This window comes from Bacillus rossius, chromosome 1 (genome assembly GCF_032445375.1).
Source record: "Bacillus rossius redtenbacheri isolate Brsri chromosome 1, Brsri_v3, whole genome shotgun sequence".
Taxonomy (NCBI): Eukaryota; Metazoa; Arthropoda; class Insecta; order Phasmatodea; family Bacillidae; genus Bacillus; species Bacillus rossius.
Window position 1 is genome coordinate 89,145,695 of NC_086330.1, and position 109,623 is coordinate 89,255,317.

The 109,623-nt window shown below is 39.5% G+C and overlaps 4 protein-coding genes across 4 annotated transcripts; 3 read left to right on the plus strand and 1 right to left on the minus strand.

The window, feature by feature from the left end:
• The first annotated feature begins 5,499 nt into the window (after window positions 1-5,499).
• On the plus strand, window positions 5,500-9,629 carry LOC134539472 (chondroitin proteoglycan 2-like). The gene is made up of 2 exons (XM_063381543.1): window positions 5,500-5,791; window positions 8,759-9,629. The coding sequence occupies exons 1-2, from the start codon at window positions 5,785-5,787 to the stop codon at window positions 9,376-9,378; spliced, it is 627 nt and encodes a 208-aa protein (XP_063237613.1). The 5' UTR covers window positions 5,500-5,784; the 3' UTR covers window positions 9,379-9,629.
• A 24,563-nt stretch (window positions 9,630-34,192) lies between these two features.
• Window positions 34,193-38,322, plus strand: LOC134539467 (probable chitinase 10). The gene is made up of 2 exons (XM_063381530.1): window positions 34,193-34,319; window positions 36,933-38,322. The coding sequence occupies exons 1-2, from the start codon at window positions 34,313-34,315 to the stop codon at window positions 37,892-37,894; spliced, it is 969 nt and encodes a 322-aa protein (XP_063237600.1). The 5' UTR covers window positions 34,193-34,312; the 3' UTR covers window positions 37,895-38,322.
• Window positions 38,323-57,908: 19,586 nt separating this feature from the next.
• LOC134539482 (UDP-glycosyltransferase UGT5-like) lies at window positions 57,909-75,456 on the plus strand. The gene is made up of 6 exons (XM_063381556.1): window positions 57,909-57,988; window positions 60,059-60,303; window positions 61,529-62,136; window positions 63,733-63,952; window positions 69,405-69,624; window positions 75,048-75,456. The coding sequence occupies exons 2-6, from the start codon at window positions 60,075-60,077 to the stop codon at window positions 75,391-75,393; spliced, it is 1,623 nt and encodes a 540-aa protein (XP_063237626.1). The 5' UTR covers window positions 57,909-57,988; window positions 60,059-60,074; the 3' UTR covers window positions 75,394-75,456.
• A 3,855-nt stretch (window positions 75,457-79,311) lies between these two features.
• LOC134539489 (large ribosomal subunit protein bL36m) lies at window positions 79,312-91,908 on the minus strand. The gene is made up of 2 exons (XM_063381568.1): window positions 91,510-91,908; window positions 79,312-80,062 (listed from the first exon to the last, which is right to left on the minus strand). Exon 2 carries the CDS (start codon window positions 80,045-80,047, stop codon window positions 79,574-79,576), a length of 474 nt encoding a protein of 157 aa, XP_063237638.1. The 5' UTR covers window positions 80,048-80,062; window positions 91,510-91,908; the 3' UTR covers window positions 79,312-79,573.
• Window positions 91,909-109,623: the final 17,715 nt, after the last annotated feature.

Here is a 109,623-nt window from a genome sequence, read left to right on the forward strand (position 1 = left end):
GTTTTTCTCTCACTGCTGGCTTTTCTTTGTTCGTCAGCATGTCTGAGTAGTAGGCACTGTTTATTGTACGCTGATCTTCCAAATAGTTATAAAGTACGACACCTTGGGCATCCCAAAATATTCAACATGACTTTTACCACTGATGCTAGCTTTCTGAATTTCTTGCGGACAGGTGAGCTGATGTACTTTCATTCCATGCTTTGTCTTTTGAAAATCTGATTCAAAATAGTGAACCCAAGTTTCATTACACGTCAATATCTTGTTAATAAAAGGGCCACTTTTCCTTTCGTATCGATATTTCAGGTCTGTACACCCTTTGAGTCTTATTTCCTTGTGTTGTTGCTTTAACTCTTTCGGGACCCACCTTGCACTTGTTTTGCTGTACTTGAGCTTGTTATTGGTAACGTTATGACCTGTGCCAACACTTACTGCAACTGTTTAAGGCTATAAGTTCAAATGTAACACGTTAATCTTCACAAATAATGTCATCAATGCGGGGTTCAAGCGAAGTAGTTGACACTTCAAATGGCCGGCCAGAACCTTGCTCGTCAGTAACTGAGTTTCGACCGTTTTTGAAATGTTCTACCCACTTATAATATTTTCTGTGGTTCATAAAGATTTCACCATAATGTAAAATCGTTCTAGAAAAAATTTTTGCATGTTTTCCCCCACCAGAATAAAAAAATAAATAATCACTGAACGTTGTTTAACTAATGTGGTAACTTCAAGTGGACACACCATGCAATGCAATATTGAGGTTACAAACGAAAAAATTTTCTATCCGTCAGCTATTCTCAGTTAATCAAAGTGATGCCATCATAGTCATAAAAAAAACTCCTCCTACAAACTGTTTAATTTCTACATCAATTGCCGGCTTTGGCAGTGAATCTCAGTTTATCTTTATTTGTGGAAGAAAGAGGACAGTTACTCAACAGTGTTTATCCTTACTCGGACTTTAAAGTTGAAGACTTCGATGGCATCTTTACCATTTTTAGCACCGAATTCGGTGTAAGTCGTACCATCCTCGTCGAGGACACAGAAAGGCTGCAACGATGGCAATGGCGATCCCGTTGAAAACAGCTGCGGATATTCCGGCGGCAACGACGCTGATAACTCCAGAGATTCCAATTAAAGGTGTACCATCGTCACCGACATCACTATAAGAGATTTTAATACGTTTAGTATATTCAGCAGCAGTGAAATCAATATTTAAGGAGGCAACAACAGACGGTGTTGCATCATCCGACTGTACGTACTGTAAAAGCAAGAAAAACTTGAAAATTCGTGGTTACGTAATACACAACTGTTACAAAACTATGAACAAATTAAAAACCAGTACAACAGGTATTGTACCCAGTCTATACGATATGTAATATTAAAAAGACACATCAGCAATTGTGACGGACTTGTTGCGCATTCATCGGGACAAAAATGTATATTTTGTGGCAAGATGTTTGTGCACATGTTCAGTGCAAGCATCATGAAATATAACACTGTAGTTTTATCGAAACAGAAAACTCTGTACTGTGTAAAAAGACATGTGGTAATCAACTGTCATATGGAGATGTCCTGAAATTACGTGCCAATGTATGCAAATAATTGGTTTCATACTCTAACAAGACTGCAGAGATCGAGAAACGCTAGTAATTTTCTTGTTTTCTGTCCTTGAGGTAGAGTAGAAATTATGTAATTTTTTATTTGTAATGTTTTTTTTATTTCTCGAATCCATAATTTTTTGTAATTTTAATTAAATGATGATTTTTTCGTCAGTTTAGGATCCAACCAAGCACTGTAATCGATAGAATGAATAGTTATTTAAAAAAGTAAATTTTTAATGTGATTTGGAATTTTCCCGGAATTTCTAACTACAAAAAATACAGATTTTCAAGCTGGTGGCCAAGATGGCTGAGGAGATGGGGTGCCCTAGTAATAAATAATTACTGCACTCTACCGGGTAAAAATTAAACTATTATAGCAGCAGCACCAACTAGCGGATGACATGTGTACTACATGGCACTAGTGCTCCTTGTACCGATTACTAAAATCAAGATTGTGGCAGCGCCCTCTAGCAGACGATGTGTACTAGCGCTCCTGGTAGCAAGTATTGAAAAACTAAAATGGTGGCAACACTCTTTAGCAAGTGTTGGCACTATTACTTCAAATTTTAAAAAAAGATACAAGAACGAATATGTGGTAATTTTTTTTGTATACCTGTTTTAGTTGTCGATCTGGCAAATTTTTCGGTCTGACAAATGTCTCCTTGTCCGCTGTGTGGGGTCAAAGGCGTGTGTTTTTCCAGCCCAGAGGTCCGAGCTGTCATGGTTACAATCAACGTGGTTGCAATGTATTTTGTATAAAAAAATTTCATTAAATATATCGATTATGACCATAACAACATTAGTAAGCAATGGAACATCGACCTTATTTGCATTAGACAGAGCAATGCTGGTGCTCTCTAGGAACGAATAGCAGAAAAAAAAAATATAGTGGTATCCAAGATAGCGGCCTTCAGCAGAACAGAAAACCCAAGATTGCGCCTTTATGTCATCCTTGATAGCGACCTCTAGCAGACGACAACAGGAAAGCGGACTTGCTGTGAGAATCGAAAAAAGTGTCTGATCCAAAACGGAAAATGTGACATCAGAATTCAAGATGGTGGCCGTAACGAAAAGTGCAACATTCGTGGAGTTGTACATTAAAGTTCAAGATGGCGGAATTCAAGATGGCAACCGAGCCAAAGGTCAAGATCAAAGGTCAAGGTCATCCAATATGGCCGCCGTTATGTCATAATCTTAGTTGGCGATCGTAACTAAAAGTGAAATGTTGATTCCATAGTTCAAGATGGCCTCCGTGATGTCACAATTCAAGATGGCGGTCATTTCCTCAGGCTCCTCACGCTGAACCGTGCCGCCTAAGGAACTTTTATTTACTAATGAGGAAGTTTATAATATCTGCGTGCAGTTTTTGACGTTCTTCGCTCCACTACTCAGATAGACGGCAAGCTCCGATTGTTTTATGTACAACGGTTTATGGAGTAGTGCATCACCGTACCAAAGTTTAAATTTGTGAGCCTTGTTTACAGACAAAACGATGGCTCTTTCGGCACCGATAATTTCCACGGGTGGCAAATTATCACCAACAATAATTTTTGATGAAATAATGTCGTCTAGAAAGCCAGGTGTATCACAAGTGTATATCAAACGAGCTACCCCAGCTGTTAGTCGTGCAGGTGGACGTGCAAGTCAACATGTGGTTACAACATGATGGCTCTCCGCCGTGTTCACCAACACTTTGTCGAATCGCTTAAACTTGTATGCAATTTTTTCCTTGGATAACCTTAACTTTTTTGTTGAAAGAATCCAGGCTGCGTGCTACACTGTTTTAGTCAGGGGCGCAACAACTAAATTTCCAAAGGGGGGGCAATATACCTTTTTATAAAGATTCATCGATCCACCCTATTGAAGCGGGACCCCCGGGAAAATTTGTATTTCAAGGTGGAAAATGGTGCTATTTAAGCAGTTTTATTATCTAAAAATTGATTACACAGCACTTTCTTTGCCCCCGTTTGCCCCCACTTCAAGGTTTCATAGGGGGGGCAAAATACCCTTCCCCCCCCCCTGTTGTTGCTCCCCTGGTTTTAGTCACTTTTGGTATGTTCAAGAATGTCCGCCAGGCAAGGCAATTGCGTGGCAACATCTTCAATTAAGCTGAGGCCACCATTTCTATAACCTGTTTTTTTTAACTTACTGAAATATGCAAAAGACGTTTAGTTAAGTAATGCACCCTACAAACATTTAGCTGCTTATTTTTAACACTACTCTTTTAGTACTTCTTCAAATACCACTGTTCCTAGGAGGTAGGCAGCTAGTGGCTGTTGTGTGCAACGCTGCCATCATACCATGCATTGTATAAACATGTATAGCATCTCCGGTTGTTCCATATTGCATTACCTATTGCCACCAGAAGTTTGTAGCAATTATCCTGTGATAATCGGTATGAATATTGGCTGTTCTTGCGACTTTTTTCACGTGAAATATCGGATTTAACTTCCAGAACTTTGAGAGCGACGCATACAAAAATATTTTTGTATCGCGTTCTTCGGAAACAATTAAAAAGCTCGGGTTATAAATTTTCGAGTCGTAAATGTTTCTTCTTGACATATATAAGCATACTAACGAGCAAAATTGCGTTAACATAAATTTGATATTTTTTGCGTGACACTGTAACAAATTAACAGACAAAATTTGTAAAAATTATTTTTGGCTTTTGTATCACTTCTAAATTACCAAAAATACACCTGCTTTATTTATTTATTCCATAAACAGACAAAACTCCGTTACAATTTTTGTTTATAATATGTATAAATATAAAGTCAATATTTTGCACAAATACAATTTCTAAAACTGATTTTGTAGGGCGAAAATCACCCTCACGAATTGAGATATGCTGTAAGAGGCTTTTATAATCTGTATTTCAATTTTTTTTAAATCTTTTCCCGAAATATTTTGGGTGAGTTTTCGAATATTTTGTATCCAATAGACCCATTCAAAAAGGTGGAACATGAGGCTAGGATAGGAGGATTTGAAATAAGTTGGTCTAATTATAACAGACGACAAATATCGTACCAATGAATGTGATAGCGTAATCGTGTACAGTCGGAAGACAAAATAAATAACGGTTTTGTATAGCCATTTGATTACTAAAAAATTAAAATTGTAAATTTTTGTATGAGAAATTAATCATTATTTCAGAATATCCTCTTTTTATTTCGAAAGCCCTGCATTTTTTCTTAGATTATTGATAGCAATTACTCACAAAACACTGGAGCTGTGTTGTTGGTACCACTTTCACCGCAAAAGCCACTGTAAATACCAGGCAGGTTGTGTTCGTTAATGGTTTGTTGTAGTGGAAGGAGGTTATTCGGTAAAATATTGTGATCATGCATCACTTCAGAACATTTTTCTGTAATATAAAACCAAGGCTGTTTAGTTAAATATGTAAATACAACAAAAATACACGCCATCCAAGATAAGGTATTGTCAAAAGAAATTAATCAATACGTATGGAATTCCACAAAAAGTATTATGTTAGTGGAAAAAAAACCAATACAGAAAATATGATGATCAATAAAACAGACAAAACATCGAGTACAAAATGACTGATAAGCTCTGGGTGACAAACAAGATAGCACAGGCGAACACAATAGTGTTTGCCCGACGAAAAAATGGAAACATTTCGGGAACTGAGATATGTTATGTCAGACACCGAATAGATGAGATTTATCAAAAGTTTATTTTAAATTAAAGCAAAAAGCCAAATGGTATGTTGTATTATCGTGCACAAGAGTTATTGTTTAAAAAAAACTCAATTCATCGGTATGGCGGTAGGAAGAAAGTGAATATTAGAAAATTAATTAATGAACTAATTTTTGATGCAAAGATAAGAATTTGAAGGGACCGAAAAATTCATTATTTGAGGGTCTACTTGACAGTGTTCTCTGCCAAAGTTAAGTCACATTTTCTACTATCAGCTGTGTTCGATGCAATACCCTTGTAATTGTGATAGCTTCTATTCTAGGAATCATGCACCTGTGTTGAAACGTGTTGCGTGCGGCGGTGTTCAAGGGTAGAGATAAAGTGGGTGACAGTGATTGGAAGGCGATATTGACGCCAGATAGCGGTGTCCGGCTGAGGGAGGCATATAACCAGGCTGCGAGACAACCTGTCCACTCAGTCTTCCTTGCTTGGAATCATTCCGCCCGGCAGAGCACACTTCACTCTCGACATGGCCGGTAAGTGCGCTTGGCCCTGCTTGCCGCCATTTTTTGTACATATGTGGGCTTCCTTGCCTTTCTGTTGACATTTATACGTTTAACTAGCTGAATTATCCGGCGTTGCTCAGACTAAATCACCCTTAAGGTCTGATTTTCGGAAAACCTCGTTCACACTTGAATGCTATGTAATATCAGGAACATCACTGCTGAATTTAAGTCTTTAAGACATATACTTGAGAAACGGGAAATTTTTATCTTTAAGGTCCCGGCAACACTCCTTGGGAATGGATTTTTGTAAAATACTTAACGTATGTCTATGTAGTAAAAGGAGTGCACGTGCCAAATTTCGAGTATGCAGATCTTATAGTTCCTGAGAATTCGAGATGAGTGAGTCATTGAGTTGTATTTCACTTCATACAAACTCTTACACCCCTTTACAACCCTTCAGGGATGAAATTTAAATATCCCTATTTGGTGCACCCACAAGGTACTTAAGAAATATTTCCTCCAAATAACAAATCTCTAGGTTCACCGGTTTAGGCTGTGCGTTGTCTGTTAGTCAGACAGAAGTTTCTTCAACTCACTCCGTGCCCTATATGTCAAGATAAACCTCACGCATTTTTTGACGTGATAGCGTCTTTTAAATCGATGAATGCCGGCTGCATGTACGAAAAAAGCATGATTCATTGTCAAGTTCCACCTGAGCGGAGCGTGCAAGCGAGAGCGCGGAACAAGCGATAGAGAGGCACAATCGGCTTGTAACGCATCTATCTCTCTTCCACTCCATCGGCCGATGCGTCCGAGTAGAAGAGAGACAGCGGCAGCACACAGCCTACACTTGAACCGTTTTTTCAACAGTTCATAAAGTGAAGAGAAAAGTTAATGTGGTTTCCATTGTTTATTACAACAATTGCGGGGAAAAATGTAATAAATTCTTGCATTTTAAGAATTTGATTAGCGATATAATATAATATATTTGTTCTTTGATTATTAAAAAAAGTAGCATCGGTCGGCGAGTGCAGTAATAATAGGTAGGTTATGTTACAATTTTGACTAAAAAATTATTATCTCATATAAACGATCATATAAAAAGTCAACTGCTTTTATTTAGTATTCAATGAAAAAAATTGTAATTTTCAATTAACTGCTTCTTTGTATTAAACAAAATAATGATAATTCAGTGATAATAATTAAATTCAATTCTCAAAAGTATGCAATTTTATATCAATGTTTTCTTATAACGTTATCAAGTAAAATTATCGTCCGTAAACCGACTTTACAGACATAAGAAGTAATTTACAAGCTAACGTCATACACTGAAACTTTCAAACACTTGTTTCATATAGTAGGCCTATTCATTATTTTCTAGTTATTTTTTAATGTCAGAACTTTTGTAGCCGAGACACTTAGTACCCTAACCTAAGTAAAGTGAATGCCTCTGAGTTTCTAGGTGAGAACTAGCAACCAACAATATGGTAAGCATGGAAATGCGCGCATATAGAGGTGGACATTGCCCAGTCACGTGGCTTTGTGGAATGGCTAGAAATATAAATCGTACAGTTCACAGAAACCGTTGTCATTTGCACTGCGGATCTCCAAAGAGATGGATGCGTTAACAATGCAAGAGAAGGCTGACATGCGATGCATGCATGGGCTTGCGGGGATGGCAGTGCAAGGGAACGACAAAGATTGTAGGTACCGAGAATGTTTTTTTTTTTTCAACATCAGATAATCTTTCAGAGCCTTCCTTCATCAACATCTCTGCGAAAGGGGTTTATTTGCGAATTGCAAGCGTAATGCCACGTGTGCACTGTTATAAGTTACAGTAAATATACGGACTTTTCAACGAATAATTCACCTCAAGTGACCGAAGAGTTCTTCGTAATTTCAAATAACTGCATCTTCGTAGAAACTTCGCCGTATTTCAACTTACGAACTCTGTTTTTTTCGGTATAAACAAGGTAAACGCACATGTGGAAGAAATCAAAATTTTGCATGATCAGTAACCTGTTTTTGAATATTTTTTGCCGTTACTTATAGTTTCGTGTTCAAAATAAGGTAACATTTTACCCGTACATTTACAAAAGTAACGAATATTTTATGAAGATCCCTGGATAATTTTTAACCAGCGTTCTTTGTAGATTTTACGTGATACTTTTTAACAGTATGCAATGAGAGAGACCACGCCACGTGTCCTGACTTTCTTTTCCTTTCTCTTTTGTTTTTCGTTATTTCACAACACAGCATGTACCGTCCTCTAGCGCTTCACCAGCTGAGTTCCGAACAGACATTGTATGGTGATTTGTGCTTGTCTAGTTGTAACCTATCACCCCCTAACACACGTACCACAAGTTTATAAACATTTTATTTTGTGTCTGTGCTTGGGTTCGAGTTTATTATGGGTTATTGTTCGCCTGCATTGCTTCCATGCGTTTTCTCCACCTAACCAAATAAATGACAGCTGGTGGTAAAAGTCGTTTCGTCGCCTAAACGCGACCACGTGTCAGCAGTCACACAGCGGCGGATACAGGAATTTTATTGGAAGGGGCATATGTGTTGTTATCATATTTTTTTAGCGATATTCACAACATGATGGCATCTTTACGATTCTCCTTTGCGAGTTCTTTTTAAGCTATTAAAGAAATTGTAAGCATATTAATTTTTATACAGCTACGATTTGTTTTTCTATCTAAATGCTAACCAGTTGACTTCCAATTTATAACAGACACCCACTCCACAGACTAATTCATCCAACGTTACACACAAAATTATTTAATTCCTCTTTTTAGGTCCTGGATAATTTCTTTTTCGACTGCCGATGAATGTCCATCTGCCTTGCTCGTATTTGATTTCTTAAATGTCAGAATTCCAATTTGAAAACAACAATACAATGAGGTTTTCCGTAACAGTGTTGTCACTTATGAAAGAACTCGGGTAGAATTTTGGGCTTGGTGGTGAACAGAAGGTTTTTTTTTTCCTATGCAGGAACCAAGGTGCTCGCGCTGATGATGTTGGCGAGCGGCGCACTCGCCGTGCCCATGTCGCGGCAGGCCAGTGCGATAGTGTGCCCCGACCAGAACGAGACCACCATCGAGGTGCCCTTCGCCAACCCCGAGAACTGCAGCACCTTCTACGAGTGCGACAACGGCCAGGCCAAGCTGCTCGCCTGCCCCGCCAACACCTTCTTCAGCAGCAAGACCCGCACGTGCGCCTTCAAGAAGGACTCGGACTGCCCCAAATCGGCGAGCCTGTTCTCGCTGTCGCTCGACGACGGCGACGCGGGCGTCAACTTCACGTGCCCGGCCGAGCCGGACAACATCACGTCCACCTACTACCCCAACCCCGCCAACTGCAGCACCTTCTACGAGTGCTCCAACGAGGTGCCCGTCCTCCTGGAGTGTCCGAAAAAGCTGTACTTCAACGCCCGCCTCTGCGTGTGCACGCTGCCCAAGAAGTCCCACTGCACGCAGCCAGATGACGGAGACGACGGTTTTGAGGCGTTTGAAGACGACGCATCTGGAATCATGTCTGATTATGAAAGGCTTCAGCTGAAGGAGCACCTGGAGAGAGTGTACAGTGGCAGATGTCGTAAACAGGACCTTTAGCAACATTTTAAATTTTATAAATTAACCTTCGAAAATTTTGTGAAATAAAACACACGCATGCACTTAAATAAAGAATTATTCTAGTTTTAACTGAAAATTCATTTTTAGTAAAACTATAACTACCAGTAATAAACATACTAACATTTTAATTTAAAAAAATCTTGTTTCAAATGTAATTCGAGCTCTATGAATGTATGTTTGTATTACTACAACACTACGAAAATGTTTATTAAAATTTATATACTAAAGTATTTCTTCTCAAATTTTTAATGATTTTCACAACAATAACATAACTACTTGCATTCTATGTAAAACTTTAAAGTCCATGAAACTCTTGTCATAAATCGATATAGGAATGAAAATTTTGTAATAATTATAAGTACATACATACAAATTCCTTTAACGTGACATATTCCTGTTATAATATTTTGAATAATATTAGCATCCCTATTATTAGGCTTGGTAGAAACTCAATAAAATACCCATGCCCATATAGTACTCGAGGGTTAGAAGTCAAGTGGGTATGATAACCATTAAACCATGATTTTTGAGGTCAAGGCAAGATGTCTGCATTCTGCATAGTGCCTAATATCTTTAAACTGCAATGCTTCAATAAAGTTACTAAGCTCATACATAGTTTCAAGACATTCGGTTGTAATTGCATTCACGCACTAGATCTCTTCTAATGTTACCCAGTAGTAGGTGGGTGAATTAAGACCCATGTTGTGAATTATGCGAAAGGGATTTAGAGGATTCAACACACCCCAAAAATGAAAACTCTTTCTGTAATTGTAGTTATTTTACTTACATTTTACAGTAAAATTAAAACTTACTTTCTTCAAAAATGGTTTTAATTTACTGCAGTTCAAAGATGAACGAATCTCTAAGTTTACGCTAGTTAAAAAAAAAAGTATTTGAATTTACTAAACAACTGAACATATTTGGAAAAAACATTTTTTGAAAATTATCCACAAAAATTGCTTAATATTAAATTATATATAACAAAATCAAAGCGCATTGTTTCAAACATTTGCATATAATACTAAACCCATTTGAAACAAAAGTATAACACGCGCGTCCCACAAATATATGCCAATGCCAATACTAGCATAGTCTAATTCTTTCGTGAAGCATGATTGGAAGAGAAAATGACAGTTTCGCATGAACACAATCAAGTGTAAACAGAGATGGTGTCCTTGACATAATTTTTAATACAATATTGACGTGACCCCATTTTAGTCAATAAAATCTTTTACGTATTTTTTAAATTGGGTTTTGGGGTTTCACTTTTCTTAACCCACTAATTGTAGAAAACTAATTTCTGACCACCAAGTAAGTTTTTTTCTGTATAAAAACAGAGCAATTGAAAAAATTGAACTATTCTGCTACAATAGACTCAAATACTTACTAACGCATACGCCAGTAATTTAAAACGCTTGGCAGGTGTGCAATTCTTACCTACCTATCCCGCCAAAAATGAAGTTAGCACTCCAGTTGTATGGCTAAAGACGCATGCCACTGATGATAACGTAAAACTTACTCCTCGCGCAAGTGAAAGCCGATTATAAAAGCAACATTAAGAGCTTAATAAAATTAACGCAACGAATTAAAAAAAAAAAAAAAAAAAAAAAAAAAATCCCACACACGTGCGACGTGGGGGAGAAAGGAGAAAGCAGTGGCAGGTGGCCGAACTGCGCGCATCCCCGGACAGTGAAGTACTGTAACCGTCCCCCCCCCCCCCCCTTCTGGCTGATTTATTACTTGCTTGCAGTGGCGGATCCAGGATTTTGGTTTGGGAGGGGCTTGACCCAGCTGAGGCTAGGCTTTATCAAGGCAAACACTAAAACAATAGTGGACCCAGATTCTTTTGGAGGGGGCTTGAGCCCCTTAGCCCCCCCCCCCCCCCCTCTGGATCCGCTACTGCTTGCTTGGGTACATCCTACAAAAACAACTGTTATGGCAAAATTCCTATTAAAAATAGTTTCTTCTTGAAATTATTTTTGAAAATATTTATTTACATTATCCGGTTTTTAAGAAAAAACAAAGCATAATTTGTGATTACTTCTTTCGGTGATCAAAGATTTAAAGAATCAGGACATATTTATCAATACTGTATAATTGCGTAATAATATATATAGAATACTTTAATATTAATAAACATGGCACTTTATAGATCAGTATAAATTTAATGATAATTTTACATTTTGTATGTTTTGTTCAAAACATTTAAGTCCAATCAAAATACTTTTAGTCCTCGTTGTTATTATGATAAAGAAGATAAAATTATATTTCCCTTAGTGGTAGTACATCTTTGCAACATTGAACTTGAAACAGGCAGCTTATTTCGGGAAAACAGCAGTTTAAAAAGGCAGCTAAAACTTGAACTGGAGGACGAAGGACAGAGGACCAACTGCATTACAAAAATTCAGTTTTACACACAAATGACAAAATCCAAAATAATGTCACATGTTGTTGCATAAAGAGGGGGTTGAATTATAAAAACAGGATTGCACTTACCTATTATGTTGGCTCGGAATATATACCCAAGCCATGAGAAGAAGATAGAGATGAATCACAGGAAAACAAAAAGTGGCCATGTTGATGTGTAGTACAAAAACACACACAAGGTGACGAGAATTTGATAGTTGATCAGTAATACTACTTAGTGTGATGAAGAATTATGACTTTTGGGAACGAACTCCCTCCTGAGTCGACTACGTCGTATTTAGTAAAATGTTCAACAAACCGCTGAAAACACGAAGAACCGACGAACACAGTGAGCTCGGCTGGCTGCGGAGACGGATGAAAACATAATCATGGCGTCTTGGTGGGAGCCAAAGAACGAGGAACACGAACAATGTCCTTCCTCTGGAAGACGAAAGTAAGGCTGGATGTTGTGCAGTTCAAAATCTGTAGTTTGATGACCAGAGGTAGTGGGGAAAGCATTTTACAGTAAATAATTTTTAAAAAGCCGATAGTACCTATGTGAAAAGGCATGCAACATGGTTACAGAAATGTATTTAGGTATTGGGAGCATGGGGGAAAAATCGGCGCGGGCGTAGTACAAAATGTGTCAGTGATAATTTGGCAAGAAAGAGGCGAGATGCCAGGGACGGTAGGATGGCAGAAAGTGCGAATGCAGCGCACTGACAAAAGAGAAACTCCGTCGAATAGCGAGTGTACCCTTTTGAAGAAAATAAACTTTCAGGCCAAAAGGCTTGAAATAAGAAAAGTGAAATAAAACAAAGCTTAAGATTTCTTACGAAAGTACAATAATAATAAAGTTAACCTCAATGAAAAAAATAAAAATTTAAAATTGCCATAAACGTTACATAAAAGTGGAACAGTGTCGTGGAAGCGCCTATGATGGGAGACTTTACCTTATCTCTCCGCCACGGTTGGTAGACTGAGGAATAACTGGGAGCGTGCCAGTCATGCACAAACCCAACATAACACCGAAAAGCATTACAAGTCAACAATAGAGCATCGTAAATTAACACATAACAACTTAAATTACTGCTGTACAGAAATAGAGTATATTCTGCAGTACTGCAACTTCCATAATGTTAAACCTTAAATATACATTTGACAAACTACATGTATGTCTGTGCCACAGCACAATTGCACGTTCTTACGCACCACTATGGCACCCATTCTTTATTCAAATAAGTATTTGCTTATCAAAGTAAGTATTTTATAGTTATGAAACATATCCAAGGAAATTAAGATAAGTGATAAACTGAGCAAGAATAACGTACGAATTAAGATTTAATAGCATGTTTAACTTTTTTTTCCTATTCTACTGCAAAAGGGGTGAAAGATGGTCTGTTTTTATTATGAAAGTCTTATTTCTGTAGCTAATCAAGCAGGATGTAAGTTATGCTGTATGATTTGTAAACATGCAAACTCTACCAACTCGTTTTTACTATTTGCTGAAGTTCTAGTTTTCAAAAGCTGAGATATTGTACATGTGGTTTCCAAATTTAAAAAAAAATATAATCTGATCAAATTAAACTCGATTTAAGATATTGGAAATTATTATAGATAAACATACTTTCAGTGTACTTCTTATTCAACGTTCTCCGAAATATCATCCCTTAAGTTGTAACAGCAATTAATATAATTTAAAAAATAAAAAGTTGTGAATCTCATTAATTCAGTATTAGTAAGTTATATTTAAACTTAATATAATTATAAGTTTATTATAACTATTTTGTATTTCACATCTGCGGAAAATAGAAAAAATACGGGATGTGTTTGGTTTATGTTTGGTTAACGGATATTGCCATATTTACTAAGTTTTGAATTTGTACATGGGCATCCGCGTGGTAGTAAAACATGAAAAAGTAAAAATCTTCGGTGAATTTATTTAAGTAATACTAAGCAAACTAAAACTCAACTAATACTTTAGATATGAAATTTTATGTCTGTACTATTCTTTTAAAAAAAATGTGATTGTATAAAATATCCTTAAGTAATGGGAGTATTTGTAATAATATGAACTTACTTAATTATTCCAAGCATGGCTTTGACCGTAGTTAATAAAAGTGTTAGTGTACACGATAGCATTAACATAGTAAAAATGAAATAGATGCGTGTTTAACAATTTTATAAATTGTTTTATGAAATGAAAAGGAGCTAAATATGATTTCATCAACGTAAAATTTATACTCGAACACTATAGAACAGAATTTTTAAATCAGATACTTGATACATACTTAAAATTTAAAAAACAAAAAACTACGCATATCCACTTTAAAAATTATCATTCTTAAACGGTTATGTTACGAAACATTTCTTGTATGCGCCGGACAAATTTTTTTGTCTATTTATTTAGTAAAAATGTTTGCAATTAATCACATTATTTTCTTTCAATGGTAATATTTAAAAAAAAAAACATGAGATTGCACGAGCGACGCCGCGGGCTTCAAGATAGTTAATTAATGTATTTTAACAGGAATTGTTTTAATGATACATTTTTGAATTGCATTTACTATAGAGCGTGGTTTATTTTTAACTTTTGTCCTTCAATAGCAACGTTTAGCAAAGATGTAGCAACTTTTGTTGCCTTTTATCCCCATTTTATCCTTTTTACTTTATTCTCTTTCGTGCGTTAAGAGCTGTTTCAAATCCTTTAGTTGACCATTACTAAACTTTTTTTTTCCTACCGTTTGTAAAAATCTCTACAGTTGTGAACATAGTCTCGCCACGGGTCTGCGGTGATTTGTCATAAAACGTGTTATTTTATTGGAAAATGGAAACAATATATATTTTATTCTGATAATAAATAAAAATCACAGTTTATAATAACTTGCTATAATTTTTCTTAAATGTTTATTTTATTCAAAACCTTACCCAATTATGTAAATTAACAGTTTAAATATATTTAAAATCTGTATTTATAGTTTAATATTGTGATAAATAAAAAAATTAAATTGTAAAATGAACGGTACAGGTAGGAATTGAATATGAGCTGGTATATCACCAAGCTTTGCGTTTGACCTCTACGCCACGCCGCTTAACTCATACAGCAGAAAAAAGTAACGGCCAAATATAATTTAAAATCTTTAAAGAGCTTTTTCTCGCTCCCTAGCGCCCACTCAGGCGATACACTGTAGGACCTCGAAAGGTGCACCTGCCTGCTTCTACTCGCACAGTTCAGGACAAATCGGTGAGCCCCGACTCGAACTTTCCCCGTGTTAAATATAAAAAAATTACTGGATAAAAGATCACAATTGAAAAAATTACACTTGCCTGAAGATTAAAATGTATATCAAACGAATATTCTTGATTTAAATATGCACTAATTATTCAAACCTGTTTTCTTATTGGAGATCTCAGTTTGGTTGGGATTCGCATTCTCAACACTCCAACTTTTAACTGACAATTGCGGCAAATTTACATGTTATTGCTATGCATTGAACCCCTACAAAGCTCCCAAATAATATTAAAATCATAAACATTACCCAACGTTTAAAATGAAACAAAATTTTAAAAAATATTCCCACATTTATACGAAACTTCCATATAACACAATGTTAATAATGGGCCGTTAGTTCGCAGGCCACCGAGTGCTTCACTAAGCTGACGGAGAATGAAGGTAAGTTGCTAGACCTATCTTTATGGGTAATATAGCAGTAGGGTGAAGCGACACTAGCAGACAATAAAGCCATTAAAAATGGTGTTCGAAATATTGTGAGGTATATTCTAGTGGTGCAGATTTTTTTTTTAAATTTAAATGTGACACCCTCTGTTAAAAACAACAATAATTAAAGACAGTCAGTGCCCTCTACTAGCAATAGTTGTAACTAACGTTGCGAGTCCTAGAACACGACACTAGTACTCTAGCCTGGCACACTCTAGCGATGGCAGCTGCTACTAAAGATACCCGAGTGATCCCTGGCATACAACACTAAAACCAAATCCTCCCTTAGGCCTAACAACTAAAAAAAATATTTTAAAGAATATATTCATTATTTATTTCCCAATTGAACTCTTAACCTAGTGGCTGAGGTCTCTGCATTCTAACCTCTACATAGTCAGCATCCCTATGTCCACTTCCAAGCCACTACACTAAAAATTTTGTACAAAATAAATATCATCGGTGACACTGGCGACACCTACCTCCAGCTTCAGAACTAAGATGGTGGCCAACAGCAGACAACAAAATGGCCGCCTACTACAGGTTACACCCGTATGCCCAGGAGATGGAGGGAAGGATATCCTGACCGGATCCATTTTGTCGGATGTCTGGGAATAGAGGGGAGGGGTGGGCAAGGCACCTGGGCTGAATGGATCCATTTGTGTTGATTTTCAAATAGTCCAGCAAAATCATGCTCCTCATTCTATGAAGTTCATTTGACGATCTGTCACTGACTCGCTCCACAGCTCCAAGCCCCAAGCCCTGTGCCCGTCTTTTCTATTATAAACTATTTCCATCAAGACGAGCCAACACGCAAACGGCCGTGGTTCACGAATCTACACGACGGTGACAGGTGGAGACAATAAAATATTTCAGATACTAGGTACAGTACACTGGCGCGTGATTAGTGACCTTGATGCAAGACATTATTACTTATCTATCTTACCATATTTCGAAATTGTTAACACTTGAGCTTCATTTCATTGATAACGTACCTAAAAAACGGTTTTTTTTCAGCAGAGAGCAAAGTGTAAGACGTTTAAATAACACTAATCTAAAGTGTGATAATTTCTAATGAAAATTTTCTTTCAAAACACCAATAATATGTTGTGCTTAGAGAAAGTAACAAACAAATCCCGAACGGAATATTCAAAGGGAGAAGTAACCTCGGTGTAATTCAGGTACTCGTAATAGACACTTCCCGGCTAGCAGGTCAGACCTGAAGTGGTTCATGGCCAATTCGCGCCATCGCTTATCAATTAATGAGCACAAGGTCTAACATTGGGATTATCTTTGAAAGATTTGTGCAATGGGAGTGCATGACTTGATGTAGACTTTTGTACATACGCCATTGCTTAGCACATGTATGTCTGCAGAAGAAAACTACAAAAAAAATGACAAAAAACACAAATCAAGCAAAAATTGCTGTTGTCAGCTTTAAAATTGCAAACCCACAACTGTGTGTATCAGATCCCCTGTGAATGTGGCCACGTGTACATAGGTGAAACTGGCAGAGCTCTATCCACCCGAATCAAAGAACACAAAAACAACTGCAAGAAGGGTGAAACCCTAAAATCCAGACTTGCTGAACATACATGGGAAAATAGCCACAAAATTCTCTGGGAAGACTCCACACCACTCATACAGGAACCCGATAAAATAAAAAGGAAAATCAAAGAATCAGCTTTCATTATTAGCAATAAAAATATTTTCAGCCAGCAAGGCATTGAATTAAAAAATATGTGGATCCCTTTGATTAAGAGAGAAACATCCCTGCAGCACAAAACAATAGCCAATACTCAGCCTACAATAACCAATCCGCTTTAACTCCATGGTGCACAGCCAATGAGGAGTCAGCTTGTCTGCCATTGGCTGAGCAAGATGTAGTCCATTTTCTGATAAATACCCTCATAAGAGTTCCTGGTATCGCTGTCACACGCTCCCGGCCGAGCATATGAGGAAACGGCGGCCAGCCCCTTCTCAGACGCACCTGTGTTTCCGTACCATGTGCGTCTCTGCCTGAGGACGGGAGCAGATAGCAGTTCCCGCAGTCGCTTGTTTCTGTTGTAGAAAACTGTTGTGTTTGCTTCGTCTTTTCGTTTGGTCGTGTTTTTTGTCTCGTTTTGACTGTTGAGCTGAATTTTTTGGGTTCAATTTTTTTTGTGCTGTCATCATTCGTGGGGGTTTTTTCGTTTCTCTTTTTTTTGTTTTTTGTTTTTTTGGAAAACTATTGTGTTTGTTTCGTCTTTTCGTTTTGATGTGTTTTTTTGTCTCGTTTCAACTGTTGTGTTGAATTTTTTTGGGTTCGGAATTTTTGTGCTGTCATCATTTGTGGGGGTTTTTTCGTTCTGTTAGTCCATTTTTCTTTGTTTTTTCCTTGTTTGTTGACCATATTCCTGTTGTGGAATAGTGTGTGGCGTTAAATCCTGATAACAGCAATTTTTGCTTAATTTGTGTTTTTTTGGTAGTTTTCTTCTGCAGACATACATGTGCTAAGCAATGGCGTATGTCCAAAAGCCTACATCAAGTCGTCTAACATTGCGACATGAGAAACACGTTTGCGCCGGTATCATACCTGGCAGATGCTCCCACAGGGACACGGCACTAAGGCAAATAAATGGCAATAAATACCACGTCCAGCCACAGCTATGCAAAGGCCCGAAACACGTGTCCAGAGTGATAAGGCTCGTGTCGATAGTCATCGCAAGCGTGTTCAAGGTGGTCTGAGGTGTGTTCAGGATGATCAGATGTGTGTTCAATGTGATCAGGGGCGAGTTTAGTGTGATGAAAGGCATGTTCAGCGTGTTCAGATGCATGTTCAATGTGCTCAGAGGCATTTTCAAGGTAATCAGACGTGGGTTCAGGGTAGGTAGAGATATTTTCAAGACAGAGGCATTATCAGGGTAGTCAGAGACATGTTCAAGATGATCATAAGTGTGTTCAGGGTGGTCTGAGGCATGTTTAGAGTGATCAATGTCGTGTATAGGTTATTAAGTGGGTTGCTAAAGTTTATAATAATCCTGTCCATGGTGTTAAGGATGTTTCCAGATAGATGAAAGCTTGTCCAGATTGTAATGCATTAATTTTATTCCTCTCTTAGAGTTTAATTGTTTCTCTAAGCCGTGTGGGTGTTGAATGTAGCCACAAATTGCATATCTGTTTATAATATTAAATCACCCAACTTTGTGATTTTCTAGCCATACCAACTCTTCATCAGGAAGTTTCTCTTTATCCTGTATTTTCCCACACTATAGTGCACGCATATCGCACCCCGCATGAATGAACCAAGGGTTTTCCCTATGTTTATGCAGGTATTAACTCGGGCCACATTAACTAGTTATAGTTAGTCATGGCATCGATTGCTGCCATGGCTGGCCAAACCCTACACAAAGCACATGCTGCATACAACCCTCTACCCACATAGTACTAATATCAGCATGACTAGGCGTATAAGTTTCAGCCTAAGACGCACCTAGGTTAGGTCTCTCCCTAACCCCGAAACTTCTTACAGATTCTAAGTTTTAGTTGGGTCAGTGTGGGTTTACACAATCTGTGAGTTTGTCTTCTCCCTTGCCCATCTTCTTTCAATTTACTTTGTGAACATACAATTATATAGTGACACTGGTTCCATATATAATATACTGGTGTACTTTTGCGCAAATATATCTGCCTCTGTCTAACAATTCTTGACACATATGACAAATTCATATTCGTTTGAAAGTTTTAAAACTCGTACTCAACAACTTTTGACATACATCACTCTGGAGCATTTATACTTGTATAAGTAAAGGAAAATGTAAAATAAATTATGTTTATGTGTTGTTTGAGCACAACTATAAATATGTTAAAGTTTCGGATAGTTTCATTAAAAATAAAACGAAAGAAATGGTTGATAGCCATGACTAGTAAATTACATCATTTACATCTCAATAAGTTTTTTATGAGTAACACCTTAGCTCTCGGTATGCGACATTTGGTACAAGTCATTTCATGAATGGAACGGAAGTCACATGGAACGGAAAAATGTAACCAAGGTGTTGCCATCTATCGCGGATGGTGCAAAACAAAGACTACAAAGCCAAAGGGTAACTAAGTATATAGTATTAACTGTTTTGTAAATTTTAACAAGATTAGCAACGTTGAATAAAATTACTTGTCGGAACTCAGGTACAAATAGATTTTGTATTTGTTTTGAGGATTTTCTTTTTAATCGGAGCCGTTGTATTATATACCCAGTTTACATTTTTGGTCTGCTAATAAAATTATTCAATATTTGACATAGCTTTCCGGCAACCAATTTTAGCGGCGGGTGCGGAAACTACGTGTGATTTGAATCAAGAAATATAGTTGAAAACACTCTGTTTTATTTATCACGCTCGGCATTATTTTTAAGAATTCTAAATTAAATTTCGTGTCCGAGTTTCGTATTATAAGTGTATTTGCAACATGATAACACATGCATTTGCTCGTTACATATCTCTGGCGAATACCGAAAGACTCGCTCACTTTTTTTATAGGTAGGTGGGGGTTTTTTTTCTATCTTCTCCCGACGTTAGGTTTCAAATGGACGAGAGCGGTGAAACTATTTAATTGTGTCTGGTTTTTAAAATATTACGAATTGTTTTCGGTAGATTTGGAATAATGTAGCTGTTACCTTGGTGCGACTTCCGGAAAAATTTTAAATAGTTTTTCGTTTCGTGGTCCATACACCCCAAAACCATCGTATACTCATATATATATATATATATATATATATATATATATATATATATATATATATATATAACATTTTATGGACACGATAACTGCCGTAATTTTTCACAAATAACTTCCAACTTTATACACAGAATGTCGTAATGGAAAATGTTGGTCGGGTTCATTAAAGGGCAATATCCGACCAAAAGAGTAGAAATGGGGAAAGTTGTTTGAAAAACTGAAAAATCGCTATAACTTCCCTATAATATGGCAATTATCACATTCGTTTGAAAGTTTAAAAACTCGTAGGATTAATACCAAAAACTTTTGACTAAATACATTTTTGATACGACCAACCATAACTGCAAGGGGTGTAAAAAACAAGGATAGAAGGACAAAAAAATAATATCTGCCTTCGTATACCCTCCAACGATCAGTTATAATTGTTTGTAATCCATATAATTTTAATCTAAAACTTCTGTCTGAAACCATTTTTTATAAGATGAACCATTGCTGCAAGGTGTTGAAAAACACAGATGTTATATTTAAATAAATTCATAGTTCCCGTACCATGTACACTATTAAATCCGTTCTAATTTAATGTAAAACCATAAATTATTATCCACAAATTTAGTCTGAAATATTTTTTATACGACCAACCATTACTGTAAAGGATGGGAAAAAACAAGTGTTGAAGCACAAAAAAATTTATATCTCCTTTCGTATGCTCACCATCGAACTTGTTCAAATTGTTTGTAAATCTTATAATTTATATTTAAAACTGATTTTAAACAATTTTAATTCATAGCAACTTTAGTAACCACGCCATCAATATGTACCAGTTATTTGTAAATTTTATTATTTTTATCTAAAACTTTAGTCTCAAACAATTTTTGATACAACCAACCATTGCTGCAAAGGGTGGTTCAAGAGGGGTTGAAATAAAAAAAATTATTCATAGCAACCTTAATAATACGCCTTCAAATCCATTTAATTATTTGCAAATATTATAATTTTTACCTAAATCGTTTGTCTGTAACAATTTTTGAGACATTGCTGCAGGGGATTGAAAAAACAGGGTAGAATTTTTAAAAAATCATGTTTTACTTACCATGTACACTATTAAATTCGTTCTAAATAATTGTAAAATCATACATTATCATCTCCAACTTTTGTCTAAAATATTTTGTACTACCTAACATTACTGCAAGGAGTGGAGAAAATAGGGGTTGAAAGACAACAAATTTAATATATCCCTTACAAAGTAGACTATCAAATTCGTTCAAACTGTTTGTAAACCTTATAAATATTATCTAAAACTTTTGTGTAAAACAGTTTCTAATACAACCAACTGTTGCAAAGGTAGATAAATATTTGTTAAACAAAACTCCCTTTGTAGGTACACCATCAAATCCGTTCAAATTGTTTGTATATCTTATAACTTTTTCTTTAGCTTTTGTCTGAAACAATTTTTGATAGTTAAAAATATTATTGCAAGGGGTTGAATTAAGAAAATAAATAAAACTTCCCTACCATGAACAATATCAAATCCATTCTTATTTTTCTTTAACCCTCAAATAATGTCTAAAACATTTGTTAATATAAATATTTACGTAACCAAACATTACTGTAAGGGGTGGTAATAACAAGGTTTGAAAGTAAAAATAAATTCATTACAATTTTAATATATATACTATAAAATCCGTTATTGTTATAAATCTTAAACTTTATCTTAAACTTTGGCTGAAAAAAAACAGGAGTTGAAACTAGAAAAAAAAAATAGAAACTTTCTTACTATCAAACTAGATCGAATTTATTTAAAACCAGCTTATTATTATCTTAAACCTTGGTGCAACGCCAATATTTATATAACCACGTTATTGTTGCAACGGATGAAAAATAGTATTAAAAGATTAAAAATTAATCACTACCTTAGTCAGCATAATATGAAATTAGTTCTTAGCTATCAATGCTGGATGCATTGAGTTAAAAACATTTATAAAATTAAACAAAATTACAAAAATTTTTCTGTCAGCTTGTGAACTTCTCATTTGTAGAACAAGGATAGAGTTATAGAACAAGCCAGCTTTTTTTGTAATTTTGTAATTTATTTTTTTTATTTTTTGACAATTTTTCTGTGATTTTTCTGATATCTAAGAAAATGTGTGACAGTTTTCTTCGTGTGCTCCCGATTATTCTTGTCAATATTATGATTGTTTTCTCCGTGTGCTCCTGGTTATTAATCTTGTGGTGTCTCCAAATGCTTCTGGTTGTTTCTGAGAAACCGATTTATGCATGAAGGAATGTTTTACGTAATTAGTCATGTCATTTTTTTCAGAGTCCAATTTAATTAATTGAATTTCTGATACTAAATCCTCACTTGTAATATTATTATCAGGTTGAATTCAAACGATAATATCATTACTCAGTTATATATAATAATAATCTCTGAGACATCTGAAAATCACTAAAAAGCAAGACGAACTTCCTTCTCTTTGGTGCTTAGCGAAGCCATCCTTCTTTTGCGATCGTTAGTGAGCATCCTGAATCCCACATAAAATAACTAAATAATATTTACCTGTAAGCAGCATGTGGTGTCATCTGTTGACAAGAATCGACACTACTTTAAACAAGTTATTTTGCATGAGATAAATTAACTCTCACCGCTGAATGGTGCTATTGTAGTTAGAGCCAAGTAGTCTCGTAGCCACGTAGCCTCTTGTCCTGGAAGCTTCGTAGTCCTGTCGCCTCGCAGTCTCGTAACCTTATGTTCTGGAAGCTTCGTAGTCCTATAGCCTCGGGATCACTTTACCTTGTAGACTCGCAATCGCATAGTCTCGTAACCTCATGGCTCGCAGTCACATAACCCTGATGTCTTGGAGCCTCGTAGACTTGTAGCTACGTAACCAAGTAGCCTTGTAATCTTATAAAATAATGCAGTTGGAGCCATGTATCTTCGAAGCCTCTTAGCCTTGTAGTCAAATAGCGTTAGGCCTAAGACTATTTGGAGTCGAATACTTTTGACGTCATTGATTGTTGGAGCCAAAACACTGTTGTAGCCAATGACTGATGGTGGCATTGTATCCTAACGTAAAATTAACGAACGCAAACTACTGAGTTGAATATTCGTGAAAATGTACGTCCTTAGGGTTAGATGTGCTTCCAAATGTGCTTCCTTTTAGTGATTGTGCTTCCAAATGTGCTTCGTTTTCATTAAACGCTTGAACTGCGTGAATGTTGTGTGGTCATTGCGTACATTACGTTTAATTGTGATTCTGATGTGTTCTGCTACATATGCGGTGAATACACATTAAAAGATAATAGAAATACTGTTAGTGACCTTGTAAAGAGAGCTTATCATGGATACTTTGGTCTTAGGCTTGGTGATAAGGATAAAACCTGGGCACCGCATCAGGTTTGTAAAATTGTACAGAACATTTACGCCAATGGACTAGCGGAAAAAGAAAGAAGTTTGAAATTCGGCGTACCGATGGTTTAAAGAGCACCCAAAAACCACATCGATAACTGTTATTTCTGTCTAGAAAATATTACTGGAATCAATCGAAACAACCGTAGTAAGTGGACTTATCCTGATTTAGTCTCTGCAAGACGCCCGGTTCCTCACTCAGGGGAAGTACCGAGTAAGGAAATAATTATATGTATCGGCCCATAAATAAGAAATTTCATTAAGGACCTAGCCTTCATAAATTCCATCAATGAGGCTGAGCGAAAATCCTGGACTTCATTTGTTGCAGTTGTCGGAAATTTTCTTGGTCATTGAAAAGCAGAAAACAATGTTGAAATGGTAAACGATATGTTTAAAAATTTCAAATCCCTTAGGTGCAACATGAGTATTAAAGTGCACTATTTACATAACCACCTGGGCCGTTTTCCTGAAAATTTAGAAGACAGCAGTAAGGAGCAAGGTGAAAGATTTCATTAAGATATTAAAAATATAGAGGATCGCTATCAAGGAATATGGGATACGCACATGATGGCAGATTACTGCTGGAGTTTAAAAAGGGTCTGTTCCAAGATTATTCAAGAAGTTCACGAAAAAGTAGCTTCCAGTGTTGAGTGACTAGTTTGATTCCATCGATGACTTGATACTATATTTAAATATATAATAGTACATACTGGTAATATTTGTATATTATAATTATATTTGTATAATATAATAATATTTGTGTATTTTAATAAGAAGAATTTCAGGTTTAATTTTTAGATTCATGGATTTACCCTAACATAACGTAAAACGTACATTTCACTAAACGTTATATCTTAGAAATTTACCTCCTAGACAAAAACTAACGCCATATTTGGATTCAGGGTACCAAATTCATATGAAATCAGCTCCAAATACCCTGGAACCAAAACTATTGTTGGCCTATGCAATGTAATTGAACTCTACCTACCTTTATTTGTGCGTAAACAATTTTTAAAAATAGTCTTTGTGCTAATACATTCTATCTGCCTAGAAATAAATTTTAAATGAACTGTAATGCTTTTTCACATTCATTTATATTTTAACTGTTTTCTGTGCAACCAAACATCATTCATTTAGCATTTTGTATTTTCATATTATGAAACTATCATTATAACTCATTCTAAATTAGTGCCAATGTTTTCTGCAGTAACTCCCGCATGACGTACGTGTGCATAAATAGCTAGATTTGTCCGTGGATCTGGCAGGCCTGTAAACTTAAGCCATGTTTAATTTTCTCTCATTTATACACAAAGTGATACAGGTATGTGTGGATCAAATACTAAACTTTGCTTGAAAATGTAATTAAATTATCAAATAGAACTTATTTAATAGGATGTTACGTACACTCGGCGCAATATAACTGCGAGCTTGAGCTACGTCTTACATGAGGAGTAGGGTCTGCAACACGTGTGGGGGGTCGGGTGGATGAGGAGGGTGTATAGCAGATACGGCGACCTTTCACAGCAGGTAGAGAAAAGCAGAAAACATTGACCACTTACCACTGACGTTCCAAGCACTACCTCAGTTCTTCAACGCCACTGACTGTTCCATCCGAAGAGTCTGATGTGTAAACGTCACTGCTGTCACTGTTTGCATCACCTAACTGAACAATCACTTTATCAAATTCAAAGTCAAAACGCACATCCTTATCCCAGTATTCGTTCTCTAGTGTCTTGACGTGATTGCAAATCGGTATCCAATCTTCTGGACCCATTCGGTTAAATATCTCCTCGCAAAGTTTTTTACATTTGCCAAACATTTCTTGAAGCGACTTCTCCTTTAACTTTAGCCCATATGCTTTCTATCGGATTCAAATCCGGATGATAAGGGGGCAGACGAAGTAATGTGTGGCCACTATTTACCAATAGTCTGTCTGCCGAGTACTGCACTTGCGAAGGTTTGTGCTTCTTTATGAGGTTATACAAGTTTGGTTTGAGCATGTCGCTAGTAAAGGAAATATTCTCCTTACTTAACCACAGCTGCATTTCCAATTTTGTCGAGCTGGAGGTAGGCGTTTTATTTATTTTTACATTGTGATAGGGAGCATTATATATCACAACAACACTGTTTGGTGGAAGATTTGGTATTAATTGTTTGGTGAGCCATTTTTCATAATTATCTTCATTCATGTTTTTGTGATAATACCCTGTTGCCTGGTGTTACTTCTACATTTCAAGAGCATTTGGGATAAAACCTTTTTCGCCACCTGCGTGAATCATTATTAATCTTTGACCCTTCACGACAGGCGCTAGTAAACCATTTGAGGACACGTCACTCCACATTTTATTTTTTACATGAGACGACAATATGTACGACTCATCCGTGTATATAATTGTGCGTTCATCGTTTCTATATTGACGAATACTCTTGAGACATTCTATACGTTTTTGCCGAATATCTGATTTTTCTATTAAAAGAAAGCGCTGCGATTTGGTTTTATGCCACCTGAATTCTAGCTTCTTCAAAGTCGTCCTTAAGGTTGTAAGTTTGTATTGCTACCTTGGTAATTTATGTCATTCTTAAGTTTACGTCGTACAGTTTCTACAGTCGGTACACTTTTTCAAGTAAAAATTGTACACAGTACGTCGTACCACAGCTTAATCAAAGGTGTCAAGTTCGTGTTTACATGTTTTCTTTCGCTTCTTGTTGGGCGTCTCGAAAGATGTTCCTTCACCAGCTTCATTCCTCTTAGCCTACCTTTTAATTGTTTGTACAGTCGTGCGAGACACACCCGTCGCCTTAGCTGTTCTCAGCTGTGCTTTCTCTAGTGAAATGGAGGGTTCCTGCAATCGCGCTTCATTTTCCATAAACTGCAGAACGTTATAGACGATTTCCCGCGCCTGCGAGTGCAGTCTTTTACTCTTAACTTTTGACAACACTGGAGGAATTTAATGTATAAAGTTGTACTTTACTGAAGTACTGCACTACATATGTAACACTGGCTCTGAACAAAAGTGATACACTACATGCACACAAACCTCAGATCCAAACTGTAAATGAAAAAGTTTAGTAAGTACCACGGATGTGTTAACGAACGTATTCGTCGGATTTCACCGAAGGACTAAGTTTTCACTCTGTGCAGTAGCGTGTAGCCCCTGTTATCAAGTTACGAATTATCGCTCATTGCCGCGCCACGTCTGCCTTCCCCAATGTCATGACTCACATACACACAACGATTTTCTAACCGTCACCCAGGCTCGGAGTTATGTTGCGTCTACTGTATGCCCGGCATACGTACATTGATGACGCTAGCGCTGCGCCTAACCGCGCGCTGGATGCAACGTGTTCAACACCAGTTGCGCGCTGCGCGGAAAGCATTGGAGCCGCTCGGAAATGCTCGGCCAACTTCGTTGGGCGAGCTTTGTACCGGACATCGGGTGTGGGCGTGTTCCGGTCATGTAGGCCCAGAACAATCTCCAATGTTTTTTACCTCGAGTTCCAGAGTATATAAGGTCCCCTATTTTGCCCTAGGGGAGATACAGCTCCGAGACGACACCCGAGGCGGGTAGCTGCTGCCCGCGACTGCTACACCGTCAGAAATCTCGCCTGCCTGCCGTCACGCTGCCCGAGCAACTTCGAACCACTTGGTAAGACACTTCTACGTAAAACTGTTTGCCCAGCTGAGAGCAACAGCGTTAAGACAGCGATACCAGTTGGATCAATATTTATAAATTCAGAAGAGGGGCTAGCGTTGACGGCGGCATGGTTTGTAGATGACGGTGTTTGAGCTTAAAACCACCCAGAAGAGACATTTTCTTTGATTCGACAAATAACAGTAACTCCCGGATTCAACAGTCAGAACATCGTGTTTTTCAGTTATAAATAAACTAACACGTAAATGGAGATACAATAAGAATTTTGAACGTTGAGGACTTTAAACGTTGATCAACTTAGCAGTCACTCCCTCGCTTGGTTTAGTGATGTTTAATAATTATGTTCCTAAGAATTAATGTCCTACTTAAGAGCGTTAACGTAAATGATAAGATTTTTAGATTTGTGTGTTTGAAAATCATGAAACTTGTTTACTATTCGTTTTTGAAGAAACGGCAGATATCCTTATTCTTGTAGTATATTTCGTTAAAGTGTATCAATGTCCTGCCTTCAGCATTAAAGTATGGTTTATTGTCGCTTCATATATTTTGTTGTATATTTACGTAATGTGATTTGACAGTGTAACCAACGCATTGCCGCGGGCGTTGTGTACTAGTTGAGTAGCCTCAAGTGCAGTGTTTTTGTTAAGGCGCTTTCACTTAAGTAAGGGCTGTCCTAATCATTTTTGTATTTTCTGTTCACAGAGACTTTCCAGCTGTGTAACAAGTGAAAGCTCTGGAAAAAATGTGATTTATTTATATCTTGAAGTTAATATTTGTTTGTGATGAAGGGTATGTGTATTTGAAGAATAAAAATGTTGATATCTAACACTAAGCACACCTCTGTCTACCATATCACCCCTTGTTCCTCTTGCGTTTGACACGAGAGGTTACAAGGAATAAATGGGTAATATTAGTAATGACAAAGTCAATAATTAAATAATTGCCTCTAATCAATAACGTTTTGAAATTAGAGACAGAAACACATAGGTAATCACAAAGTATAACTTATTAACAAGAAAACATGCTGCAAATCCATAGCGTATGTTTGAAATATTTTCACCAAGTAGTTCGTATTACAAGACACACCTTCAGCATGCCAGACAATTAAAAAAAAACATAAAAACTTCTTACTGCTGCAGTTCACCTCGTGCGGATGAATTTCAACTTAAAACTCCCAAACTCTCAATTTTAAATCGAAATTAAACCCAACCAACTACTCCCTTTTTTATGTACATACATACAACTATAGGCTTATGCCACCGTTGATGCCCCAAAAATAAATTCAACCTAATCTGCAAAGCCCATAATTATTCTTTTAAACAAAAAAAAACATCAAAACTAGCTAGCTTTCATTTTTCAACACTAGACGACATCCGCCGTCTGAAGGGCTCCACGGTTCGATGCCCAGTTCTGGCATTCGACCCTCAGGGAGCGCAGAAATACAAGTGCGGATATTAAGGCCCTGCCTACATGGACACACATACGGTGAGTAGGGCTTCAGGAAAAACAACGCGATTTGAAAACTGCTCAATATATCCGAGTGGGGTCTGTTTTCTAAGAGCATTTAAGAATTCGCTGAAGGCTGATAAGTAGTTTTGTTTCCGGATTAAGTTTTCAAACTGTATTTTTAGAAGAGTATAAATGGCTAAAATCGAGTATTTTCAGAGTAATTTTTAAGCATAAAACAACCGGTACTTGAAAGCACTTTTAAGGGACTTGCATTAAACTTTATTTTCATTTCTCCACTTTATAATGTTATGGTCACCGTTAAAATTTCATAGTTCTCCTATGCACGTCGATAAGACTGCGCGCCAGTTCAGAGCCATGCGCTTAGAGGCGATACCGCTCTAGAAGCACCAGCCAGTGTCACTCTTATCACCCTTTCTCACTGACACAGATACACCCCTGACGAGGTGGGTCCATTAACAGTGGAAACTGAAACCATGTTTTGCTTGACATGTGACGCAAATCTATCGCAAAAAAAAATCCCTCGGGTGGGCGATTCAAATCTAAAGTGTAAGCCATATAATAAATTAACTACTCGTCAGCTTATTGCGTAGTAGAAAACAATTACTGTGCAAAAAACACATAATATTTGTTTGTAATAAAAAAGCATTTTCAATATCAATGAAAAGGATATGAAAGTATTTCTGGTATGCCACACAACAAAATATGTGGCTACCAAAATAAAGTGATCTAATGTTCCGCTGGTTTTGTTTGCCTGACAACAGCTAATGCATTACTTCTCACAATCACTCTAACTATGCTAGTAACATAGGTATTATAAAAGATGCTATCTAGCGGATGGACCTAAAAATACTTCAAAAACTATGTCTTGGCAATTAAATGTTTCTCCCCCGCGAGCGCAACTAGCTGTAATAGTCCGGTTGCAGCTTATAATCAGGCTACACCTTGCAATCAGGCTGCAGTGTGACTCTTCATTACGCACATGGCGGAGTAACTCTGATTGACGAGACTGCGATCTAGTTTTGGAAGTAGTTTTGGACCCACCCGCTAGATAGTAGCTTTGATACTATATTACAAACATTGCTACATAGATTGTGAGAAGTAATGCATTAGCCTTTATCAGGCAAACAAACCTGTGAAAAATGTATTTACTTTATTTTGATAGGAACTTATTTTGTGGTGTGGCATACCATTAATTTTGCGTCTCCTTATTTATACAGAACATGCTTTTTTATTATCTCAAACAGAATTGTTTCTTGCACAGTCCAAATCTCTGTTACTAAGCTATTAGTTTTCAAGTAGTCAAATTAACATTATAAACATAACCCTTTGGGTTTGAACCTCCCGTCCGAGTTGTTATTGCTATTAGATATGGGCCCACCCGACATATAGCGTCATATGTCGTACAAAAAATGGTAAGAGTCGCACTTCTTTATCTCCATCCTTGTTATATGATTAGGCAACTGCGAATCTAAGCGGCATCGCGGTTCTCAGAAGTGTTTACACCACTGCATACCTCTCAAAGCTACAACAGCTTGGTATCCTGTCACGTGGTTCATTCTTGAGTTTCCCGCAGATAAGGGGCAATTGTGTTACAACATTCATTTGCAAAATGTATAATATGAGTTCAAAAATATAACAACTTCCTTTTACCACTTTTCGAAATTATTTCCTTGTGGGGGTAAATTTGTGCGTACATTAAAATTTAAATTAAATCCCTTTCTGGACAGCCTGCAGGCGCAGGTAGATTTAGAAGTACCTATTTCTTGTGGAACGTTCTGGAAACTTCCAGAAACTTCTGAAACGTTTTTTTAATAAAGTATTGTTTCGAGTGGGTAAAAACGGGTTCTTAAGGATAGCCCAATTAATTTTATACAATTTTATTTACTATTAATATTTACATCACTAATTAAAACATTTAATGTTCACAAATCACTAAATATCTACCAGTCCAAAGTTCACACTCCTCACTGTAGCTAGGCTCAACAGTGGTTCGCCTCTCACCCCGCAGCTGTCCGCACACACAACGTCTCACGCCACTCAGTCGCACTCTCAAAGTCCCATCACTCCGCATCACACCGCTCGCTAAAAGGGGGGGGGGGGGGGTAAGGGAACTCTCGCCCTCTTCGCTGAACTTGCACTTCACTGAACTTGCACTTTCGGAACCTCCGCGGAGGCCGGCGTCGCCGCTTTAATACTAGCTGGCCATCTTTCTGGAATGGACGGGAGTGGTTGTGGCATGTCACGTCATCCGGGGTAGACCCGACGCTCGAAGTATCCAGAAACGCGTGGCAGCCATGTCACAATACCAGCGGCGGCCTCTGTGAGCTCAGGCCACTAAGGGTCGGTAACAACTTTGAATATATATACTGTATAGAAGTCGCCAGCCCAGGTTAAAATTTCTAATACGGTTTTGAGGTAGTTGGTTAATTCACCGCCGCAATCGCCACCATCTCTAGGGCATCGACTTGTGGTGGTCCCTAGCGGACAAGTGTCGAACTCTTCAAACACCCCTTCCCCCTCCCGTTGAACGACCTCGAGCTGCAGTGAATGATGGATGAGGGGTGCGGGGAATGACAGCGGGCGACAGTGCTGCATTCTAACGTGTACACAACAACTAAGACGATACAGGGCGTTACGGCAGCGCACTGCAGCGGTGAAGTTCCCAAGCTGCTCATTTTACGCTCTTGAAAAACGTAGAGTAAATCCTATACACTCGCGACTTCTATACAGTATATATATATATATTCAAAGGTAACAAGAGCCCGAGGAGGGGCGGTGCGTGAGTAGCGAGGGGGTTATCGAGGACCCTTGTAATCCGGCGAGGCACGCCTTACGTCAATGGACGGCGCGTCCTCCCTCGCCAAAGCCCAGGCTCTAGTATGCTCGTAGCAGTATGTACATAAAATCCTACATGTTCTCCAACAATCCAAAATGATCGATTAAAATTTTCTCAAATGTAATGCAATGTAAATGTTTAGAATGTTTTTTTTTATGTAATGTATCCAGCATTCAATATCTTATAACGAATTTCATAATATGCCAATTAATGTAGTTACGGCTCTATTTTTACCTTTAAACACTACATATTTCATACTTTGCACTATTAAGAACTCTTACAAAAATTTATTTTGGATCGAGGTTTAAGATAATGTTTAGAATTTGTCTAATAAGTTTGAAATAATTCGATAGTGTATGCAGTAACGAATATTTGAACCTTTTTGACGTGACAACGTCTAATAAATCGATGAACGCCGGCTGCACGCATGAAAAAGTGTTCCGTTACCCTGTGTCCCGTTACGCTCATTGTTCCGTTATGCTGTGTGACAGAAGTGAAAACTTAAAACTTTGTTTATAAATGTACGTAAGAAAATGAATCTGATTACTAGTATAATTTCAAGTATTTTTTCTTTTATTATTAAAAAAAGTAGCATCGATCGGCGAGTGCAGTAATAATAGGTTATGTTACAATTGACTAAAAAATTATGGTGATTCATATAATTGATGATAGATATTTGATTACAGTTTATTTATATGAAAACATGTTCATAATTATATTTAAACTTTATAGCTAAACGCCAGTTATTAAAATTAATTACACGTCATCTACACGTGAACTGTTTCGTCGACTGTTTATAAAGTGAAGTGAAAAGTTAATGTGGTTTTCATTGCTATTACAATAACAATTTTGGCAATAAAGGTTAATTATACTTGCATTTTAAAAAAACTGATTACTAGTATAATTTCAAGTATTTATTCTTTTATTATTAAAATAAATATGATTCAATTTTATTCATAAAAGTATCCAATCATTTCATCAATGTTTTGTTATGACGTTGTCACGTTAAACTATAGTCCGTAAACCGTCTTTACAGACAACCAATTATTATTATTTTTTTTTTGACAATCCCAAGTCACATACCAAAAAACTTAATTCGTTCTGAGTCATTAAGTAAAGTTCACTGGTATTGGTAAAAATGTAGGGTCACAACCGGTGTTCTCAGGAAGTCGTGGATCATATTCTGGTGAAGAATTAAAATCACCGGGAAACATGTTTGCCAGGTTTAAAAGCGCATTCGGTACCGGTAATTCCTTGGTATGAGAAACTGGCCTGAGTGCAGAAGGCAAATTTGGATACGGAATTTTGTCCCTTTGCTGTTTTAAAATACCTTATGTTTTAACGATACAAAAGTAGCAATCACTTGCATGCATGGTCAGTAGGATCTCTCCACAACATAGAAACTGCCAACGGCACAGACTTTTTCTTTCGATGCATTCACAGCCCCGAATTAACGTGACAAATCCGACAGCAAATATGAGGGATCCAAATTTTATCTTGATCTCCAATTTGGCACTTAAATATATAAATTAGGCTTGCTTCACTTCCCAGAATATATATTATAACTTTAAAATAAATCGTCCGCGTATACAACAAAACTTTTCCGCTGGATTTTAACAATACGTACGAATCTAACTTGTTTTATATCAAATCGACTTTAACATTTGACTGTACTGTAAACGAGAAAAAAATTTTAAACTATAGAAAACAATTGATCGAAAAAGTGGTATCAATTAATCGAAAAATCTTACGTCAAACATGACATTTTGAGAAGAAACATTACTCCTCCCGCTCTATGAAATCGATTGATAAAGAAGTTTTGCTTAGGTTAAGCATATTTTGAGAAAAAAATTTGTTTTGAAAATGTTTTCCAATAATTTAGCATACGAATATTGTGTAAATTATTTCAAATCAAAACTATCCCTCAAATATCATCTATAATCCTCTAATTAGTTCATTTCATAGAGAGGTAGGGGCTAAGTTTCTTTACATAAGTGTCCAGATTTAGTTATGAATCGTTATCAATTTTTCCGTCTATAAATCTGCCCTTAAAGGTTCGTAGAATACTGTGGAAATGCCCCCTTATGGTCTTGTGGTAATTCCTACATTGTCAGGTCCGAAGTCAGGTAAAAATAATGTGAGTGACCCCATGATATAAAGCGGAAGCAGATGATTTAAAATGGGACCTGCAAAGCCATTTCCGTGAAACGGTGTTTTAAATAACTACCTAAAGAAACGCAGAAAAAAGAGCATTCTCATCAATGTTACAAAAATCATGTCAACCAGTGAATGATTAAAAGCATACTTCGTTGTTCCGATAAACATGCTTCACAAAATTGCAACAAATAATTGTTATAAACTGAACTATCTCTCTGTTAACTCAGTCATCGTTCTGGGTGGTACGCTCTCGGAAACAATCAGCTATTACAGATAAGATAAGCTCTCTTCAGTTGCCCGGTTCTCTGATTGGCTGAATGTGCACGACCCCGTCCTCCTTAACTTAATTCTTCCTGCGTAGGCGATACTGAGGAAAAAAACCGCTCCTTATCTGATAGTTCCATGAAATTGAAAACTATTTCGATCTGAGAGAATAAAGACGTAGTGAGTCCAAATCACTGAAATATCGCACCTTCAGACTCGCGGGCTATTATTAAAGAGCTCTGCTGTGTGCTGTGTGCTATTGAACAGACGCGGCCAATTCACCGGACAACATGAACAGTGAGTGTTGAAACCGTTACTCAGCTGAACTCACCGAAAAATGCGGAGTCGAGTTCGGCCCAAATTGGAAAATTTCTTACTTAGAATGTAACCATATTAATATATATATTTTTTATTTTAGTAAGCACATCCTGTAAGGTACAGACAAGCTGCTCCTGTTATCATAAAGCGCATAATGAATTTTACAGGCAAGCTGCTTATTATCATAAAGCACATTATGAATTTTATAGGCAAGTTGCTTATTATCATAAAGCCCATCCTGAATTGTACAGGCAAGCTGTTGCTTATTTTTAGCAAGCACATACTGTCGGTACAGGCAAGCTGTTATTATTAATAAACCCATCATGAATTGAACACCAAAGCTGGTGCTGATTATCAGCAGACACTTTCTGTATCTTAAAGCAAAATGTTGCTGATTAGTACCAGGACTAGGCGGTACGAACACTTACTTCTGTCACTTCTTGTCAATTAAGACATAAATAATTGACGATGTTGACGTGAGCTCAAAAATTAAAAGAACTTTACCATTTAAAATATATTGTTGCAAAAACATTTGTACGTGGACAAAGTCACAGAAACTAATCAATATATTTTTTTCAATTACCATGGATTTTATTTACAATAATTAAACAATAGCATGACTTACTATGACTTTACCCTTTCACCTACTAATGTAATAACTTTTATTTAAGATTTTAATTTATAGTTTAGTAAATGATGCATATTTCGTACTTGATTTTAATGATATGAGATTCGTTACATATTTTAATAATGTTTAATATACTTGCATGTGTAGTCAACAATTAACTACTATAACATTTAATATTTTATGTTATTTTTAATACGGTAACCACATCTATTTATCAACACTGACATATTTCCTCGGGTATTACTGGAAGCGCAGGTCCTAACTCGGCACATGTGACGTCGTAAGTATGGAGTGCCTAACAGCCTCATCCCCACTAGTGCCATGCAACGTATAATGCCCTTTGTTCGAATACCATTCACACCATATTGTATTCCCGATGATTCTTAAATACTCGTGTTCCATTCGTTGGCAGTTTGTTTTGCAAACATGTATTTTAGCATGTAAGTTAAACTACACCAAAATTACAACGTTGACTTAGGTCAAATGTGTTTTCTTGCTTAAATAATCCATAGAATGTTTGTGTGCATTTTTCTAAAAAGTAGTGTAATGTTTGTTTCAAGTTTCAATGTTGAATTCGTAGTACATGTCATGCATCTGTGCCACTAGAGGGAGTGTGTGCTCCCGAGCCTACAATAAGTGAAGTAGTTCAGCTGGGTTCACAATTTAAAAAAAAGCGAGTGCACAGCAGGCAAAGCACACGACTGTGAACACATGTGCTTAAGTAGGTTCACAATTGAAATATTACATTTAATTCCAGCCAGTTAAATTCCGTGATGCATCCGACATTTGATTGTGTTAGTAAATAATTATATTAACTAACAAATGATTATACCGCGACATCAACCAGCAATTTGTGAGCACAGTTTTTTGTCATATAAATTAATTTGGGTTATATAAAATTTGTAGTTTACCATTCTACCCACAAAACCTTTTTATTCTTTATTGACACTAATTTCTTTAGTGATAGAAATAATTAATTTTTAAAGCAGGAATATTATGTACACACACATGAGCATTGTAATATCTCGATAATTTCTTGCCACGATATAATTGATCATTATAAACAGATCTTTAGTTCCGCCTAAAGTGCATCCTACTCTATTCTCATTGGCTGTTGCGGCATGCCTGACCCATGCGCACGACGGTCCTAGGCGCTATTGTGAATCAGTATGTTCGAAAAAAAATGGTAGTTAATTCTTGTGCTTACGACCTACTTTAATGTTACTGTTATTTTTTTTTTCAATTGTGCACCCAATTCAGTACTATCCCTGTGTTTACGGCCTGCCACAATTGAGTAGGCGGTGGCATCTGACAGGGCGTACGACTCAACGAACTAAATGTAAGTTCGCTCCGCTACTGAAAGCTACCGCCCATACTTAACCAACAATCCACAGCCCCGTTTACACTCATTCCTACTTCCAGTCACGATACGTTGGGCTGTGATAGTATTATAGACTCCATTTCCGGAATTCTGCTGTACTCTTACGAATATTTTTCCATTAAAATTATAATATATCTTCACAGAATGATTATTAATTCGTCATCCTTACAAGCAGGTAATAATTCACCTTACAGGTGGCAACACAATGTATATTTTGAGTCGAAAACATTACTTCTGGAACTTGAAAAAAATTAAATTAAAGTACCAATTTTATAAAACTTTATCAGTGCAATGTAAAAACAACTTACTCAGAAATGCTCCTTCAGAACACGTATATTGTGTTTTGACAAAGATTTGTTTAAATGTAACTGATCAAAATTCTAAATATCATCTTTTAAGTATAAATTATGTTATTTAGTAGTATAATATGGATAAACATTTGGGAATATTAAATAAAAATACACATTATCAGTGCATACATTTAGATAAAATACATATTTAATAGCCATTTGACTGTGAACTCGTTAATAGAACACACAGCACACTGAATATCAAATTTACAACTTTTGAACTGCTGTTCCAGGATGGCAGAGCTGGTCCCTCCTGCTGGGAGTCGCGTGCGCGATGTCCTCCAGCGCAGAAGTGATTTGCGGTAGCAGCCAGTACTTGCCAAATCCCAATGACTGTGGTTCCTACTACGAATGCTCCAATGGAATAGCGAATCTGATCAAATGCCCAACTGGTCTTGAATTCAGTGTAACTTCTAACAGCTGTAACTATCCACAACTAGCACAATGTGGATCATCGAACACCGGTGTCACTGTGCCTTCCATATCAGGCAATTTACCAAAGTACTACTGCCCAGAGGTGGATGGAACTACAGCTTACATATACCCTAATCCATCCAGCTGTTCTTCATACTACATGTGTGCTGGGGGATCTCTGCATCTTTACCAGTGCCAAACAGGTCTGGAGTATTCCGTTGAAGAAAGAGGGTGCGACTATCCCTACAGAGCCAAGTGTGACCTAAATAATTTGCCATCTTTTCCTACTGGACCTACCTCTCAAGCACCTGTGGGACCTACCACTCTAACATCTGTGGGACCGACTCCTGGATACTATTGCCCAGAGGTTGATGGGCCTACAGCTTACATCTACCCTAACCCTTTAAGCTGTTCTTCATACTACATGTGCGCTGGAGGTTATCTGCATTTCTACCAGTGTCAAACAGGTCTGGAGTATTCCGTCGAAGAAAGAGGCTGCGACTATCCCGACAGAGCTAAGTGTGACCTAAATAATCTGCCAACTTTTCCCACTGGACCTACTAAATCATCCCCTATAGTATCTTCCACAAATTCGCCCGTGAATGTTTTGTGCCCTGCAAATGTTGAAACTCTTGTACGTGATCCAACTGATTGTGGTAAGTTCTACGAATGTAACTATGGTATTCCTATAAGAGAATCTTGCTACCCAGGACTTTACTTCAGTGAAAAAAATCAAGCCTGTGACTACCCGCAAAATGTTCCAGAGTGCACATCAACATAATTCTGTTATTGTACTGTTTACAATTAAAAATGGTACACCTAACTTTTATACTGTACAGAATGTTTAAACTATGTAAAATAATAAACTATGATTATTATATTAATCTTACTTTGTAAATTGTTACATACGAATTCATATATCTGCAAGTTAATGTTACATAATCATATAGTTGTATCATAAATCTTTAAAGAGAAAATGTCTGCAGGTATGAGAATTAAAAAATCGTCTTAGGTATGGAAAACATAATTTTAAGGGATCATAACAAGTAATGTACACAAGTGACTATAGATAACTATGTTACTATTTATAGTAACTTACAATAAGTTTTTGCCTACCTATATTAACAGTGCTACTTTAATTTTCCATTATTGTTACATGGGATATGTATTCAGTTTTCTCGTTAAAATAAAACACTACATTTAGCCCCAGTTACCATATTTTGTAAAATACCACCATTTGTCTTAGTATTGTTTTTGTGCCATTTTCACGTGTATGTACGGTCAAGTCAATTAACCATACAGTCCTACAGCTAACTAAAGCCTGTATGCCAAGATGGAATTTTTCTTGGAATATTCCATAATAGGGTCATTGGCAGAGATCCTATCCATAGTGCTGGCCATTTTCATGGAAGTTTTTGTATTTGGTTTTGCTGGTATTTTCTGTGAATGATTTCATACTAGGTTGAAATTTTTACCTAACCAATGACCGATGTTGACTTAAGATAGTTTCAAATAAGTTGAAAACTTGGCAGTGCTCACCCATTTTGATTGTTTATGGATGTTGATTTTGGGTTTTGAAGTGCACTTTAAATAACCTACCAATTTTTCGGGGCAGTTTTTTTTGTGCAATTATGTAATATTATGAGATTTTTTTTATTAAAAAAATCTCGTGATGTGACGTATTACGTAGGCCTATCACTGTGTCATTTACTACATATAAATAAGATTTAATAATCAAACCCAAAATAAAATAATATTAGTAAATATTATGTGATTACATAAGAGATATTGTTGTATTTTTTATTTAAATGAAATTGCAACAATAGTGTTAGTTTGCGGAAAATAGCTTAGTTGCAAATGAACAAACAATTCCAAAATAAAGTTCACGGATATTTCATACGTTTTTGTGACTGGCATAATCACATATTTTGTAGAATATTAACGAAAAACCTAAATTTATAAATGTGCATGTTTTCATAACAGTCCCATCTAATATATAAAATTCTCGTGTCACAGTTTTCGTTGCCATACTCCTCCGAAACGGCTTGATCGATTTTGATGAAATTTTTTGTGCTTATCCGGTATCTATGAGAATCGGCCAACATCTATTTTTCATCCCCCTAAATGTTAGGGGTAGTCCACCCCTAAATTTTTTTTTAATTTTTGGAGAAAATTTTTTATTTTATTTTTTTTATAATGTGGCATTAAAAAATACACACAACCCTAAATTTTCACCCTTCTACCCCCAACCCCTAATTTTTAATAGAATTTTATATTTTTCAACCCCGGTCGATAGCTGATCAATTAACACTTGATCAACCTTCCCCGCCTACAGCGAGCTCATTACCTGGATTAACACATAGACCACATATTAATATGAAATTCCATCCCTAAGGGAGTGAAAAAGTGATAATTTCATTTTATAACAGAAAAAATCATAGGTCATAGATATACAAATAGTGAGGGAGTGTCATTTCTTTATGTCTGCTACACGATCATACACATAGTAAGGTCTGGCAAATTCATATTTTTCTCCTTGGTGAGACCAGCCCGCTTAGTGGAGCTCGCAGCGGCTAGCAAAATAAAGGCGCTCATAACCGTTTTGTTCTTAACTTCGTCAATAGATAGAGTTAGTTGCCTTGAATTTTAAACACACCATCGTTTGATGCGTTTGTCATGTCTTTAATTTTCGTTTGTTTGTGCCGTATGCGTTACTATACCATTCATCCAATTGCGATGCAATTTTGGTGAGTTGTAATGCGCATGCCCGTGAAGGTTTCTGAGACGGTATAACTATTTTGCAATAGTTGGAGCACAAATCGTTTCAAAAATGTGTTTATTTCATATTATATAGCGGTAATTCGTCTGTTTTTGTTGTATAAGTGCACACTAATGACATAATTTATTTAAATATAAAAGAGAGTCAGAGATAGAGTGATATATATAGAGTGAGATAGAGAGAGACAGAGAGATAAGTTGAGATAGAGCGAGGTATAGAGAATGAAATGGGTTAGATAAAGAGATATATAGATGTATATAGCTATATAGAGATTTATATATAGAAGAGATAGAGATAGTGTGAGGTATATATGTAAATATGTAGATATAATGAGATAAATAGCGATAGAGAGATGCATAGATATATAAAGATGTAGATAGAGATAAATATATGTTTAGAGAGATGGATAGATGATTTGTATATGTGTAACTACTTCAAACATATTACAAAACATAGCTGAATGAGGCATTGCAATGCATGTCGAGCATTAGCTAGATAATTGAATTTATTCTATATTTGTAATCTCTTATTTTTAAGCTTTTTTCTATATTACTTTATAGAGTCTAGATTACATACAGACCAGTTAAATAACTATAAACTGGCAGAGCAACGTCTGTCGGGATCTGAAAGTGATATAAATTATTTTGCACACTTGACATTCAAATTAAGAAGACAATTACTAACTACATCTGATTTCGAAAAAGGTACCCTTCATCATGTATTCAGCCCGGGCAACGCCGGGTACTGCAGCTATAAATTCCCTAGAAATAATTTATATGGCAAAACAACGTTTGCCGGGTCAGCTAGTAATTATATATGTTACAACAATAATGTGGAAAATTTCGTTGCATATAATTTTTTTATGTTTCAGTCAGTTTGGTTTTGTGATGATTCTAGGTATATTGTGACTTTTCCGCGTAATCAATGCGTTTGTGCACAAAATATTGCGAAATCTAGTGATATATATTTTTTTCTTAATAAATCAGATCGATGGCGGGACATATATTCATTCCACCCAATAATGCAATTGAATATTGAAATAAAATTCACCATTTTCTCCCTTCACTAACTTAAAAAAAATATATATACGTCCCTGCCTTGCAAGTAGACGCGTCTGGATTCAATCTTTGAAAACAATTCGCATCAATTAAAGTCATAATAATATTAATTTTAAATATCACAAAAAAAAGAAGGTTTTCGAATATTTACAACCACAATATTTGCCAAAGGCATCTTCAATAAAATTTACCAATTTTTTAATGTTCCGTATTAATTTTAAAAACTCATATTTAAAATTTGCAACTGACTTTTTGAATAAACAAGCACTGTGCAAAATTTAGTTTTAACTTTCACTTCTAGAGTATCAGCTTGATTATCAAAAGCTGTAAAAAAAGTCACTAACAATATGTTTGAAAAAATGAAAAAAATGAAACTGTAAAAATTTATCAAAAATATGTATGTTTTCGTATTGTTACTCATGGGAAAACAGGTTAGAAAATGATAGCACAATTATTAAATACATTTTTATTTATTAACTATTATTTACACTATGAATTAAATTACAACTCTTCAAATGTTTGTCCACAAAATCATTTACTCTTTCATTTAGTCCACAGTTTACTCTCCAATGGAGCTCGGCTTATTAGTGTCTCTCACCTCGCACCTCAGTCCCAACACACTGCCTCGCACTACTCACTCGTCCGTCACACACACAACACTGTTCCCGATGCACCGGTCTCCGCACACGGAGCCCACCTCTCGTCGTCCGAGATCGCTCGCCAAGGGGCCACTCGCTTTCTTCACTTCACTGTCTGTGAGTTTGACGTCGCCGTTTTCATAACCCTCAACCCTCCCTTCTGGGATGGTCCCACACCCCTTTGAAGTGTCGCGTCATCAGGGTTGACTTTACACCCGAAGCTCCCAGAAAAATGACGTCCTAGCTACGCCACTCCACGCAGTGACCTCCGGGAGCCCGCAGAATTCTCCAGAAGATTGGGGGGTTCAGTGACAAAGCGTCGAGGAAATGGGAAGCGGGAGGAAGTGGGAAGCGTGGGACCACTGCTAATCCGACAGTAAATGTGCTGGAGCCAGGTTTGGGGGTGACAGTTTCTTAAAGCAAACAACCTGTGTTTTTTTTAATTCAGGGTTTTTTTTAGGTTTAAAACAGCTTTTTTATTACATTACCTAGTTATTTTGGTTCTCAACATGTTCAAATGAAAGCCATACAACATCTCGCTATCTGACATGTTGAACTGGGGGTCCTGTTGTCAGGGACTCGCTTAGATAACAGCGGCCGCTTGAATAATATGTGAGTCAAAACAACATCAATCGTCATTAAAATTTTTAATATAGTAGATTATTTGTTTAGGAATTTCAGGGAAAGATAAGTTCTAATTAAATATTCAAACAACTAATCTCACAGTGTACATACCTGGTGCATTTAATCTTACTAGAGAACTGAGAGTCTCTGAAAAATGGAACCTCCAGAGTCCAAACATGATTTAGACTACTTAAATAGAAATTTGATTATGCACAGCTACTCATAACCCCCAACTGACTTCAAATGTCTACAACACATGACTAAAATATTTTGTTTGATTCCAAGCTAGGACCAAAGTCAATTATTTGTACCTCACATATACAGTTCAGGAGACCTTCAGTGTTGATATAGCCACAGCCAAGACTTTCTCCAAACCCAGCATCTTCGAAACCCCTTAGTCCTAAGTGTCGATCCTTGCTCTGCCTTATAAACCAACCAGTAGTTTATAGTAATTGATAATTTTATTTAATTTCAAAATTTGTATATATTTATTTGTGAAGTATTGCCACAACTTGTGTTTTAGAGAACTTTCTTCTTTTTCTTTCATTATACTTGTTAGTAGATTTTAACAACGATATCTTTGGATTTTAAATACTTATTTGCCTACTTCCTCTATTCTTGCTTTTGAGTTAGAAGGTCGATGAACGGTTTTTATTAGGAATGTGGAATTCGAAGAGTGAGCATGAAAGAAAATGATAAGCAGCATACTTGACGGAGACTTTGAGATATACGACTCTAAAATTTATATAAAACTTATAGTTCATCGCTCCCAATATTCATCGAGAACTACATAATCGTCATCGAAGATAGTCAAGAACTACATAGTCGTCATCGAAGATAGTCAAGAACTACATAGTCGTCATCGAAGATAGTCAAGAATTACATAGTCGTCATCGAGGATAATAAAGAACTACATCATTATCAAGAATGTGAAAAACTGTCCTTCGTCGTCATCAAGAATCACCGGCTTGGAGACCCATCAACTACCAATCGCTGTCCACATCGGAACCTGTACAACATCCAGCCGTATACACTGATGGCCGCAGTTCCTGTGGAGCCATCATCGTGAAGATCGAGAACTAGGACATCACTACGTCAGTAGGAATGTAGTCACTGAGATGCGCAGTTCATGGTATAGTTGAAATACCATATCTTAAGGTGGTATTGTTCTTAACTGGCGGCATATTCTGAGGTAACTATGAACTACGAGAACTTGTTACATCTTTCCAACTCCACAAGCTTCTAATTAATAGCAGTACATAACCCAGTAGCAGTTTATCAATATTATGTCTGATTCACCTACTTACACCCATATGACCTGAGATACTAACCGAAGAGTCCCGATTGAGCTAAAATAAGTTAAAACTTTGCTACATTTGAATATAGCAATATTTGTAATATCAAGTTCCAAGATATTATTCCAATATAAATATTAAATTTTTATTTGAAGATGTGTCCTATTACATTTGTTGTGCAATATTAATCTTTTAAACCATTCTACTGAATATAGTTATTCTTGTAAAAATTCAAATTATAATGTTATAATGTGAAAACAATTTCATTTACAGCAATACAACTAGTAATATTACAAAAGTGAATCGTTTGAGTTATTCTTTGAATTGGAGTGAAAATTAAGATAAATGATAAAGCATAATTTTGTGTTTATTAATAACACATTGGATCACCTTAACGTAAAGTGTTACTGAGTGTTATTGATTCACCACCAATAATCATAAACATATACTCAGAGATCATATGTGTTCTCATATGTGAGTTTCTCAAATTTGGTAGTAACCAAATTACTATCTTTGTTGGTCTTTTAATAACCGGGCTAGTCATATTGAAATAGGCGATCACAGCCTTACGACAAAAGTCTCCGAAACACGAGACCTACTCTATGTGTTTACTAGACATTTTTATGATTGTCATAGTACACATCGGTAAATATTTTCGTAAATAACCCTAAATATTATCAAGTCACTAGTATTTGAGTTATGCACATACAGTAGGCCACCAACATATCCATCAAATGAAGTCTATTCGACATTCAGCTCCGAACTTACATTCATCAGTCTACTCAGCTACACTCAGCACACAGACCACGAAAAAAGACTGCCAAGGCGAGCAGCGAGGACAATGTCTAGAGAAACAGTTAAACAGTTTTAATAAACAAACTAGCATCGGGCACTCGGTATGCATTCACTCCGCATAGCCATACAATACATTCGTCTGGCTAAACACAACAGTGAACGTAAGAAATCGCACGACAGCACGACAAATTACACTCAAATATAATTTTGAGGTCAGCGGCCGAAAAGTAATTTTAAAGAATGGCTACAAATAACCACCAGCATAACAAGTTACATTAAGGGGGTGCAGCCAACATGCACCTTAAAACCAAACCGCCGAACACTACTTACACACTTAACGGTCATTCCCACTCGTCGCTCCCACTGCCCCAGCTAGTTAGATCACGAAGAGTCTTTCAGAAACTAGCCGGAAAACAACTACAATGCCGTATATATCCTAAGCAAAGCGCAGTAGTAGAGGAGGGTAGTAGTATGTAATAGTTCCTCCGGGGACAGGGTTCAGGGTGTGGAGCCGTGGAGCCGACCGCCATCTTGGAGTGTGACGTCACGGCGGCCATCTTGCATGCCCGTGACGTTGACTTTTGACCTTGACCTTGACCTTGACCTTGACCCCGGTCGACATTTTTATTTTTTGCCGTCACCGGATTTGAACCGAGGACTCCAAGCTCCATGTCGTAAATGTATGTTTTATTAATTTTTTATTAAAATTTCATTTATTGAATTTTTTTATAAATTTTAATTTTTTTTCATTAAAATCGGATAATAAATAAAGATTTTCAAGATGGTGGACGTAACGGAAATTGCAACGGTGACCTCATAATTCAAAATGGCGGAAAACCACATGCCGGAATGTTTGAGAAAACAAAATGTCGGATCCAAGATGGCGGAACCAAAATGGTCGCCGGGGTTAAGGTCAAAGGTCAAGGTCACGGGCATTCAAGATGGCCGCCGTGACGTCACAATCCCAGATGGTGGTCGGCTCCACGGCTCCACACCCTGAACCCTGTCCCCAGAGGAACTATTACATACTACTGAGGGTGAAGGGGGAAATCACCTAAAATACGCGACGTCAGAAAAAGAGGAAGGGGAAGGGAGCGACGTCGGCGCGTGCCCGACGTCTTCGACAGAGAAACGTCCGCTTCAGCATTTAGAATATACAGGGCGTGGAAGGGGGACTAAGCCCAACGGAGTAAAATCTTTAAGGGATACAATTCTTAAATCAGTAATTTGTTGGAATCCGAACTGAGGTTTTTCATGACAATAAAGTGGGGAAATTTAAACTTACATCGTCCCTAAAGCCAGATTAAATTTAGAAGGTTAATTTAGAAAATAACAAGTTGGTAACAGCAATTACATATTACTTTACGAGCTTCACGGGTATGACCACCTCATGCTATCCCAGTAAACAAATGAGGACTGTACATCAGCCATGACAACTCAGTTGCGATTCGTGCGCCACCATGCTACTAACTCAAATGACCAAAGTGACGGAGATAAGGCCGAGGCCAGGGACTATAGGCACATAAGAAGCTGAATAGAGAAGTGGAGGGGAGAAAATGGGGGGAGGTCTCTGTGTTGACACCGAAGACACATCTTGCCGTCTTCTTTTGTATGCACTGAGTGCAACTCCCGGGCCCTGAAGAGATCTTCCTTGACACCGCTCTGTTACAACAAACAGTCCAGCAACCGAATCTCTAAGTCGGCGAGTAGCAGTCTCCCAACTACCACTCAACCTAGCCAGGCGAACGACGCGACGACGGCGAACACTGAAACAGCAGGACCGCCAACTTGACGAGCCCCGCGCCAGGCTGGAGCGGTGACCCACAGCACACTCAGCTGCTGCGGGTGGAGTACGCTCCAGGGGCGCTGCAGCTGTGCAGGCCTCGCGTTTAGCCGGCGCGCCGAACAGATAAGTCGAGAGCGAAGCAGGGGCAAGTGCGCCGGCAGCAGCTGACGGTAGTCTCTCCTAGCAGAGGCACTACACTGGGTGGAACAGCGAGCTGGATTTTTAAATACTTCTGTTAGTTTTATCCGTGTGCTTTTGATTTTTCGTGACCAAATTTTGTTGGTATTCTCCATGTATTCCTGGTTATTCCTGGCAAAACAAATGTAGTTGTAGCCGAAATGGCGTTACAACAGTTGGAGAAAAAGGCAGTTGAAGCAGAAATGAGGTTGGAGGAGTTACAACCAAAGACATCTGGAGCAGAAAAATCATTGGAGCAGCTGGAAACAAAGACTGCTGGAGCAGTTGGATCACTAATGTAATTGGACCAGTTGTAGCCAAGTAGTCTCGAAGCCTTGAAGTCTTGTAGCCTGTAAACCTTGTAGGTCCCGTGTCCTGTAGCCATGTAACCTCGTAGTGTTGTAGCCTCGTAGTGTTGTAGCCTCGTAGTCTTGTAGTCTCTTAGTTTCGCGTCAATCATTATTTTAATAAGTGATTTTTGACGTGATAACGTCTTATAAATCGATGAACGCCGGCTGCACGCACGAAAAAGCATGACTCATTGTCACATTCAGCCTGATCCGAGCGTGCAAGAACCGGCCAACCACCGTGCGAGAAAATCTTCTATAATATCAAACAAGTTAGGGCGGGCTTTTTAACTAATTGTTCGTGATTATATTTAAACAAATTATTTAAATTAAATTTGCAAAAACTTTAAATAAAATTAAAAAGTATGCAATTTTTCATACAATGTTTTCTTATGACGTAATCACGTTATAGAGCAGACGAAAACAAGATGGTGGCCTCCAGCAGATGAAAACAATATGGCGGACATTACTACTAGCTGGTGATATATATGCGTTCACATTAGTGGTGGGAGGTCAGTCTCCTGGTGGCTTCTTGGATGAAGGATCTGTCACCATTTTAAATCGAATGACTTCGCCGAGTTTCGAACTGAGGACTCCGAGCTCCATGTTGTGTGTTTATTAAAAAAAAATATTTTTTTAAATTTTGATTAATTAATTTTGTATAAATATTTTATTTATCCGATTTGTTTATAATAATTGCGTATTTTTAATTTGGTGGCCGTGACATCATAAACCAAGATGACGGAATGTTTTTTTTACTAAAATTTTTATTATTTTTTAAAAATTTAAATTTTTTCCCGATTTCCTAGCAAAAACAATATGGATTTTAAGATGGTGGTAATAACGGAAATTGCAATGGTGACATCAGAATTCAAAACTGTGGAAAGTTCTACAAAAAGAAATGGTGGAATTCAATATGGTGGATCCAAGATGGTGGATCCAAATTGGCGGATCCAAGATGGCTGCTGAGGTCAAGGTAATCCAAAAAGGCCGCCGTGACGTCACAATCCAAGATGGCGTCAACAATCCACAGCCTGAAGCCTCTTGCCGGAGGAACTATTATTTACTATTCTATCATAGTATATTCGGCAGTGCCTACTGTTGTAATGGTTAACAATTGGGCGTGTATTCACCTGCAGGCCTTAGGTACAATTAGGAACATCAGGGTAAAAACTACCATTGTTATCTTACTCCATTATTGCAACACAATTAATTGGTACCCAAATTACACTTTTTTAAGTCTAATAAAATACACATATTTTGCTTCAAACCAATTCCTTTTAAAGTGGTCTTTGCCTTCTTTTCATCATTATAGAAATTTAGATGGACAATCTAACAGTTTTCTTTGAATTGTGTTAATTATGTAGCATTTTTTAGAGTTTGTATATAGATTTAGTTGTTATTCTAGTTGGAACAGTTTGGCCCACTAAAAGGTATTAATTAATTAATGTAAGGTAACATTTTTATAATGTAAACGTCACTTTCACAAGCCCCAATTGGCGAAACGAGGATAATATTCTTTAAAAAAATTGTTTTTCGGAAGAGTTTATAAGTGTTAAAATTTTGCCGTATTCTGGTAAAAAATTATTCTTCATTAGAAACTTGTCTTAAAAATCAACAAGTTATAAATTATAAGAGCTGTTTTGATTTTTGACTTACTAAATTATCACCTAATGCATTCGAATGGAAATATGTAACACACACTGCACTAATTAGATCATAACGTAGAGAAGCTGCGTAATGGACAGCTCATATTTACCAATTACTGATTAACAGTACAGTCAGTATGTTTTAAGAGAGCTTATTGAAATTCTTGATAGTGAAATATTGTTCCTTGCATACATGACGAGCCCAGCACGGGCAGGAGCTGCAAGAATCAACACAGCCTCGTAGACCTGTAACAAATAAATTAAAATGTAAAATGCATGCAGTATGAGTTTGATATCACTGTTGTTCAAATTGACACATGCAACAATTTTAGCTGTTGTTGACTGCTTGTTTTGTAAAACAAACTGCACGCAAGAAAAGTGCTGCTTCCAAACGCCAAAAATTTTCACCACTTAATTTCTTGATGTTTGTGTAATTAAGTTAACATATGTAATTATGCTTGTAACAAAAGTTTATGTAGAAAAAATTACTAAAGGAAAATCATTTATTGAATAAGAAAATAAGAAAATGTACTTCATAAACAAGAAAATAGTGATAAGAAAATATTAATTGTATAACAGTGTCTCATAAAACAATAAAGGGAGATGGCAGTTGAGTGACACATGTGCCTCCAACCAAGCGGATCAAGGTTTGATTCACAGCCACGTCTAAGCCAAGTGTTCCGCATGTCGGAGAAATGGCTCATGTTATGTGGTTGATTTTCTCAGGGTATTCTCATCACCCAACATATCATAATGCTCCTAAATTTCAATTCTCATCTCATCGTCCCTTCATCAGTCATCGATATCTCATACTCCAATGAAAAAAACATCCAACATACATTTATATCTTAAAATGTGTTTTTTTTTTTCACGTTCAATTTTGGTTTAAATTTTATCTGGAAATTATTATTCATTTGGTATCAGCATTAATGTAAAACACAACAGTTGTCAGCTTGTGAACTTTTCATTTGTTGAGCAAGGATAGAGTTCTAGTACAAACCAGAATTGTTTGTAATTTTTTATCCATTATTTTTCTTTTTATATTATTATTATTTTATTTTTATCATTTTTATTTATTTTTTAGTGATTTTACTGATATTAAAGAAAACTTACGATAGTGTTCTGTGTGCTCCTGAATTTTTCTGACAATATATGTTGATGGTTTTCTCCGAGTGCTCCTGATTATTCCTGGCTAGACATCTGATGTCTTTCTCCAAGTGCTTCTGGTTATTTGTGAGAAATCAAACTCTGCAAGAAGGATTTTTTACTTAATGAGTCATATCATTTTATTCAGAGTTACCTTTAATTAGTGAATTTCTGCTACTAAATCATCACTTATAATATTTTTATCAGGTGGAATTTAAAAAAATAGCATTATTCAGTCCAATGATATGTGATAAGACGGATGATAAACACTATTATGAAGGACGAACTTCCTTGTCTTTGGTGTCTACCGAATCCATCCTTCATTTGCGATCGTTTGTGAGCATCCCGCATCCCACATAAAGGAAATAAATAATATTTACCTGCAAGCAACATGTGACGACATCTCATGTCAATATTCGGGACTACTTGCAACAAGTTATTTTGTATGAGATAACATAAATCTCGTCGCTTAATGGAGCTATTGAAGCCAGTTGGAGCCATGTATCCTCAAAGCCTAGCAGTCTCGTAGCCTCTTAGCCTTGTGTTGTGTCTTACAATATTTTTATAATTGGGAATTAAAAATTAAACATCCATTGCTCAGTCAATTAATATGTCATGAGACATATGAGAAGCACTAACATGCAAGACGAACTTCCTTCTCCATGATGTCTAGCGAAGCCTTCCTTCTTTTGCGATCCTTAGTGAGCATCCCGCATCCCACATAAAGGAAATAAAATAATATTTTCCTGCAAGCAACATGTGACGTCATCTGTTGTTGAAAATCATAACTACTTACTAGTTCCTTTGCATGAGATAACTTAACTCTCGCTGATGAAATATTTAAAAATTCTATTTAAGTAATGGTTTCAATTTGAAAACTCTCAATTTGCATGTGGCATTAGTCGCAGAAGCTAACATGTATCCTGATTCGCTGTCTGTAGCTGTATCAAAACGACTTCGCTGTAGATACTGCAGCAAGATGTTTAATGCTAAACGACATGAGATAAGCGAGTGTATTTTGGGTCCTTGTCAAAAACCTTTTAGTTGCAGTCAGTGTCAGATATCCTTTGGGAGAAGATATTACTTGAATAGACATTGTAAGACCTGTACAACTAAGGTGAATAAAGATAACGAAGACTGGACTACAACATCAAGGAAGAGGAACGAAGGCGAAATATTAGACGACTATAATTATTAGGATGAATGTAAAAATATTAATGCTAAAAAAACTGATCTATATCACGATAATAATTTAAAATTTAAAACTAACGAAGAAAGTAGCAACCTCATTAGAAATATAAAGATATCTACACCAATATCTAGTCGTCTCCATGAAAATGTGAACGACGAAAAACCGCCTGAAGCTGACAAGAATGAAGACTGTGATGAATCATTTGAGGCTGACATGATTAAAGACTGTGCTGAAGCACCTAAAGCATGCAAGATCGAAGACTGTGATGGTGTCCTGAGACCAAAACGATAGAGACGTCGTAATAAAATAAATATCCTGATAAAGATTGTGATGATCACTGGCTTGATGACGAAAGTGACCTTGTGGTTGGTGTTAAAACGAAAGACACCAGAGATCATAATATTTATTATAAACATGCAAGAAAGATGAACGTAGCAGAAAAGATTGATTATACCTCATGGGAAGATCCTAACATATTGGTTGACATGCTAAGACTTCTAAATGCTTCGCTTTCTGCAGAAAAATATTCGAGCATCAAAGAAATATTCTTCATACTTAAAGAACTGAGAGAAACTGGCTACATACAATAAGGGCTTAAATTAAATGCATGTGTATAAAATTGAAGAAAAAATTTTTTTTTTTCAAAATGTATTCTATAATTTCTCAAAATCTGATTTCTAAAAACAAATGTTATAACTTAAAGGTGTAAAAAGCATCACCAATGAAAGATAATAAAATGTAATTGAAATCATTTGGAGCCAAATGTATATGGAGCAGATGGTGCACTTCGAGAAATTGGAGCACTTGGAGCAATTGGAACATTGGAGCACTTGGAGCAATTGGAACATTGGAGCTCTTGGAGCAATTGTAGCTCTTGGATCAATTGGAGCTATGGAGCTGTTGAAGCAATTGGATCTTTGGAGCTGTAGGAGCTTTGGAGGTTAGAAGCTGTTGGAGCTTTGGAGCTTTGGAGCTTTGGAGCTGTTGGAGCTTTGAAGCTGTTGGAGCTTTGGAGCTTTGGAGCTGTTGGAGCAATTGGAGCCAAAGACATTTGTACTTTCCTTGGCGATATCATGCAGAATAATATAAATCAGCTTACTGATGATGTAGCAACAAACGGTCCTTTAAAATATAACCTGTGGCTTCATTGTATATATGGAGAGCCATATCCGTTCGATGACAAAGTGAAGAAGTGTGCATTCAAGACATCGGCTGCTGTAATTTACAGTTCTGACGACGTGAGGCAATATGTTAAACACAGTGTCCAGAAACTCTGTCAAGAAGAGGAGGACTATGTCAGTAAAGGTTCTGGCTGGTCTCTGTCTAATATAAACCGATTGGAGCTAAGAATTAGTCATTTCACGCTGATGCAGGCTTAAATGTTTATAAGATTGCTAACCTTCGCAAGTGATCCTGTAGTAGAATATGAATATGTATTTTTTTTTGTAAAAGAAATTGCGGTGTTTTATTTCTCGAACCTGTCACTATTATGCTAGATTGATTTTATATTAATTTTATTTTATATCATCCAGGGATCGAACCAAGTATCGAGTCAATATGTAACTTAATAAGTGATTTTTTTCATGAATTTTGAACTTTTTCCCGAATTTCTAGGTTAAATGTCACAAATTTCCACGATGGCGGTCATAATGGTTTATTGGATAATGGTTGGCTTGGAAACTATGCATATATAATGACTTACCCCCTTATTTATTAAAATGTATATTTTTTACATAAAATTAAACATTATTAAATCGATCAAGTATCGAACCAAGGACAGGTACTGATCAAATCAATTTGAAAATTGATTTTAAATTTTTTGGTGAATTTTGAACTTTTTCCCGAATTTCCAGCTAAGTATTACACAATTCCAAGATGGCACCCAAATTTCGAGATGGCGGGCACCTCAGTAATAATAAATTCTTACTGCACTCTTTAGCAGGTAAGAATTAAACTAACATGTCATCAATACATTCTAGAAGACTAAAACAAGATGGTGGCCTCCAGCAAACGAAAACATGATGGCGGACATGATGTCAGACTAGCTGGCGGTATATATATCTTGGTATTAGTGGTGGGAGGTCTGTCTGCCGGCGGCTACTGTGGAGAAAGGATCTGTCGATGATTTTTTTTTTTTTGCTCTTACCGGGTTCGAAATGAGGACTTCAAGGCATAAGTGCGTTTTAAAATATTATTTTATTATATATTTATTAATAATTTTTGAATTTTTTCTCGATTTTCTAGCATACAAATTATGGTTTTTCAAGATGGTGGCCATAACGAAATGTGCAGCATTCTAGAATCCAAAATGGTGGACGTAATGTAAAGTGTAACAATGACATCATAGTCATGCGGGCATAACGAAACATGCCAAATTTCTAGAATTCAAGATGGTGATCGTACCGAAATGTGCAATGTTTTTTTTTTTTTTTAAGATTTTTTATTAAAAATTAATTAGTTAATTTTTTTATAAATTTTAAAAAAATTTCATTAAAATTTCATAATAAATTAAGATTTCCAAGATGACGTACTTGACGTCATACTAGCTGACGGTATATATATATATCTTGACATAAAGTTTATTAAATTTGGGCCATTAATTTTTTTATGAATTTTAAAAATTTTCCCGATTTTCTGACATAAAAATTACGGATTTTCAAGACGGCGGCCGTTACTGAAAATGCATTTGTTTTCTAAATTAATTTTTTAATAAAATTTTATTAATTGAATTTTTTTATAAGTTTTCAAGTTTTTTCATTAATATCGGATAATAAATATATATTTTCTAGATGGCGGCCGTAACGGAAATTGTAACGGTGACGTCATAATCCATGAGGACATCAGAGGCTTATCGGAGGCTGTAGACTTGGATGCTTAAGCCTATATATGGACATTTCTAGCCGCTGGTATTTCTATGGACTAAAAACGGGAATTTTTTCCTCGAAAAGAGAATTTTTTTATTTTTTAAATTTTTGAGGTTTTTTGTAGGGTATTTTTTTCCAAATAACTGAAAAATTTTGTCGTATTTTGGGGGATTTTGGGCAAATTTTGCACTTTTTGGCAAATTTGAAGGTCAAAAGTCAAGGCCATCCATGATGCCCGCCGTGACGTCACAATTCAAGATGGCGGTCGGCTCCCGGCTCCACGCGCCAGCGCCATGTCCCAGCTTGCCCTATTCTATACTACTCTCTTACCCGAGGATAGTTGCGCGCACGCGGCCCGTCAACTACAAAGGAAGGAAACGTAAAACACGCGAACGCGGTGCTGCAAACGATAGAATTCACTTAAGCGGCGGGTTCTGTCAAACCGCGCCGAAGGCGGGGCCCGCCACGGGGACGATGAAAAAGAATTTGAGAATCTTACACTATGGCGGTTACAGACGGTGATGGCAAGATGTAGACCCCGCGGTGTCCTGAGCCGGGCAAGCTACGGGCCACCGCGCGAAGTACGCGGAGCGCGGGGACGACTCGGACAGGTTTGTGGCGTAGTCGCGAGGTGAATAATATTCTTTTAAATGTGAAAGATAAATCATGGCGATATTTTGATTAACAATTGACAACGGTGGGAGGCTATCGACCCATCGACCTCGGGGTCATTCCCTACGCTGCGCTCACACTACCGATGCGTTCGTGTTACGCTACAGGGGTGGGCGTCGATGTGGCATAACAGCCTGTGGGACAGGGGAACACTAATGGTTGGTGTAAAATTCTCCCCATGAATAATATTAAAATAAAGTGATATTAAAACAATAAATATCTTTTTATCTTAAATAAAATTTTTGCACTGACTAGGATCGAACCTCAGACTGAAATCAGTAGAATCAATCAGTAAATTACTAGATTATATTTCTGACATATTTTGGAGTAATTCCCCTTTTTTAGAATAATAATTACAGTTCAAGATGACGTCCAAGATTGTCTACAAGATGGCGGCAGCACCCTCTAGCATGCGATATGTTTACTAAGTGACACCAGCGCTCCTAGTAACAGGTATTGAAAACAAGACTATGTATGCACTAGCACCCTTGTAGCAAGTATTAAAACAAAGATGGCGGTTCGGCCGGTAACAGTTGATGCTACTATTCACTCAAATTTTTAAAAATATTACAAGTCCGAATATACCTTATTTAATTCTTAGTCTAGTAAATATATGGATATCTGTGTGGTCAAAGGCATATGTTTTCCAACCCAGAAGTCCGAGCTATCATGGTTCGAACCACCTCTGTTCCAATTATTTTGAGTAATATATTAATTTAATGTGTCGATAAGAAAAATAACAACATTAGTAGGTAATGGAATTTCGACCTTATGTGCATGAGATAGCGATGCTGGTGCTCTCTAAGAACAAACATCTGAAATAAAGATGGCAGTATCCAAGATGGTGACCTCCAGCAGAAAAAAAACAGATGGTAGCTGTCACGTTATCCACGATGACGACCTCCAGCAGACGAAAACAAGATTGTGACTGCGACATCAGAAACGTAAAAAAAAGTAGCTATGATGTCATAATCCAAAATGGCGACTGTCATGTTGGAATCCAAAATGGCGAAAGGTTCTTCTGTAACGACAAGTGCAGTGATAGTGAGTGGGTCACTCGATTTCGAGATGATGGACGAGGTAAAAGTCAAAGAGAAGGTCAAAGACCAAGGTCATCCAAGGCAGAAGCATGGCGTATGGCGGTTGGCACCTCGCACCTCACACCAGAACGAGGGCCCGGCGCCCCAATCATATACTACTGTGAACTATTTGAAAAACCATGTTTGGTTATTTTTTACAAGGGAGACACAACCGTAAAATGATAATTTTTTAGTTCATCTGATTGTCTTTGATAGGTCTGTAAAACAGTATTCCGGTATTTTAAGTAATTTTCTGGTAGTATATTGATTGAGCGGTTAATAATGTTAAGTTATCTACTTTTAACATACTGATATAAGTGTAGACGGTTAGTTAAGTTAATAAATTATAATTAAAAATAATAAACTCTGTTTTGTGGGACATTTGAGAAAATATTTACTCAAAAATACTAGTTTCCTGGATTATTATTAATTTTTTACGTATGTATCCCACTTGTAACCTCGTGTATCTATTAAGCACTTTTATGTATTTGTAAACGAATGGTGGTGTGAATTTAACAAACTTGCAAAGCTCACCAAAATTATTTTAGAAGGTATGCCCTCTCAACACATATTTAAGATGAAGTGCTAATGGCAGACCGAAATTTCAGAATCTTCAACCAAACTGTTTATCTTTAATCTATTATTCTTTACCCAGTAAACCTATGTTTACTGTTCCAATCTGAAAGTGTAAAAACGATAGGGTAGATTAGCAAGCATTAGTACATTTAAATTTTCTATTAGCTGTTTTACTTGACGGATGAGCATTGTCATTAATCATACTACGTGCCCAAATTTATAAAAAATAATTTTCATTTATGTCAATTTTTATTTGAAAATTCAAACAATATATATTACTTAAAAATTGTTTTAAAATTTTTATTTCATTTTTTAAAAAGTTACTACAAATATATCTTTGTAAAGTTGTATTGCTTAGAAATGTTAGATGGTTTCCAATATACCTTTTGATATAATCTAAAAAATCAACCACAAAATCATGTCATATAATTTGGAATATGGGTTTCCTCAGAAACAGCAAAAGATACTGATCATGTTTCAATACACTTTGAATTTTACCATGAAACACACTTAAATTTTTTTACACAACCAACAAACACACCCCTTATGGGATTATCTTAAGATAAATGCATATTAAATTAAACAAGAAGGCACTTACCTGACTGTGCCAGTTTCCACATCAGAGGTCTACCACGCGATGGTAAACATCTATAAGTATGGCACCTAATGTCGTTACTCATTAGTTTACATGGCGCGCTCCCCAGGAGATGTAATACAATGTCACTGCGAAGTAAAAAATGCAGTATATTTTAACAACGTAATTTTTTTAATGCTAAGTTAGTTGCTTCTGTGATAAAATGAATAATGAGTGGCTAGTAGTTATGGTGATGGTTGTGGTATTGATTTTGGTGGTGATTGTAGTTGTTGTGGGGGTTGTGATATTGGTGGTGGTTGTAGGGGGGATTGTTGTGGATTATGGTGGGTGTGGTGGTGTGGTGTTTATTTTTTTTGTGGTGGTTTTGATGGTGGTTGTGGTATTAATGGGGTATTTTGGCGATGGTGGTGGTTGTGGTGGTGGTTGTGATGGCCTTGATGAGAGGAGTTTTGGTGGTTGTGGTGTAGTGATTTCAATGATCTACACCAAAATAAAACTGAATAAAATTTCGGTAAAAGTTTCTCACTTCGAAATTGCCACGAACTTCAGCTCCGCGAGTATTTCGTGGTGCCGCATTCTCGTCAGGAATGCAGGCAGGAAGCGATCCTCCTCAGCTGGAGGAGGTGGTAGTCGTTCAACGTGGGCAACAGCTGTTTTATGCATCACTGCGCATACTATGTTCTGGTCCTCTTTCGGGCTACATTGTAGCGATTTTCCTCAACTGTATTCGGTAGCAGTCAAGAACGAAGATAAATTTTAATAATGATATGTATCCTTTGTTAAGGCAGATATCTGTATTGAAGACTGTCAAAGACTATTACAAAGTGTCTATAAACATTATAGATGGTTAGATGATTATTATATTTTTATTGTAGGCAGCCGAAATGCGCTCTATGCATTTTCACATAAGTGGTTTAGATTACTGTGTTGCTAGAGATTCTGATAATGAATTCCAAATGAGGCACGGATGTGAGCTGTGTTTCTCTGCAAGTTTGGTCCCCAACCAATGAGTCCTCATAAATCAAGAGTTATATGGAAACCAATTAAAATTTAAAAAATATATATTACATAGTATTTAATTTAAAAATCACGTGGTTACAGGGCAGTGGCTTAACACGCCAGGAAATGTCTTTTATTGAAACGGTTCTGTTATATAGCTTCAGCAAACAGTAAAATCTTCTTTCGTGAGATTTTAAAATTAGTTGGGCCAGAGATGATTTATGATGCATGAAAAATTAAAAAAAATTTCCCTTGTCATTTACTACCGAATCAATAATTAACGCCATTGTACGATCAAACCACTTTTTAACTTTGCTGTTACTTTTTGGGTAACAACATAAATGCCTACTTTATAGTCGCTTCATTTTGCTGTGACCGTAAGTTCTTAGGCCAATCTAGAATAAAATGGTTCCTATATGTACATCTTCCTATCGTTCTGATGCGACGTTCAAGATTGTGGGCAAGAGTATTGTACGATAAGATAAACTGATGCTTTTACCGAATCTCCCAGAGACCTTGTAGTATTTGGTGACGTGTTGACTGAGAGTGTTGCGTTTGCGAGTTTGCTACTTGGCCACACGTGTGTTCAACCTATTGACGCGAGGTAAGTCTGACACGAGAGCACACTGGCTTCCTGCCTTACATTGCTACAAACAGCATCTTCTGTATAGTACCGTACGTCGTCTCGTCGTCCCATCCCATTGGGATTCAAACCAAGGAAGTTACAGTGGAGTCCCTATAATCCGAACTTCGGTAATCCGAAAGTTCGCGTAGTCCGAAACCTATAAAATCGCAAAGAACTAAGGCCAGTTGTACCCCCATTCCTCAACCAACCTCATCTCTCCTACTTTCGAGCACTTTGACCTAGCGACAGAACAACTTACAATACTGTACTGGGCAGCGTTTCGCTCTCTTATCGTCCATTTCATCCCGAGATTTGGTTATGTTTACACAGACCTTATAAAATAAACTGTTAATCACACTAAATAACATATGTTTATGTTATCACACGTTATAATGTAATTTAAGTTTATTTTAAGAATGATTTATCTTAATACTAAAAATTCGATAATCCTAAAATGGTATGGTCCCAATCATTTCTTATTATCGGTACTTCACTGTATAAGTTACATATTTTGACAGCACGTGGTTGTTAAAGGGATGATCCTGCTTACTCGTCTTTAAGTCCTTTTCACCCCATTATTTACGGTTGTGAATTCAATCATACAATTCTGTAAACACTTAGATGACCACGGCTGCGTAAGCTGCGAGGTCAGAAGCAATTTATTGCACATGCCTACCAGCGCTCGAAAGCTGCAAAAATTAAAGCATTTTCACAGCCCGTAAGGAGAAAATATGGTAGCTCATAATACCCAAATGGAGTGATTGGTTTATTAACATTACACAAATTATATAGGCCTATGAGCTGATGCAGATATAAAAATATAACGATTCATTCAAAGTGATCAAATGTCAAACATGAAGCTATATTTTCAACCATTGCTTAAACATTTTAAAATTATCAACGGATAACTTTATAAGATCACTCACTATAAAATTATTGTTGCAGGTATTTACCCGGGTTTTTTTTTTTTTTTTTTAAATATTCGTTCAACGTTTGTGAATGTGAACGGTTTTTTAATCTGCGATTCCTACCGAAAAAATAAGAATGCCCGAAACTAGGAATATACAGTATTAGGAGTGTTTTGTAGGATTCAATGTCGATGTGGTTTTAGCGCAAAAAGGAAAAAAAATATAATAACATCGTGGTTGGATGGCGTCTCATGCGAATCTTACCAATAGTTTACGGTATTTAAAAAAAATGCCTACCTGTTTTTTTACGTGGGTTTGTTTATAAAACCGTAGGCTAATATTTTATGGTATTATTTTCAAGCTGTTAATTTCCAGCTACCTGAAAATCATGCACACAAGTTAGATACTGTCGCCAAAACAAATACATATATATATATATATATATATATATATATATATATATATATATATTTATTTATTTATTTATTTATTTATTTATTTATTTTTATTTATTTATTTATTAAATTATTTAATTATTTAATTATTTATATTTATTTATATACATATACCATCGCTTGATAAAAAAGATCCACATTTAATTTAATTACTAATTTTTACTTGTGCGAGAAAAAAAATTGTCACAATATTTACAACAGTGTTCACAGGGTTACAAGAATAAAATCACATTGTCCTCCTCGTCCAAGACTAGAATCAAGAACAATCTTAAATGAACGGGAAAAATAAAAAAATAAAAAAAAGATTCGCTAGTTAGAGGCGCGCGTCTGGCGGAAGGGAGACGCGCGGCTGCTCCGCGACGCCTGTTCCCGCGCGCGTCGAGTCAATGTGCTCGTGCTCCCCGGACGTCGAGCCCTGACCCCTGACCTCCAGCACCGGCTTGTGCTGGGGTCTCGGTTTGGCGTAGGCCTCTCTAGAGGAAGGGTAATAGGTTTGGAAAGGGGGGGGGGGGGTAATTAGAGGGCAACAAATTTGCACAAGAATACAAAAAAAAATAAACCTGGAGACTCTATACTGCCCACTTCTTGGTTTGCTTCTGGTGTCCTGGGGCCCAGGGATCTTGCCTTCTTCTTCACCGAAGGCCATGAACGTGGACGTCCATCAGCCGCGCGCGTGTGCATGCCAGAGGCACGGGGGCCACCATGAGGCTGCTACTGGTGCTGGCGGCTTGCTGCTCGGGCTGCCTGGCCGCCAGGGTGCTGGGGCTGTTCCCCACGCTCAGTCGCAGCCAGGCCACCTCGTTCACGAGCCTCATGAAGGGGCTGGCGGCCAGGGGTCACCAGGTGACGGTGGTCAGCGCCTTCCCGCAGCCCGCCCCTCTCGCCAACTACACCGACCTCGACATGAACATCGACGGCGACGGTCTCTATGGTGAGTCCCGCCCCGCCTCGCATCTCTGCTCGTCGGGGAATCTTTTATCCAAACGACCTTACTAAGTTCAATTCTAGTAAACGGAATGCTACTGATTAAAAAAAAACGATACTGTAATTCACTTCTCTTTTTAAATAGAACCCAATGTATAATATAGAGCGGGTAGAAAATTAAAGTATATTTTTTAGAACCGCTAAATGTGGAGAAGTTGTCTGCTATAATAAAAAAAAATACTACGTACATATAATTACTTGATAATTCACATTTGTTATTATAGAATGTTAACTTTATAATTATTTGTACAGACAGCAATATTTTTCTGTTTCAAAAATTTTTGATAGGTAATAGGCAAAAACATTATAGAAATTTTGTCGATTCCCATTATTTTTTCTCATTGCTTGACTAGAAAATATTGTAATATTGATGATTTCTTAATTTATTTAACTTTTTAAAACATAATATTAGGATAACAAGCTATAGCACGTCAATCGCAGAATTTCAAGCAATATTTTTCAAAAATAAAGTTTATTTTCATTAACTTTTAATTTATTTGCACGTCGTTTTTCTTCTCATTCCTTATATGAGCCAACTTTTCGGCACTGAAGCAATTTGAAAACTAAAATCTTAATTTTTTTCCAACCCAACTAAATGTGTCGATGATCGCCACTACAGATTATATAGCTTGAAGTCTTTCAGTTTCCACGTGCTCGCCAACTTGGCTTGGAAATAATACTGTTCCAAATGTAATCAAAGACTGGCTCAAGGTTACCTAGGCGTGACAAGAGTCCAAGATTTCCCAATCGACTCTCGTCATAAACCGAAACAAGGGGCAAAGGTAGCCTTTGGTTCGTTCTGCGAGTTCTACAAGCTTTCAAGCGTTCAAATACGTCTTGTGAGCCTGAAAAGTTATCGTCAATTTATCAGCCTTTGTAAAAATTCACTGCCCGTAACCTTGTAAAGCAATCATATCGAGGTTTATGCTTTATCCGTTTGGCAGCAAATGAAAAAAAAGGCAATCCCCGATATAACAGATTCTTGAAAAGGCACTGAAATGGGTATCTTTTTTTATCTTAAAAATAATAGTAATATTTGGTGTAAAAGTAACATATTTATGTTTGCGACAGTTGACATTTCCGCGTGATGCACATGTCTTTGGGATCACGGTTTGCTATCTGGCGGAGCAGGACTTCCAGAGATGTTCCAGAGGTGCTGGCGTGTTCTGCAGCCGCCGTCATGAAGGGGCTGATGGCGCGAGGCGGGGACCGCTCCTGGAACCCGGAGATATTCAGGCGCACCCTCTCGACGCTGCAGATGACCGCGGAGATGACAGACATGGCGCTGATGAACCCGGCCTTCCAGCAGCTCCTCAAGTCCTCCGACTCGCAGTTCGACCTGGTGGTGCTCGAAGCCTTCGCCAGCGACGCCCTCCTTGGCTTCGCGCACAAGTACAACGCCTCGGTCGTGGCCTTCTGCCCCTCGGCGGGCTACCCCTGGGTGCTGGACTCGGTGGGGAACCCGCACCCGCCGTCGTACGTGCCCAGCGTGTTCCTCCGGCTGGACCGAGGGATGTCCCTGTGGCAGAGGGTCGTCAACAGCCTGCTCGAGGTGGGGCTGAAGCTGCTGCGCGAGTGGTACCTGGTGCCCCAGCAGGACCGCGTCATGCGCAAGCACTTCGGCCACCTGGAGGGACTGCCTCACGTCTCGGAGCTGCAGGCGAGGACGTCGCTGCTGCTGCTCAACAGCCACGCGGCCTTCCACCCGCCCGTGCCCTTGCTGCCCCACGTGGTCCCCGTGGGAGGGCTGCACCTGCGGCCGCCGGGCCGGCTGCCCAAGGTAGGCCCTGCCCTGCGAGCACGGAGGCTTCACTGCCTCGTGCTTTCATTTCATTCGAAATACACATTTTAAAAATCTGACTACGTGAATAAGCACTTACCGTGTTATTTATATAGTTCGGATCACCATGCCAGTAACAATTCTCATATTTAACTAGACAAGAGGCCCCAGTGTGAATTTTTGTTTTTCAATTTTGGAACCATTATAGACCTTTATATTACACGGCCCAGGACCCTGGACGTAATTCAATGATGAGTAACACAAAAAAGAGGAAATTTACCCTAAATTTCAACAAAAAAGATGATACACAATTGGTTGATGATAAGTTAAATTCATTAACGGGTCTATAAATACGTAGTTTACAGTGCATGCTATGAATTTCATAAAAATTAACAGCTAACACATAATAAAGTAATACCTTAATGTGACCGGAAAGAAAAATTACATTATAAAAACAAAACAGAATTTTTTTTCTCACTTCTACTGGAAAAAAGGACTTGATATTTTCTTAGAAACATTATCCGGACAGTTAATAATGTTATAAAAAACACATAGGTGTATGGCAACTACGCACGTTAGAAGTGAAACTTCACAGACAGAGGTAGAAGAATGTATAATAATGTGTCCAAGTATGCAAGTGTGCTATGATGAAAACATGCCCTCAAGCACCTCACCCATGATCGTTGCCCTCTTAGCATTACATTTTCTACGGGTTTTTACAGCTTGCCGAGCGGAAGTAAGCCAAGATAAATATGAAGTAGTAAAAGCAGTGGACTGTAATTTCTCAATACAATATTACAACAGGTGGTTACAGGAAGCAATATGTCCCTACTAAGGCGGCAAACCGCCTTACACACCAGCTTTCTCGTGTGGGGCCGTCCGTCGAGTCCTTCTGGAAGGTCGTCACGTGTACCGCCGCATGATGATCGTCATCCTCTCTCATCTGCTACAGAACTCTTATGATCGGTGTTCTGGAACATTTACCATCCTTCCTCCGCGCATTGAGGCCCCGAACACAACAAAAACTAACGTACGCGGGGGGTTTCGTTTTATTTTGAAATCATAGAAATTCTCGCGATGACCACAGGTTCCTACACTGTTAAAAAGCCTTAAATTTACAAAGAACGCTATTTACAAACATGCGAGGATTTTTAATAATTTACCGTTATCTTCGAAAATTTACGGGTACAAAGTTAACAAGAATAATCTTAGAATATTATCAAAACATTCAAAAACTTAAGACTCCTGTGCGTGTGTTTTTACTCTAAAAACAAAACTCTGAAGTCGAAATACAGTGTTTTTTTTTCTACGATGATCCAGTTATCTGAAAATACGAAGAATAATTCGTTTAGTTAAAGTTAAATTCTTCGTTCAAATATTCGCAAATTTATTATGATTTCCAACTGTGTACATAAATTTTATTCGATTCTAAAAAGGCGTTAGAATTATTTAAATTTGGAAAAAAGTAGTCAAATGACAGCGGGGTTCGATGCCGCCATTTCATCGCTTAACAGTAAAGACTGCACAGAGTTTCCAGTTGCCGGGTAGAAGAGCACAGCTGATCGGTTGACAGGTGTCGCGGTGTGTGGTCGGCAGGAACTGCGGCGGTTCATGGACGGCGCGCAGAGCGGCGTGGTGTACTGCTCGCTGGGCGCCGGCCTGCGCAGCGCCGACCTGCCGGCACGTGCCAGGGACGCCCTGGTGCGCGTGTTCTCCAGAGCCAAGCAGCGCGTGCTCTGGAAGTACGAGGAGGCGCTGCCCGACCAGCCGGGAAACGTTAAGACCGGAACGTGGTTCCCGCAGCAGGACGTCCTAGGTGAGTCCCACAGGACATTCTTTAGTTAGTCCTGCAGAAGGACAAGTAGTGTGAGTCCTGCAAAAGGGCGGACTAATTGAGTGCCGCAGCAGTATGTGCTGTGAGTGAGTTACGCAGCAGTACCAGTGGCGTCTCGTCAGGGCAAGCAAGGCAAGCAGTGCTTGCCCAGGCAGTTTGCAGACAATGTATTTTTTAAATAAATATTTTATTCAGAATAGTATTTTACTTTGGCTCGTGCAGTTAGGTGTACGTATTTTTTACATTATCTTCTTGGGACCCAATACTGTGCGCTGTGCGCTATAAGAAAAGAACTCGTCGACACACAAAACATGCTGTTTTAGAATCGTTGCTAGGTTTAGAAGCGCTGGTAGGACCGCTTTCAGCAGGAAGGCTGCCGCAGTAGTTTCCTTTCGGAAGGGGGGTGGAATGGTACAAAGGTTCAGGGAGGGGATTGGCTGTAAAAACACGTGGTAGAAGCTACGAAGGTAGCGCTTTCTTGCCGAACTCAAGCGAACATGGCCGAAGCAGACGGTGGAATTCTTCCGCCGACTGCTTCGGCTATGTCCGCTAAAGTTCGGCAAGGCAGGTGGCGAGGTCGCGTTTCAGTCGACGGTCGTCTCTAGTGATGGGCAGAACGGTTCTTTTGACCGAGTCGGTTCTTTTGGATCAGTTCCGTGAAATGATTCGTTCAGAACGATTCGTTCATCTCGGTCAATTCGTTCTTTTCTGTGTATGGGATCTGGCTCTTTTATCAGGTGTCGTAACTCGTAACTCGTTCATCCTTTAGAGTATTAGGTAGGTACGTGTTTTTGTATTTGAATTTGAACATTGCTTTCCGTAGCCAGTGAATCACAGTTGCGTATATGAAACAAGATTATTTATATTTTATTACTTTTAAGTTACAAATATTAATATACAGGCTATTTACACTTTAGTGACAGTAAAGTGTTTACATGTAGACCAACACTTTTAGAGAAAAAAAAGACAAAAATTTAATACTACTACTGCGATTCAGTATGAAGAGAAACAAATGAAGTACATTAATTAACCCAAAAATGGTAAGTGTGAACATTTGTAGTTACTTTCCCTGTTATTTTTAATTCATACGGTTTTTTTTTATTATTATTTCCAAATTTGTGTATGTGAATGTGAAAAAGCAATTTTAAACCACTACTTAACAGTTGACATTTTCAGGTATAGATACTTTTCATTTTACCCTATTTTATTTGATCAGTTATCGTTTGCTCTTGTGAACATGCGCACGCTGTGATTACTAATTCTTCAGACTCCTGACGTCATGAATCATTTCACGAACGAATCAGACCGGGCGCGTGGCCGGTTCTCTCATCCTCTCCGCGTTTTCGTTCTTCCGAATCTTTCAAGGTACCGGCTCTCAAAGAGCCGGATCTTTACATCGCGAACGAATCGCAAGATTTAGTTCTCTCAAAGATTCGTTCTTTTTGAACGAATCGTTCAAGAACGACCCATCACTAGTCGTCTCTCGGGGCGCGCGCATCTCTCTCGCAGGCTGTTGGCTGGGAGTTCCCTGCGCCCTATTGGGTAACCAAAGGCTGGCAGTGCGTGGGGGATTTGTGGGCGTACGGGAGGCGGCCTAGCAGTGCCAACTGCTACCGACCGCGTCCCGCGGGTGGCGGATACGGGATCCTAGCTCGAGAGTTGCAATCTCGCTGGAGTGACTGTGAATAACCACGTACCAGTTAACAGAGTTTATGATCACGTATGAAGATAGTTTATTTTGTGTTGGTACAAAAAATACCAACATTTAATTTTTACTATTCTAGTACATTTTTAAGCTTCTTCTCTTTATTTTAAGTACTTACTTTGCCATGTGTTGTCTGTTTATATATTTTGTACCAGATATCGATGATACTACACTCCCACTTAGTATATAAATAATGTAGAGTAGGTATTTTATTATCAGAATAATGTATGCCAAACATTATTATTTTTCAAAAATAGTTTATAATTTAAAAAAAATGTCAATTTTTCTACCTGTGGAATAGTCAATGTTCAGTTAAGAAAACTACTTAAATAGCACCCTTTTGTACCTTTAAATCCATATTTTCCCGGGGGAGGGCCCCCGGACCCCCCCCCCCTCCCACCCAACGTGTTTTGGGGTGAACGGAGTTGTTGCTTTCCCTCATGTAAACCTCACGCCTCGCCACTGAGCAGTACGTTATAAGTTAGTCATGCAGCAGGACAATTTGGTAAGTCTTGCAGCAGGATATGCTGGTTGAGACCCGCAGATGGATGTGCTGGGTGAGTCCCGCAGCAAGACAGGTTGGTTTTGTCCCACAGAAAGACGTTTTTTTTTTTTTATTTGGGTCTGGCAGCAGGATTTGCTGGGTGAGATCCGCAGCAGGACGTGTTGTGTGAGTCCTGTAGCAGGACAATGTGGTGGGTCCCGCAGCAGGATATGCTGGGTGATTCCCGCAAGACGATTTGTGTGAGTTCTGCAGCAAAACGTTCTTTGTGAGACCCACAGCAGAACATTTTAGATAAGTTCCACAACAGTATGGAATAATTCAGTCCCGCAGCAGAACGTGCTAGGTGAGTCCCGAAGCAGAACGTGCTAGGTGAGTCCCGCAGCTAGACATGTTGTGTGACTACCCCAGCAGGACGTGTTAGGTGAGTCTCACTGCAGGATGTGGTGGGAAAATTCCACAGTGGGATTTACTAGGTGAGTCCTGCAGCAGGACGTGATTTGTTTGTCCCAAAAATAAACATGCCAGGTAAGTCACGTAGCAAGATGGGCTGTGTGAGAGCCGCATCTGGATGTTCTGGGTGAGTCTTGCTGCAGGATGTGCTTGGTGAGTCTCGCAGAAGGATGTGCTGTGTGTGTGTCCCAAAAAAGTACAGTATAATTTTGTCCCGCAGCAGGACGTGCTGGGTGAGACCCACAGCACTACGGGATAATTGTGTCCCGCGGCAAGATGTACTTAGTGAGTACCGCAGCATGATGTGCTGGATGTGTATTGCAGCATAACATGCTTTCTTATTCGTCCCGCAGCAGGATGTGCACAGTGATTCCCGCAGCATGACTCGCTAAGTAAGTAACGCATAATTTTATGTTTGAGTCCCGCAGCAGGACGTGCTGGATGAGCTTAGCAGCAGGACATGCTGGAAGAGCTTGGCAGCAGGACTTGCAGGATGAGTCCCGCAGCAGTACGTGCTGGGTGAACCCCAACAGAAGGACATGCTGGGTGAACCCCGAAACAGTGCATGCTGGGTGAGTCCCGCAACAGGACGTACTGGGTAAACTTAGCAGCAGGACGTGCTGGATGAGCTTAGCAGCAGGACGTGCTGGGTGAGTCCCACAGTAGTACGTGCTGGATGAGCTTAGCAGCAGTACGTGCTGGGTGTGTCTTGCATTAGGACGGGACAGGTGAGTACCCTCAGCATGACGTGCTGGGTGAGTCTTGCATTAGGATGGGATAGGTGAGTACCCTCAGCATGATGGGGTGTGTCTTGCATTAGGACGGGATAGGTGAGTACCCTCAGCATGACGTGCTGGGTGAGTGTTGCATTAGGATGGGATAGGTGAGTACCCTCAGCATGACGGGGTGTGTCTTGCATTAGGACAGGATAGGTGAGTACCCTCAGCATGATGTGCTGGGTGAGTCTTGCATTAGGAAGGGATAGGAGAGTACCCTCAGCATGACGGGGTGTGTCTTGCATTAGGACGGGATAGGTGAGTACCCTCAGCATGACGTGCTGGGTGAGTCTTGCATTAGGATGGGATAGGTGAGTACCCTCAGCATGACGTGCTGGGTGAGTCTTGCATTAGGATGGGATAGGTGAGTACCCTCAGCATGACGGGGTGTGTCTTGCATTAGGACGGGATAGGTGAGTACCCTCAGCATGACGTGCTGGGTGAGTCTTGCATTAGGATGGGATAGGTGAGTACCCTCAGCATGACGGGGTGTGTCTTGCATTAGGACGGGATAGGTGAGTACCCTCAGCCTGACGTGCTGGGTGAGTCTTGCATTAGGATGGGATAGGTAAGTACCCTCAGCATGACGGGGTGTGTCTTGCATTAGGACGGGATAGGTGAGTACCCTCAGCATGACGTGCTGGGTGAGTCTTGCATTAGGAAGGGATAGGTGAGTACCCTCAGCATGATGTGCTAGGTGAGTCTTGCATTAGGACAGGATAGGTGAGTACCCTCAGCATGACGTGCTGGGTGAGTCTTGCATTAGGATGGGATAGGTGAGTACCCTCAGCATGACGTGCTGGGTGAGTCTTGCATTAGGATGGGATAGGTGAGTACCCTCAGCATGACGGGGTGTGTCTTGCATTAGGACGGGATAGGTGAGTACCCTCAGCATGACGTGCTGGGTGAGTCTTGCATTAGGATGGGATAGGTGAGTACCCTCAGCATGACGTGCTGGGTGAGTCTTGCATAAAGATGGGATAGGTGAGTACCCTCAGCATGACGGGGTGTGTCTTGCATTAGGACGGGATAGGTGAGTACCCTCAGCATGATGTGCTGGGTGAGTCTTGCATTAGGACAGGATAGGTGAGTACCCTCAGCAGGTGGTGCTGGGTGAGTCTTGCATCAGGACGTGCTGGGTGAGTGCTGCAGCCGGGTATGTTGGGTACGTATAGAAGCAGGACCTACTGTGTGTGTCCCTCAACATGCTACACTTGGAGCTCTTCACAGGGGTACTATCATCAATTATTTGGTTTCTTATGCTTCGTGTTTTTGCACATGATTTTAAATAAGTTTCTTAATATAACCATAAATAATTGTTCAAAACATTTTTTAAAGTCTTTTTCAATGGGTATTAATAACTAAGGTCATTTTTTATATCATTCCTAGCATGAGCGGAGAGCTAGAGATCATATGTTATAAAATTCGTTATATTCTTAGGTACCGGTATGTTTTTAGTATATTATTCATTATGTCAATCAAAATTAGGTTTTCACAAAACCCTGAAAAATTCTGGGAGAACATAATTGTTATTAGTTAAATGAATGTTGGACAAAAATATATAGTTATAAGTTAAAGACTACACACATGCATTTAAGCCACCTTCCACTGTAAATATTTTTATATCAAACTTGCATTTGTTGGGTCGAACGTGGCTGAGGGGAGCTATGTTTTTGAGAACGTACACAATGATATGCAAATGGATCTCATACGTGAACAGATTTAGTCAAAATTTAAGAATTACAAGTCAAAACTAAGAAAATCTTTCTTGATTAGACATAAAACCTTATAACACTAAATTATATTGGGAGAGTCTGAATTTGAATTTTATGATGTACAGCTATGTCATATGTCCATAAAAATGTTTCAAATCAGTTTTCTCCATTGCAAGAAGCAGTGTTGGGAAAGAATGAGGAATGTGTAATCACGGTGGTGGGTAAGAACGAGACCTGTGTAACCACGGTGATGGAGTTTATCGCGCGCTCGTTCTGCCGGCAGCTCACCCGGGCCTGAAGGTGTTCGTGACATCGGGCGGCCTGCTGAGCCTGATGGAGGCGGCGGACCGCGGGGTGCCCGTGCTGGGGCTCCCAGTGACTCTGGACCAGCAGCTGAACCTGAAGAGGGCACGCGAGGACGGCTACGCTGTCACCGTCGACCTGGCCAACCTCACCGAGCACAGCCTCGCCCGCGCACTGGGCAGGCTGCTGCGCAACCCCAGGTCGGTTCCTCGCAAGGGATGAGGGGATACATCCCCTCCACGACCTTCCACACTGTCAGAATTTCGCTTACACCACCTCCCAATTTGTTGTGACAAATAAAGTTGAGTTATAACATCACCGAAAAAGTCAATAGTGCAGCCATGTTTGTTTGACTAGTTGGATGACATGTTTTTCCATTATATTTTTTTTTAATTTAGGATAGGTTATAAGATCTGTTGGATACTGTATGTAATCAGCTAATCAAATTTTTGCCTATCAAAAATGGAAATGTTACATCCGTTTCCATCACAATGAATCTGTAAAATGGCGAAGAACAAATTCACGATCAAAGAGGTTATTAAAGTGAAATGGTGTTAATTATGAATCTTGGTATACAAAATTATTTTATGTATAAGAATTAAATTATGTTTATGTAACTTTAAAAAATTATTGGACAATAATTTTATTATGTAACTAATATTTTTTTTCAAATGAACAAATAGGTATTATAAAAAGTTAAAACTTTTCATCCAACACTGATACATTATTTTAATTTCAAAATTTGATTAAAACTGAAAAGTTTGAGATAGCTCAGCCGAAAAATAAAATTTGATATTGTGATAGGATTCAAAACATGTTTAAGGTTATCTGCTAATTTATTTGATAGAGAAAATGGGAAGCAATTTTCCGTTCAATACTACCCCTGCAACTCTATTGTCAAATATAGTTAGAGATAAATATTTTACAGCATGGCAGGGCCTTAAGATATTTATCATTCCCGCCAACAAATAGAAAGAATTTGAAAAAAGACAGCAGGCAAAATGGTTCCTGCATGTTAAAGATCTGCCATGTCAGAAAAGGTCCCACGCTGTCATGCGATAATAAAAAATAACAAACGAAAGAATCAAATTTACAAAAAAAAAATTGATCAAATATTTATGTGTATTTTAGTTACAAATTTTCTGACTATAACTCTGTGCTCCTTTAACTTAGTTGCGAGTAGCATTAAACTGATCATACATCCCAAGGATGTATTTTTAATAACTTCTTAATTATTTTCTTTCAAAATGTTTGAATACCAAATACCTACCTTTCATTAAATGTTTCAGAAATTTTTATATTTTATATTTTGGTTTGTTTTATTTTGTTTTCCATTTCGGATGTTGGGTCAGCTGACATCCCCTAACCCTCTTTACCATACCTTGGATATAGCCTTGGTTCTCGACTTGTCCCGCGGGAAGCCCCAGTTTTTTGCTCAGTCCAGCGATTTATTAACTTCCCAATTACTTCCATAGTTTCAGTTATCTCAACACTCTAAAAATTTAAAGCACGGCTTCTTATCACCAGTGGTAGCAGACGGAACTCTTTCTCTCCACTAGCCCACGCTATTAACCGGGACTCGCTATTGCATTTGTGACAACTAGACTTACAGCACACCACGCAAGGCCACATTCTTCCATCGATGAGCAATCGGCGTGAGTTCTCCCAGTACCACAGAGGTCGCTATGGGGCCGCTGGTAGCCAACACATAGCGCTACACCAGCTGCTGCGACGAATCTTTGGAGCATATTCACTAACGTGTGAGGGAAAAATGTGTGCGTGTCTGGCACAGAGGCTAGTCTGAGTTTCTGACATCCCTGTCTCCAAGAACGGCTCCAGAGCTGGGTAATCCGCATCCTCACTCATGGCCCCGCGAACAGTGGGGTCCCGTGCATGCCCTTTTAATTTTTTTTTTACTTTGTTTTTCTAGTTTTCTTTTAAAAATTAAGACAATAAAGAAAAAAAAACTAAGAATTGAATTTATTAGCTTGTACTTTAAAGCACTGGCCAATATACTTTCAATTACAATTGAGTTTTCATAATCTTTATATATATATATTTCTTGTGTGCGTGTGTATGTCACTGAACTCCTCCTAGACGGCTGGACCGATTTTGATGAAATTTTTTGTGTGAGTTCACGGGGATTCGAGGATGGTTTAGATTCACAATTTGGTCCACTGGAAAATGTTTATTTAATTAATTTTTTATTTAGAAATTGTTGTTGATCTTTGAATGGTTTAGGTTTACAGTATATATATGTGTGTGTTGTGTATTTATTTATGTGTTGTTGTTAATCTTTGGATGGATTTTATGAATTGTTGTTATTACATTAAAATTAAAATAGAATTGGTTATTGAGATTATTATATTATTATTTATTGAAATAACATTTTAAAGTGTAATTAAAAATATAGGTGCAAATTTGTGAGGTGCAGTATTGAAGTGAGTATTTTACATGATTTTTCGTGATTTTAATTATGTATACACGTGAATTCAATACCAATCAACTTAACCTCCAAATTTAAATTATTCTACATATTAAAATGTAATAAAAAATATACATTGTGCAAAATATGTAAGGTGCAGTATCAAACTGAGTATTTAACACGTTTTTTCATTACTTTTAATTATGAATAGACGTGCATTCAATAACAATCAACTTAACCTACAATTTTAAATTTCTCATTTTATTCTATGCAACTTATGACGTATTGATGTCTCTTTGAAAATAAAAATATAACATTTATATAATTTAAATTACTTATAGTAATTATAGTTTAAAGTTTATTTAAAATTGAAGTTTTGTATTTTTTAATTTATATTTTTTTTTAAATTATGATTTTTGGATTTACAACATTTGAACAGGACACCATCTGTCGGGTCCACTTTAAAGTGTGTGTTCCGGTGGATTTAAAAATTGTTTATATTCACAATTCAAGCCGATAAATAATATTTGTAATTAATTAATTAATTAAATTAATGTTGTTGTTGAACGTTCGATGTTTTACATAGGATCCGGTCGGAAGCGCTGTGGTCGCGTTATCGAATATTCAAAAATATTTTATTTTTATTTCAGTTCGACCCGGCAGATGGTGCTGCGATTATATTCAGAGAAATTTCCTGTAAATTTTCAAATTTAAAACGTTTGAACAAAACAACGTCTGTTGGGTCCGCTAGTTTTGTATAAAAATCTTTCAAAGATTATATTGCCTCATATACACAATTTTATCAGAATTGTACCGATGGCATTTATAAAACCAACCCAAGTATAATTAATCAGGAAATAATATCAGAATTTATCAAAATAAATTAGCAAAAACATCATCAGAATTCATAGTCAAGTTTAGCTTTAAAAAAATTGTATTTTAAAAAAGTTGTATTTTAAAGAAATTATATTCAAATCTTCTGATGGAGGGACCCCGAAACCCCTAGTCTCCCCAAAAAGACACCTCCGCCAAGTATGAACTTTACGCCCGAAAAAGTAAATGGCCCAGGTTATCGTCTCAGGTTATCTGGTCCCTATTTTCTCCCGGCCATTTCCTGGTTATCCATGCACGTAGAGGCGAGGGTCATGGATTCGATCCCAGCACCCTGCATGACTCTGATTAGTGAGCTCAGAGTTAAGCCTGATTTATAAACTATGTAAGGAATGCAACACGCAACCAACGAAAGAAAATCACGGTCGTTTATTAAGGCACCCCCAACCATACAACTTGAAATTTAAAACTGTAGAAAACAAAGTTCTTCCTCAAGCTTTATATTTATCAAGAAAACATATAAAATATTGATTAATTTTATTTAAAAGTGTTATTTTTCCAGTGGAAAAGTTTAACAAAAGAAAATGTGATGTAGATTATGATAAAAACACCATCATGGCATTCTGTGCACAAAACGCTTACATCTTTAAAAGTTTTCGTAAAAATTCACCTTAAACATGGATAGCCAAAATGAGAGCCAAAACACAAGTTGGTATATGCTTGCCTTGTTTTTTTTTTGCATCTCTTGTAGTTTATAAATAGGTATTTGAACATTTTGTGTCTTGCTTTTCTTGAGTGGCTTATAAACCCAGCCTTAGGAGTCTCCTTGCCTTAAGCTTTTCCCGGTCCCTCGGTGGTTGTGTTGTCAGATCACTCGCATACCGCCAAGGTGACTTAGGTTCAATTGCTACCGAGGTCAACTCCTGGGTTTTTTTTTTTTTTTTGCCAAAATGTTGAGTTAGCGGACGTTGATGTGAGTAGGGGACATGAAGGTGGGGGCGATAGCCCCTCCCAAACTCAAATTTATTTTAGGAATATTTATTTTGAAGTGTATAACTATGTTAACATGAATACTTAAAACTCAAGTGAACTTTTTTTCCTTATTCAAAAATTGTATGAAACTAATAACGTTTAGTAACTGAATCATGAAATTGTCAAAATACCAAAGGCCAATCACCAACTTATTTAACATGTTTTGCTACTGTGTCCTTTCTTTGTACAATAGACCCTCCGGAGACATTTCCCTGGAGCTGCCCTTGGTCGACTTGTGTTTCTGGGGGTACTGCTGTTTCCCTCCACCAAACCATTCCATCACGGCTCTACCCAATGATGTTACGTCCGATATGTCTCGGTGACATTGACGTCAACTAGACGTTGAGATCTGGCTCATCATCCACCTTTTTACCCTTTAACCTTCGCCAGAAACAATTCAAGGAGTACGCAAACTTTTGGGGCATTCGAGGAAATATGAATATTTTTGGTATCGACTACCAAGTCATTCAGGTTAACTACTAGTGTAAACTCAATTAAAACACAGTCTTATATTTCTTCCAACTTACAACATATTAGGATATCTTGAATTAATAAATTAAGGTTTAATGGCTGGTCGATATCGGTGTATTAGAGATGAATATGGGTGATGGTATGAGAAAAACATTGACAGGAGGAATGGGTGCTAAAAATCCTACTAAGGCAGTAATGATTTTTTTCTGTTCAATTGCCTATTTTTTTCCAAACCTTGAACCAATGTTTAGTGTTACCAAAAGTCCTTTTGAATAAAATGTTTGGCAAAACTAAACGTAAAAAAAAATATATATATTATTTTTACATTGAGGGAGTTTGACAAGTTTTCCAGTTTAAAAAAAACTTCCCTATTGGTTGGATTGTGCTATTATCAAACTGAAGACTTTTTGTCTTTTATATTTTATCTGTCAGTCTGGAAGTGCTTTGCATAAAATTTTGGCTGATATCGCGTCCATATAAAGATATATATGTTTGTGTGTGTATGTATGTGTTATATATATATATATATATGTGTGTGTGTGTCTGTATGTGTGTGGATATATGTCTGTATGTATACACACACACACTCATATATAGTGTTGATTAATGGTAAAAGGTCAACTAAAATAAAAGGAACTTCTGTGTTCCTTTGCTAAATATATTCTGTCAACCTAATTTATTCCTGATTAAATGTCTACCTCACGTGGCATTTTATGTTGCACCGCCAAAGTTACTATGTATACATATGTTATATCTGTATAAATAAAAACTTCTGATGTTGAGTTGTTTAGCGGTCTTGGGACCACAGAACCTAAAAACAAGTTGGTAAATCTGGTCAAGTCACGCCGCGGACGGTGGGCGCAGGTACCGGCGCGCAGCCCAGGAGCGCTCCCGCCTGCTGCGCGACCAGCCACTCAGCCCGCTGGAGCGCGCCGTGTGGTGGACCGAGTACGCGCTGCGCCACGAGGGCATGCCACACCTGCGCTCCGCCGTGCTGCACCTAGGCTGGGCACAGAGCCTGCTGCTGGACGTGGCGGGCCTCGCCCTGGGCTCCGGGCTGCTGGGCGTCGCCCTGGCCTGGCACCTGCTGCGGCGGAGGCTGAGTGTGGAGCGGCGAGCCCCGACGACAACCAACACCCAGTCACAACGTGACTCGTCACCAAGTGGACTAAAAAAAAAAGGAGACGATGACCGACACAATTCTCAGTAAACACCGTAAAATGAGGTGAATAGAGTCTGTTCAAAAAAATAATCATGAATAAATCTATTAATTTAATTTTTTTCTATTTTTTTTTAATTATCTGCAAACGTCATTAAGGGCCCCGCCTACCTGGACACACACGGTGTCCAGAGCTTCAGGAAAAACAACACAATTTGAAACCACACAAGATATCCAGTGGAGTGTCTCTTTACGAAAAGCATTTAAGAAATTGCAGAGGGCTAAAAAGTATTTTTATTTTATATAAATAGTAATTTTTAGGCATAAAACAAAACAATACAGATTCTTGAAAGCACTTAAAAGAAACTTGCATTGGGCCGGCCGGCGAAAGACATTTGAACTTTACGCCTTGCCTCAAGGAGCTTTTCCACAACGAGAGACTACCTTTTTCTCATCCTTAGCTTTCCCCGGAGCCTTTGCTGTCTTGCCTCCGAGCTCACATGTATGTCTGCTTATTTAATTTAGATTTGCAGGGTCTTTGCAAGAGGGTGGCATGTCAGATGTGTCATCTCAAAACTTAATAGTAATTTCAATTTATCTACATTTGCTTTCGGCCCCGCCTGTCAAAATTACGTTTGGCATTAAGATTTTCAATAATTAAGTTTTCACAATTTCAGTACTTAATATGTTTATCTAGTTTGATGAGAGAATACGGACTAGTTAAAACTCGTGATGGGGCATGTTAGCTGTAACTTCCCTGCATATCATTGCATCACTAGCGTATTACTTTCCTTGCTTGTAAGCCTTCATATCGCCTTAAGAGGGATTTTCGCAGAAGCATGTTTTGTGTCATGCTAGCAGGTTCGGAGAGCGGCATGAGTTCATTTGTATGCAAGGTTTAAACTGTAATGAGAAGCCCATATCACACGTTGCAGCATTCACACCCGTGCAAAAAAAAAATGTAATGCCTCTATGTTACCAAAATGTAAAGCAAGTATGTGTAAGTTGACCTTTTGTAACATTTAGTCGTGGTATTGTTTCAACCCGGAGGCGTTCCGTTTATATGCAGTTTATCTAAAGACGTAGTTGTGAAGTACCCTAACGTGTACAATTGTAACTTTGGCATGTATCGCATCGATTTGTTTTTTGTAACATTAAAGTTGCCAATTTATAGCCGACTTTTTTTGGGTCGTAAAGAATGTACATGTTACGCATTGAAAAGGCAAACTCACTGTACCTTGTATTGTGCGAATATTTATTCTAGCTTTGTAAATTGGTTTGGTAAAATATTTGTAATCGAACTTAATCTTTTTCTATGTTATTCTCATGTTCAGACCATTTATTTAGATGTTGAATAAGAGCTTGAGCCACGCACTCTGACTTTCACTAGTCCCAATAATACCTTCTTAAATACTTTACCACTTGAGGTATATTACACATAAGAGATTTGTGCAAGAGATTTATGATCTTTCTTGAAAACATTAAAGAGTCTATATTTTGAATTCTGATTGGTTTTGATCAACCAATGGTCCCACATCTCTAAAACTATAACTGTTTTTGCATGCAAATACACACAAAAGTTTCAGGTAAAAATTATAAGATTTACAAACAATTTGAACGGATTTGATAATGTACCAACTAAGGGAGTTATAACTTTTTTTAATTCTATCGCTTATTTTTTTAACCCCTTACAGCAATGGTTCGTTTAATCAAAAATTGTTTCAGACAAAAGTTTTAGATAAAAATTATAAGATTAATACATGATTTGTACGAATTTGATGATGATGTGCCTACAAAGATAGTTATGACTTTTTTTTATGCTCCAATCTTTGTTTTTTCAACTCCTTGTGTTGGTGGTTGGTCGTAGCAAAAGCTTTTAGATTCTGGTCTTACTCCAACGAGTTATAAAATGTTCAAAGGGATGTGATATTTTCCATATTGTGGAAGTTACTGCAGATTTCTGTTTTTCAAAAAACCTTCCCCATTTCTACCCCTTTGGTCGAATATTGCCCATTAACGAATTAGACTGAGATTATCCACAACACTAGATTTTATGTATCTGTTTGGAAGTGATGTGTGAAAAATTGTGACAGTTATTGTGTTCACAATATATATGTATATGTACATACACACACACACACACTTTTGGGTTGTTGATGGTTTTGAGGTCTATGGACCATGAAACAAAAAACTATATAAAAATGTTTGAATCGTCGCACCATGGTAACGGCTACAATAGGTAGTATTTCTTTGAAATATAACTAAACAGGCCAGCAAACTGTACTACTGCTTGCAAGAGAGATGATTGGACACTTGACATGTGTAACTGCTTGACAACTGCATACAGCAGACAGCATGACAAACCCTCCTTGATGTCACTGCACACAGCTTATCATCACCAAACACAGAGTTATGTATGTAACTCGTGCTTTAAGGGCTGATTTTGGAAAGTGTGCCTAAGCTTGTATGGATTGGCTATGGAGGACACTTGAAAACCTCCCTCTTGGGAGGTAGTCAGGTCGGGATAAGGTAGTCAGGTCGGTTGTTAGTCCTTGTGCGATCATGGTATTGAAAGGTTGCTGTCTGGCAATGGCACAAAAATAATATCATTATGTATTTGAGAAGCAACTACATAATTATATTATTATGTAGTATATATTCTCCCTCACCTTCACTCAGCCTACCCAGTGCAACACCTATTTCCCCACTTATCAAACTGCCATTTCCCATCCTGAACACACCATCGCCACACCACTTACCTTCAACTTGACACTGCTCACCCCAACAACACCACGGACAGGAATCGTCCCAGCAACTTTAACTCATGTGATTGTATGCTTCCCAACGCCCCTCGTTGCGGCAGATAACCACCATGGCAGAATAAGTCCCTCCATGCAGCCACTATTCTGCACTTATCTGTCATAGGTAAATTGTAAAACATTAACATTGTGTTATGGATTTCAGAAATAAAATTGTGGCATAAGTAAATATGCAAGGTTTCATAATCAAAATGCAGTATTATTAATGTTAAGACTGGACTCTCAATTATTCATCGCATCCGCCCACCATCCACTCGTCTGTCAGGCTTAGCAACTCACAACACTTCGCACGTCCATCATAATACTTTACCATTTTTATGCTTCCAGCCTAAAAGGCTTAAATTGTGGTGAATATTTCTCTTGTATAGGTATATATATATATTACATTGATGAACATGTAAGTTAAGAACTTATAAATGATTAAACACATTTTTTTACATCCTGATTTTTCTTTTCAGATTTACTGTAGCCTATGTAATTAAATATATTTCTGTCTCCATCAATTTTTGTATTAAAAATTAAATATTTTAAATGTCTTTAAACACAAGTTACAAACATGTAATAAAAGGAGCTAAATAAATAAACAAACTGAAAATATTATAAGATAGTAAAAGTTTTGAGCAATACCTTCTAAACACTTTAACTGAAAATATTATAAGATAGTAAAAGTTTTGAGCAATACCTTCTAAACACTTTGGAGGTTATTCTTTCATCCATCCAAAGTTAAAGCTTAGAAAGCTTTTGGTGGATGGATGACATTTTCCAGGCATTCTGATTGGCTAGAAATAATTTGAGTGATGGACTGACGAGAAACAGATGAAGGAGACGAATGGACCAGTGATAGTCCAGGTTTACTTGCAGTTAAGTTCTAATGAGCTGATACAGTTTAAATTAAATTTGCTCTCTGGGCGCCGGTTTTTTCTAGTAGCAAGAGACATTAAGTAAAGGCAAGATTTAAAATTATAAAAATTATAATAACATAAAATCTATTTTTAAAAATTTAGTTATTTTTTTTTACAGGAAATGCCTTACATGTTACATGAACATTTATAAACTACTTCACAGGTACAGAATGCAAAAATTTCTACTTGCAGTCTCAGCAGTGAAATTTGTGGGTGCTACAGGCTATGAAGTCAAACTGGAGGCAGTATATGAATCAAGAAATCACAATAATTCTGTATTTCTTAATGGCACACTGGTCTATCATGGTCAGTACAACAGCTCTCAAATTCTTACCAACACTGCATATTCAACTTGCTTGTATGAATTTTCCAAACAGAAATGCTTTAAGTTAAAAATTCTAAACAACATTAACAAAAACTTTGCAAGCACTGCAAGAGATCACTGTTGTCAAAACCATGGAGGTCGCAACTTTCTGAATGACGATATCACTTGAACCCACAAATCGTAAGCTACCACGGCCGCACCCTGGACTGGGTGGCATGCGTCAGTATCCAGTTACACTTATCCGGAGCCTTCATGGACATCTGCTTGTGGCGCGGGTGTGTCTTGCACAGCACGTACAGTCTGCGCTCGCGGATCACAAAGTAGCAGTCCTTGCAGCGACGCTTCAGGTTGCGCTTCACCTTGAAACCCCGGGTGGGGAGAGTGAGAGCTGGCCGGGGTACCTCCAGCACGCTCACCGTGGTCCGTGCCAGGACGTGGCACTGCCGCACCAGGGGCACCGTGCCTTTCGTGGTTCGTACCAGGGAGTGGCACTGCCGCTCTGGGGGCATCGCGCATAACGTGGTCCGTGCCAGGGCGTTGCGCCGTCCCAGCAGATGTGCCAGGGGCAAGAAAGGTGCCATGGGCTGTGCCAAGGCACGGTAGCAACTGGACACCGAAAGCCCCAAGGCACAGCTCCGCAGGCACGTGGCTAAGCTCATTGCGTGGCCAGTAACCTGTGTACAAAAACAAGTATATCTTCAACATAAGTAATAGATTCAGACCAATGCAATATTTTTCATATTTATAGAGTTCATGTTTTATTTATTTTTTTTAAAAAACCCTCTGTTGATCCTTTTGGTACAATTTGAACCTATTAACGAACTTGAATTAAATTTACCATTTCTAGATTATGTACATATTAGTCTGGAGATTCAAAACTACGGCTGTAATCGTGTTCATAAAATAGATGTATACAGGTAAGTATGATTTCGGCCTACAAACTTTGGCTGCAGGCTCATCATGCCCAAATAAGTTGAAAACATCTATATATTTAAAGTCTCAAGTACTTCCAGGGCTGTTATATGTCTTTGAAGTTGGAGCTGAAAAACATTTTTATTGTAAACTAGCTAATAACCCACGGCTTCGCTCGCACAATTGCCGATATCTTACCATTGAAAGAAAAGTCTGTTTTTTATTCCGAAGATTTTTACTAAAGAAACAGACACAATAATATGTCAGCTGTATAAAAGAATTAATTCATAACAAAACAATTTAAGAATATTTTTTAAAGTGTTTAGCCATAAGACGTTTTGATTTTTAGTATATATTTTTAGTTTTTTAGTATACCTGATTTTATAACTCCTGTTTCAGTGTATTCGAGGATATATTTTACTTTGATGAAATCACACATAACTTCTTTTCATTTCTTGAAAGAGACAACTTAAAAAAAACTTGTTAAATACATGTCTATTAGATCATGCCATTGTTTGCACTTACACTTTCTTTATTACTGTTAAAGCTATGCTCAGGTAAAATAAAAAGTTTCACCTTATTAAAACATTACTTTAAAATATTTGCTACAATTGCTTTTTATTTGAAATGTAGAGTACACGCATAAAATTTATTATTTAAAGTAGTAGTTGATTCTTAGTTATGCTAAGTATTAATGAAAAAAATTCCCAAATTTTTTAACCCTCTACTCTTTTCCAACCACAATGCCTATGTAAAAACTCCGACTAAGTAAATGTGGCAATAGCTGTTAGTTGAGTAAAACCAAAATCATCCTTTTTTTTAACCACAGATGTTTGCTACAAAATAATTATAATTAACTTACAATTATATTGAATTAAATTTATGATGCCAATACTGATTTAGTGGAATCCATAACTTTTTTTTTTAATATTATTAATCACTGTTACAACTTAAAAGGTGCTATTTAGGAGAACGTTAAATGAAAGAAGTTAGCTTACGGTATGATTATTAATCATTGCCAATATCTTCAATTAAGTTTGATTTTATCAGAAAATATTATTTTTTTAATGTTAAAACTATATTAACAAACTTCATCCCATAAGACGTACAACTTCAATATGCAGTAAAAAAAATTTGGTTGATTTTGCATGTTTAGATATCATACCGCATAACTTACATTCTACTTGAATAGCTTCAGATATATGACATTTATAATAATAAAAAAATTGACTGTCTTTTCATAAATAAATTTTATGCAGTGTTTGTTGGTTCAGCAAATCATTTATGAATGTGTACATTACGATTTTTATAATCACGGCAAGTCATTACAAAATGATAACTTTTATGGACAATTTCTTGGCAATTATTTTGGGAGAAGTTCAATAATTGTTTGGAGAAGGGGCTTCTGGGAAACAATCTGTGTTTATCAATAAGTCTATCAGCAACTATATTTTCTGTCATTATTTATTTAATAATACTTGTGTGGGTTTTTATTGGTGTAAGTTGTTTTCAAGGATATTTTCTACATGTGCATACCTGAGTGGCAGGAATGTTGGCTAGGTTGGCAAGATAGGGAGGAGTATAAGGATAAACTTTATTATCAAAATCAATTGTAATTGAGCGAAATTCATAAATAACTGGACTCTCGAGTGCATTTCAATCCCCCGGAACAAATATAGCCTACTTTTTTACGAATAAATGTCCATAGACTATATAAGCATACCACTCTAGTTTTCATCTAATCAAAACATGATGAATTTCTGCAATATTTAGTGTGAAAAACGAATTACATCATATGGAAACTATGTAATAGTACTTATCACAAAACACAACAAATACGTATCAAATTTCTACACAGCGAAAATTTCCATATTTTCTCATGTACAGTAGGTAAAATGTTAAGTAACGAAAAATTGCAAATATAACTTTCGTTAATATTTAAGAAACTGTTTGACATTTCCACAAATGTTATATACTTAGACTTTAAATTGTAGTTCAATTACAAGCTATTTCTCACGAACACACAGAATTTAAATGTTGGAATAGCACTCGTGTTGCAATTTTTAAATGCATTAATTTGGACATACACCTAAACCCATTGCATAAGATGTTATATAAATAATGTTTTTGTTTAGCCATTCGCACTATTTTACAAAACTTAAATGTATCGAACCTAACTTAACCAAACATCCACACGATTTTATAGTAGTTCAGAATCCAAACAGAGATTCCATTTTCAACAGATTGAGTTCCGAAGAACAACAAACACTGAAATCTCTAGCGGAATCGCGATTCCACCAGCAAAGGAGGTGGCGGAATAATTCCGACAGTCTGTGACGTCATTCCGATACATAATTCCGCTAGCGAGTGTTCAAGAATAGGGTTTAGCAAATCAATGTCGGAATTTAGTCATTCCGCTAGCGGAATTATTCCGGTAGCGTCAAGAATAGGCCCCCAGACTGTGTGGTAAGCTACGAGAAGAGACCTGAAAGTCTGCTATTAGCGGCAAAAGTACAGTTTATGTATATAATGATTAGTTGAATGTATTGTGTACAATATGACAGGGTTAGAATTAAATAAAAATAGTAGCATTAAGTTAACAGTTATTTTACTCACCGGAATGGAATTACATGTCAAACTGGTTTTTAGTATTTCAGCTGTTTGATGTTATATGCACATGAAGTAGTTTGATAACATCCTGGTAAAATTAATTAATACAAACAATTTTTGTACTTTTAGATGCATAAAAACATATTAATTAAGGATTAACACATTAGCATTCCAAGCTACTGGTATTTATAAAAGATAGGTTCACCTTTCAAACACATATGAATTTCTTTGAGCTGACTTTATAAACAGAAATGAAGGGTTCTCTATTGAATCTAAAATAATAAAATGATTTTGTAGTAAGTTTTTATTAGACTGAAATTAAAATCAAATATTGTACATATTATACTGTAAAAAAAAGAGAGATTTGTGGGACTAAGTTTTACATTGCCGTCTTCACTGCTCAGCATCAGTGAAATTTTTTTTATTAATAAATATAATCTGCAACAGGGTCTGTCCACAAGAAAGTGGACATAAAAAAATTTTTTCAAAAATATTTTTTATGCATACAATTTAATGTTTTTCAGAGAGCTAATATATGGGAGTATGTTGGCTGCCTTGATATTTTCGGTGGGAAAAATGCTTACTTGTATTATTAAAAGCTGATTGTGAGTACACAGTACTGTTGAAGTGATACTAACATACATTAACCTGATCAGTAATTGAATTTATCTTTACTTTTATGAAAGACGGAAGATAACTGGATGTAACAAGAAAATAACAAGGATAAAATGTAAGTGTAAATAAATATTTCATTTTGATTTATTTGAATTTAGTATAATATTCTTAATGCTTGATCAATATCAGGTCATGCAATGTAACGTGAGTTACCAAAAACAAACATTTTTAATTTTAAAATGATAAATATTTATATGACATAAAATAACTTTCAGAATTACTGCAAGATATTTGTTCCAAGTAACCCCAAGACTGAAATAATTTTTTTACATAACCTCAAAATTAATATTTCAGTCTTACATTTGTGTAAAGTGAGTTACCATTTACCTAGGCTTAGAATGATGTTTTTAATATCATGACCCATTTGCTGGCTATAGAATTTCCTTCCAATATTTTGTTACAGGACCGGTAGAAGCATATGTCAAAGCCAAGACGGGCATCTTAGATTCATTAATAAAGGTTAATAGGGTCTTGTTCATTAATAAAGTATATAGGTTTGTGGTAGGCTTAATGTAGGTTGCAAATTTATTCTGAAAACATAATTTTATGTTACAGAATTATTTTTTACAGAGACATGGCGTTAATTGCAGCAGAAAAATTGAGAAGGCGGCGACATAAATTAAAAGACGAGGGGAAGTATGAAGAATACAAAGAGAAGCAGAGACAACAAATGAAGAAAGTCAGAGACAAGGAAAAAAACAGCTTTCAAAGCTCAAAAAAAGAAGACAAGAGGCTATAAGATTGGAAGAAAGAAGGAAAACAAGAGAGAGAGTAGCTAGACATAGATGCTTAAAGAAAGAAAGACAGAGAAAATAAGCTTCTCCATGTGTCATGTATAAGAGTGCATGTTCATCGGGAAAAGCCATTAAACGTGCTAAAATGGCACTACCAAAATCACCACGTAAGAAAGCATATGTAGTAAAAAAATTGTTTCAATCCATCCCAGGCATCAACGTTATTAATCAAACTAAGCACACAAATTCATTGGCTTTAAGTTCAGAGACTATTAGTAAAGTCATTGAGTTTTATGAACGTGATGACATTAGTAGACTAGCCCCTGGTCTGAAAGATGTAACAACAGTAAAGCATAGTGATGGTTCTAAACCAAAGCTCCAAACTCGACACCTTTTCTCATCAATTCGTAAAACTCATGCTTTGTTTTGCGAAGAGAATAGAGAGACTATAATTGGTAAAAGCAAATTTAGCGAACTGCGACCTAAACATGTAAAATATTCCAGTAGGTTGCCACACAATGTTTGTTTAATGCAAATACCATGAAAATTACATTTTGGCTATAAATGCCTCGCATTCTACTTTTCCTTGCTTTCCCAAGTAGACTCAAAATTTCTGGGATAAATATCTCTGTCAACCTCACAGAGAAGATTGCTGGCTAAGTAATTGTGAAGACTGTAAAAATAAGCTCCATAAGTGTATAGCAAAACTGTTAGAGGAGAATGGTGCATCATGTGATGTCAAGTGGCATGTTTGGAAAGAACTCCCAGAAGGTCTACGCAAGGTTGTAGAGGATGACAGCACAGAAACACTCGTAGCATATATCAACAGTATTTGTAATGAATTTCTAAAACATTCATACATAACAAGGGAACAAACTAATAGTTATTGAATTGACCGATCTAAGACTGCCTCTCCACACCACGACAAGAAAATTGCACTGGTACAGGTAGACTTCTCGGAAAATTACACTTGCATTGCCCAACAGGAAACACTAAGTTATCATTGGAACCAGCCACAAGTATCTTTGTTCACTTGTAGTCTGTGCTATGAAGGAAAGCAGCACCCTATTGTTATTGTTTCTGATAATTTAAATCATTCAAAAGATACCATTGTTGCCAACATGTCCAGAATTTTTGATGAGTTTCCCACAGAAGTAAGCGAAGACAGAGTATGGTCAGATGGACCAAGTTCTCAATTCAAGAATAAATTTATTGCTGCCAGCTTGAAGCCTCTTGAAAAGAGACACAAGAAGAAAATCATGTGGAATTATTTTGCAACATCACATGGTAAGGGACCGGTACACGGTATTGGAGGATCTGTTAAGAGACAAGTTCGAAGGCAGTGTTGAGTGGAAAAGGTGTTATTTATAATGCTTCTGATTTTTGCAGCTTAGCGAAGCAAGTCAGTAATGTCACTGTATTGCACATGTCTGTTGACGAAATTGATTCGCTGAATAAGCAACTGGACGTTAAAAGCATATTTGAGGAGGCTGATGACTGTTCCAGGAATTACGAAAGCACATTGCATCATTTGGGAAAAGAAATGCTTTAAGACCTATGTCCTCACAAACAAAATTTCACAGTCAATTTCTAGTTTTCACTTGCTTTTTTTTTTTTATCAAAAATGTTGAACATATTAAAAAAATTGATTTTTCACATGTTTGTAAACCTTGGATATAGAAGAACTTTAATCTTTAACCTTGAATTGGGATTATAAAATGTATAGGAAAACTTGTGGTAAAAATCAAGCATCAATAACACAGTAGTCTATATGCCTTAGTTTCATCTTTAAAATATTATCTTTCAAGTCTTACATTTTCCAAAAATTAAAGGTGAGGAATTTGTGTGGGAATTTGTTTATGGGAATAATATTTGCATAAAAGCAAATAATATGAGATGATGCACATTTTTACTAAATAGTTTTGAAATTGTAATTTGAATAGTTAACATTAATTTATCCACATAGATTTTATACTATTTCATGTGAATTGTTTCAGGAGTTAAAAAAAATTCCAAATAATGAATGTATTAAAAATAGCATTTCAACAATAAAAAATAAAGACTACTAAATTCAAATTTAAATATCCCGCCACAGTGACAGTAGAATAAATTTCGTAAATCTACTAGATCGCACGACCACTTCTTAGTTCCTTTTCTAAAATATTTGAGTCTATCATTAATAACAGATTGGTTAGCTATCTCACAAAATTTAACCTGCTATCTACATCACAGCATGGTTTCTTAAAGGGAAAAAATACCGCGTCGGCTATCGGCAAGTTCGTTGATTTTGTCACAGAATGCAAGGACAGATCAGAGGATGTCGTCTGTATTTTTCTTGATCTGTTCAAAGCTTTTAACACAGTAGATCATAAATTACTTAGTGATAAATTATATAATTTGGGAATTAGAGGTGTAGTCAATAAATTGTTGAAGTCTTATCTCACAAACAGAATGCAGATAGTTCAAGTTACTAGAGTCAATAGTAACAATATCTTGGAGTCTTATAATTCCCTACCTAAATTTATGAATGTAGGAGTTCCTCCAGGTAGCGTTTTAGGGCCACTTCTTTTTCTGGTCTATGTAAATGATCTAAGTTAGGTATCATTTTACCGATATTCCTATCATTTCTTTTGCAGATGATACTAATGTACTGGTTAAAGCCAATCCAGCATCTAAACTTGATGTTCTGGTTATAAATACACTACATACATTAAACTCTTGGTTTACAAATAATAAACTGCTACTGAATTATGGCAAAACAAATTTTATTTTTTTTTCCTCAAAATTAAAATCAAATAAACCAAATACTCTGTTAAAAAATACTAACTTAAATTTTGTGGCACATGCACGATTCCTTGGAATTGAGATTGATGAATTTTTATCATGGGATAAACATACGTTTGATTTGTTAAATAAATTAAACAGTATGTGTTACATGTTTAAAGTACTTTCTCATATAACCACCAAACAATGCCTAGGTATGGTCTGCCTACTTTGGCTATGTTTATTCTTTAATCAGCTATGGAATTATGTATTGGGGGAGTAATAGACATCATCTACAATCAGTTTTTATTATACAAAAAAAAATAATCAGAATTATAGGTACTCCACATGAAATGTTTGGACAGTTTGTAACGTTGCAATACCCTGCCCTCATAGCTAAATGTTTTTCTTTTAAACGTCTTTTCTGTATATGTGAGTATTAATAAGTCAATGTTTTTTGAGTGGTGTATATGTTTATGAAACAGTATAATCAGACGTTATGAATATTAATATACATATGTTATTTGCACGTGCTATGTGTTTTAAGGATGTCCCTGGTATCTTAACAGACATTTTCAATCAGTACTATTTCTTTATGTAATTATTCACAAATAAGTCGCTGTACTTACTAGAATTTTGCCTGTTTAGGCCTACTTTTTCAGGTTTTTCTCAATAAGTTGAATTTTGTCAAGTAATTTGTATTATGATTGCTGTTCTTAATTTTAATTAACGTGTTGCAATATAATTATAGATTACGGGACTGTGTCTGGGCTGGGGCGATGTGTACAAAGAGAGAGGCATAAGAGACATGTAAGTGTGAGTGAGAAAAAAACAGTGCTTCCCCGCTAACTGAGATAAAAGCTGGGATTCCCCACTGGTCGTGGGAAATGTGTGATAACTGCTCTCTCACGGTGTGGGAGAGAGAAGGAGAATGTAAAGTCCCTGGCTCTATGGAGAGAAAACTGTTTTCAATATGTGTTCTGTGTTCCTATTGGCTTGTATCTGTAAGTGTGAATGAAGCGTATGTGTGATTGGTCGGTGAGGTCATGTGACTTCTCCTCCCTGCGTGGAGGAGACAGTGGCAAGAGTTCACCAGTCGTCTGCCGATTGCTGCACCAGTAGGTCGTGTTCGGTGGCTTCTCGCCAAATTATGTAGAATTTGTGAAGAGATAACTTAACGTTGGTGGTCAGAGCCAGGCCGAGTATTAAGTCAACCTAAGTTTTTTTTATTTCATTCGGACAGTACCAAATTAGAAATTGTGATCACCTTCGTCGGCGTTTGGCTCGTGATGAAGTTCATTTTCGCTGGGTGCAGCCACGTTTGAGGCCGCACTGACTTCGTGTACTTGCAGTAAAATATTACTGAAGGAAGTTATTTTTCGTTAATTCACATCGCACAAACTGCGAGCATTTTTCGACAGGCAGATGTACGTGTTGAACGAGTGAGTAAAACTGTGACAGTGATTGGATTCGTCTGTGCATTCTATCTTGAAAAAATAAAACAAACACTAAAAAATTGGCGCAACATCTGTTTATTTTTGTATGTAACGAACCGTTACAAGTTGTCGTGATATTTATAAATCTTTAGGTCTTCTTACTGTGCTCTGTATTTATATTTACAAAGTATTATTGTTTATTTATAAAAACAAATTAATTTATATAAAAAATTCTAATATTCATGCGCATTTCACGCGAATTAACGCAGATTTTCATCTGCAAAGGGTTCATAAGAAAAAAAATTTACAGTCTGTTAGAAATGTTGGTATTAGATTATTTAATAAGTAACCATTCAGCTCTAAAAAATATGGAGCAATATAATTTATTTAAAAAATAATTATTTCTTTATTTATCACATAAGGCTTTTCAAAACATAGATTATTATGAACAGGAGGTAGCTTCGTAACATTTTTACTGTTTTTTTTGTGAGTTTTATATATGATTATGATGAACTGTACTATGTGATATAGGTTAGATTGTGTTCTAATGTTGATATTTATACTTAATTTTGTTTACTGTAATTATGTATTACTTTTCTTTTATATATAATATTATCTAAATAGGTGCTTATTTGGAAGTGCAGCTGTTTTATTATTTTAATTTTGTATGTTTTTAATACTGTTTTTGTACCTGTTTTATGTGTTTGTATTTTATGTTTATTTGTATTTTTTTATGACATATTCTAAACCATTATGTATGGTCTATTGAATGAAATAAAAATCAATCAATCAATCATTTGGAAACCGGTAGATGGCAGCACAGTCGCGCAGTTCAATCGTGGAACATCGATAAACCGTTGACTTAGCAGTCTTACTCTGTATCGTCCTTGATCCTGACCAACCTTTCCAACCTCTTCCTCCCCTGGAATGCTTCCCACCCCTACTCCCTAATCATTTCAGATGGACTATACATTTCCCCCTCTTGTCTTTCCCTTCTCCTCCACATACCCATCACCCCACCTTAGTACTCTATGCTGCACCTTCTCCAAGCTCTCTTACCTCAGTCACTAGGTAGGAATCACAGATCACAGCCTCATTCTCCATCATAGGCCTGACCAATGAGTATGCGACTGAAGGGTCCTGCCAAGCAAACCCAGCAACTTCCTCCGCCCATAAGTCACCATCTGCTGAACCTGTTTTTACCCTTCCCAGGTTATTTTGCAGGGCCGCGCCTACATACTTATATCCTTTTGACTTATTTTTATCTCCTGCCCCTTTCTGTTATAAATTTCCCTAACTACCCTTCCTCTTCCTCGTGAACTAAACTCCCTTGTCATTCCAACATTCAGTGACATAGTGTTCTCTTGATGTAAGTTTTTGGACATACGCCATTGCTAAGAACTTTTTCTGTTGAAGAAAAACTAAAAAATAAAAAAATAAATAAATCAATAAAAATACCCAAAAAAGACAAAAAAAAAATTAAGCAAAAAATTGCTGTTGACAACACGGATATAAACATCACAGAAAATTTCGTAACAGGAATAAGTATGGTCAACAAACAAAGGAAAACAAAGAAAAATGTACATACTAAGAGAACGAAAAAAAATCCCACAATGATGACGACACAGAAATATTTAACCCAAAAAAATTCAGCACAACGGTTGAAACGAAACAAAAACATGACAAAACGAAAAGACGAAACAAACACAATAGTTTTCCAAAACAGAATAGAACGATAAAAAACCTCCACAAATGATGACAGCACAAAAATATTGAACCCAAAATAAATCAGCACAACAGTTGAAACGAGACTAAAACACGACAAAACGAAAAGAAGAAACGAACACAATAGTTTTTCCAAAACAGAAACAAGCGAAGTTTCGGGAACTGCTATCTGCTCCCGTCCTCAGGCAGAGACGCACATGGTACGGAAACACAGGTGCGACTTCTTAGCAATGGCGTATGTCCAAAAACTTACATCAAGTCATGCACTCCCATTGCACAAATCTTTCAAAGATAATATCCTGTTCTCTGTCCTTCATTCTAGCCTGCAGGCATTCTATCTCCTCAACTATACCATACAAAGTGCAATTGTCTGCAAACATTTCCATTCAATCCTTATTGTGAACAGCGAGGGCCCCATAGTATTCCTAGTCACTTCATACATTTCCCCTCCCAACCCTTACCAACTGTATCATATCCCTAAGACAATATCCTACCCATTTACCACCCTGTTATCCTTAAGCAACAACTCTTAACTTCTCCATTAATCTCTTGTGCGACACCTTATCAAAGACTTCTCGAAATCGATGAATAATGCATATACCTGCATCCCCCGACATCCGCTTCCACCAGACATTAGAGCAACCCTGCCTGAAACCATGCTGCCTAAGTCATTTATTTCCCCCACCATGTACCTACCCACCTACCTCAGGAAGTAAAATTCATCACTGCGCAATTTTTTATGGTAAAGTAACTCACCAGAAAAAAAGCATTTAAAATTGTTAATTCCCAACCAACAGTTAGATGATTTTACCAGTATTTTTATCATGTATCTATCCTAACATACTGTCGGCATTATTTTTAAGTATATTTAAGTATAATTATAGCTTGGTGTTGATTTTATTTTAACCCTACTGTGTGTGTATTTTATTATATATTTATTTTATAACTGATATAGGTTTATATACCATTAATTTTTATTATTTTAACCATTTGTATTATGATTGTATGATTTGTATTGCTGATTTATATTTAACGTCTATTGTATTAAATTGTATTTAACTTGCTCCATGTCCCTAATTTGAAACTAAACGGAGTGCATGAATGAATGAATGAATGAATAAATAAATAAATAAATAAATAAATGTAACAAACCTAACCCAACCGACTCATCACAAACTAATCTAAAACAACACACTCTCGCCGACACGGGACTTAATAATTGTCTTATTACTTCTAACAAACGTAAACTAAAACAAAAATACCAACCTTAAATCAACTTCTTTTTGCTTTTTGATCTGTACTAGATTCCCACTACATGGAAAGCCTACGGTAGCATTGCTGTCGCTAGACTCTTGTGTGGGCTGTGGGGACTTGTGTAGTTCGCGAACGAACTAGTTCGGAAGAGCGCTCCCACAGACGAACTACGCGAACTAGTTCCCAGATCCCTCGCTCCTCAGTTCATTAGTTCGTTCTTTTTCCGATCTCCTTCTTTTAGTTCAGTGCACATGATCTGGCTCTTATCAAAAGTCGACACTCGTTCTCCCTTTCGGGTATTAGTTACGGCTTTGTCGCTGGTCTTTTTGGCTGGCTATCGTTATCTGCTCGGGTCGGATAATTGAAATTTCAGACGTCTAACGGATACTGACTTTACAAAAATATTGACTCTTGATCGCTGCAAATGTTTACTGCAATGAAACATTTTCAAATATAATCGTTTTGTTGATGATGATAGCTTTATACTCGTGTCCGAGCACGGTAACTTCATGGTGTATACTGAGAACAAGTCAGACATAATTACATTAGGAATTATATTAGTGTTTACAAAATGATTTCAATATTCATAAAATAATTTTGACAGCTGATGACAACTTTAATATTAAAATTTTGACTTATATAAAACCATTGTTAAATAAACTTATTTTTGACGCGACATCTAATAAATCGATAAACGCCGGCTGCACGCACGAAAAAAGTCCCGTTACGCACATTGTCCCGTTACGCTCATTGTACGCTTGCGCCGCATCTATCTCTCTTCCACTCGATTGGAACAACCATCCATTGGGCTTTTTCGAGGCACATTAAACTTGAAACACTTCCATTCGTTTCCTACTTTTCCTATCATCGTCCTATCCTTAACAGAATAACACAGATTGGAAGAAGTTAAATAGCAAACATCTATAAAAGTTATAGTTAAAATAATCTGTTCATTAAAGTAATAAACATATTTGAATTAATGAGTGCAAATAAAAGTAAATTCATCAATTAAATTGTAGATTTCATTTCACTCCTTCTTTGTATAAATACAAAATAGTGACAATTCAATAAAAATGATTAAATTTTATTCATAAAAGTATGAAATCATTTCATCAATATTTTGTTATGACGTCACGTTAAACTATCGTTCGTAAACTGGCTTTACAGACAAACAATTTTTTTGTTGATTATTTCTAAAGCTTAAAAAAAATGTATTTTATAGGCCTAAAACGGTATTTTATTCACAAAGTAAAACACATTTAATAAATAATATTTCTTAAACTAGCTAATAAATAAATTCTTTTAGAAATTAAATTTTTTTGATTATAGTGTATGTTAAGTGATGATGAACTAACTAATATTTAATTATTGAATTATATATAGGTCCTAATGAACATACACATTCTTAAGCAATATTAGCATACAATCTTACTTAAGAGGTTTTATTAGTTTTTCTATGTATAATTGTAAGGTAACAAATTAGAAGAGTAATGGGTCTTTTTTCATAATAATTTACGTAATTTTGTGGCCTGTACATAATAACGCATTTTTTGTTGATTATTTCTTTAAAAAAATTTTTCATTTGTATATTTATAAAACGGTATTTTATTCACTAAAATAAACAGATTTCATAAATAATATTTCTTAAACTAGCTATATAAAAAATCCTTTCATAAATTAAATTTTTTTCGATTATAGTGTATGTTAAGAAAATAATAAAAACCTGTCATATACGCCATTTTACCCAATTAGGTAAATTATTGTTTTATTTACTCATTTGATGTATAATAACCCAAAAAGGATAATAATCTAGGCGTTCACAACACTGATCATTATAAAAAATAACTACTATAACATACAAAGAAGATCGCCTGCAGTAGCGGTAGCAAAGCGAACGAACTATCTGTGACCTGTCTTCTTTGAATTCGAGTTGGGAGCGGACGAACTAAAAGAGCGACCTAGTTTGCCAAGGAGCTGCGAACTAAAAGGAGCGCTCCCGGTCGCGAACTATTATGCGCAAGTCTACTACGATTCACTCGTCCTTCTGGACATACCCGTGACGCCAACCGCCGGTGCTCCCTCTGGTCCGCAAAGGTCGTTATGCCAAAACAACACTTGCTCCTAAGTGCATCGAACACGCCCGAGCGTGATGACCGCGGAGTGTGTGAAAGTGCGCCGCGACGAACACCAAAGCGACGTCAGCGCCCGGCCGGGTGTGGCAATGCGCCTAATTAATTGTATAATTATTTTGTCAAACTAAAACAACTAAATTAATAACAATTTAAAAGAGGATTCATGTAAGGGAAATTATGTCTAATTGTCTTATAAGCATATATTGTGTAACTTGTCTTTAAGTCCAAAACTGGCCGGGTCGGTTTTCCCGTGTTCCACGTGGTTAGGCGCGAGGCCGCAGGGCGGTCTCGCGCTCAGTTACCGTCGGGAGCTCGAAGGGGTCGGGCGCTCCGCGAACGTCGGGCCATCAACTTTCGCGCTTCATCTCCATATCAGCAATAGTGTAAGTCTTTTAAAATCCTTTAACTAGCTCGGCGCTGACCCCACCCCAGTCGCACGATATTTCGTGCGACTCGTAACTTATTAATTTTTATCCCGACAGGGAGTTTTCTCATTTTTTACGTAATTCCATTTCCAGTTTAAGGACAGCGTATAGTGGTACGCAGTTTCGGCTTCACAGCCAGCTAATTGTTATTACCGTAGGCTCTTTGTAATGAGTGTTGAATGCTACTGACTAACTTTCGCCTTTTAATTTTCACCATCTTAAACGTGTAATTTGTAACGTGTGATTTAACTGAATAACTTTCAATTCCAAGAGACTTTAACGTGTACGTCTCCAGCTGGCGTATCTACGTAATTTTAGAGACATTAATATTTCGTCGCAGGCTAGATTGCAAACAATCCTGAACATAGGGATTTCTCTTCGTGTTTCCGTGTCAGCCTAAGTCGTAGCAACATAAGTTCCGCGACTATCCGCCAAATCCTTCATAGGAACGAGTACTCACCGTTCCAGCTTGTCGATATTACTTTGCAACCTATCCTGGTCACGCACGTCGTTTACATTCAGAGATACGCGTGTCACAGCGGTCCGACAACGGACGCGGCCAGTACCGGGACCAATAAGTGTATCAATACTGAATAAAGTGCACTGTCCTGTAACTCGTTTACCAATCATTTACAAGGCATCCTGGGTGGTCTGAACAGCCCAGGTAGGTTCCGACCCACGACGCGCTCCTGCCTGCAGCCACGAGGCCGAACCCCCGTTAAAACCCCTGAGATCCTTTCCAACGCTAATATTTAATTAAAAACTTAAACAGGCAGCGGGAGTGGCGTCACCCGAATACTAACGTTCATACAAATTCCTGATGTGTGGGAAGCATATTTTCACAAACGAGAGAGCCAAATGCCCGATTGTGCATCTTCGGTTTTTTTTTTAATCATTGTAAATAAATATGGCGATGTTGATAAAAGGAAAAACCATAAACAAGGCAACGGTATTCATTTGTAGGCCGCCATATTTTTCGTTTGCCGTGTGTCCATGAATGTTTATTTTGGACAACTCATGATAACTAATGGTCAATTAGATTGGGTTAGCTACATTATAAATACTTTAAAACATTGTGGACAGTTGATTGGTTAGGATAGCTATATTGACGTCGTCCGACCGAAGGCCACCATAAAGCCCAACCTGCAACCGCCAGTATTCAACCCCGCTAACGGAACGCGCCCCTAGCCATGGCCCACCTGAGACAGACGAGCCACCGGCAGACAAGGTAGAATCCGGCCCCATAATAACCAGACCGACACTACAGTCAATACCTCTGATAAAGCACACGCAGAATAAAAACAACATTGCATATAGGTTAAACGTTCTCTCAATGAAAATGCGACGTAGGAGTGCCCGAGCACTCACGTGTGAAAATGTGTCAGTACGTGTGCGAGTGTCCCCCTGGCGGCCTTCTACCTGTATTAATTAAGTGTTTCAGGTGACATAATTGTTACCTCCCTATGTTGGGTTTTTACTCCCCACCAGAGCGGACCGGCAAAAGACGAACAGTCTCTGGTGTGACTTACAGTTCAAATCATAATCCGTAATAATGCTAAATCTAAATCGAAGAAGGGATGTGTAATTTAAATTTAGTTTGAATAATTAATGTAAGAATTTAGCACTCTTAAAATCTCTTGTTAACTTGTTAATTTGGAAAATAACGTAATGAGGTCAACCCCGGCGCGAGAGGACACCGAGTCTCGGCCGGACGCCATGACACCACGGCAGTACAGCGCGACTCGTGGACCGGGGCGGACACACGTCCCACGGAGAGGCAGCATCCTTTGTCTACACTAAAGTTGACGTCGTCTGGCCGATGACCACCCCAGAGCCCGACCTGCACCCGCCAGTATACGCTCCCGCTAATGGAACACACCCCTGGCCATGGCCCACCCGAGTCAGGCGACCCGAACAGCAATTAAAGACAAAGCCGCGGAAACCTGAGTAGACAAGAGAAGAACCGTACCCATTCCTCCTGAAACATTAAATTAGGATTTTAGCGACAATAAAATCTCTTCCAGACACACCCGTTTGGAGTCTAGCGTAATGAGGTCACGCCTGGCGCGAGAGAGGCCGAGCCTCCCTCGGACGCCATGCCAGTTCGGCAGTTCAGCGCAGCTCATGGACCGGGGCGGACCTACGTCCCACGGAGAGGCAACATCCTTTGTCTACATTGAAAGTAACGTCCGGTAAATATAGTCACTAATTAACCAAACCCCTTTTATTACGTAACCTCTCCGTGAGTACCCGGTCCCTTTTTTCGGTCCAGGACCTAATCCGGCCGCATCAACTTAAGGACACCCCGCACCACACTTGGTCAGCGGGGCTGCTCTTCAGCATACGGCACGGGCCATCTCCCGCAACGTACAGAACTTTATTTAAGGTCACGCGCACGGCGCTGACCACAAACCCGCAAGGGAACTTGGACAAACTTAATTGCGGTGCGTGTTTCACCACAGTGGGCACAACACCCGCGCCGAGACATTTGCATACGGGATTGGCCGTCTCCAATCGCCCGCCCCCTTAATTCAGTGTATTTCTGTATCCTGTATTTTGTACTGCCAACTTACGTTACCCGAGTAACGAGTGCCACGTAACTTGTGCGCGCCCCCTTAATCCAGTGTATTTTTGTATCCCGTGTTTTGTATTGCTAACTTACGTTACCCGAGTAACGAGTGCCACGTAACTTGTGCGCACCCCCTTAATTCAGTGTATTTTTGTATCCCGTATTTTGTATTGCTAACTTACGTTACCCGAGTAACGAGTGCCACGTAACCTGTACGCGCCCCCTTAATTCAGTGTATTTTGTGTCCCGCCTTTGTGTTACGAAATTACGTTACCTGCGTACCCAGTGAGACGTCTGAGACATAACAGCATCCGAGGCCACGTAACGCAGGACACAAACAATACGGCGCCACGGAATAACAAGTAAAAACCCCCCGGGGACCTCTGTAGAGTGTTGTATTGTGTACGACTCGCTCCTCTGAATAAAAGGTACGACACCGCCACCTCAACTCCACGTCTCTTATTTAAAATCATCTCACGCAACACCACCGCCGGCCCTAGTGGGCCACGCAGGGGCACATACATCCACGACCCCAAATTCACGACTAGAAACGAGCTAGTCTGGCGCCCACCCGGAAGACACAGATCAAGAACCGCCTTTTCCCACTAGGAGCCACACCGGGACTCGAGCCCGAGACCCCGGACGACGGCATTTGGCGCCCGCTGCGTGGGGCAGAAAATAATGTGAAAAATTTTTTTTTTTCACTTCTGGACATTTTCGAAATAAATTCACCAACAGGCGACAGCGGAGACACGAAACGGCCATTTTGGACACAGGAAGGGTCGAAGGCCAGACAGACCGGCGCGACGAGGCGAGCGGACAAAGGACACTCCAACCACCCCCACCCCCGCACGTCATCACGGCGAGGCGAGCAACGGAGCGACGTCACCACCCCCACTCCGCACGGACCGTTTTCGCCTCCTCTTTGTGCGGCTGTCCGGGCACCTACCCCCACCTCGTCACCCCGCTTCACGCTCTCCGCTTCGGGCAACCATCCTGATACCCCCACTCCGCGCAGACCGTTTTCGCCTCCTCTTTGTGCGGCTGTCCGGGCACCTGCCCGCCGTCGATCTCAAACCCGCGCGCTACAACACGCGCCCAGACTACAAACAGCCCGTCACAGACGGCGAACTTGAACGTACAACATACAGCTCAACATGCAGGCACCACCTACAGACCTCGTGTGCACGCGTTGCCTATTACCAAGGGAAATAGACCTATTGACGGGATCACTGCCGTGGTACAGGACATGCCAATGCGCGAACACCCGGGACAACGTCACCGAACAGACCTGGGGCAAGCCCTGGAGCGAGACGTTACTCGGCGAGCCGCACACCCAATTACCGTGGTCATGGGCACCGCTTAAGACGGAGGCACAAGCTAACGTCACACTGGGAGGCATACTACCGACTATGGGCCTCACGAGTGCACGGACCAATCCGGCACCCAAATACATCCCACCACCAAGCGCAATCACCGGACCAAACACGGGGATGCATACACGCAACCCGTGCTACACAGGGAAGTTAGCACTACCCGAGTTCAGCGGAATAGGGCACGAAGTACCCAGAGACTTCCTAACACACTGCGAGGTCAGACTGGCACAGTCCGGAATACCGACCGATGAGTGGTCGGGGCGAGCGAGCGAACAGCTGAAGGGGACCGCCCGCCAATGGTGGAACACCTGGGGATGCTTCGGCATGCCCTGGGAGGAGTTTGCCATGTCGTTCAACCGCCGATTTGACACGGAACACGCACTGGTCCAATGCACGAACCAGTTCTATGGCGAACGCCAACGCGACGGCGAACCCGTCGAGCAGTTTCTGGCCAAGAAAATGCAACTGTTCAATCGAGTAGCACCCGGCGCCGCGCCAGCCACCGCGCTCGCAACCATTACCACCCTCCTACACAATGAACTCCAACCGTTCATGCGGTGTTACCGCGCAGAGGAAGTTGAGGATTACGTCCGACAAGCCATAGACACGGAACGGAACATCCGGGGACTGCGGCACTACGACCCCCCGAACACCGACCGGGACCTGGCCAGACGCCCAATGGGTCAGAGAATAGCCAGCGTCCAGAACCGGGAAGCAGGGGGCTACACACCCGACCGCCCGCGACGAGCCATCGTGGACGCACCACCACCTGGTAGGCCCGATGGGACATCGACGCAACAGGAACCCCCACTACCACGATGCCAGTTGGGCTGCCCCGCAGGTACCCGCCACTGGCATGTCGACTGCCCACGCCGGCAAACACCACCCGTCACCAACACGTCGGGAAACGCCCACCCGGGGGCACGGCAGTAAAACCCGCGCCTCCGAGCAAACCGAGCTAACCCACACCCGCCGCGGAAACAGCCACACCGCAGCTAAACCAGCTAATCCGTCCCCGCGACGGCCTACTCCGCATCCCTGTGGAAGTCAACGGGCGACCCACGGCGGCCCTGGTAGACACGGGCGCGAGCCACGTGTTCGTGGCCCCCCACCTGGTACCCCCCGGCGCGCTGCAGCCCCACCAGGCCGAGTTACGGTTAGCAACCAGCACGCAACCGGGAAGGACAGTGGGGCAAGCCGAACTCGAGGTACGCATTCGGGACGACGTCACCACGGTAACCGCCCTAGTGGTAGAGGACTTACACGAAGGGATAGTACTAGGCCAACCATGGTTAGCGAGACAAGATGCGGTGATCGAAATGAAACCCAGACGAGTTTACATTGGCACCCGCGAGCGGCTCACGGTGTACGCCATAGGCACTACCCCCGAGAGTCAGGGGGAGAAAGTAACCTTAGACCAGTTCCGCCACAACGTCCCCCACGAGTACCGAGCAGCAGTGGAACGCGTGTTGGCAGAAAGGCAGGACGTCTTCGCGGTAGCCGACCCACTGAAGCGCACCACCATCACCGAACACCACATCCCGACCACCAACGACAACCCAGTACACGAGGCCCCGAGAGGCTACGGGTTCCGGGAGCAGAGGGCCATCCGGGAGCAAGTGGCGGACATGCTTCGCGACGGGGTAGTCGAACCGTCCAACAGTCATTACAATGCTTGCGTCGTATTAGCCCCAAAGAAAGACGGTTCGCTACGCTTCTGCGTCGACTTTCGGCTCACCCCCACCTCAAATCAGCGTCGACGCCGCCGTAGCCAGACTCGGCCGCGCGAAAGTCTTCAGTACGCTCGACCTGAAGGCTGGGTATTGGCAAGTGCCCATACGGGCGGAAGACAGGGGGAAAACCGCGTTCACGATACCAGACGGGCGGAAGTTTCAATTTCGCGCCATGCCTTTTGGGCTAAAGTGCGCACCGGCCACGTTCCAGGGAATGATGACCCGAGTGTTGGAGGGGTACCTGGGCCGGTTTGCGATCGCGTACCTCGACGAAGTGATCGTCTTCTCCGAGACGTGGGAGGACCACGCCAGACACCTGGCGCTGGTCCTAGAACGCTTGGCCACACACCATCTCACGGCCGCACACCACAAGTGTCATATCGGGACCCAGGAGGTCGAATTCCTGGGCCACCTAGTAAGCGCGGCTGGCAACCGACCCCAACCCGTTCACTTGCACAAGATCGCTGAAGCGGCACCACCGCGGACGAGGAAGCAACTCCAACGATTTATCGGCCTGGTGAACTGGCTCAGGGGGTACATCCCCGACTTCTCCCGTACCATCGCACCACTGACCGACCTCCTGTCACCACGGGCACGGTACCATTGGGGCGAACCCGCGCAACGCGCCTTTGAAGAAATAAAAGCCGCCTTCACTCGCTGTCACACCCTCACACGAGTAGACCCCGGACGCCGCCTCTACCTCCAGACCGACGCCAGCGCACTCGGTGTGGGCGCGGTGCTTTTCCACACGGACCCGAACGGGGTCCGCGAGGTCATCGACTACGCTAGCGCAAAGCTCCGACCGGCCGAACGCCGGTATCACAGCAACGAGCAAGAGTGCCTAGCCGTAGTCTGGGCCATGAAAAAGTACCGGCCCCACCTGGAGGGGAAGTGCTTCACACTGAGGACGGACAACAGCTGCCTCACCTGGCTGCGTACGATGCAGGGGCAGAAAGGCAAACTCACACGATGGGCGCTATTCCTCCAGTTGTTCGACTTCGACGTCGAGCACGTTCCCGGCACGGAGAACCAGCTCCCCGACTTACTGTCGCGGGAACCCGACGACCGAACAGAACTGACGGACGAGGACGACTGGGAGGAGATTCTACCCCCGGACACACCACACGGACACGCATCGCACGACTCGCAATGCGCGTGCATCACGGCCGACGCGGACGGGGACGAAGACCCACCCAACATTGTAACCGACGTCCAGGACCGGGTACGTCGAGCGCAGGAAACGTCAATTAACGCGGCAAGACGCCACCAGCAAGCGACCGCCGGACATGAGGCGTGGCGCGTGCAAGACGGCCTGATTCAGACTCACACACCCGGACACCAGGAAGACTGGAAGACCTACGTCCCGACGGAAGCCCGAGAAGCGGTCCTTCGGTTCTTCCACGACCACGACCTCGCTGGACACCCGGGGACCGATCAGACACGACGAGAAGTCACCCGGCACTACCACTGGCCCCGCGTCACGTACGACGTACGTACGTACGTGCGCTAATGCGAGGTCTGTCAGGCGAGGAAAGCGAGGCGGCGTGACGGCGAGGAGCAACAACGACCCAAAGAACCCACCACCGCCTTCCAAACGATAGCCTTAGACGTAATGGACCCCTACCCCCGCACGCCGTGCGGCAAACGCTTCCTCCTCGTCGTGACGGACCTCTTCATGCGGTGGACGGAGGCGTATCCATGCGGGAACGTGCGCACACCTACCATCATCAGCCTACTGACCAGGGAATTCCTGTCACGTTGGGGATACCCCCAGTCGGTGTTGACGGACAACGCCAGTCAGTTCCTGGGGCGACATTGGAGGGGCTGGTGCGACGAACACCAGATCGAGCACCACACGACGCCCGCCTACCACCCGAGAGCGAACCCGACAGAGCGCCGGAACCAGCAACTGAAGGCACAGCTCCGGATCCGGCTGGAGGCGGACCACACGCAGTGGGACCTGCACGTGGCTGATGCCCTCTTCTGTGTACGACGCCGCACCAACGCCGCAACCGGCCGCACACCGGCCGAAATTATACAGGGCCACAACCTGCCCTTACAGGGAGAATGGGCCACACACGGCACTCCACACCCCGACGAGACGACGGAGGAACGTGACCAACGACAGGTGACTCTGCACGACGAGGCAAGACGTAGACAGGAGAGGTACGCCAACCGGATCACCCCAACCACAGATCATCCTCCACCCGCCGTGCAGGTCGGCGATCAGGTGTTCGCGCGACTACACCCACTTTCAGCCGCACCCCGCAACTATTGCGCGGGACTGGCCCCGCGCTGGGGCGGGCCATACACGGTACGGCGACGACTAGGCAGGACGACGTACTTAGTCCGCACGGAGGGACGGCGCCTGAAGAAGGTGCACAGGGACGACATCCGGCTCACCGCCCTACCTGGGGAGAGGAACCCAGACGTAGACGCAGGACCCCCCACTCCGGACGAAAACGGACGCCGTACGCCGGAGAGCGACGTAGTCCAGGAAGAGGACGACTCGCCAGAAGCGACCCCCGCTAGGAGCCGACCGGAACCGCGCCCATACCGCACCCTGGTGTTCACGAACACCACGTCCAACAGGCCCCGCGACGAACCCGCGGACACGCCCGTGACATCACCCGCAGAGGCCGCGTCAGACGACGAGGCGAGGCCACAACCACGGCGGTGGCGGCGCCCGCCCACGTACCTCGACGATTACGCACTTAGCACGGCCACGGGGGACACCGGGGGGCGACCCCGCCCACGACGTGCCAGACGAGCCGGAAGAGGTCCACGAGGACGCACCAGAGACGGCAGGGGTACCCTGGGAGGGGAGCGTGGTGTACGAGAGCCCCCCACCGCAATACTACCCACGGGGCAAGGACAAAGAGGCCGTGGAGAACGCCGAGCTGTCGCACAGCATAGGTCAATCCGATGCATGCAACGACGACGGGCCAACGCCGATCGTCACGCAACCCGGAGAGACCGACCCGGAGATCGCCGCCTCAGCATCAGCCGCCATACCCGAACGGGAATGGACCCCGTACCAGTCCACGAACTGTCAACCGCCGCCGAAGGAGGACCTCCGCGGACCGGGACATCGACTGGGGACTAGCGAACCCGCCAGCGAGCCCGCGGAACGACCCCGACGGGCCCACAGACCTCCAGTTCGCCTGGCCGACTACGACCTGGGAACAGGGCGCAGAGCCTGTCAGCCGCAAGGCCACCTCGACGAGTCGACCCCCGGATGTTCGGCGTGGGACGACCCGGGACAGGTGCTCGGGCCCTACCAACTGCGGCCACCGCGAGCACCACCCGGGTGGAGCTGTTGCCGGAGCTAGGAGGCGCCACGACGCCGCCCCCAGCACGCCTGCCACGACGGCAACCGAGGCGGCGCGCACGTTGGCCCAATCGGCCACGATCACCAGGTCCAGTGCGCTGACCCTATCAGCCGCTGACCCCGCCCAGGCGCCACGACGCCGCCCCCGGCACGCCTGCCACGACGGCAACCGGGGCGGCACGCACGTTAGCCCAGTCGGCCACGATCACCAGGTCCAGTGCGCTGGCCCTACCTGCCGCTGACCCCGCACAGGCGCCACGACGCCGCCCCCGGCACGCCTGCCACGAAGGCAACCGGGGCGGCGCGCACGCTGGCCCAGTCGGCCTTGATCACCAGGTCCAGTACGCGGAGCCAACCAGCTGCTGAGCCGCGAACCACGCCGGGATGGAGCGGCCGGAGCTAGGGGTGGCCCCATGTTAGCGGGACCATAAGCGGCGCAAGGTCGGGCTTCACAGGGGGGGGGGGGGCGTTTGACGTCGTCTGGCCGACGACCACCCCAGAGCCCGACCTGCACCCGCCAGTATACACTCCCGCTAACGGAACACACCCCTGGCCATGGCCCACCCGAGTCAGGCGACCCGAACAGCAATTAAAGACAAAGCCGCGGAAACCTGAGTAGACAAGAGAAGAACCGTACCCATTCCTCCTGAAACATTAAATTAGGATTTTAGCGACAATAGAATCTCTTCCAGACACACCCGTTTGGAGTCTAGCGTAATGAGGTCACGCCTGGCGCGAGAGAGTCCGAGCCAGTGGGCGCGAACACTGCCTTGAAGCAAAGACATATGGGATTGGCCGCCTCCAATCACACTCAACGCCTTATTCACGTAACATTTTTAGTAATTTTGTGCAACGTCTTATTCACGTAACATTTTTAGTAAATTTGTGCAACGTCTTATTCACGTAACATTTTTAGAGTGACTCTGTGTAATGTGTAACTTGTGTATTGTGTGACGTCAGCTTCTGTACGACGTGGTGTGTAATCCACTGTATTACGCCAAACCCACAGTCGCACGAATAAACGGCGCACGTCATTTGCTGCATTAATTCAGCGCCTAATTAATCAGTCATACAAACCCCCAACCACCACCAAGTAGGGAATCCTTCATATCCCACGCAACACCGCCGACGGTCCTAGTGGGCCACGCAGGGGCCACCGCCCCCACGACCAACCTCTGGACTAGGAACAGAGCTAGTCTGGTGCCAACACGGAAACATTCCATTGATAACAGCCTTTCCCACTAGGAACCACACCGGGTCTCGAACCCGAGTCCCCGGACGACGGCAATATTAAAGATACTGTAAAATCATGTAAACGGTTTCCTAACGCTGGATAGCTACATATTAAAAAGTTATTTGCTAAGCAACCATAAAATTATTTTACAGTATTTTTAATGTAGCTATACTTTCCTAATATAACCAACCATCCATAATGTTTTAAAGTACATTATAATGTAGCTAACCTATCCTAATCGACGGCAAAATTTAATGCCACACCGGTTTATACAATGAAATAGAACGGCGTATGACGTATGCTGGCCGCCGTTTGTTCATCATTGGGGTGTAGCCCCTCAGCGCGGGGGAGGTACAAGCTCGCCAGGGGCTCTTGTCCTCCCAGGTGGTCATCATTAGTTAGATGGAAGGAATGAGAAGGATAGCCCCTCCCCCCCCCCCCCCATCGCTAGTGTTTAGTACAGTATGGGCTGATTCCCAGCTGTGTGTTTATGACGTATGAGTAAACTACATCCCAAATAAATACACCTGTTGTGGTACGGAAAAAAAAAAGCGAGCATGAACTTCGGGGAACCTCGGGTGTTGCTCTCTCGTCAGTGAAAATAAGGCTTCTCATTCTGGTATGTCCAGAAGGACGAGTGAATCGTAGGCTTCCCCTGCATGAACTTCTCAATTTCTCACCCAAGGAGCAAGGATTATTGAAGCGAATAGAGTAGCCAAAGAAATTTAGATTTTTACCGAACGATATCTGTATCTCGGTTATTTCAAAATATTTTTCGTTTTAATGGTCTAAGTTTAATTACTAAATTTATACCTTATATTAAAATAGCGTCTTATTTGTATTTTATTATCTTGAGATTCCTGTCATAAAAATTAAGGATTTTTATAAGATTTGAATAGAGACGTATGGATATGTCCATGGGCAGAACTAGCTCGACGTAAATATGTCATCTTCGTTCTGTATAACTGAAGATTCGTGGTATCAGTTCAGAGAATACTTCGACTGACAATATTTAGTAATCATACATCAGTGAAAATTAACTGATAAGCTTTATATAGTTTGTCGTCGGCCAGTGGTCTCAAATTCGAGTCCTCCGGCAAGTATAAGGGGCTGGTCGTGATTTATGGTGTGTTTTTCCAGGAGGGCGCAAGGTTAGCTCGTACGTCTAACCAATTGAGTGGGTTGATCGGCCCCAGCGTGCTTCCCTAGACTCGGTGGCTGTATCTTAAGGGTGGTATTAACTGATAGTAGACAATTGTGACACTCCCTGTTCAGCATAAGGTGCCTGGTGCCTAACTACAGATGTAATACACGCCCTGGAACTGAAAACGTGTGGTACACGTTGAGTCGTACCTCCATGCCTCTGGGTGAAAGCCCGGATCACAGCCCTGTCCGCAACGCGCCGCGGCTTTGGGAATGGCGTTACTTCCGCTCTGTGCGCGCGAGAGCAGTGCGCCAGCGTCCTGGTCTCCAGTCCCGTGCGAGCCACCTTCAAGGCTAGATGCGGCCGCGAGACGCTCCATAAACTCGCCGCTATTAGCGCTTTTGGGTTCTGTCTATAGTGTATTGTAATCTCTGTTATCGTTTTCTTTACGGTGTGCATGAGTGTTGTTTTGTATCTGGCGTATCCGCGGGCCAAAACACGTGGACTAACACAATTAGCCTGCACCGCACATTTCTCCAGCGCGGGAGACGTCCCTCGGCAGCTACACGGTCCGGACGGTCCACCCCTGCCTCCCCGCAGGAGGCTGCTCTACGTGACATAGCTGGCGCCGGGCAACACAAAAAAACGGCCGCGAGACGTCCGCCACGTCTCCACGCATTCTGCGGAGGCGGGTACGCGACAACGTATTTATTAACGGAAATATTTGGGTACACGATATTGCACGACTACTCTTGATTAATTGTTATTGTATCTACCTAAGGCAGTCCTTTAGAGGGGGGAGTTCGTTGGTTGTCCTGGAGTGGGCCAGGTCCATAAAGTGGCGGACCTTAAGGCGGCCCTGTGGCCCGTGGGCTTAAGGCAGGAATTAAGACAGCCGGGTTAAGCCCTGCACCGTAAAAATCGACCCGGGGTCGCATGGGGAATTGATGTTACAAAGAATTTGGTTCATGACTATATTTACCAGAGTGAAGAATAGGTGAGTTACTAAATTGAAGATTCCCTACTGAACGAACACACGACCACATCCACTCCGGGTCGCGAGCTGATCTCGACTTCTGAGGGGGCTGTCGCGCGGGTTGGGAGGGGGGAAACAGTTCCGCCGCAAGCCAAACCACGAGTGAAGAAAAGAAATTACCTTTATTTAGTTTTTAATTGAAAACTTCCTTGTTAATTGTACATGACCCTTGTTTGAATATTAATGTTGACATTAAATGTTTTATGAAATATTGATTAAAGATTTAGTTTAAAAAATTGAACAAATATTATTTAAATGATGAGTCAACTTAAAGACTACTGACTAGTTGGTAAAAACCACTGGTTATGTTGATGCTGTATCCGCTGCCTGTCTTAGAATTAATGAATTTAAGCTGTAGAAATTTGGAATGTTAACTCGAGGGCGGGGTTCATTGCCTCGTGGCTGCAGGCAGGGACGTGTCGACAAAGGACTCCCCGGGCTGTTTAGGCCACCCATGATGCCGTAACGATTAAAAGAACACGTGAACTGGATTTATTTGCACGTCATACTGTACATTACGTCACATGGTACAGGGCCCCGTCACGTAACTGGCCGTATCATCGTCTACCTTCTAATCTCTTCACACATAGCCCTCAAATGGCGGCACTGTTTCACGGCTTGTGGAATTCTCTGGGGTACCCCAACAAGGGTTGCAGGCTGTCCTGAGACTAGTGGTAGTGTAGATGAAGGCGCGTGACGCTTCTGGAGGCTGTGAGTAAGGATGTGCGGACGGCGAAACAAATGAATGACTTTAACTAACTAATTATAAAATAACCTAGGAGAAAACTGGAGTTAAAAATATACGCGGTGGCTATCTCCGCACCTAGCAAGGCCTTGGCATAGGTAGGAAATACACTTGGCTTATAACCGAAGCTAAGACTAGAATTAATACCGTAGGATAAGTCTAACATGGAAGTGTTCTGCAGATCGGAAGGAATCTGATTCGGACATATAGTTCAGGTTAGATTAACATAATTACCAAGAGTCCGTTCTCGTAGTGGCGTGGAGGCCACGAATGCTGGGCGCGGGCGCGGCGGTATCGGGGCACAGAAAACTCACTCGCGACCGCGGCCTGTCCCAGGAACTGATTCGTTATTTAATGTCACTGTATGAGTTTGGCTCAAAGCCGCCCCGCGTGGGCAAAGTTCAATCTCCTGACAAAGGTCTTGCGGCGTGAAGCGCTAGCACATCGACGTGCTGCCCGTAACAATATTAATTACGTATTAAAGGAAACAGCTCATGAATGACTGAGCCACAAAAAATTGGTAAAGGACCGCGCGACACTTCGTACGATCTATTTAGGGCCGGCCGTGGAGCAGATGAAAACGGACTGAAAGATTTTCCTATGGAAGCTACATGTTGGTTTTGGCTCGAAGATTGAAGGCTCCACGTGCGCGGAGCTGCCGGCCCTGATGAGTGCTGGATGGTGAATGGCGACTCTCCCTGGCAACCCGGCCAGGGAGGGCTCGATTTCCCGCGGAAAGTTACGGAGCGCGGGAAGATGGTGAAGGCCAGTTTTGTGACACAAAAACATCTAAATCAACATGTATTAATTATTTATGAATATTAAAGACATAAAAAGTTTTAGTTATTTCTCTTAATAGTGGGATAAATAGCTACCAGAAATTCCAGCTGCTTGAAGCGTAACATGTGCGCCTGATATTGTACGGTACATCGATATTGCTCTGAGTCCCTCGCGATAGGCGACACTTCTCAGTCCGACGATAAGGTCCGAAAGGGGTGGGGTGGCACTGCGAGGCAGTCGGATTTAGTTTTCCTTGCTGTCTCTGTGTTCGCTCGGGATATACGAATGGATGTTAATTTATAAATGGCGAAAACAAACGCATGTTTTGTTAAAGGTAATGCTCGTGGTAAATTGAATTTGTCTGTGCGAAGAAAACGGAATAGAGGTTAAAATCTAGCAAATTGGAGAGAGAAAAATAAATAAGTACACAAATAATTATTTATAGTATTCATGGGTCTTTTCAGTGTATAGCTTCAGGCAGTGTTATTAATAAAAACATGTGTTCTTTACCTTGATTTAAGGTTAAAGGAAAGCACAAAGACTGAAGAAAGTACGCTAATTGCAGAACAGCAAATAATACAACATACAGCTGTTGAGTCGAGTAAACCTCTACTTTCAATTTCACCAGCTGTGGTTCAGTCTCCGTTTGTCCATGTATGGAGCGATGACAACACGAAAGATCTGTGTACACCTATACCATCAGCAGTTCCTTGTGGGAGTGAAGTAAATGAAGTTACACTCTCAACCGATGAGACTGTACCGATTACGGGCAGGCGAATAGTGTACATAAACTATTTTGTTGATAGCATGCAGAAGCTTAATAAACATAATGAAATTAATAGCTGTACATTCAGTGACATGAGTATTACTCGAGAAGTGAAGCAAGGGTACAAAAGTTTGTTCACATTCAAGTGCAATATGTGTCATGTAGAGTGCCGTGTACATAGTGAGTGTTCGGGTGGCAAATGTATGGATGTGAACACAGCCGAAGTAGCTTCCCCAGGACACTCGCAACTAACTCAGATGGCATAGTCTATGAATTTACCCAGTATATCCGGCCCAACCTTTATTTAATACCAAGATAAAATGTTCAGTGCATTTGAAGAAACGGCGTGGGAACAAATGGCAAGAAATACAAAGGAATAAGCAGAAAAATAATTCTCATTTTCCACCTAAGCCGAGCGTGCAAGAACCGGCCAACCACTGTGCGAGAAAATCTTCTATAATATCAAACAGGTTAAGGCGGGCTTTTTAACTAATTGTTCGTGATTATATTTAAACGAAATATTTCAATTAAATTTGGAAAAACTGTAAATAATATTTTAAAATTAAATTGTATGCAATTTTTCAACAATGCTTTCTTATGACGTTATCATGTAAAATTATCGTTCGTAAACCAACTTTACAGACAACCCCCTTTTTTACATCCGAAGTGAACCTGTGTAATATAGTCGGTTGCCCTTGACATCGTACCGACCATGGCCTTTAAGCCCGTGCTCCGCACCGCCATTACCGTATCCCGTTTTCGGAGCGCGCCCCTCGCCCAGCCGGATTGAGTCAGGCGAGTGCCTCGGCCGTGACCCCAATAGACATAGTGAAATTTAAAGGTACGGAACCCCGG

Coding starts and splice junctions, on each gene's coding strand:
- LOC134539482 (XM_063381556.1), top strand. CDS start 60,075: ATGAGGCTGCTACTGGTGCTGGCGGCTTGCTGCTCGGGCTGCCTGGCC. Junction 62,137..63,732: donor CGCCGGGCCGGCTGCCCAAG/GTAGGCCCTGCC, acceptor TGTGGTCGGCAG/GAACTGCGGCGGTTCATGGA. Junction 63,953..69,404: donor CCCGCAGCAGGACGTCCTAG/GTGAGTCCCACA, acceptor TTCTGCCGGCAG/CTCACCCGGGCCTGAAGGTG.
- LOC134539489 (XM_063381568.1), bottom strand. CDS start 80,047: ATGAGCTTAGCCACGTGCCTGCGGAGCTGTGCCTTGGGGCTTTCGGTG.